This window comes from Arachis stenosperma, chromosome 5 (assembly GCF_014773155.1).
Source record: "Arachis stenosperma cultivar V10309 chromosome 5, arast.V10309.gnm1.PFL2, whole genome shotgun sequence".
NCBI classification, from domain to species: domain Eukaryota; kingdom Viridiplantae; phylum Streptophyta; class Magnoliopsida; order Fabales; family Fabaceae; genus Arachis; species Arachis stenosperma.
Window position 1 is genome coordinate 1,692,833 of NC_080381.1, and position 117,792 is coordinate 1,810,624.

Here is a 117,792-nt window from a genome sequence, read left to right on the forward strand (position 1 = left end):
GACTGTTAGTTGTAGCTATACTGTGCCAAAAAAAATACTATCGTAGGATTTATTGTCGGATTAATTCGACGGTAATCATCAACTCGGTCTCGATAAATCCATTGAAAATTTGTTCTCCCATAATTAGCGTCGGACGAAAAAATCCGCTGATAAGGAGTTTTCGGCACCATTTACACTGTTAACTCTAGGACGACGGTAAAATCGACGGTAATCAGCATTTTTTTGTAGTGTTACTAGGGGTGGCAACGGGGCGGATTTTTTCTCTACCCGATCTCGTCCCGCCGTACAACAACTCGTATAGAACCCGCATCGCTTCTACCCGCGGGTAGTAAAATGTTGAACCCTAACCTACCCCGCCCCTATAATTATTAAAATCCAATAAATAAAATTAAATTTCAAAATTTATATAACCATCATCACATACATAACATAAATTAAAGTAAAAATTTAAATACGATACAATATCATTAATCATTTACTAATTATTTTATATATATTATACATATTATATATATTATATATAGCGGGGGCGTGCATTACATTAGCCCGCCCCTCTCAAGAACCCGCCCCGGTGCGGAGTGGATACCCACGAATTCGAGTAGTATTGACATCCCTAAGTGTTACATTAGTCTCTAGACTCTAATATCAATGTTTTCATCTCAAAATTTAATTTGTATGAAATACCATTAAATTAATATCCAAAGAGAATTTAAGTTTCAATTTGTTTATAGAAATTCTATTAAAATTAAGATATTTAATTCGAATTTTAGCAACCCATTTTCTGTAAAATTGGTCATTTGAACTAGTTCGTTGATCTTGATCAATGGAGAAGATTTCTATTGATTATTATTATTATTATTATTATTATTATTATTATTATTATTATTATTATTATTAGACATAACCCATAATCCTGGATAAATAATTTATTTAATACAACGACAATAAAATCTTTGTTAATTTATATATATTAATAATTAAAAGATAAAAAACAACTTTACCTAATAGTAAGTGTGTATGGATCAATAAAATTACTAGTATATTATAACATTTATCCAGTATTTTTTTTTTCGATTTAAAATAAGTTAAGATAGTAACACGTAATAATTTAATTTGTTGGATAACAGATCTTTTTCATAGTTTTTTACTTACTCATTTCTATAAATAAGAATTTCACACATATTTTTTGTCTATGTATAGAATATTCTGTGTGTGTAACCACTGTTTAGTAATTTTCCAACCTCATCCCAAATTGGGCTTTGGAATAGTTTTCTTCTGCTGGCATCACACATAGTCGAGTCATATATATTACAGAGTGCTACGTTCAACATTCATCCAATAATAATTCTTAAATATCATCCAATAAGATCAGAGCTCTTCAAATTTGTCTTGAATAGGGAGAGAATTTGAAACATCATTATGGTAGAAATGTATAACTTGTTCCTTTCATTATGTTTGGTTTCCATGATACCAATCTTGAAAGCTAATATCTTAGAGAATACAACATACCTGAATGATTTTGATGAGGAATATTGGAAGGAAAGAGCAGCAATTGCTGAAAAAGATAACAGAGAAGCATATTTCTTAAATCCATACGACATTTCTGGGAACTTCAGTTCTACTGTTTTAGAGTGAGCATTCTCAAATTATATATATTATTACATATTCAATTTTATAGGAACAAATTTTAGCATAAATACAAGTTTTTTATATGATAATAATTTTTTTTCTTGAAAATATAGAGACAAGCATGGCAGAAGAAGCTTGAAGGGTAAAAATGCAAGAGTTCCATGCATGGCAACAAACAACATTGATAGATGTTGGAGGTGTGATCCTAATTGGGCAAAGTATCGTCAAAAGCTTGCAAATTGTGTTCAAGGTTTTGGAAAAAACACAATTGGTGGAAAAAACGGTCCAATTTATATAGTTACTGATTCTTCAGACAACGACATGGTTAATCCAAAACCAGGTACTCTTCGCCATGCAGTCACAAGAACAGGGCCATTATGGATTATCTTTGCACGTAGCATGTTTATTAGACTCAACCAAGAACTCATAATGACTAGTGACAAAACTATTGATGGAAGAGGAGTTGATGTTCACATTACTAGAGGTGCAGGAATCACCATTCAGAACATTAAAAATGTGATTATTCATGGAATTAAGATTTATAATATTGTTCCTGGTACCGGTGGACTTATCAGAGATTCTGAGACTCATTTTGGTCAAAGGTTAAGCACAGAAGGTGATGGAATCTCTATTTTTGGCTCTAGCAATATTTGGATAGACCATGTTTCTATGAGAAAATGTGCAGATGGTCTCATTGATGCCATTATGGGATCTACAGCTATTACCATTTCTAATAGTCATTTCACAGATCAAAATCACGTAAGTATTAGTAAAATCAACCATTAATATATTTATGTATAAATATATATGTACACGTAACATAGTCGTTTTTTTAAATGGATATTTTGTTTTTTTAGTTCTAAAATAATTGTGTAATTATTTGTGATATATAGGTTATCCTGTTTGGTGGGAGGGAAGAGCACACAATTGATAAGATGATGCAAGTGACTGTAGCTTTCAATCATTTTGGGAAGAGATTGCTGCAAAGAATGCCAAGGTGCAGATTTGGGTTTTTCCATATTGCTAACAATGATTATACTCATTGGCAAATGTATGCCATTGGTGGTAACAAGAATCCAACTATTATTAGTGAGGGCAATCGATTTTGGGCTCCGGATAATATTCATGCTAAAGAGGTATGTTATACGTAGGATATCTATGTTGGTGAAAACCCAAGTGCAGTCGATTTCATGTAAAGTTGATAGCTGAAAGCCGTTAAATGAAATTTTAGTCAAATCAGTCAAATCATCTAAGTCGACTGTACCTGAGTTTTCACTATTTATGTTATAAAACTCAAAATACAACATTTTGTCTTGTATTACTTGTAAGTTTTAAGTCACATTATTTTTGGATAAATGGTGAAGGTAACAAAGAGAGTGGACGCAAATATTGGAGAATGGAAATCATGGCAATGGAGATCAATAAATGATGAGTTATTGAATGGAGCATTTTTCGTACAATCGGGATCTGAGTTGGTAAATTGGTCAAACAAAAATAAGATTGCATCAAAACCTGGAAAATATGTCGCACAACTTACTCGCTTTGCTGGCACCCTTAGATGTAGAGTTGGTAAACCTTGTTAGCCATCTTTATTTCCTTGCAAATTGAGTTGTGGCAAAGGAGAGAATAGATTGAAAACAAAACCATCATAAAGTTCTTTAATTTTATCTTCTTTGTTAACAATAGTGTGTCAAAAGACAAAATGTATATCTATATATATTAAAATGGTTCCATGGAATATTTATATATATCTATATATTTTAATGTTTATTATTATTATTATTATTATTATTATTATTATTATTATTATTATTATTATTATTATTATTATTCAAAGGAGCGAAGTATGTGAAAAGAAAATCAGAGAATTCAGATAATCACGTAAACCCATATTATTAAGAACTTTGGAGGATTCAAACGTATACTCATTATTTGACCTCATTGCACTCAAAAATTAAAACGGACTCAAAAATTGATTCGCGAAACATAACTTTAAACGTAAGCATGCTGCATAGTTTATCTGATTCATAAATACTATTAATATATTAAAATTAAACGAGCCACTAAAATAAAGATGTTGAAAATATTTTTTTATAAAAATATTATTTAATAATTAAAATTTAACATATATAATTAATTAAATCGTATTATTTTTGTTAAAATTAAGTTAGACAAATTGATTTAACCGAAAAATGATGAATCAAATTTTGAACTGGTCTAAATTAATATTATTTTTCTATAAAAAATGACTACAATACCCTATTATAGAAAATGACTAAAATACTTCTATTATATATATTAATTTTACAAATTCTAAATTTTAATCCTTTATTTTTCTATCATAGGATTAGAATTTAAAATTTTTAAAATTAATATATATATATATATATATATATATATATATATATAAAAGAGTATTTTAATTATTCTCTATAATAAGGATATTATAGTTATTTTTATAAAAAAATATTAATTTAGATCAGTTCAAAATTTGATTCATCATTTTTTCGGTTAAATCAATTTGTGTAGTCTAATTTTGACAAAAATAACATAATTTAATCGATTATATATGTTAAATTTTAATTACTGAAAAAACATCTTTAAAATTAATCACCATTAAATCGGCATACATTTTATATATAAATATATGTATTATTTTTAAATAGACTCAAATATATTCTACCACTAAATATACATGGAAATGTTATTAATTAAATTTTTTTCCTTTAATATATGTAAATATTTTAATATTATGATCTTATCTATAATATTTATTTTAGAAAATATTAACGTTCATTTAGTTAATAAGTCGCTTGACAACAAAATTAACATAGCGATAAACAGTGATTTTTTTTAACAATAACTGAGTTGTTAATTAATATTGTTTAACTAATTACATTTCACTGAATATGTTACTAAGGATGGTAAACATTTCTTCCAAACTTAAATAGATGGACAACTTTGAGTTCAGTTAAGAATTTATAGAAATAAAAATAAAATATTTTAAATATTAAAAGCACAATTAAAATTTAATTTAAATATATAAGACTAAAATATATATGTTTTATCAATAAATAAAGAGTAAATGTCTTCTTCGGTCCCTAATCATTTGTCCGATGGATTTTTCATCCTTTAAGAAATTTAAAAATTCAAATTGGTCCCTATCTACTTTGATATATGTACGTTCCAGTCCCTGGTTAGGGACCGAAAAAGACATTACCAAGAATCGAAAAGGTATTTATTCAAAGTTGATAAGGACTGAAATATACATATTCAAAATAAATAGAGACCGATTTAAATTTTTAGATTTTTTAAGGAGTAAGAAGTCTATCAAACAAATGATTTGAGACCGAAAAAGACATTTACTCATAAATAAATCAAAGTCGTCTCTGAATGTGTGACAATTTGGTGCAGAGCGGCGTGGATATGCCGTGGCCATGGCGTCATGCCACAGAAAGTATCAAAAATTTCGATGGTACCGGAGCCTCATTTTTTGGCTATTTTTTTTAAAGGGTATTTTTCGTTAATATTATAATGTTTTAGTATAATACAATGATATAGGATAAAAACAAATTGTGAGTAACAATTTTAAATAAGACCAAAAATTAAAAATAATAAATAAAAATTATGAATCATAATTCTAGATAGAATAAAAATTTTTTTAAAAAATATTATAAAATTCAATGATTAAATGTTACACTAAATTTTTTTTCATATAAAAAAATAGTCATTGATTAATTTTTTTATATGAAAAAAATAATATCCGTACTCAATACGCAAAGAATATATTATTCCGCTTTTATAATTTTAAAGATACCATAAAATCTAATAACTAAATATTACACTAAAATTTCTTCCATAATTTTAAAGAATAAACGGAAAATTTCATCTTTTATATTATCCTCAGCACATTTGTTACCAAAATTCTACTACTGAAAAGAATTTTACTAATGAGTAAAGATACAAAATATATATTTTTACTGAAAATATATAAATTAAATAATTAATGCATGTAAATAAAAACTAATTTTTTATTTTCCAGTAAAAACTTTTTTATTTTGTATCTTTAACTAGTGTTCTTAATTAACAAGAACAACAATGATGATGATTTAAGAAATATGTGTTCTAAATTCAAAAGTATAAAAATTGATTTTTCTAATATATTTAATATATTAAAAATTTAAAAAACTTATTTAATTTATAAATGTACTAATAATCAAATGAAGTAAATTAGTGGAAGGTCACGTTTTGTTTTCTCACGCACACCGAAATTTGTGCACCGTGTGCAATCCGCTTGCTGTAAAAGATTATTAAAGAAGGAGTAATTAAGACAATATCTATGAAATTAATTTGATTAAATATATTAAATTATTTACTAATTTTTATTAGATTTTAATTTTAATACATCGATTTAATAAAACATTTTATATAATTATACAATTATATTTATTTTTTAGATAAGTATTTACAAAATTAATATAAAAAATAATTATTTTTATTAATATATATATTAGGCAATTAAATATACACGTAATAATATTTTACATTATTAAAATATTTTTTTATTATTATCTCCAATGAAAATAAGTTTAACCGTATGTCCTTGTAAGTAACACTTCCAAACTAACCTAAAAAAAAAAAAAAAAAAAAAAGATCGCGAGAATCAACACTACACTATATTATAGTACCTTGTACACAACATTCTTGTGTTCTGTCTTTGACCCTTATAAATTTATTTATTTATTTTTTATTATTACTATTTATTTCAAGTTATTATTTCGTGGTTCTTCCTTACCTTACAAAAAGCTGGTCACAATTTTGCAAAAGCACCGAACTTGGTCATCATTCTCAAAACCACTGAAGAAAAGGGAAAAAAAAGTTTGCAACTTTCAAGTTCAGTGAACGTTTAAGGCTTCCGGGCCGGCATTGATCTTGTTGTTCTGTTCTGTCTGTGTGAGTTTGTGTTGGAATTTTTAAATGGGGGTGTTGTTATATTTGTTTTCTGAGTGTGTTTTGAAATATCTTTGATCTATGTTTTGGACTGAGTCTTCTTTTTCTTTGCTTTCACTTGCCAGCGTCATCCAAATTGATAAAAACACGCGCTTTTTTCACTCGGCTTGTTTTTTCTCTCACAATTGATTGGTTGTCATTGAGTTGGTAAGACATTTTTGTGATAGAAATTAGAAATCGTCTTTGCCACACTGCATTTGTTTATAAATTCATGAACCACGTCTTGCCATTTGACACAGTTTTCCCACTGGGAGTGGTTGCTGATGTTGTTGTTCTTTGAACTTTTCTAAGCTTCTATTATTTAATTATTCATTTAACTTAATTGTCTTTTTTCACATATATAAGTCCACGATGGTAATGAAGTAGTGGATGTGGTGTTTTTGGATGATGAAATTTCAGGTCTTGTAGAGAGTGTTTGGAACTGTGGAATTTTCATTTCTCATCATGGCATCTAAGTCACCTCGATTCAAACACGGTTCATCAATGGTTAGAAAAATCACCCAACTGAGCAATGATCTTGATCATGATCAAGATCAAGAGAGTGAGAATGGTGGTGGTGGTGTTGCTACCTACACAGTTCACATTCCACTAACCCCTGATAACCAACCAATGGAGATTGCTCTGGAGAGATCGACTTCGAGGCGAGTGGAGGACCAATATGCATCTAGTTCATTGTTTACTGGGGGTTTCAATCAGGTTACAAGGGCTCATTTGAAGGAGAAGATGATTGAGTCTGAGTCAAGCCACCCCCAGATGTCGGGGGTGAAGGGATCGTCCTGCGCGGTCCCTGGCTGTGATGGGAAGGTTATGACCGATGAGAGGGGGTTAGACATACTCCCTTGTGAGTGTGATTACAAGATTTGCAGGGATTGTTATAGGGATGCTTTGAGAACCGGTGAGGGGATTTGCCCTGGCTGCAAGGAACCTTACAAGGAGTTGGATGCGAATGATGGATATAGGGCCGGCCAGCAGCCTGCACTGCCCTTGCCACCCGGTGCTGGAGTGTCGAAGATGGAGAGGAGGTTGTCGTTGATGAAATCGGGGACTTTGACAAGGAGCCAGGCTAATAATGACTTTGATCATGCTCAGTGGTTGTTTGAAACTAAGGGGAGCTATGGCTATGGGAATGCTATGTGGCCGAAAGAGCCGGAAAACGATGCTAGTTCTATTTCTGAATGGATGGGTGGTGACCCTCATGTGTTCAAGGAAAAGCCATGGAGACCTTTGACCCGGAAATTGACTATCTCTGCTGCAATTCTGAGTCCATATAGGTATAAGATCCTTTTTCCTCTTAATTTCTTTTGCTTTACATTGAATCTTTTAGTACCTCACTAATGATACCACTGAATCTTTTAGCACTTTGCTTCGCTGAAAACTGAATTTATAACTAGTGTTCCTTCATTCTAAACCAATAAATTATGTTAATTTATCTGATTCGTAGTTAATTTCTAGTTTCTTGTTGTTGGAGTTGGTCAATGTTTGATGGATGCTCTATGTACTTTTGTATTATTTGAATCAAGATATTAACTAATTGAAAGTTAATTTTCATGGTGTTTTAAATTTCAGGCTAATAATATTTGCTCGGCTAGTGATTCTTGGTTTCTTCTTAGCGTGGAGGGTTCGAAACCCCAATGAAGATGCACTCTGGTTATGGGGTATGTCTGTTGTTTGTGAAATCTGGTTTGCCTTCTCCTGGCTGCTTGATCAGCTTCCTAAGCTCTTCCCTGTCAACCGGTTCGCCGATCTTGATGTTCTGAAGGAGAAGTTTGAAACTCCCACTCCCAACAATCCTTCTGGCAAGTCTGATCTCCCAGGAATAGATATTTTTGTGTCGACTGCGGATCCTGAAAAAGAACCTCCACTTGTCACAGCAAATACAATTCTTTCCATTCTAGCTGCCGATTATCCGGTAGAGAAACTTGCATGTTACGTCTCTGACGATGGAGGCGCTCTTCTAACTTTTGAGGCCATGGCAGAGGCTGCAAGTTTTGCCAACTTGTGGGTTCCTTTTTGTCGAAAGCATGACATTGAACCGAGGAACCCTGACTCATACTTTAGTATGAAGAGAGATCCCTACAAGAACAAAGTTCTCCCTGACTTTGTAAGGGATAGAAGGAGGGTAAAGCGTGAATATGATGAGTTCAAGGTTCGGATCAATGGCCTTCCTGATTCAATCCGCCGGCGTTCTGATGCTTACAATGCCAGAGAAGAGATAAAAGCTATGAAGCTTTGGAGGGAGAATGGACATGATGAACCAATGGAGAATGTGAAAATTCCTAAAGCTACTTGGATGGCAGATGGTACCCACTGGCCTGGCACTTGGACAACTCCAGCATCGGAACATTCTAGGGGCGATCATGCTAGTATCATACAGGTAAATTTTCAGTCTTTTTAAGAATAGCTTTTAATTTGGAGTGTTCAAGATTTATAATGATACAGAATTAGTCTAAAATGTTGTATTTTCTCACACAAATGCAGGTCATGTTAAAACCTCCAAGTGATGAACCACTAACTGGTGTTGCATCAGATGCAAATGCTATGAATTTAACCGAAGTTGATATTCGGCTTCCCATGCTTGTCTATGTTTCTCGAGAAAAAAGACCAGGCTATGATCACAACAAGAAGGCTGGGGCGATGAATGCGCTGGTCCGAGCCTCAGCCATTATGTCAAATGGTCCTTTCATACTTAATCTGGACTGTGACCATTACATATTTAATTCCCAGGCATTGAGAGAAGGTATGTGCTTCATGATGGACCGTGGTGGTGACAGAATCTGCTATGTTCAATTCCCTCAGAGGTTCGAAGGAATAGACCCTTCGGATCGCTATGCCAATCATAACACAGTCTTCTTTGATGTCAATATGCGCGCCCTTGATGGGATTCAAGGTCCTGTATATGTAGGCACAGGTTGCTTATTCAGAAGGACTGCACTCTACGGCTTTGATCCACCTCGGGTGAAAGAAGAGTCTAGTTGCTTCGGCCGCAAGAATAAGAAATCCTCCACAGTTGCCTCACTCCCGGAAACTGGTTCTGTTGAGGATCAGTCATTTGCAAATGGTGGCGCGGACGACGAAGGCCTTGCTCTTATTCCCAAGAGTTTTGGCAACTCAAGTCTCCTTATTGATTCAGTCAGGGTGGCCGAGTTCCAAGGTCGACCCCTCGCTGATCATTCGTCAATCAAAAATGGAAGACCACCGGGTGCTCTAACCCTTCCTCGGGATCTTCTGGATGCTGCTACTGTGGCAGAGGCTATCAATGTTATCTCCTGCTGGTATGAAGACAAGACTGAATGGGGCCTTCGAATCGGGTGGATTTATGGGTCTGTTACTGAGGATGTTGTGACAGGTTATAGAATGCACAATAGGGGATGGAGGTCCATATATTGTGTGACTAAGAGGGATGCCTTCCGTGGCACTGCTCCGATCAACCTGACCGACCGGCTCCACCAGGTTCTTCGTTGGGCTACCGGCTCTGTCGAAATATTCTTTTCTCGAAACAATGCTCTTTTGGCCAGCCTGAAATTGAAGTTCCTACAGAGAATAGCTTACCTCAATGTTGGAATCTATCCATTCACATCAATCTTCCTCATTGTTTACTGCTTCCTTCCAGCTCTTTCCCTCCTTACCGGTCAGTTCATCGTCCAGAGCCTCCAAGTAACATTCCTAGTGTACCTCTTGGGCATCACTGTGACCCTTATCTTACTCGCCATCCTCGAGGTTAAGTGGTCCGGTATTGAACTCGAAGAGTGGTGGAGGAATGAGCAATTCTGGCTGATAGGAGGCACTAGTGCCCACCTTGCTGCAGTTCTCCAAGGCCTACTCAAGGTGATGGCTGGCATTGAAATTTCATTCACTTTGACATCAAAGTCAGCCGGGGACGACGAAAACGACGAATTTGCTGACCTCTATATCATCAAATGGACATCTCTGATGATACCACCAATCACCATCATGATGGTAAACTTGATAGCAATAGCTGTGGCAGTTAGCAGAACTATATACAGCGAAGATCGAAAATGGAGCAGCTTGCTGGGTGGTGTGTTCTTCAGCTTATGGGTGCTGGCTCATCTCTATCCGTTTGCAAAAGGGCTCATGGGAAGAAGGGGTAGAACACCAACCATTGTGTTTGTATGGTCAGGGCTTATATCAATCACCATTTCTCTTCTTTGGGTTGCCATTGATCCTCCTTCAGGTAGCTCTGATATTGGAGGATCTTTTCAATTCCCTTGATTCATTCTTTTCTATTGTTTCTAGTGCTGACTTTTTTTCAGCTAGCACTTGTAAGTAATCCAGATTTCAGACATGGTTTCTGACTTTTTGGTTCATTAATATACCTGTGATTCATTGCTGTTCAAATAATAATCATTTGCTTCATTTTTGTTTATTTAATTTTGAGAAGCAAATATAATGTCACTAAAAAACTTAGGGTTTGGCTAAATTTTTTAAATAAGTTCTTTTGAAAAAAAAAAGCTTAAAATATAAAGATTTTTATTAATAATAATTTTTAAATAAGTTATTTTGTCTTTGAAAAGTTATTATAGAAGTTACATTTTTTAACTTTTTCAAAAGCTCTTAAATAACTTTTTGAAAAATTAAAAATTTATCTAAACAATTATACCAAACACTATTAATATAACTTTTTATAAGTTAAAAATAAAAAAAGTAATTTTTTAGTGTTTCTCAAAACGGACCCTAGAAAGTCAAATTTATTATTTTTGCTTACAGAGTCTCAAAACAAGTTTGTGTAGGAAAAGTGACCAGCAAAATTTTACATGACCTTTGGCCTAATTCATGTCTTAAAGTATAACGAGAAACTCTTGGCGAGCAATTTTTAATATTGTTGTCTATCATTTAACAAAGGAACCTTTACCAAATATAAATATTAAATTGTCTTTAATAAATAAATTTTATTAATTAATATCTACAATCTTAAAAAATATAAATATAAATTGTATCGTCTTATATGTACAAAATTTTATAAATATAAGTATAAATTATATTTGTATAAAAATAAATTATTATTGACTAAACACGAATAAAAAATGATAATATTTACTATGGATATAAAATTACTCTTGTATAAGAATCTAATTTGTAACATTTTAGCTAGTCAAAATCTTCTATCTGTCACAAGATAAGATTTGACGTGTGACATTTTTCTTGAAGATTAAACACAATGGATTGGTCAAAATTCCTCCCCAACAAAATTGGCTCTCCTGCCTAAGTTTTTAATCATTAGTTACATGTGGATTAAATATTAATTTTCGGAGTGGAAAATGTTCTCTCTCTTATTAACGGAGGATACGTCCAAGATTTAATAAATAAAATTATACAACTCTAGATATCAAAATAGAACATATATTTCTTCTATTTTAAAATAATTTGTCTAAAAAATTAAGGTTTAATTATTTTTTTGGTTTTTATAATTTTTATTAAATTTTTAATTAGATTTTTATATTTTTTATTTTTTAATTAAATTTTTAAATTATTTTTTATTTTATAATTAAATTATTATTAGTGTACAAAAATTGTTAAGAGTTAACGGATTTTGCAAATTAAAAGTACTTACAATTAAGAATCTAATTAAAATTCTGACCACATATTTTTTGAAAAGAATATTCTATTAATTTTAATATTTTTTACATAAAAAAATTTAATTACAAAATTATAAACAATATGAAATCTAGTTGAACGAAAAAAATATAGAGATCTAATTACAAATTTAATAAAATTATAAAGACTAATAATTAAACCAAAACATAATGTATCTAGATTTAGAGTCCGTTTAAAAATTTTCAAAAGGTATTTTTTTGGATTTTTTGACTTATGTAAAATTACATTGTTTAGTACAGTTTTTTAAATATGCTTTTAATTTTTTTTAAAATTATTTAAAAACTTTTAAAATAGTAAAAAAATTTGATTTCTCTCCTTTTCAAAAGTTATTTTATTATTCTTATTTAAAACAAGTATTTCTATAATAACAATTTAAACATAAAATAATTTATTTATAAACTATTTTAATATAAATCCATATGTTTTAAACTCTTTTATCAAAAGAATTTAATTAAATTATTTACCGCAAACAACCCTTAATTCACATCTAAATACATTATTTTTTAAAAAATGAAAATGTCAAAGCATCATCTATTTTAAAATGGAGGGAGATAGAAAATTGAGTATCAGATTTCTCATCTAGTTCTGAATTTTATTTATTTATTTCTTCTAACCATCCACATTAAACATAGGTAGAGTGAGCAGCTAAAACATCCTACACATCCTTTTCACTAAACACCCTTATTGAGATTTTCAACAACGTAAAATGCCAATAATTGAACAAGTATGTGGACTTTTTCTCAGTGTTCTCCAATCTTTGTCCATACAATTAGTTTTTCTTTTCCCACGCTACTTCAAAGACTATATCTAAGCCAACGTAATTTGAGGTTTCGTATGAAGTCTTTCTCATTTTACTTGGTCGCACAATGATCCATTCCCCGCAGTTGAAGGTCCACAAATTGGTTCGGTGATATTTGTTGCCATTTTGTTTTTTTTTTTTTATCAATAACACTGTCCATACACCAAATATTCTTGATATTTATTTAAAACTAGTGTATACTTTCGTGTCCTACGTAGGATAATACATAAAATTATATAAATTTTTTTATTAAAATTTAAATATAAAAATATATAGTAATTATTATTATAAATATTTTACAATTTAAAATTATTAAAAATAATTAATATTTATTTTAATCAATTTGAATTAATTGAATGATCATTTCATTTGTCCGCTTAAGCAAGTATTTTGAGTTTGAATCTTATCTTGTGTGTATAACAATTCATTAGTTAGCGACAGACCCTTAATAAATAGAGCATCAATATGTGGTGGATTAGTTCTTGAGATGCCGAGCTAGAAAATTCATAAAAAAAAATTGTATTTATCTTTAGAATAGATTAATTTTTTATTAATAGCAATATTTATAAACTTTTGTCTTTATTAAAATTTACTTGGACAATTTTATTTATTAGTAACATATTCTTGCTTAAACTCAAAATAATATTATTAATATTGTTACTTGTTAAAACTTTATATTTTATAAAATAATTTTTAAATTTTTAAATTCATAAACTTAACTCGTGTGATTACAAATATTCTTGATATTTATTTAAAATTACAATTATTATTAATTAAATATGTCACTTGCTAAAAACTCTTGATATTAATGGTATCTACTAAGAGTGTATGACCAAAAAAAAAACGACTCAAAGCTAAACTGCTCTTGGGTCAAGCCCATCTTTTTAGTGTGGATTTTTTTCTCTTAAAAGGTCATGCCCATCTCTCTGTTTTCTACGGTTTTCATTATGATTTATGACCTTTATTATGATTAGGACAAATTACAATGAGCTCTAATGAAATTTTGTGAAATTTATCATGGGTCTGTTCAATTTACACAAATCATATATTGATCTCCTCTGAAAGTTAATTGATATTATATCGATGTACCTTTATAATTTATAAAATGTGATACTAAATTTCATTGTAAAGATAATACATCATCAATGAAGATAAATGTAACTTTTTTTATATAAAATATTTCATACTAATAAGATAGCTAGATATAAAAAAAATTTATATTCTTCTTAAGATGGCTAATCATTTGGTAGACTGCTTTAATGTCTGAAAAGTAGATATATATATATAAAGAAAAAGAAATATAAAATATGTCAAACACCGTTTGGTTAATGCCTATGTTTACGAAAAACTATGAATACAGTTATATATATAGCCTTTTTTATAAGACACAAAATTAAAGTTATAAAGACATAAATATGCATAAAATATATGTACTTTCTGTTTTTCTAAAATATTTAGACACATTTTTAATTTGAAAAATTAATTAAATTATATCTTGAATTATTTTTTTTTAATATTTTTCACTTTAAAATTATCCTAAACTTATTAGTTTCATTATTTTATTGTCTTCTCTATTTTTTCTATTTCTCATTTTCTTCTTCTTTTAGATTTATTGCGCGAAGAAAAAGGTCATTCGTTCACCAGCAATATCTCGCGAAAAAAGTTTTTATACTTTTGACGATGTATTTTATAGATATATTTCATCTTTTTATTCATCTCTCGTCTTATTTATTAATATATTTTATCTTTTAATTCTTCTCTACTCATCATTTTATGACTAAAATTAATAATTAAAAACATTGAAACACATATCACCATAGTACATGTGAAATAAAAATACCTTTCAAATAAATAAATTAAATAAATAAATAGGTTTATATATAGTGATATAAAGAGCATGTGTAACTGTAAGTAGTTCCAACCAGAATATGTTGTTGGTGATGATGATTAGGCCTGCACCTATAATTTAGGCTCCCCAATATTGTTATGGTCAATTTCCCATCCAGATAAGATAATCAATTAGCGATGTTGAAACCTTAAAAAGGAGGATAGAGCAAGATTAACAAATTCTATAATTAAGTGGCTGTTCCATTAATTTAAGACCACTTTCCTAACATTCATAAGATATAAGAAAAAGGAGGCCACTTACATAAAGACACAAAAAACGTCTTTTTTTAAAGACGTTAGTATGATTGGATATCTCTATTAAACCGGTTAATAAGCTATTTTTTAATAATTCAGAATAAAATCAGTTTATTAAAAAAAATTAATAAACCTAATTGTCCGTATTATAATTATTAGATTCGGTTTGTTCTGATCAATTTACACAATATAAACCGAATTATATTTGAATTTTTTATAAAAAGACAAATATATCTTTAATTTTTTATTTTACAGACATTTATCTCTAATAATTTAAAAACACAATTAAATCTCTATAAAAAAATAATTCTAACCCTAACCCCTGATCTGTCCAAGCCCAAATTCAAGCTTAACAGTGAAATGGTGAAATAATTTGCTGCGAGTTAAACCCTGTGACCCTGAGAAGCCACGCCCGCCCAACCTTCTTTCTTTCTTCTCTTCTTCTCTGAAACCCAGCCCAGTCCGCAGACCTCCACACCAACCTTCCGTCCGTCCGTCCGTTCCTACCGCCGGCGACCACCGTCGCTAACCCTCCCTCCTCCCTTCTTCCTTTTCTTTCTTCCCTATTTCTCCATTTCTTTCCTCCTGTACGCAACACCCCTGTTTGTGGCGCCACCTCTGTCTGCACCTTCCAGTTCCGGTGAAAACCACCAGCGGCGGCGAAACTCTGTGCCGCTACGACACTACCTCCGCTCCTTACGCTATCTTCTTTTTTCACTCCTCAACGCAGGTGGAATCTGTTTCTTTTTTTTCTAATTATTTTTTTTATTTCAGTGCCTTTTGATTATGCTTTTACTGATCTTGTTAGACTTAGGATAGTTGATTATTTGTGTTTCTGGACTGAATGTGTATTGGCTGGTTGAAATTTTTGGGTTGATTGATGCTTACATTAAACTGAAATTGCTGTTTATGAATCCGGCATACAACCTGTTCGATAAATTGACTGAAAGTTAAATCTTATGTCTGATCATCATAGGCTTCAAATTTTGTTTTCATCAGGCATTGTAACTCATATTGTGCAGTTTTCTATAAGTTTTTATGATGATTGAGATTGAATTTTGGTTATGCACTTGGTGAATGTTCTTGCTTAACACCAAATTGAACTGAAATTTTAGAATTCATTCCTTGTTTGGTGTTATATGTTAAGTGCATACAGAGTTAGCAAGTGAATTGATGATATTGCGTATCCATGTAGTTGTTGAACATAAATGATCATATACTCTTCCGACACCCTTGAACCGAAGCACAAGCAGTCACCAAGAAACGTGGAATGGTAAGTATTGTATTCCATTCATTACGATTAATCACATGAAACCTTACCAGTTACCAATTATGAACGCGAGTGTGATTCAGAAGAGAGACGAGAGGATGTTTCGGTTGAGTAAGAACAAGGCTTCTTCGAAATCTGCAGCTGATACAAGATTTGAGTTCTGATTCTCTCATTTTAAGGCTCTTCAGGTAATTTAATTTAATTTTTATTTTTCCCTTATTCTTCCATTTACGTTGATAAATGCTAATGCAATAGTGTGTGAAAATTTGTTGTGTTTTTTTTTTCACGTTAGCTTAATATGCTTCGTACGTTCGCAATTGTTGATCCGCGGTGATGAACTGATTATGCGTTTGGTGCGGAATTTGCAATGCAAGCCTCAGAATCTTAGATCCTATTTCTAATTTAGAAACAGCGAAAACTAGTGTTTTATTTGTTGAATTTTATCAAAGAAGATGAAATTTATTATGTGAAGAAGTTTAGTATATTGGAAATGGATGATAATTAATTAAGGTGAACTAAAGTGAAGTTGTTCTGTTGAGGTATAATATAGAATCCTTGAGACTTGAATGTTTTATCAAATGCAAGTAGCAGATCGGGTTGTTGGTTTGATATGAATAACAAGTGTTCATACATATTTTTATTCACATTATTAATAACTTAATACTAAGCAGTGGGACAAATCATAATGTTGAATGACTGGAGTGACATGTTAAAAGTAAGCAAAGATGACTTATCTTTAAGTTCTAAAGTAGTTGTAATCAAGGGGAGAAATGTTTAAATCACCAAAATTATACTCTTTTTATCCAAATTTTGCTGCTAAAAAAGTTGTATGTTGATTTTAGAATTGTTTTCAATAGTAATTCAGTGTGCGGGGAAATAAAGGAAATAGATGGTTCTGTTAATAATAACAAATACTGATTCTCTTATTTGTAGGTACCCAAGGGATGGGAAGCTGCTTGTTTCTGTTGTTTCGGTAGAAAGTGGTAAAGCTATTGCAAAGTCAAGCAAGGTGCTGGTGCAAAATGGGAGTTGTCAGTGGTCAGATTCTTTTTCAGAATTTGTATTGTTTCCAGGAGATAATTCTTCCAAGGAGATTGATGAATGTCTCCTCAAGCTTATTGTTGCCATGGTGCTGATACTATTGCTGTTTGCTGTTCCTATTGTGTATACTCTACTTTGTAGTTAAGATGTTTCTTTATCAGTTAGAAGTTTGTTTGAATTATGATGTGGCTTAACAGGGACCATGAAGATCTAGTATCCTTGGAGAGGTCACTGTTAATATGGCAAGTTATGTGAGTTCAAATGCTGAATCTCCACTTTCACTCAAGCTGGGTAGATGGCAACCATGGGACAGTTTTACATGTCAGATATACAAATAAAGTTGTCTTACTTTTATTGAGTGCAGAAACCTGGATGGTTGTGTTACTGTGGTTGGTTACGCTCGGATTTAATTGTAGTCAAGTTTGGGAGAAAAGTAACATTGGAAATCTGGAATATATTGCTGAGTATTGAATGTATCTTATTAATTCCAATTACTCTTGTTAATCGACAACTTATTTTCTTTGGGTAATCTCTGTTCATTCAAGCGGTATTCACTGTGATTTTACTCTCTGATATACAATGTTGCATAGGATCATATGGAATTATATTTCTGCCCAAAGTTTTATGACTTGTATTCAATTGAAGTCTTAGCCACCAGATTGCCAACAGTTATTGCTGGTTCATACAGTTACATAATACCAATCATTTCAATAGTTCAAGCTAAAAGATATGATTTATATACAGATCCTTATGAGGTTAATGTCATTTTTCTTTCTTTAGATGCTACCCATTGTGCTGATTTTGGCTTAAATGGTTAAGTTCTCTTTTTTTCTCTTAAAAAAAACTAAAATATTTTCTATAACTCAGATATTCACTCAGACAAAGAGGGATTCAAAGTGCCTTGATCGTAAGTGCATCTTTCCAGATGGTACTTGGATTTTTCCAAATCTGACTCGCATTAAGTGTTATTATTATAGGGACAACAATACTAACTGGATTACATTTAAACCAGCTAAGCAGGACAAGTGCATATTATTTTTATTTCCACTATTACAAAAAAGAAATGAAAAGAAAACATTACAAACTCCATGCACACAAAGGAAAAACCAAGCACCAGAAAAACATCATAAAGTCACATACATGATTGAAGTTTGTACCACACATCGTCAAGGAAATGGTAATAGGCATACATCCATGATTTGAATATGAACAGTAGACCCATAAATCCCCAAAATCCCACTATAAATCGAAAAGCCACACTCACAAACAGCCACTTCACTCCATGATTCTTTCTCTCTTTTTCATTGTCATTAGCATCATCATCAGGAACTTCCCCATCCATGGTACAGTTGAGCAGCACTGGTGGACCACATAGCTTGTTGCCGACGAAATCGGATGCTTCAAAGCTTTGCAACTGAGTGCCCGTTGGGATTTTGCCCTCCAAGTGATTGTAGGACAAGTCTAGCTTGTTCAGGAAGTTCAAGTTTGTGATGCTTTGAGGGATCTCCCCTGTGAGTTGGTTGCCAGAGAAATCAATGGATTCCAATGACTCCATATTGCCAATACTTTGTGACCACTTAACTCATTCTTGGACAAGTTCAAATAAATCAGAGCAGATAGGTTTGTGATTTCCATTAGTATTTCCCCCAACAATTTATTAGATGAAAGATCAATGTTTTTTACTAAGCCGAGAATGTTGTTGTACTCAGCATCTTTTCCTTTCACCCATAGGGTCATGCTTATAATATCACTTCCATACATCATGTCTTTTTGGATGGATGAACTTGCACTAGTTTTATCTATCATGGCACTCAAATGGTTCAAACAATTTGGTATAATAGACACATACAATAGGAATAATAGACACATCACTAACATCGAAACTTAGTTGGGTAATACTCTTTCTTCCAATTTTGTACTTCAACACTTTATTTTTTACCCAATCGCAAATTTCCATATTGCACATTTGCACCTAAACCGATCCTATATGCATCATCAACACACAAATGTTATTTATACAATTCAATTAAACAGAGGATTTGACTCAAGAGTTACCTTCCTCTTTTTCCAAAAGTTATAGCCGTCTGTAGATCTTCCAAGCTTAGTCGAGCTTCATTAATAAAACAAAATTTTATCAAGTTTTACTAGCAATATATAGTGGACAATTTTATACGCGATAAATAAAAAAGGGATATAATTATGGCCTCATTAGTAAAATAAGACCAATACATGAGTAATTCCTAATGATTCAACTCACCAAGTAAAAAATAAACATATGAATGAAATAAACAACATAGTTTAACAAAACAAAAAAAGTTAAATAAATCTATCTCTTACTTTTATAAAATTCAATAATTTTGATGTAATTAAATATTTTTGAAACAAAATCATTCTAAACCAAATTTATTAAGAACTTATTTAATTATATACTTTATCTATTAGAACATGTTATTCATCGGAACCTATATAAATTTTGAAATACCATCCTTCTTTTCCAGAACAAAATATAAAGCATACTCAAAGTTGTAATATATTTTCATTTTTTTAGTAGATAACATTCTCTCGGTGAAGATTCTTTACTTGCAGAAAACAACAAATTAAATGCACACAAATTGAGGATTCACCCAAAATTCAAGAATCATGAACATAGAAATCCTATAGGTGTTGACAAAACAAAACAAAATCAATGTGCTAATGAATTGTAAGTTGAACAAGCATCAAAATATAGCCAAAAGTGCCTCATCCAAGAACAGTGTGCCTAACATTTTCGCAATTTAATCTTTATAGTAGATACAACACATAAATAAAATGCAAAACATTACATAGGCATTCAACCAAGCATGTGGTGTGCAATGCAGAAATTCAGCATAATCAAGCAGATTTCAGCGGAATTCAATCCATAATGGCCATAATCCAACACTTGCAACTTAACAAAGATCTACTAAACTAATCCTAACCTATCTTAACCGCTTAAATCCACTAACAACATGCAAAATTTCAGTAATGATTTGATTTCTATTTTTAGCAGCAGCAAGAAAATTTTAACAAAAGCTTCAGGAATTAAAAAAAGAGCAACAGCACAAAATCAATTATTTGATTTTCCATTAACCCAGTCACAGTTTCACATTCAAAAATCAACAAGGCCACATTCAAAAATCAACAACAGGACATAAAAGGAAGAGAAGAACCGAAGAAGTGAAGGCAGTGCCGCTAACCTTCGACGGCGACATGGACGGCGCCCGGCGAGACGACAGCGAGTGGTAAAACAGCGGCGAGCTGCTCCAAGTTCGAGAGAATCCAGAGAGGACGGCGACAGGGGGAAGGAGGACGCCGAACTACGATAGAGGAAGCAGAGGCGCCGACAGCACGGACGGCGGCGGCACCGCGGCAGACCCGTTGCAGGGAGAACTTAGGGTTTTGGTAGGGTGAGTTGGAAAGGTGCTATGAGTTCAGACTTCAGGTGATAGTGATATATGATTCACGTATTGGGGGGTGGGGTGGGTGCTAGGGGAAATGGGTGGGTGTAAGGGGGAAGGGGTGGGTTTGGAAAGTGGATCCGACCATTTTTTTAGTTGGTTTTCGATTGAACCGGTTAGACCGATCGGTCTGACCGAATTTTAAAATATTGAAATTAGTTTTATTTTGGTTAATTAAAAAATTTATAAAAAATTGGTTCACTAAAAACGTCCAATTATATGACGACACGTAGACGTCTTTATAAAAAGACGTTTTTTCTAACTTTGTGGGAGCATCTCCCTAAGAAAAAAGGGTATAAGCTAATAAACAGGTAAGCATCCACTAAATTTAATTTGCTTAAATTATTATTATTATTATTATTATTATTATTAAACACTTTAAAATCCCTAAATGGTTGGGCATATGGTAGCTCAACTGCATCCATCAGAATTCAACTATGCAATCTTTAGCCTTTTAGAACTAAGCAACTATATGAACTTCTAGTGTGTGTTTGTGTCTAAAAAATTATATGGCAATGATTTGATTTAAAATGAAATATATATGTTGAAATTAGAAATTACATTGATTTAGAAATCATAATAAATGCATAACAGAAAGTCTAGGAGACCAGCAGATTTTGAGATTTTTAGCCATCAATATTGCATAATATTGCATCTTGCTTACCCTTTTGCCACATCATGTTATAATAATAATAATAATTAGGGAACATTTTAATTTACACAATTTGAGTTAGAATTTAATTAATTAAGGAAATTGAGAATGGGTGTGTTTGTAATATGAGAGAGTTCATTCTGACATAACATTCATGTTAAATTAAATTATTTAATTTAAACTCTCACAAGTATTTGAACTAGTCATTGCATGTGTATAAACTTTGAAAATTTTACAAGCTAACTAACGTTAGCTAGCAAAAGAAAAAATGAGTGAAACAGGTAGAAGCTTTTGATACAAGAAACTTACCTTCATTTAATACATAGAAAAGGATGAAAAAAAAATAGTGCAAATAGCTAGAGAAATTAAAGATTCATATGCTTGACCAAAAAAGAAGAAATATTCAGATGAAAAATCAAGTTTCAACAATGGTGTTTTGATATACCCTGTTATAAAAAAATATTAATCGATCTAATAATTTTTGTAATAACATAAGTTTATAAATGTAAAAATTTAAAAATTATTTCATAAAATGTGAAGTTTTAACAAGTAACAATATTGATCATATTATTTTGACTTTAAAAATGAATACGATACCAACAAATAAAATTTTTTTAAGTAAATTTCAACAAAGACAAAAGTTCATAAGTATTGCTGCTATTAATGAAAAATTAATCTATTTTAAAGACAAATACAATTTTTTTTTCTATTGACTTTTTTAACTCGACAAGTCAAAAATTAATCCACCACATATTAATGCTCTACTTATTATTAATCTATTCAAACTCCAAATACTTACTTAAGCAGACAAATGAGATAACCATTTAACCAATATAAATTGATTAGAATAAATATTAATTATTTTTAATATTTTTAAATTATAAAATATTTATAATAATTATTATATATATTTTTCATTTAAATTTTAATAAAAATATTTTATATAATTTTATGTATTATCTCGTGCAAAGCATGAAAACATACACTAGTTCGAATGAAAAATCAAGTTTTAATATATTAGTTTATCTATTGTATATATTAAGTTATTTTGTAATAAAAAAACTTTTGGTCTTTGATTGGAGGAAAGGGCCAGAGGTTGATCTTTGTTTATTAGCTTATTTATGAAATTAAAAAAGGAAGTACAAGATAGTCATCTCTAATAAACAATATTCATTTTGTTTTATAATATCCCATACTACTTTTAAAAAGTTAATGGATTGAGAACTAAAATATATCTAATTTTTGTTAATTTTATAAGTGTATTGCAGTCTTTTTTTTAATTAATCCTCAAAAATTATTTTAGTACATTAAAAGTGGGCTACAAAAATATTTTAGTATTTTTAAAATTAATCCTAAAAGGACATTTTAGCCTCTTATAATAGATTATATGAATATTTTGTCTTTTTAAAGTTAAATTCAAATTTTAATTTTTAATAAATTTTACTTTTGGTGACTTATGTTTTTTTTGCTGACTTAATAAAATTTAATAACCTTTAACTTAAAAGGATATTTAGTTTTTTCAAATTAATTATAAAAGGTTAATTTTGTTAAAATATTAAAAAGGTATTTCAATCATAAAAGAGTAGGTAAAAAATACATAAAAAATAAAATTAAAAGAGTACGTTAATTTCTTTGAAAAAAGCAAAATTGATAACAAAAAAATGCATTCACAAATTGCTAATTATTATTATTAAGTTTATATACTATATAAAAAAAGTTTAATCATCATCATTATATTATCATACAATAATAAAATTAAAAAAGTAGGTAAAAAATATATAAAAAATAAAATTAAAAGAGTACGATAATTTATTTGAGAAAAGAAAAATGGGGTGAGAGAGGCTCGAACTCTCGACCTCAGGATTACTCTTAAACTATGAGACCTACGCGCTAGCCAACTGCGCCACCACCCCGTTGTGTTTATGCCAGCAGCTTTATTTTTAAACTTTAATTAATCACTTAATCGTGGTTTTATCATTTATTAAAAAATTAGCTAAAAGAAGAAGATTCTTTAAGAATTCAACAATCACATAGCAATAAAATTAGAAAAGTACATAAAAAATACATAAAAAATACACAAAATTTATTACAAAAGAGTGCACATATAATAGGCATACAAAAATATTGCACAAAAATATTATTTATATATTAAAAAATAGTCATTATACATAAATAGCTCTTCTCAATAACTGCAACTAACTCTTATTCTTTTAATTTTCTCTCCAACTCCTTAATCTGAATAACAAATAAGAGCTACCATTTCTTAATATTAAATAATCGTGAAGTTATAGCAAGCAAATAAGATTCTTTTAATATAAGTAATTAAAGAAGAATAATACCTCGACTTTCTTATTTCTGCATGTTTTCTCTTTTACCTTCAAATCTTCTCCTAGTTTTAGTATTTCATTGTCTTTCATTTTGCATCCACTCCTTTTTTCTTCAAACTATACCAAAGTGTAAATAAAAAATTATTTGCATATAACATGGTGAAATATTTTTGATATATTATACTAAAAAAATAGCAACCTACCATCATATCAAAAAAGAACAGAGAAATTAACAGTAGTCACTAGTCAGTGACACTGCTTTCAGTTGCTCATTTATTGCAGATAATGATATCAATGACTCAAGAGGATTCTTGTATCTCTTTTAGCTCGTTCATCTGAAACATTTTAACGAAAAACAAGAAAAGAAAAATGAAGTTTTATGCAAGGTTCAGAAAAACAAGATTTTTTATGGAAAAAAATTCAAAACAAACAGTAAAACACAAACACAAAACAGCAATAATTCAGTCTCCAGTCAGCAAATAAAAGATTAAACAGCAAGTTCAGATACAGAGAGAAAATTTAGAAAAAAAAAATTAAATCAAATACAAAAAGAATACATAATAAATCAGTATAAACAGCAAAAGATTTAATTACTTTTTGATTGTTTCATTTTCAACATACAACCAACAAAAATTAACCATCAATAAAATTAACTCAGAATTTCAAAAAATCAACAACTCAGAATAAACAAAAATTAACAACATTAGTATTATACTCTTATTAACTCAGCAACTCAGGATAACCCCAACAACTCAGGATCCCACGGTTAGAATTATTAACAAATTGAATCACCAAATCAAACTCAAAGCAAGCAAAAATAAATTGAACCCAAACAACCCAAAATTACAGAATAAGAATTATTAACAAATTGAATCACAAAATCAACTCAAAACAAATAAATTGAACCCAATAGCTCGGAATTATAGCATCAGAGTTATTAAATTGAATCACAGAATCAATTCAAAACAAGCAACTCAAATTAACAAAATCAATAAACAAACCTAGTAACTACTCAGAATCATAAAAATCAGTTTTATTAACAAATTTTCAAAAAAGCAAAAATAAGTACAGAAAATCAGAAACTAACAAAATGGGTAAACAAATCCAACAGCTCAAAATCACAGGATCAATACTATTAACAAAGCAGAGCTCGAACAGAGAAGGAAGAAGCAAGTGACGACGACAAAGGAGAGAACCACAAGAAAGAGCCCAAACAGAGAGCGCTAGAAAAAAAAATAACAACAACTAAGTAAAGCAGCAGAATTAATCAATAATCAAATAATCAATTAAACTTTCAATAAAATCACAACATTTAATGATCAAATATTCATCCCGTGATTTGATTTCCAGAGCATTAAAAAAATTTAAAAAATAAGAACAAGTGAGCAGTGAACACTGACCTTCGATTTCATATTTTATTTGGTAAGTTAGACATGACAAACAATTATAAAAATAATTAGTGTTTCAAGTTAAAAATTAATGTCTCAATATTTTAAAGAGACACAAAATACATATTTTCAATGGGTGATTCAAATTACACACACGCTATCCATAGTAATTCGAATTGGGCAGCTTCGAAATACTTAACAGTTGGTGCCCATAGTAATTCGAAAGAGAATGTATTGTATGGGCAAAAGAGTAGCGTATGGAATTTGAATTGATAACTCATTAATATTTTAAAAAAGTATTGTAATTAAATATTTTATTAGTTTTTTTTAATGCATGAAATAAAATATATATTTTTTATTTTTAAATTATTAATTTTTAATAAATTATTAATTTTTTAATAGAAAAATGGGCAGAAAAGTATTGCAAATTATATCACAAAATGTGTGTAGTTCGAATCTCTCTCTTTCGAATTACTATGGACACAACTCTTGAATAATTTGAAACTGTCCAATTCGAATTACTATGGATAGCGTGTGTGTAATTCGAATCACCCTGATTCGAATTAGTGTGTAATTCAAATCAGGTTGATTCGAATTAGTGCTTGTATGCGTGTGTAATTCGAATCACATAATTCGAATCAGTGTGATTCAAATTACTATGAATGTGTAATTTAAATTGCTCTAATTTAAATTACATAAAAATGTGTATCTGATTGATTTATGCATCATTTTTTTACTGAATTGTAAAATTATGGTGTGCTATTGGCTTAGATGGATAATTTATCCTATTTTAAAATATCTTCTTTTGGGTCTGGTTGACTAAGAACCTCTTCAAACTGCAATTTTTCCCACAAAAAAGTGAAAATATATTGAGTGACATGTGTGATGAGTTATAAATAGTAATTAGACCAACAAAAAGAGAAAAAAGGAAATAACAAACCAAGGCAACTAGCACTTTTGATTCAGTCACAATCTCATTTGTCTTGATAATGCTTCTTTCCGGATATGAGTTCATAGAGAACAACACCAAAAGCATATACATCTATTTTGGGGAAAATTTTACCATATTCTGCATATTCAAATGTACCAACAAATCTTATTTGTAATGAAGAACTACCATATTCAGTGAATAAATACCTATAGTCGTTCTTAAAATTTGCGTAAATACTCAATTTAATTCTTAAAATTTTGATTTTTTTATTGTAGTCCTCTAGATAAAGTTCTGAGCACTCAAAGTGATCCCTGGCCATATTTTTGATGATGAACCATCACTAGAGCGCTAACATGGACTCGGTTTGCTACACTGGAGAGGTCCAACGACTAGTTGAGCTGGCTAATTTTCAATTTGTACCCATATTAGTCCCTCTTATTATATGTAACCCTAAATTCTCAAATTTTTATACAGTTTATCTCATCTTTATCTTCATCTCTTATTCTTCTTTTTTCATACACTGCTTCCTGTTCATAATCTTCCGTCTGGGGCCACTACTCATGTCGATGATAGGTGGTGGTAGTACTGCAGGCGGAAGCTCTGTCCATTCTCCATCTAGCTGGAACCGGACGAGAACACAAACGAAGAGCAGAAGATCGGTCCCGCCAGAATGGTACGATTGTGGCTGTCGGCCGGTTCTCAGATGGTCTGGTACAGATACGAATTCGAACAAACCGTTTTATGGCTGCTCCAATTATAATATGGGTTAGAATAATTACTTGTGTTGTTAATCCCCTCAATGTTCTTCTGTTGTTCCTTTCTGAACTTTGATTCTTTGTTGGTTATAGACAAGTGGGACGAGATGGTATGGATTTTTTGTGTGGGCATATTTTGTGAATGAGGAACATGCTGATAAGTCAGAATCTTGTGGTGATGATTATGAAACAAAGATGAACTTTGATTGGAGGTTTCGAAGGCTGGAGGAGGATGTCCATATGCAAAAAGTGACTACCCAGTTGTTAGTGTTAGCTGTGTTTGTACTGATAGTGTTGTCCATTATCCAAGCCTTTTTCAGGAACATGCCACCAGTATTGTTTTATGTCATTGTACCCAAGCTCTTTATGATAGTTCCGTTTGTAGAAGACATCTAGAGTATCAGTGTCTAAATCACCTAAACAGGCCTTGTTGTCTGGAGAATATACCATAATCCCTTCTGCATTTTTTTTGAAGTCACCCCTATGATGAAATATGATGTCCAACATCTCTTCTATCTGCAAGAAATTTTAAATTTTCACTTAATACAGGCAGAATTTGAAAGCCTATTAATGCATTAAAAAAAATCACCACAAGAAAACATATTTTTCCAATCTTGCATACATCTCCCTGTTTCATCCCTGTTTCATTCGGGTTAAATAGAGCAACCTCACAAACTCCGCCAGCCTTCAAACCCTAGACACTACAATGACACCAAAACTCCATAACCTCAACTACACTAACAACTCGCATATCATCAACCAACACTGTATTGAAAATGCAAAGTATAACAAAAAAAGAAGGTTACTTTGAGTTCGATCACAGAGTTAGAACCTCGTGCTTCTCGTGAAGGAGGGAAAGAACGATAACAATTTTTGGTCGGATTATTTTTTCTCTCAAAATTTTCAAGACAGCAAATACAACCCTACGGCTACGCCATTGATGGAGAGATGAAGAAAAAGTCAGAGGGTGGAAGAGAAAGAAACGAATGAAGTGAAGTGTTTGTGTTGGGAGAGAAAACTGTTTTTCATACTAAATAACATCTAAACGACGTCGTTTTTGGCTATCAAAGGTGCCAAACCAAAACGACAATGTTTTGGGCCCCTCCCACGTGGTAATCCGAAGTCACGTCAGTATTCCGGTGATAACTCATCACCTGAAATATGGTCAAAGACTACTTTAAATATTCGAAGTTCTATTTAAAAGACTACAATAAAAAATCGAAATTTTAAAGATTAGATTGAGTATTTACGTAAATCTCAAAAACGACTATAGATATTTACTCGATAAATATTACGTGGAGTGGAAAAATTATATGCGATACATCAAATACACATGCTCTTATATTAAATTTTGAGAAAGCTAAGAGATAAACCAAACCGTTTGAACTAAACTAACGTATTTGTGGGTCATGTATTGTAAGTAGTATACTAAATAAAGAAAATGAACGATCACCTACTCCTTTGGAAATTTCCATGGAAACAATAACCATTATATATATATATACTACAACGATTACCACCACGTATCGTTAAAATTAAAGTTACATTTTTTTATATTTTGGTAATATTTCTTTTAACAATATTCTTTTAAAAATATTAGTTTAATTTTAAAAATATTTTTTAAAGTATTGTAATCACTATTTTTATTGTAGTATATATATTGGGAGTTATTTAGATAAAATTATTTAAAATGTATTTTTAAAAAAATATTTTTAATTAATTAAAATTTAATATATATAATTAATTAAGCTGTATTATTTTTATTAAAATTAGATCAGATAAATTAATTTGATCGAAAAATCGATAAACTAAACATTAAACTGATCTAAATTAATATTTTTTTATAAAAAATGACTATGATAATCCTATTATAAAAAATAATTAAAATACTCCTATAATAATAATAATAATAGTATTTTAATTATTTTTTATAATAAAAATATTGTTGTTAGTTTTATAAAAAGTATTAATTTAGACTAATTCAAAATATAATTTATCGATTTTTTAATTAAATATTTTATTTTAACAAAAATAATACAATTTAATTAATTATATGTATTAAATTTTAATTATTAAAAATATTAAAAAATATATTTTAAGCATCTTTATCAAATTACTCCCACATGTATTTCGTATGAATGAAAAGTGAATACTGATTATATATATTTTATAACTTAGCATAGCAACTGGTCAAATATTGGGCTGTGGATACTGGTGAGAATATCCGAACCTTTGAGGATCCTTGACTGTCTCCTTCGTATCTTTTAATGATTTCTGACATGCTAAATAGACAGGCTATTTCTGAGTTGGTTCCAAAAGTTAAAGATCTAATTACTGAATATAGGAATTGGAATCAGAATCTCATTCAAGAATTATTTCCTCAAAACGTTGCAAATAGGATTTTGTCAGTTAAAATTCAGAAGAGTAGAGACAAATTGCAATGGGATTTGAACAAATCCAAGCAATATGATACAATTTCAGGTTACAGAATTGGCTATTTATTTTACCATCCGCCTCTGGAGCTTTACCCTAATTATATGTAGCAGAAAAAATCGTGGATTGATCTATGGAAGTTGAACTTGCCTCACAAAATTATGCTATTTATCTGGAAAGCTCTCCATGGCCGACTTCCGATACTTGCTTAGATTCATCACCGCATCCCATCTATATCACCAATATGCCCCTGCTGTCATGAAGCAACGGAAACAGTCACTCATTGTTTGATCGATTGCTCTAGAGTTAAAGACGTATGGTCTCAAAGTTATCTTCGTGATTGTATTCCCCCTCATAGTTCTAACGACTTTTGGACATGGTAGACTGCATCAACAGAGATACTTAACCCGTTGAAGAATGCTGACCGTAATCCTCAATTGCTTGCCATCATTTGCTGGAACTGCTGGAAAGCTCGCAACCAGTTGATTTTTGAAGGTTCTACTTCTATGCCGTCTACCATTCTAGCAAGCTCTGTCAAGTTATTCCGTAAAATCCAAAGAACTCTCAGTTTAGATCGTCATCTCTATGAGGCAAGCTCTTAGTTGTATTCAATTTGATTTACCATTCTTTCTTCTTTAAAATTTTTCTTCATTTTTTAACTACACACCGTTAGATAAATACCTTCAGTGTAGTATTTTTAAAAAATTTCCACCTTTTATTATACTATTCAACTTTTGAATATCTTTATATTTTATTTTTAATAATTAATAAAATATAACCTACTATCTTTTTGAAAAAAAAAAACTGGTCACGCACTAATAATTGGGGAAAAAAAAGATAAAAACCAGCTGGTTAAGCAAGTAATAATAACATTAGTTGGTACAACGAACCCTATATACTAACTATACTATCGGTATTATTTCACTGCTTTTTTATGAAACTTCCTCGTATATTTTTTCTTTACAGACAAATTTACTTTTAGTACTATATTCATGCTAAGTTATAGATTAACTTCGGATACGTAAATTGATGCAATTATATGGGATAATTTTCTTAATTAATTGACAATAAAATAGTGTATATTCCACTATGCTTTTCCTTATGTTTAAATAACAATTTTACTTATAGCTAGCTGCTAGCTAACTGTATTCTAATAATAATTTAAAAATAAGAATTTCATTAATCTAGTTAACAATTAATAACCATATATATAATTTGATATAGTTTGTAGGATATAATATCAAACACCTTTTTTTCATCTTTAAAGTTTTCCGTCTAATAACAATGTATCATCACATCGAGCAGTTATTATTTTGTCAAGTGCTTAATCATAGTTCATTATCCAAATGATGTGTCAAAGCACTATATATAGCTAGCTGGTTAATATAATTAATTAGTATTAGCATATATGTTAGCGACAGGTAGGTTCGATGTCATTTCAGAGCCAAAAACTATTATGACACTAATCACTTTCAAATTTCTATGCCTTACTCTTCTCGGCCAATAGGACGGTTTTTGCATATTGTAGTGCTTTTAAAATTAAAGAAAACAACGCACTACTTGCCACTTACTAGCTACTGGATAAAGGAAAAACATTATTCATAATGGTTGATAGATCCTCTAACTTTAATTTTCATTTCTTAATTAATTTTTAATCATTTAATTTCTCTCTTTCATAGAAATGATCATATATTATTTTTAGAGTAATAACTAATTTCGAGTCCCGCTAGAGAGTCAATAGCTTATTTATACAATGTGTACAATAGGCTATATGAGTTACAAAATAAACATCACTCATAATATTCAGAATAATCATCCGGTACTAGTGATAATAAACATCTCATGTCATAAAATCACTCATCCTAAAAGCTTAAGCTGATTTCGGAAAAAGGTAACACTAATGATTATATCTCTAATACTTCCTAAACCTCCATTATACGCATTGTACAAATATTCCATTGGCTCCCAATACTTTCCCTAACTAATAACATGTTTATAAATATGACTGATGAACTCACACTTTATATATGATTAACTTTCTACATGTCTCATTTGAATTTCAGATTTTTGAAATGTAGTAATGAATATTTTTATATTGCATATCTATCTTATATTTAAGTCAATATTAATCAATTTTTATTTTTCATTAAAAATATTGTCTCTTAACATCATTCCAATTCTAAATTTTACTATATCTTACCTGTGAAGACTAGAAAGAAAAAAGAACGTAACATCACCTATATTTAATTTTACTCTCCCTAGCTTCTACTAACTAACCCTATAATAGTCTTTAAAATAAAAAATTGTCGAAGTTAAAGCATAATCTAGTTTTGTATTTAACATACAACCTAAACCACTCTAAATTAATTGATGAATAGAGAAACCAATCACACAAATAATATAATTAGTGACCGTCAATGCAATTCTTGACACACACAAAGCTTGGACTTATTCATTTGTGCACTCATTCATGTAAATATATATTCCACCTACTGCAACAACATACACATATATAATACACTAACATGACACCAAACATATCATAAAAAATAAAAGAAGAAAAAAAATTGACCTAAAAATAATCACTTGGTTTGTTTATTTATGGTTTCAAACAATTATATAGACAAAACCACATATAAAATTATATTGGACACTATTATTTACAACCCAATCATCACTCATCACATATCACCTTGATCGGCATCATCCACCGGAGTTGTAGTCCGGCCCTTCCGCCGAGACTGCCGGCGGTGGCTGCCGCCGAATTTCAACCTTCCAGTCTCCTTAAATCTTTGTTTCTCCGATGGTATAATATCACATTCAGGTAATGGATTAGGGTACCTTAATGTGTCATAACAATAAGAATAGTACATGTAACGCTGCCGGAACCGGCGCATCGCTAGGCGGCGCCTTGGGGTCACGGCAGCATAGTCTTGTGCCTCAAGATCGGCGTGTTGGTCGGAGCAAATGCTTCGGCCGGCCACGGTGGACTCTTCAATAGGGTCAACGGAGCAACCCTTGAGGACTAGGTCTTTAAATTCGGCTACAAAAGGTGCATATTTATAGTTCACTTTGTACTTTCCACCTGAAGTGGCCCAATTTGATGCATCCCAAATTGTTGCATATAATGACATTGGTTTAGATGGGTAATCAGCTCCCATTTCAGCACTTCTTAGCACCTCTCTAATTGGAACTTCATCAATGTAAAATCTGAGATAAATTCATACATAGCCGTTAAAATTATTATTAAACATATTTATGCCTAATTTCAAACTAGAAAAAAAGTAAATATATTTTTTGTCTAACAATTTGTTAGAAGGATAAAACATCCCTTCATGGTTTGATAATCTCTAATTCAGTTATCAACTATCTAAGTAATTGGTTTAAACGGTTTTGACGACACATTAATAAATTACTGTTTAAAAATCGAAAAAAAATTTACTTGTTAAAAAAACTACTTAATATTCTATGTACTATCTCATAACTACATGGTAATATCTAATTAAATGTTAGAATACAAAAATTTGCACTAGTTACATAAAAATTATTGAACTTAAATATTTAAAAAATAAAAAAATAAAAAACTTATTGTTTGGTAGTTGTCACACATAGGCAAATATTCCAATGAAATAAAAAAGAGATATTTGCCAGCTAGTTGTATTGAGTTTCAATTAGGTGGAACTATGGGGACAAGAAGGTTTGGCAAATGGTATAGGAATCTATGAGCTTGCTTTAGTTTGGTTGATAATTAATTTAACTAAATTTTGTTGCCATTGATCATAGAGATTAATTAAAAACATAGTTCACATGCATGCTTCTTTATAGTGGACGAACTAATTCCCTGTTTTCTGATGAATTTTATTTATGCCACACTTTGTAGGTCCAGTTGGATTAAGATCAATAACAACACCGTCCTAATTAATTAACCTGCTTTATGGGTAGTTTAGAGCTTTTAATTGGATAATGAATTAGGCACATACGGTCCACTGAATTTATCAGAGGAGAGAAATTTCAATCAAATTATAGAAGCATAAATAATTAAATTATAACTAATTATATGTAATAATACAGAAATTAATAAATTAGGGAAATAATGCAATTTTGTTCACCCCACAACCCACAATCTCACCGGATATTACTATTAAGCTTTCACATCAAATTAAAGAATCAACTCAAATGATGATGATAATGAGAAGGACCATGATATTTATATGACTTGAAATAAAAGATATAGAGTCTCACATATGTCACATGTGTGATACAGATAAACATAAGGATAAGCACAAATTTATGTGATTAAAAATATAAGAACATTATTATTTTTTGTTTAATCCATTGTATATCTTATCATGATCACCATAATAATGGTGAGAAGATAATGAGAATAATAATATAATTATGAAAACAAAAAAAAAAAATTCAAGTTGCAGTGTGGGCCATAATGCACTTGTCCAAACTGGAAATTATATCATTCAATTCCAAACCATCCTTTTAGCAACGAAAACTATATGCCTTCAAATTTCAATTATAATCTTATAAAAACGCATCCCACACGCAACTCCAAACACTTTAAATCCCTTCCTCACGTTTGAGTCAAAAAAAAAAAAATAGAAAAACGATTCATCATTGATCATACATACACAAACACATCACGTTAAAGTTTAATACTATATTCCATAAATACACATTCCAGAAAAGACTTTCCAAGCATGAGGCAAATACAAAGGCACAAAAAGGGAAGACATCATTGGAAATACCAGATAGCAAAGTGCACGATATCATCGATACATCACTATTTTAATATTTATTCTTAACCTTAAGATTATGGGTACTATTTTGTATTTCTCACTACTTTGAATTTTGACAGTTTGTAATGTGTGTAAGTAAATCTTGCAAATAATTAGCACGTTTATTCTTCATGGAGCAATTTTGAATTACATTAGACCACTACTACACAAGAATTCCCTTAATATTGGGGATGTAAAGTTTTGTATATGATTGTTAATTAATCTTCATGTGGTTTATTAACAATATCATATGATAATAAGCTCTAAATCATATTAATTAGGATAAGACGGCATGAATTCAACTATAAAATTTAGCTCATAAAAAACGTATATAAATTCTAATCTTCAGGCAATGCAAAGCTATAACCTCTGTACTTATTTTTGTGGAAAATATATCAGGGTCAACATTAAACACTCATATACAATTATTTTTATGTAGACTTAGTAATTAAGAATAATTAGATAATAATTTAGTTAAATTTATCAAATTATTTAATAATTTTTAAATATTAACTTCATATAAAAATAATTACATATAAATTTCTGTCATATATTATATCCATTCATAGTCCGTATTTTACAAATTAAATATTGATTGCTTTAACATTTTTTATTTAAATTTATGAGTTTATTTTAATACATTAACACTATAAAAGGTAAATTACGTTATTAGATGCACTTTTAAAAGTCTAAAACTGTTTTACCTTTGTAAAAATTAAATTCTAAGTTTATATATTAGGTGAAACAAAAATATTATTTATAAATTAAAATTAATCACTAAAATCAGCTATTAATATATTGGTGGAAATTCAGGTGTAATCGACTTTACGTGAAATTGATAATTGAGAATTATTAGATAATTTGACTGGTTTGATCAAATTTTCATTAAACGACTCTTATTTATTAATTTCATAGACTATACTTAAATTTTCACCTAATATATCTATATATAAATATATGTAGTTTAATTTATTTTTAATGAATATTTATATTTTAAAATATATTTTATATTTTAACTAATTTTGATGTTTAATTTTAGTTTACAAGTAGCATAGTCCGTAGATGGAAAATTAAAAGTAATTAGAAGACTTACACAACATTCTTGGCAGTCCAAAGGATGCTGTATCTATGGTATTCCTTTGTAGGATCAAACCACAGGCGATACCTCTCCTCACGGCCACGGTGGGTGCTTCCGTTGCCGTACAAGTTGGTCTGAAACCGCCACGGTTTTCCCGCTAAGTTACCAAGGAATTCAAAGTCCAACTCATCGTGTGTCTTCTCGAACACATCACCATTTGACGTCTACCAAAATTTTAAAAAAAATATTGAAGTAAAAAATAATAAAATCAAAATCTACAATAATCAATTCATCATCATGAGTATGTAGAAGTAATCATGAAACCTAATTAAAGTTTCATAAGTGAACACAGTATTGTTGAAGAGTGCAAAAATCTTAAATTGTACGTACCTATCTTCAATTGACTTTTCACTCATTGTCAGCAATTTTTAAATATCTTTTAATCGAATTAATTAAAGCAGTAAAGTTTGACTAATATTTAATTAGTTGCGCGTTTTACTGATCCCAACGGAATAATTCAAAACAAAAAAGTAAAAATTGAAACAAGGAAGGAAAGAATCCATGCATGATGAGAAAACGAAAAAAGTTTGGGATTTACACGGAATAATCAATTCATTTCCATAAAGAAATTAAAGGAATAAGCGCAGTTCAACCGAGATTGATGGATGCTAATGCTATAATTTCAATTTATAATTATTTCATAGAAGAATCAAATAAAATAATTGTTTTAGTGACTTACATAAAAAGCGACGCAAATTCCAGCTGTATAATTTGATGGCAACTTGATGTTAGCGCTGAAGAATCCATATTTGTACATACTGGATGATATGAAGCCAGAACCTGCTCAATTTTACGGAATTGTGAAAATTATAGATTTGGAGAGATGAAAAGAAGAAGAAAATAGAGAGAATTGAATTTACCGGTGAAGCGATCGAGGAGGAGGTTAACGCCGTTGCCGTCATCGGAGCGAACAACGTTGCTATCTCCGAAGAGAGGAGAATAGCCATCGTTGAAGGGGATGGTAGCTAGGTCAAAAGCTGCGTGTGATGAGAAGAAGAAGAAGAAGACGAAGAGAAAGAGTGATAAGAGAAAATTATGATTACGATGAGTTTTGGGTATTATTTCCCCAAAACGACGTAAAGTATTATGATCCATATTATTATGTATGTGTACTAATATTATTTAATTTAATAAATATTAGTATTAGTATTATTATTATGGTGCAGTGGTGTGTGTTTTTCTCTGTCATGGAATGGAAAATTGGAAACCTCAATTTTGTGAGTTCTGCACTATATATTTATATACACAAGACCGTGATGGAAGGAGAGGGCAAGAGAGAGAAGATTGGTATTCGTCTTTTTTGGCTGCTCATCATATGCCATTGCTTTTGGATTTTTATTATTTCTTTTATCTTCCTTATTTTGACGTCCTTGTAATTAATTAGTTTTGGATGCCACTTTCATTATTCCTTTATTTAATTACGTCTATATTTTCTTTTGTAATTAATTAAAAATCGTCAATAAATTATAATTCAAATGATATAATTTTTTTACGTTTATCTAAAAAATTACGAATTCGATTCTTCCTATTTTTAATAAAAAATAAAAAATAAAACATAGTCACTTAGATTGATAATATAAATAAATTTAAATTGGTTAAGTTATCAGTTCACTTGTCTTTACAAAACAAGTAATGTGAGTTTTTTGTCCTAACAAAACTAATTCGTCGTAGATGCATTAGAATTTAAATTCTTACCGACTATATGTTTAATCAAATAAGTGAGCTAATTATTTAATAATTAAATTTAATTTGTAAAGATTATTTTTAATAAAATAATATTTATTATTTTAAAAGAAAAAAATTTGTTCAATTGTTTATAAAACTTTTAAGATATTGAATCATTACAATAATACAAATATTTTTATGTACAACTTAAAAATAATTTTTTGGATGAATAATTATCCAAAATATTAATTTTTAAAACTTTCTATATTTTTCTTTAACAAAATACCATTTATATGCTATATATTTTTGGCATTTTCTGGATATTGAATAATTACATTAAGTTAAATACTTTTAGGTACAACATAAAAACTAACTTCTTTCGATGAATAATTACCTAAAAAGATTAATTTTACAATTTTTTTCTATACTTTTTAACGAAAATACCATTTATACTCACGCTAAATATTTCTGGCACTTTTAGAATATTGAATAATCACATTAAGATAAATATTTTTAGGTACCACGTAAAAACTAACTTTTTCGATGAATAATTACCTAAAAAGATTAATTTTAAAACTTTTTCTGTATTTTCTTTAACGAAAATATCATATATACGCTAAATATTTTTGGCTCTTTTAGATATTGAGTGATGACATTAAGGTAAATATTTTTAGGTACAACGTAAAACTAACTTTTTCGATGAATAATTACCTACAAAAATTGATTTTATAACCTTTTTTATATTATTTTCTTTAACGAAAATATATATCATTTATATGCTAAATATTTTTGGCACATCAAGTCAACTACTTTTATATACAAAGTAAAAGATAATTTTTTTTCGATGAATAATTATTTAAAGATATTAATTTGAGAACCTTTTTCTATATTTTCTTTAATAAAAATTCCATTTATACTTAAATATTATTCATACTTGTATAAAAATATAATAATAATAATTAGTTAGTTGTGTTTTTAAATTATATTTTAATTGGTAAAATTAAAAAGAAAATACTTGTTAACTATTAAAAACACTGTTGTGAACGCCAATAACTAATAAATATTTTTATATTAAAAATCATTTGTCACCAAAAAGAAAATATTAAAATCATTTTCTTCATGTGCACGAAATTGCCCTTTGTTTTGTAGCGTTATTACGAGGCATGCCCCTGTGTGAGGAAGAACTATGCAGAGTGGTGGTTAAATTTTGTATTTTTTGTTTTGTTTTTTTTTTTTGGGGTTAAGAAGAGAATATGTGCTTATCGTTAGGTTGTTGCTATCATTGTTGGATTGAATAATTTATTTATTTGTTTTAGGGTAAGATGCTATTTCATGAACCTGCTAAATTATGTTGGGGTGGTGACCAAGAATGATAAGGACCATTCAATAATTTGTATTATACATTATGTTGAGTATCATGCCAAAAGTGAGGTTTCATTTGTAAGTTTGAATTAATTAAAATAATCATACATCATCTTCATGAAAACCTAATTATATCAATATTCGTCAATATTTTTTTTATTTTCCATTTTAATTTGTATATATATTTAAAATTTAATTTTAATGCACTATTGATATAAAATCATTTTATACATATATTTAAATACATAACGTCATATTAATAAATTAAAAATAATCATCTGGTGGATAGAACTTTGGAGGAGCAGTACAACTCTGCTTCGTGTTCTTCTTGAACTTCTTCTTGTTGTAAAAAAATTCTCTAGTGGAGGGCGGTACTGGGCCCCATTTTACTTCACACGTGTACAACAAAGTGTCGTGGCCTCTCATCTTTCTTAATAATTAAGATTAAGATAATAAGTGAGATTATTATATCTTGCCACCTAAGGTTTCTAATGCATGATTTGTCAAACTATGAGCCAATGAGTTGTTTTTCGTCAAGGTCGTCACTTGTGTATATATATAGAATTTGATTAAAACTAAGAAACACATTGTAACATCATTATCATTATTAGTTATTATTAGAAATATATATAAAGTCAATTATATTATGATAAAAAGAAAACCAACTGATATGGGTATATTTCTTTCGTGAATTGGGAACTAGAGAATACTATTCATTAGATACCAAGCTTGTGACTCTGATGAGATGAATATTGGACAACTCAGGCTCAAAAGTTCGACCAAATTAAAGGAGGAGGAGGAGGAGTTGGAGAATATAAAATATGAAATATGACAATTATTATTTTGGAGTATGGAGGGGTGGGCATAGAATAAGGAAGAATACGGTAAAACTATTGGTTTTTCATGGGCATTATCGTCCATTTAAAAGGTGTATGTAGCCAAAGCCAACCGTGAGAAATGAGATACAATGCGTGTGTGAACACGTATGGGCCGTAATTTGCATGGAAAGGCAGTAGTGCGAGGGGTACTTTGGGAATGTGTGTAGAAAAAAATATAAAAAAAATCTGAAATTCTTTAAAATAAAAAACTTTAAATTTAATTAAAAAGATTTAAAATTCAAAGTCAATAAAAAATTAAAAATTTATCTGTATCAAACTTATTTGACGGTTTATACATTGATTGAAATTAACTGCTATATTATTAATTTTTTAATACTATTTTTTTATTTATTAATATTTTAAAATAAGTTTACACAATCTATATAAAAGACAATTAATAAACAAAATAAGAACAAGAAACCATTTTTGCATAAACTCTAACAAGAGTTAAAATAGAGCCTTCAAAATAAGTTATTTTATAAAAATTAGATATATTAATAAAGTAGATGAGAGTTGAACCCACATCTTTTTTCATGTAATAACTTATAATAAATGAATAACTACGAAACTAGTTACTTAATTTAGTAATTTAAAGCGTTAATTTTTTATTTTTTATTTTATTAATATGTATGAAATTCGAAATAATTGAATTTTATATTTATTTTAAAAAAATTTGATATTTCTGCAGATAGAGTAGAGTATGGTAGAATAGGGTTTAAAACTTTAGGATGCGTGTAAGGTTAGGATTGAAAGATTTTTAACCTATAGATAAAATAAGGTAGAATTTTAATAAAATTTTCAACCCGCAAAAAAAGTTAGGGTAAAGTTCAAACCCTACCCTACCCTACCCTACACTACTTTACCCATTGTCAACCCTATACAAAAGTAAGCTTATTTGACGATTTTTTATTTTATTTTAATCTTTTGTTATATAAAATCTCTTTTAGTATATAAAATATTTTTTTGTTAACTAATTGTTTAGACTCTAGATAATTTATTATAAAAATATATAAATGTATGATAAATTTTTTATTTATATAAATATTAAACAAAAAATTGCTAAAATTATAAAATAATTAAAAAATCAAACGAATTGATCGTCTAACTCATTAACTCAAACGAGTTAAATCAAGTTAATATTTTTTTGACTAATTTAAAATATGAATTAAATTATTTTTCTAATTTTGACTGCTCGATCCCAAGTCATAACGAGCAGGTTCAAACTCGGTGCACCGTTTGACACTTCTAAATGTTACAATAATGAAAAGTCCGTGAATAAAGAATAGAGAAAAGTTGTAAAGAATTTAGAGTTGAGGGCAGAATGGTTCACTATTTGCGGCCGAAAGTGCGTCAATAAATCACAATTCCAATATCAAAATTTAACAAAGGCCAAAGTTGATTATAACATTTTAAAATTAATAACTTTGCTGGACTAACAAAATGATTTATTTCTATTTTTGTTTTTTTAACTAATTAACGTACTAATTAATTCTGCCATTTAACTTTTTATAAATGAAAAGGGAATGGATAGGGTTTGCAACAAATGGATCAAGTATACACGTCATTATAAGTCATATCTATTATGATGTTCTTATTATGGGCATCAATGTGAGAATTTGGATCCTCTAAAATTTAAATTTCACTTTAGAGAATAAAGTATGATCTTCTATCATTAAATAGTTTTTCTTTTATATTTATTTTTGATTCTACCTATAAAATCAATTGTGAGAGATCACACTTTACTCTCTAAAGTGTACAGCTCTCATTCTTTAGTGTAGGTGTTATCTTAGCTTAGCTTGTGAATAAAGAAAACCAAAATTGAATTCCAAAACCATTGTTTCATTCATAATAACCAATGCAATTCCTTCTTCAATCTCAATCTCATCCTTGGTTAGCTTATGCTATCAATGGACCCACTTTCAATCATAGTTTCTATAGCATGCTCTACTCTACAGAAGTGGACAATTCTCTGCCACTATTATTCATTAAGAGTAACACTCACAATTAACAATCAATTAGCCATAACTAACTTATTTGAATATGGATGCATGCCAGCTTATATGACAGAGGCTTCTTGATTACAAAAGTTAAGAGGGCAATATTATTCAGATAATAAAGTTGATGTGAAAACAACCCATGCAATAATTAGAATCCACATACATAATTAAAAAAAAAAATTCTAGAATAATGTATTCATTTGTCAACAAGTATAAAATACATAATAGTATTGTACCAAAGTTTAATTATGCTACTATGCAAATTTGTTAGACATTTTGTTAAGTCATGGCCAACCTGCTCCCATTAGGATATGAAGCGTCACCCAAGTCAAATATAAAGATACAAGAAAGCATATAGTTTGAGAAATTTTGGCTTGTGAAGGGGTAACATGCATGAATCAATTATTGAATTTAATGACACCTAGAATTGGAGCAAGTACAAAGCTTGAAGGGTTAGCTTGTGAACCACTCTAAACCTATTATGTCACTTTGTTTGAAAAATATATATACAAAGTCTAGCTACCCCACACCAACTAAGTCGGGGCATAATATATACATATTATTTCGGTGAAAGTTTGTTCTTATTATTATTGGTAGTATATAAACTATATATTATATAACTCTTAAAAGGTGTAACACTATAGCCTTAAGCCCTGAAGATATGGCTAAGAATATGATTCGTTTATTTGTTTAAGGAAAGGTTCATGATTACTTTGAAAAGAAAATAGAATTATACTGATGGTATATGCATTGAAAATGTTGTATACAAATGTAACATCTCTTACATATCCCTCTTTGACATACAATAAATTACCTTCCAAAGAAGAACAATTCATGTCTTCACCTCTGTCCAGTAACACAATTTTGCCTTCAGTCCAGTACAATTGTGCTTAAGTGCATTGCAATACTGATCTGCAGAATAAGCTTTAACACATTGCATAGGAGCGTTAGATATCATTGGCTTTACAATACTAGCCAGTAGGTGCAGTAAACCTGAATGATGTGCAGATGAGGCAAATAAACAAGAAGCAAGACATATACTTTTACATGGATTCTGTTGGTGACAATTTTAACACTGATATTATATTAGGGGCAAAAGAAAACTTAGAATTTTGAGCTGGTAGGAAGTCTTTATCATTACAAGTTTAACAACACAACATATCTTCTAACAGATTGGTGTAAATAAAATAGACACCAGTCTTTTAGATTTACAGTCATCATAATATCAAGTTGTTCAGGGAAATATATAATATGCATAAGCAATGAAGGCAATATTAGTAAGTTGATTTTGTGTGAAAACCAGATAGAGCAATCATGTGCTAAATATAAAGTGTGATCTAGACACCAGATTCAGAAGCAGTTACTGTTGTTAACTGCTGTGTGAAGTATGAAGAATGAACAACAAATTTTCAAGAATATGAATAATACATAAAGTACTAAGTATCATGTTAATTGAGAATGATTTAAAAAAATGAGTTAGACTACACACATGCTCTGCTATTTATGGATAACGTAAAAAAAAATATAGTCATCTAAGATAATATAAACTAACTTCTTGCCTAATAATCAGTAAATGATGCTAATCTAATCAAGATAAACTGATAAACACATTTGATTACATATTTCTACCAGAAACATTTACAGTTGCACAAATGTTAATAATCTAGCACTCTCAAACAGAAGCTATTGATCTCAACGTGCCTCTACATCGATCATCGTATTGTGGTCTGTTTGAACAGACTGTATTGAAAATTGATGGAGATTTAGCAAGTGAACATATGACATAAACCGGGTTGACTGTGGATTCTTATGCGCAGTTTCATAAAAACATTTCAAAAAGCACACCAACCATGATTTGAACAAAATTAGATAGCATCAAGTTTTTAATAGCAATTAAGCTGCTCATGCTCTCATCAGTTACCACTAAGGCACTAAACTGATACGAAAAGGTAAAAAAGAGACACTTGGATTTTGATATACTACAAATGAGAGAATTCATTTTATTACAGAAGAGAACAGAACAGACAGAATAGAAGCTAAATGCATCAGATTTTGTTTAAAACCACATGTTCTTTCAAGAGAACTGCAGATAAGTAAAATTTGGTTAGTCATCCAAATTTTCTACACATGAAGGACTTCCATCTTACTTACTCTTACTTAACGAAGCTTTTTCCACTAGGTGGGGTTGGTTGCATAGATCCAAAGATGTCATTGCATTGTGCCCATGCATTCGGATGCAACAAAGTTTTACATTGGCTAAGGCAGATATTGATGCGTTAAAACTTTCGACCACTGTACCTTGTCAGTGGAGACTGTAAACTATTAGAATGGCCTCACCGTAACTAGTAGTAAAAATAGACAAAATGAACAGTTAATCAAGTATATGAACAGAGAATCTGCAAATCTAACTAATTCAGGCTATACAAGGCAGCTAGTTTTCCTAAGATATTTTCTACTTTTTCCTTTTTGGAAAAAATGATTCCTAAAATCATTTAAGTTATCCACCACAAGAATACATGAAGTAACTGAAGTAGGACCAACAATTAAGCTGCTAGAGTCCTTCAGTTGAAAATTTAGAACTACATAACCAAAAAGGTTTATTCACCTCAATTATCTATGCCACCTATAGTAAGTAAATCCGTGGGAAGTGAAGCAGGATCAAGTTCCCAACAATCTTTCAAAAGTTCAGGAGTATCGTTACAAGATAATTTTCGAGCAGGAATCTGATGAGAAATTAACCACAGGTCATCCTTTCCAAGAAATTTAATAGCATGACTTCCCCTCTCTTGTCTCTTAAATACAGTCTTGTAACCATCAACCTTCTCAAGATATGCCATGCTCAGACCAGAGATTTCACTGTAACTTGTTAAGAATACAACAATGTCATAGCATCTCTTACCCTTGGGTGCAAAATTTTGTTCATCTGCATCAAGAGTTGCCTTACCATAAAGTGCCCATACTGAGCCCTTCTTTGGATAAACTTGGTAGACCTCGCGTGCTGCTCGATCACAGTCCACAACATGAGAAAATACATTTACTGAATTTATGGAAGCCTTCTGGGTAACTTTAAATCTTCCACAAGGCATGTGAAACCCCATTTTCTCACAACTAATAATCTTTTCGACCCCATTGTTTTGTAGATCAAACCAACTTATACTCACTTGAAAAGGGTTTGCTGAAAAAACTTCATCAATCAAGGCATAATGCCTTGGCATTCCATCAATATCATCGTATACAGCCCACATTTGACCTTTCCTAAAGCTTCTATGAGTTCTATCTTTGTCAAAATCATAAAAATCCGAATCCACCACTGTGAAAGTCTCCAAGTCCCTTCCACCAGAATCACCGTGCTTCTCAGGTCTCGCTTCCTTTTTCTTCAGAGAGTCCTCTTTCATCCCCTTGACTAATGGCTTCACACTCTTCTTCATACTCCTACATTCCCCAGCCTCTAAATCCTTGTTATTTTTCAACTCACAAAGTCTTTCCCGCCGCTCGCTCCTCCTCTCTGTTTCAAGATCTTCTCCATTTTCTTTTAGTTTCAACTTCATCTTCTGCCGAGCTGTTCGCTTTACTTCAGACTGAAACTCAGCCAATGTCATCATTTCCTCCCCAGCTTTGACCCTCTTGGGTTTTGAACTGTCCAACACCTCCCCAACCATATGCTTCCTCTTTCTCAAATCCCCACTTCTCAAGCTTCCTCCAATATCCTCTCTTTCACTCTCCAAGACCTTATTTCCCACTTCGTTACTCTCAACTCCACCCGTCAAACACCTGCTCTTCATCAAGCCTCCACCTTTTTCAATACCTACTTTCCCTTTAGTCCGCGTTCTCAAATCCCCACTTCTCAAGCTTCCTGCAACACCCTCTCCTTTGCTCTCAGAATCCTCATTTCTCACTTTACCACCCTCAATTCCACCCTTCAAACCCTGGCTCCTCCTCAAGCCTCCATCTTTTTCAACGCCCATTTTCCCTTTCACACTCTTGGCTTTTCTCCTCGACACAAAATCCCCCAATCTCTCATCATCATCCACCACCTCTTTTGATTTCAATTTCCCAACCCTACCCTTCCTAGCTCTCTCTGCCTCTTCTTCTTCCTCCTCTTTTTCCTCTCTTTCAGACCCATCATCATCACTACCCACCTCCACAGCCTTAAAACTCTTCCTGCAAGAGGGGCATACCAGATTATGTCCCAGGTACTTCCTCTCAAACTGGTGCAAGAGCCTGCAAGTGGAGCATGCAGTCCAAAATGTATCCCCGTCCTCTTCACCAACATTCTCCTTCTCCTTCTCATCCAGAATCCTCAACCTGCATTAAACTTGACAATATCAATAAAGCTAGTAATCCAACAAGAGCACCATAGTGTCCATGCTCCCTATTTACAATAGCACAACCATCCAACAGAATCTAACTAACTTAACAAACTCCTAACCAACTATTATCAAGTACTGTGCATAACCTGAGCTTGACATCGTAGTCCCTCTTCCATGCCCTGTCGGAGAGCAACCGGAAGGCCTCGGCAACGAGCTTGAATGCCTCATCAGATGCCACGTGGGGGCTCTTGTCGGGGTGGAGTAGGAGCGCCAGCTGCTTGTAGCGCTTGCGGAGGACGGAGGCGGGGGCGAAGGGCTCAGCACCGAGGACGGCATACCAATCAGGGAAAGGGGAGTTCTTAGAGGCGGCGGCGCGGAGAACGGTGAGGGCGGCGAGGGTCTCGGTGACGCCGGGAAGATTTGGGGCGAGGCGGTGGGCGCGCTTGGCGTAGTTGAAGGCGGCGTTGAGGTCTCTGGAGGAAGTGAAGTTGGAGTCCGCCAGGGACTTGAGGCGTAGAGCTTCTTGCTCGTCTCGTTTTGTGGGTGCCGCCATTGGAAGTTTGGAATTTGAAGAAACGGTGTCGTTTTGGATATATTGGGAAACTTGAAACTTGAAACGGTGTCTCGGCCTCAGTGTCAGGGGATGTTTACCGCTGCACTCTGCAAACCCTTCAACAGCTCAACCCATCCGCTATTCAGCTCTCTGCTATTCAGTTTTCACAATTTTTAAAATAATTTCCAAATTGAAAGACTTCGTAAAATGACGAAAAAAATAATTTGTTGGGTGGTGAAATCTTAAAAAATTTTAATTATTTTATTAATTTTGACTAAATTTATAATTAAATTTTTGTATTATTTTTAATTTTATAAGTAATTTTTTATTAATAAAAAATATTAGAATTAATAAAATATTTTTAAAAAAATATGTAATTAAATTCTTAATTATAAATATTTTTAATTTACGAAAAAATATCGTTAATTCTAATATTTTTTATTTTGACAAAGACTTAACTATAAAATTAAAGATAATATAAAAATTTAATTCAAAAAATATAAAAATTTAATCGTAAATTTGATAAAATTATAAAAATAAATAAAATAAATAAACCTCTAAAAAAATGAGATTGTTGATAATTTTTAGAAAAACGAAGATAAATAGAATCCATCAAGGACAAATTGTAATTTTTTTAAACAAAATTTAAGAAACAAAATCATTGGAGATGGATTGCAATTTTTTTTTTAATTTTAAAAAAGTGAATTCATCTTTTTTTTCTTTTACTTTTCATAAAGCAAATTTGCCATACACAAATTGCCTTTGTTATTATATTTTGATTTTTTAAAACTAAAATACATGAAAATGAATTTTAAACACTATTTCAGTAAATAAATATATTATGTTATTTTTTTCTAAATACTATTTTAAATACTATTTTTAAATACTATTTCAGTAAATAAATATATTAAGTTGAAAAGGTCACAATTTTCTAGATCACCTACTTTTTTATAGGGTTTTATCACTTGTTGAGCTATAATTATGTCAAAAATGATAAGCATCAACCGATATAATCATCGTTTTTAAGTAAAAAAATTTCGTACCATGTATACTTATATTTATTAATATTAAGTTCTTTAATTCGGACAAAAAAATCGCATAAATGAATGCACTTAAAAACTAGGTTATCACACTTAAAGTAACTACAATTTTTCTATTAATGTTATACGTATTTATATATACACTTATCACAATCTTCTTAAAATATTGTTAGTTGTTAGAAATTCTACTAGTAAGTGTATTTTTATAAGTGTGATGATAACTATTAAATGTATCTTCTTATATAGATGAAGCATTTTTCACATAATATATGATGTTGATACGTTTACACTAAAACCAAGAAAAATCTCTCAAGTTGTAAATGAGATACCTAATGTATCTATCTCCTTATAATTGTAATTAAAATAATTAATATTACGTAAATTGATAACTAATTTATTTATTTATTAAAAAAATTCCCAAAATATACACTCACCTATTAAATTACAACTTAAAGTTGTTTTACAATATAACAGTTTATGTAAGTTATCCAATATTAATAAAACATAGAAATGAAAACAATAATTATTTTCCCTGAGTATATATATAACAACAAAACCTTGTCCCACTAAATGGAGTCGGCTACATGAATCAAACGATGTTATTGTGCTCTGTCATGTATCATGTCTACAGAGAGACCGTTTACACTCATTTGTCCACCTCATAGATGATCTTCTTAGGTCTTCCTCTACCTTTCACCCATTGTCTATCTTCTATCTTATCTACTCTCCGACCGGGTGTTTTGTCAGTCTTCTTCTCACATGTCCAAATCATCTGAGACGCGATTCAATCATCTTTTCCACAATGGGTGTTACTCCAACTCTCTTCCTTATATCTTCGTTTCTTATTTTATCCAATCGCGTATGACCACTCATCTATGTCAACATGTTTATCTCTACCACACTCAACTTATGTTCGTGCTCCCCTTTTGCCGTCCAATATTCCGTACTATAAAGCATAGTCAGCCTTATAACAAAATATATATATATATATATATTAATTGTTATGCATTTTAAGTGTAAAAAGTTTATATTGATAATTAATTAGCTGTTGAGATGTAACTTGTAAGTAAAGATAACTATTTTTAAGATATCTATTATATGTAGTGAAAATATAAGAAAAAATTGGTGTATAATTTTTATATTTAAAAAGTATTTTTTATTGTATATAATTTATAAAAGAAAAAATATAGGTAAATAATAAAAATACTAAACAATGTGAATAATGGATATATCAGATGTTCATTTCATTAGGTGTGTAGATGGTTATTCTAATATTAAGATTTAGGTGGATAATTTAGAAGTGTAGTGTATTTTGATTTAATTGGTAGTTATTCATGTTGTTCAAAAAAATTATTGATTTACTACCATAACCCTTTATAAAAAATATAATTTTCATATTTTGAAGATTTAAAAATACAAAACCTTTTAGTCAAAATATTATATATTTATCATCTTTATTAAACCTATATCTGTAATTATTTTACATATTTTATTTATAAAAATGAATTAATAAATACACTTATGAATATTAATGCACTAATAATTATTAAAATTATTATTTTTTATTTACGTGAGAAGGCTTAATACATTTAGATAGTAATGTACACTCTTTTACATATATGAGGTGGAGAAGGAAAAAAGAATATTGAAATAAAAAAAAAAAAACAATTACGATGGGCAAGGGAGGAGGTAATGGGAATTTCGAAAATTACACTGCCCAGGAACACCGTACACGACCCCATAGTTCGTCTCTGTAAACACCAAAACAAACCCTAATTCGTGATCTTTCGCAATTCTTTGTTCCCTTCTCATCCACCACTATCTTACGAAGTCAAAATCACATCTTTTCTGCAATTCCCAAATATCAGTTACGATTAGGCAAACAAATTTCAAATTTTGCCTTCTACCCCCCACCCCCACACTGTTCTGTCTTGCATCTCGGTTGGTTGTTTTCCTTTTCAGATCAGGTTCAGATTTTTCTTCTGCCCCAGCTTTGGAGGATCCCTCAGCTTCCCTGAGCGGTAATTTGAAAATTTCTCAGCTCTAATTTGTGCTCAATTCGATTGGATTGTTAAAATTTTCAGCTTGTTGAATTGTTTGAATATCACTCCCCAATCTTCAATTTCAGCTGGATTTTCAGAGATCTGGTTATCATTACTCTGTAAGTTTTGACGTAGAATAATGTACTAGTCTATTGGTAAGGGTGAACAGAAATTATAGGTGCCATGCAGGGTTTGTGGATAACATATGCTTCCATCAACGGTTGGAATTTGGATGATTTGGCATTTGTTGGGAGGGAAAATGGAGTAACTGGTTGGTTTTCCTCGCAGTATAATAAAAAAAATTGTATCTTTGTTGAAAAATTCAGCACTGAACAATAGAAATGTGCTTTATCTAATAGGCTTGATTTTACAGTGGTGGAATTTGGTTGCCTGTTTTGGAGAATGGTGTCTTTTTTAGCTGCCTTGTAATATAAGCTATGTTTATGGTACAGGATGGTTAAGTGTAAAGTTGTAAACATTTGTAAGATAGCGGCATAAAATTATGGGCAGCAGTGAGATGGATAAAACACCAAAAGAGAAGGAGTCAAAGACTCCTCCACCTGCTTCACAGGTCTAATGAGTTTTGCATGTTTAATTTGTATTGGCACTTGATGGTTCTTTGTGTGTCGCATCAGAAACATTTGTTGTTTTTTCAGGAGCAATCTTCAGCCACCAGTACCGGAGCCGTTAATCCCGAATGGTCCAGTTTTCAGGTATTTAATGAAAAAATTGCCAGTGGTGGTTTATCATGTTCTGATTGCTGTCAAGATTCAATTTTGATTTCTTAGCTCACTTACAGGCATATTCTCCTATACCTCCACATGGGTTTATGGCATCAAGTCCCCAAGCCGCCCCATATATGTGGGGTGTCCAGGTAATGGGTTCATTCACACATTAGTTTAGAACATTGTAAGTTAACTCAATAAAATTGTGTATAATTGGTCAAACCTATAGGCATAACTAGACCTAAATAGTCTATACATTAGCTGTAGCCCAATGACAAATCAAGAAAAAATTGAAATATGATTTTTGGGACATTTGTTTTGTCAGTATATGCTGACAGAATGGAGTAGCGTACCACTTTGGGAGAAATTTGCCTCATGATTTGGTTACAGCAGGCCTTTTATGTGTGAGCCCTATTATAATCATCATTCACAAGGATTTTGCCTATTTTTAAATTTAATTCATCTATAAAGCTGAATCCCCTAGTTTTTCATTGTTGATATTGTATTCAAATAAAGTTTACGAAAAACTCCTATAATACTGTATTAATAGCAGGGAGTTTAGACATTTAGTAAGATCCTTCACAAATTTATTCTTTGGCTTTATCATCCTTCATCCTTTGTGTTGTTCTCTGCTATGTTGCCACTAATCTGTACTTCATCGTACTAATTTGTAAAGTTATGAAATATCCAAGATCGAATTCTGCCTTGTGCTTCCTAATTGATAAAATTTTTATCTGCAGCATATTATGCCTCCCTACGGCACTCCAACACATCCCTATGTTGCAATGTATCCCCATGGTGGCATATATGCTCATCCATCCATGCCTCCGGTATTGTTTCCAAAATGTTCATTGAAGTTATGTTTTTGATATTGAATAGCTAGTTGACTAGTTCACCAACCACGTTTGCACATTATTTATACAGGGATCTTATCCTTTTAGCCCTTTTCCCATGCCTTCTCCAAACGGTATTGCTGAGGCTTCAGTGAGTTTTCCCCCTTCTGCATTTTACTGTTTCTTTTGCTTTCTATATCTTTTTCTCTTTGTTGAAGAACTTGTCCTTGTCCATGCATTGAAATTTTTCTCTTTGTTGAAGAACTTGTCCTTGTCCATGCATTGAAAAAGTAATCTATGAGTCTGCATGCAGGGAAATACTCCTGGCAGCATGGAAGCTGATGGAAAGCCTCCTGAGGTGAAGGAAAAACTGCCAATCAAAAGATCAAAAGGAAGTTTGGGCAGTTTGAACATGATTACAGGGAAAAATAATGAGCCCGGTAAAACAGGGACTTCTGCTAATGGAATTCATTCAAAGAGGTAAGATTTGTCTTGCTGATGAATCTAACTGTTGAACTATGTCCTCTTATTTCAATATAGTAATCTGGTGTTTCCAAAAGGATGCACTTGCTTCCTAAATTCCTGCTAAATAATTGAGGTTATACTAGACAAGATAATGGTTTTTTTTCCCTTTGGTTATGGAATAGTATTATAGTGTTATGTTTCTCAAGCTAGATAAATGAACTTGTCCAAAATTCATTTGGTAGACTAAAGTTTTGCACCTAATGGAACCCTTTTCTAGCCTCACATGTTCAAGAGCACAATTTTGTCTTCAGAATTGGATGGGTGATTATGAACTTATAGCAAAAATATGCTGCCTCTGTCCCATAGAGTGACAGATTGAAATGTTTTAGAAGGATTGGCAGTGTGGTATATATACTGACTAATTACACTGATACGAAATCTCGTGTTTTCAGTGGTGAGAGTGCAAGTGAAGGTAGCAGTGAAGGAAGTGATGCTAATTCTCAGAATGTAAGTTAGTTTACTTGTCAGCTTACCACTGTACTTCCAAGACGTTTCTGTGGATTTCTTTCATCAATTATAAACTTGAAGGACTATAAGATATGTAAAGAAATATTTAGCCAACTTGGTTGATTTCAGGATCAAGAGTAGAGAGAGTTGTTCTGCATACTACATTCATATATTGCTGAAATGGAATTGCATTAGGAAATTTCTAGTGTGAATAAGAACTGTTATTACCTAATATAGATAATGCTATAGAGGCATGAACATCCAACAACTTCAGATTTCCTAATATTTCCTTTCTAAACTATAGGAAATTACAACCATTGAATTGCATGTCTGAGAAAATGAAGAAAAATTTTCTTTTATTAAAAGTTTGTTATAAAACAGCATAACATATCATGAGGCATAGTACAAGTGGCTTGTGTTTTTTCAATAATCAACCTACTAATGGATGCAAAAAATTCTGTTATTATATAATGTCAATATATAAGATATATGATTTACATCATTTGTAAATGTTAAATATGTTTAAAGGCATTTGTTTTTGGGGGCTTGGGATGAAGATAATGAAATGGGTCTGGGTTTTTGAAATCTCCAATCTTTTGAAATCTTTAATGATTATCTTTGATGATGTGTTGTATATATCATTTGTGTTTTGTGCTCTACAATACCAGTTAGTTACCCATACAGACTGATGTTCTTTTTACTTTTTTGTTGGGTAGGAATCTCAATTGAAATCAGGGGGAAGACAGGATTCTTATGAAGGTTTGGCATAAATTACTCCTTGCTGTTGCCTGTTCTACTATAGGCTCATATGTAGGAATGTGGTATTGTATATAAACTTGCAAAGTATGTTTGTTATAGCTGAACTGTGTCATTTTTTGGTGGATTACAGATGAACCATCTCAAAATGGCAGTTCGGCGCATGCTCCTCAAAATGGGGGGATTAATACACCTCATGCGGTTGTTAATCAAACCATGTCTGTCATACCTATCACTGCAGCCGGTGTTCCTGGAGCTGTTCCTGGTCCCACAACAAACTTGAATATAGGAATGGATTATTGGGGCACACCGACAGCATCCAACATTCCTGCTCTTCGTGGAAAGGTTCCGTCTACTGCAGTTGCTGGAGGGATGGTTGCTGCTGGATCACGAGATAGTGTTCAGTCGCAACTTTGGCTACAGGTTAATTCTAACTACAAATCAATAATGTGTCTTCCTTGACAACATATTATCAAGATGAAAAAAAATTAATTTCTTATATGTAACTATAACCCGAGTATAAGATCTGAACTACCAATTGCCTTTTTCTGGACTTTCACGGATTAATAACTTTGGTATACTGCTCTTAACATTTGTCTCAGACCTATTTTTAAATTTTTGTTGTTACACTACTCTTTGAACCTCTTCTAACCTTTATATATTCTTGTTACCTTATAGGATGAAAGAGAGCTTAAAAGACAAAGGAGGAAGCAGTCTAACAGGGAATCTGCTCGAAGATCCAGATTGCGCAAGCAGGTGACAGAATAACCTATATCCTTTTTCTTTGAAGGTTGATTATCATATAATTTCCCTGTGCCTGATTCCTGTTTGAGTTTGCTGTTTCCAGGCTGAGTGTGATGAGCTAGCTCAGCGTGCTGAGGCTTTGAAAGAAGAAAATGCTTCTCTGCGGTCAGAAGTTAGTCGGATCAGAAGTGAGTATGAGCAGCTAGCCTCTGAGAATGCAGCTCTCAAGGTGATGTTAATTTCTTAAATCACTAGAAAAGTAGGGGATTGAGTTTTTTCTCCCATCAACTTGGTTAAGCACTTCTCCCCTATTTATTTCCAAATTCAAGGGAAGGAGTATTTAAGTTTGGGGGGAAAGCTTTCTTCTCTCCCCCTTAAATAATAAAAATCCAGTGACCTAGGATTTAGGTTACTGTTTCTCTCCTTACTCTTCCTAATACCTTATCCATGTATCCGAGCATAGCATGTATTCTTTGACATTTGGTTTTTGGATTAACCAAACCATGTACAGCCCTATTGATAAGCACTCGCTAGAGTAATAGGCAGCAAAGGCTAGAGTAATAGGCAGCAAAGGATAGGTCCATGGAAACGAATTATGTGTATTTGAATGTTTATTAAGCAAATAAAAATACTTATGCAAAATTTGCCTGTGATGTCTGACTAAAAATACAATATAATCTACAGGAGAGACTTGGCGAACTACCTGGGACTGATGATCTTAGGTCCAGAACAATGAATGATCAGCCTGCGGCTGATGACCCTCAACAGAGCGGACAGGCAGAGGCCGTGGAGGGTGGCAATTAGGAACAATATATACTTGCCGCCACATGTGGCATTTGCAGGAAGATAACCTAACACTAATAGCCAAGAGCGAGTCCTTGTTTTGGAATAGCTTGTAGCTCAAATTGTACTAAAGCTGACCCATGTTATAGTCTCTTAGGTTCTGTTTATGTTATATGATCCCTCATTCCTAATTTGGCAATTTTTTCCTGAAAACTACTTGGTTTGTGTGTAGACTGTAGAGAGTGAATTCTATTTAACTTATCTGCAGCTTAAAAGCTAGTGTTTCGGGTTAAAGTTATATGTAGTTGTTAATGAAACTTAGTCTTGTCCATCATATGACTTGCTGTACAAAAAATTCATTGGGGGAAAAGTGAACCGCTCTGATTCCTGCTCCATTACCATATCTTTTATATGGTTCATTTGTTTGGTGGTGTCAGCATAGGAAATGAACTAATCTGTTAAAACAACTTTTTTGCCGTTGGCTGATCCTAAAAATCATAACAGATGCAACGTCTCTCTTTGCTTCTGCTACTTCCGTCTTGATTTTTATTTGGATCCTTACCTTTATGCTGAGAGAGATTTCCTCAGGATCTTGCCATGGAAAATTCTAGCTGGCCTCTTTGCGCTCTTTTTGTCCGTTGTATCCATGATGGTTGCATTTTGTGCAGCACTTGTTTCAGTGCTAGGAGAAGATCATCTGTTTCTAATACTTTGCTATGGTACTTGCAACTATTCCACTTATGGTATTCATGCCATCACAGCTGCACCTTTCCCTTCAGATTTTCGATTCTACAATGAGATCAAATATTTGCAGTCCCATTCAGAAAGGAAAACCTTTGTAGTTTGTATTCAGCATTCATTTTGTACATCACCTCATTTTGAAAAAAAAAAAAAGGTTACTCTATAAAGAACCAAACATAATGAAAAAGCAGAATCCATTATTTCATTAAATTGATGACGAACTGAAGGTTTTTTATTCAAGAAAATTATCAAGTGATCAACATTCCCCTGTTTGCGGCTAGGTTCTTTGAATGAGATTTAAGCCAAGTCACTAACCTGTCTTTACTTATCATCTCAGCTTTGATTTTAGATAAGTTTGCCATTAATAAAAGTTTCATAATCTTCTTTATCTACTAATAATAAGGATTACTGATAACACGATCTCAGAATCTCACTCAATCATTTGCAATCATACTAAAAAATTCATTAATAATTTGCAATAAATAACACACAATCATATGATAATGTACAATACAAATGCAGTAATTAAAGTATTACATTCTTAATTTCCCAGCCCAAAGTCTTTGAGAAGTTTGTTTCACCACAATATTTTTCACATGAGCAATCTTTGGCCAGTCATTACCGGTATCGGGTTGACACCTTGGCATTAACAAGGGGCAGTCCCTAATGATCAGGGTATCCAGAGATTTGAGCTTTTCAATTCCTTTGGGCAAGGAAGCCAAATTCTCACATTGACAAATCTCTAGTCTAACAAGTGAGGTGATATTTTCTATCTTTTCCGGCAGAGAGGTTAACCCCGCACAATCATGAAGCCTGATTTCTCGCAAAGACTTAACCTTTTCCAGTCCCATTGGAAGGGACTTGAGCTTGGGGATTTCCCTTATGATCAGGGAATTAAGATTTTCTAGATCCTTCCATTCGTCAGGGGATCGGTCAAGATCAAGAACGGGGCAGGTCTCAATGGTGAGGCTCTGCAGCGAACTCAAATGCTTGAAACCTAAGGGCAGAGCCTCTAATTGCAAGCAATCTCGAATGTGGAGTTTCTCAAGGGAAGTGAAATTCACGAGCCATTGCTCCGGTGGGGATTTCTGAATGCTTGCTATGAACATGCACTTCAAATTGGAGAACGGAACTACTTCTGCTTCTTTAGCCGTTTTGGATTCTCCATAGCGTATTGTATCCCACACTGGCTCCACGCTTGATTCTACCAACTCCAGCATTTTATCAAGAGTAGGATATAGTGGCATGCGAGTCAAGTTAGGACAGTACTGGATCTGTAAACTTGATATACAGCTGAAGATGATTGACTTTTTGCTTTCTCCATCAGTAGTGTTATTATCGATTCTCCACCAACTTTCGAGTTTAGGACAGTCCCAGAGTGTTAGCTTCTTCAACGATGGAAAAAACGGATGAACGCTTTCGTCATATTTTTCTGCAACGAACCTCAGAGAATGCATCCTCCGAAGCTCGAGAACCTCGAGGCTTCGAAGTTCATCCAGCCCGGGGAGAGGTTCCGATGTGGAACAGTTGTACAAACTGAGCTTGACGAGGCAATGGAGGGAAGGAATCCAGCTAGGAAAGTTGTTACCTTTGTAGCCTACAACGTGTAGTTCGGTCAGATTCGTATGCGGTTTAAGAGCTTGCAGCGCTTTTTCCTGGTCCTGCTCGTTTCCCTTATCGTGTTGATCCAACCTAAAAGTGAGTCGGCGAAGGTGCTCTTTTTTGTTCATCCATTCTGATGATGAACCTTGGAATTTCAACCTCTCCGGGTACATAATTTCCAAGTGCCCCCTCAACTCGTTGAGATTCCTAAGTTCCTCGGATGCCATAGGTTCGTTCTTTCCAACAACAAAGTTGGACAAAGTTTGAAGAGAAGTCAGGTTGTTTATTCCACGCGGCATGCTCTGAATATTAACGCAACCATCAATGTGAAGGTGTGTGAGCTTAGTTAGATCCTTCAAGTCCTTGGGCAACTCCTTGAGGAGGTGACACCGGGAAAGTTTCAGCGTCTTCAATTGGGAAAGCTTGGTAATGGAATTGGGAAGCTTCTCGAAGTTATTATGGGAAAGATCAAGATATGTTAAGTCCTTCAGCTTTCCAATTGAGCTCGGAACCATATTCATCCCCAAATGTTGCAGATCCAACACGCACAGGGCCTTGCAAGTGGACAACACCTTATCGCAAGTGTACTCATTCATGCGCTCCGCTTGCTGGTTGCCAAGTACAAGAGGAGACTCAACCATTCCATGAAAAAGAATGGTCCTCAGACCCTTCGCTCTCTTCTCCTCCTTAAGGAACAATTCAAGTTTCGAAACGGAATCGACTAACCTCATATCAAACGATGCTCGTAGAAGCGGCTCCTCCTCCACGCCGGTGCTGATAAACTCGTCTTTCTTTTTCTTGGCGACAAAGCGTGCCAGCTCCTGCACGTAAGGGTGCACTCTGCAGCTCTTCACTACGCCGTCACCACCCTCCTCTCGTTTCACGTCTTGGAATATACCTGAGGCAACGAAGTCATCGATAACTCGACGCCAAGATTCTTCCGGCGGGACGAATCCTTCGGCGATCCAGAGATGAATTAATCTATCAGCATGGATCAAATAGTCATCAGGGAAAAGGGACAAATAAGCAACTAACTGTACAGCAAGAGGCTGGAGACAAAACTGAAGCCATTCGCTGAGTTTATCTTTTTCGAGAGTCCCGGCCCTGGACTCGCGAAATTTCGACACAAGCTTTGTGGCTAGAGGTGGGACTCCAAGGCAGTTGTGCAGAATTTCTTTTATTTCTTCCTTGTGTTTGTTACTGCTTCCGAGACTTGTGAACAGAGACCAACTCTGTTCTTCATCGAGGCCCTTCAAGGGAAAAACATGCATAGCTTTGTCATCAAAACTCTGCCATGTGCGACGTGTAGTTACGATTATTGCTCCTGCTCCAACGGAGACACCATGCTTCCTTAACTCGCTCACTTTTGATTTACTAATCTCAGCTCTTAAATCGTCAAGCACAAGCAATGAGGGGTTCCCGCTGGATGTGGCCGCCGCCTTTACAGGTCCTGCAATGGATGCCAGATCATCAAATGTTTTGCCAGCGGCATTTAACCAAATCGGCCATCCGAAACGGCCTTTGACATTGTCGTCTTCGCAAACGAGGAGAGCAAGTGTTGTCTTCCCTATTCCTGCAATCCCCGTAATGGCAACCACAGGAGGAACACCGTTTTCACCAGCAGGTTCTTTCATCAGTATTTCTATGATCTCTTTTTCTTCCCTTTTTCTATGGATTGCTCCGACTATGTTGCTTTTCTCCAGCAAGTCGTCGTATTCCGAATTTTTCATTTCGGTTCCCATCCGATGCCGGAAAATACTTGTGATTTGCTTCCGAAACGAGGCTCCGTCACCCATGCTGCTGCTTTTTTTCCCTTTGGTATTTTGGTTTGTGTCAATGAATTAGAAAAGTCACTATTGATACTCTACCACGGGTTAAGCTAAGGAAATACATGGAGCTAGTACTCTAATTTATTCCACAATTAAATTATCAAAATAGTATTTAAAAGTTTGTATCAATAAAAATAATTTTAAAAAATATTAAATATATATCCTGAAAATAGATTTTAAAAATTAGATTTTACTATAAATTTTTATAATTATTATTAAAAAAATTTTATTTTAAAAATTTAATAATTTTGTATTAAGTGAATTAAAAAAAATTAGTGTGAATGATTATATTTTTTTAAGAAAATAAAAAATTTTGTTTTGAATTTTTTTATAAATTTTTAAAATATTTATTTAAATATTACTACAAACATTTGGATCGAATAAATCGTTTGTTAAATACAAAAATTTTTAATTTTTTTATTATATTAAAAATATTTGTTTAATAACATCTTTAAAAAATTTTTTATCAATAATGACTGAATTTTTTGAGTACCAAATTAATAATTAAATAGTTAATTCTCTCTTATTACTATTCGATACCATGATGTGTTTGTTGAGTGATTACAGGATTTATAGAGCAGGAATGACATAGAGGATGAAGTGGAAGCATGCTAAAGCAGAAGAAACATAAGAAATTGAAGATTTGAGAAGTTGAGGCCGACGCGAGCGCGTGGCTGAAGCACACACGTGACCAAGCCATCTTCCAAGCCACGTGTACGCATGACTGAAGCGTACGCGTGACCTTGTGCAAAGTCCAGGCGATGCGTACGCGTGGCTGGCGTGTACGCGTGATGAGCGTCACGTGCTGCAATTAAGGGAATTCGTTGGGGACGATTTTTGAGCTGATTTTGGCCCAGTTTCAAGCCCGAAAACGAAGTCAATACGCTGGGAATGGAGCTGGAACAGAAACACTTACACTTTAGCTTAGTTTTTGAGTTTTGAATTCTAGTGAGAGAAACTCTTACTTCTCTCTAGGATTTTCGGTATTCTTAGTTTTACTTTCACTTGGATCTTGATTTTCGGTATTCTTAGTTTTACTTTCACTTGGATCTTGAGAGAAACTCTTATTTTCGGTATTTTCGGTATTCAAGATATTTAGTTTAGATCTTACAAATGTTATAATATTTCCAAAATATTTTTTTTTGTATTGATATGTTTTATATTTTTAATTACGTAAGTTTGATTAGTTTAGGTTTTATTAATATAAGTAAATATGTAATATGATAGACATGTTTTTAGAATTATATTATTTATTTTTTTTTAAAAAAAATTTGAAAAAAAAGGCTAATATTTTCATGTATTATATATAATATTTTAAATAAATTATATTTTTAAAATATTTTGATGAAAAATAATTTTATATAATAATATCTTTAATAAAATTAATTAATTAATAAATTTTGAATATAATAATCTAATTATTTGTCAAGTAATATAAAATAAAATTTTAATTATTTTATATTTTTATATTACAATTTAAAATTTTATTTTAATATAATTTTTTAATATTATAAAAATTTCTTACGTAATAATTAATCTTATTGAATAAAGAATACTCATATTTTTGTATTTATATATTTTATATTTAATTATTTAAGAGTAAAAAATTCTGTTACTATTTAAAGTATTGTATATTAAAGTATTGTCATTTAAAATATTTATTTATGTACTAGGATATTCTGTATTTATTAGAGTCCATCAATGCTCTTCTTTCATATTAGCCTTTGATTTTCATCTAATCAAATCTAATGGTCTATATAAATGTGACCTATCCAATAAAAATGATTGTGCTCGTTTTAGACATACCCAATATAATACATAACATAAATTATAAGTACCGATTTGTATAACTAAAAAAATTGTGACTCACACTTTTTGATTTTTTGTCCTATTTAAAATTATAATTTATAATTTTTTATTATTTTTAAATTTTTTATCTTATTTAAAATTGTTACTCGCAATTTCTTTTTATCTTACATACCTCTGATATTACTATATTGCACCAAAAATCATAATATTAACAAAAATTACCAAAAATAATACAATACAAAAATTTAGCCTCATTTTGCATTTTAAAAATTTACATTTTAGTTTTTCAAAGATAATTTTAGATTGATAAAATATATTAAGTGTAGGACGATAAACTCAAAAATAGAAATTATATTTTGACAGTTTTTTATAAATTACCTTAAAAAATGAAATATGTTTGTTCTCCAAAATTAGTAATTTTTACAATCATTTATATCTCTGGGTATTTTTTTACTTGAATAGAAAAAAGTTCAATAACAATTGAAAAAAAAATAATTTAAAAATTGAAACGTTTTTCAAAACTTTTATTTATTTTCTAAATATTTTTTTTTAAATATTCCCAAAAAAAATGAATCACATATATGACTCATTTGTTACTTATAAAATAAAAATAGATTTTGTTAAATTAAAATTCTTCAAATAGCGGATCAGACTTTTTATAAGCTTATCTTCTTCTTTTTCTTTTGTTACTTATAAAATATAAATAGATTTTGTCAAATTAAAATTCTTTAAATAGCTGATCAGGCTTTTTATAAACTTATCTTTTTCTTATTATTATTATTATTATTATTATTATTATAGTAGTGAATTTTATTGCTCTTTTTATTTTAACTTTTACACTCTTATTTTTTATAATTTGATTGAATTAAATGTGTAAATTGTTTAGTTCACCTTTTTGTATGATAAACAATTAAAATGATATTAAAAAATTTATACTATTAACAAAAATAATTCTAATAGATATGAACGACAATAAATTCTCAAGAATTAAAGAAATAAAAAAATTATTATTGATATGACCAGTAAGATCGGTTACGAGTTATAGCTCGGTAACGTATCAACCGACCATTGGCAAACATTTATTTCCGTAACGTCGGATACACGATTAATGCTCTTCCCAAGCGTTACACCTCAGAGAAACGGCCCGAACAAGCATAAAAGCAAAAAGACCAGAATGAAGAAGGTACGCAATCTTTCTAAGAAATCTCTCCATATACACATATTCTCTCACTGACTTGAGCGTCGGAGTGCCTTTGCAGGTACCTCCCCCTCCTGGTCTTCCTTCGCAGAAGAGGTTAGGATCGCATTTCCGGAGCTCACCGATCTCCTCAAAGGGACGACCTATATCTCGGCTCGAGCCGGTAAGAACATTGGCGCTAGAAGGAGGGCCCTTAGGGAAAAAAATCATCATTCGTGATAAACCCTAAAGATCCCCACACACTCCATGGCTGACGTTCCCCCGCCCTCCCCATCCGAACTTTTGAGGATGGTGACCGAGCTTCAACAGGCGAACCAAAGAATGGCGGAGGATAATCAGAGAATGCAAAACCAAATTGCACAATTAGTACAAGCCCGCTTGGAACATAATGATAACAATCACGAGAATAACGAACGAACCCATGTTTCCGAGACACCACAAACTAACAATGAAGGAGATCATCACGATGAAGAGGCCCAGCCAGACAATGAGGATGAACAACCTGATAATCCAACAGGGCCATTCACAGCAGACATAATGAATTTCCAACTTCCTAGACAATTCACCCTTCCGTCAACCCTAACCCCATATGATGGGTTGGGCGATCCAAAGCAACATGTCAAGAAATTCCGATCTATCATGATTGTTAACGGTGCATCTGATCCAATTCTTTGTCGATGTTTTCCATCTTTTTTAGACGGTCCTGCACTTGACTGGTTTTGTTCTTTGCCTGCAGATTCGATATCTCGCTTTCAGGAGTTAGCTGCCCAATTCGAAGATCATTTTGCAGCATCCGCAATATACCTCCATGACTCCGATTATTTGACGACTATTAAACAGGGACCTCAAGAAAGCCTGAAGGATTACATCACCCGCTTTACAAAGATAGCCATGAGGATCCCAGATCTCCACCCAGAAGTTCATCTACACGCCATTAAAAGCGGCCTTCGTCCCGGAAAATTTCAGGAAACTATCGCTGTAACAAAGCCCAAAACTTTGGCCGAGTTTCGTGAAAAGGCCAAAGGTCAAATCGACGTTGAAGAACTCAGGCTGGCAAGGAGATCAGAAAAATCGGCCATAAACAAGGAAGATGATAAAAACAGAGACAGCAAAAAGCCATTCAAGCCGATCCCACGCTATGACTCATACACTCAGTTCAACACAAAAAGAGATGATATTATCAAGGAGATTCTCAATTCTAAATTAATAAAGCCTCCTCGCAAAGCAGGCAATTACCCAGAGCCAAAAGGCCTCGACAGATCCAAGTATTGCACTTTTCATCAAAAGCACGGACACACGACTGATGAGTGCATCATTGCCAAAGATCTCCTCGAGCGACTAGCAAGGCAAGGGCACCTCGACAAATTTATTTCAGGGCATATCCAGAAGAACACTACTCCTGCCCCTGACACGTCGACAGCAGCCACGTCCTCCAAAGGGAAAGAAAAAGCACCGGCCCAACCTAGAGGGGTAATAAATTGCATTTCAGGGGGCTACGCAGGAGGCGGCCACACAAGCTCGGCCCGAAAACGTACGTACCGAGCAATGCTGACAGTCGCAGATGGACTAAACGATCCCCAGCCGTTGGCAAATGTCCCAGAGGTGACTTTTCGACCGGCCGACTTTAACGGTGTCAACAACAACTTAGATGACCCAGTCGTAATCTCCATTCAGTTAGGAGACCTAATAGTAAGAAAGGTTTTACTCGACCCAGGAAGCAGTGCGGATGTTCTATTCCACACGACCTTCGAAAAGATGAAGCTGCGCAATAACATACTACAACCATACTTAGGAGACCTGGTCGGATTTTCAGGAGAACGAGTTCCAGTACTGGGATCAGTGTGGTTACAAACCACACTCGGTGAGCAGCCATTACATAAGACACAAGATATCCAGTATCTTGTGGTCGATTGTTTTAGCCCTTATAATGTCATTCTGGGTAGACCTTTTTTAAATAAATTTGCTGCAATCGTATCTACTATTCACCTTTGTGTCAAGTTTCCTGTGCAGGACAATCTCATAGGTACAGTTCACGGCGACCTCCAAGAAGCCCGCCAATGCTACAATATGAGCTTAAAGCCACTCAAAAAGATCGGACGATCACAAGTCAATTCCATAAAGTCAGAGCCGATAACATCAGCCGAATTAGACCCCCGAGCCGACTTTGAGGATCGGCCTATGCCAAACGAAGACTTGACAAAGATAACACTAGGTAACGATCCGATGAAGTTCACTTTTGTCGGCACTTCCATGAGCTCAGAAGACAAGAAAAGCCTTGAAAATTTCCTCCGAGAAAATGCCGACCTATTTGCATGGACCTCTGCCGACATGCCAGGAATAGATCCGTCTGTTATAACACACAAATTGGCATTAAACCCAGCGGCCCGACCAATCTCCCAGAAAAAAAGAAACCTCGGCACCGAAAAGCGAGAAGCATCAGTGGCCGAGGTAAAGAAACTAATAAATGCCAACTTCATCAGGGAAATCAGATTCACAACATGGCTGGCCAATGTGGTTATGGTAAGAAAAAATAATGGTAAGTGGCGCATGTGCGTCGATTTTACTGATTTAAACAAAGCGTGTCCCAAGGACGCTTACCCTTTACCCTGTATTGATACTCTGGTTGATAACTCTTGTGGTTACGGCACCTTAAGTTTCATGGATGCATATTCTGGTTATAACCAGATTCTTATGCACCCAAAAGATCAAGAAAAAACGGCTTTCATAACCGAGAATGGTAATTACTGCTATAACGTTATGCCTTTTGGTTTAAAGAATGCAGGGGCAACATATCAACGGTTAATGAATAAGATCTTCGAACAGCAAATAGGGAGAAACATAGAGGTTTATGTTGACGACATGGTCGCCAAAACCAAACTCGGAGACTCTCATATTCAGGACCTGGCCGAAATCTTCGGCCAAATACGGCGATATAATATGAGGTTAAATCCAGAAAAGTGCGCCTTCGGAGTCCGAGGAGGGAAATTCCTCGGATTCATCCTCACAAGCCGAGGAATTGAAGCAAACCCAGAAAAGTGTCGCGCAATACTCGACATGCACACTCCATCCACAATCAAGGAAGTTCAGAGGCTAACAGGACGATTAGCCGCTCTATCTAGATTTTTACCATGTTTGGCCCCTAAATCTTCGAAGTTTTTCCAGTGTTTAAAAAAGAACGCCAAACATTTTGAATGGAATCAAGAGTGTGAAATAGCTTTCAAAGACCTAAAAGAATTTCTTTCAAAACCCCCTATCCTACAAAAACCAAAGCATGGGGAACCGTTATATATATATTTGTCTATTACTGATGTTGCCATTAGCTCTGCTCTTGTAACAGAAACAGATAAGAAGCAACAGCCAGTCTACTTTGTGAGCAAGACCTTGCAGAATGCCGAGCTTCGTTATCCAAAACTGGAAAAGCTCGCCCTAGCTCTAGTATTCTCATCCAGGCGTCTCCGACCATATTTCCAGAGCCACACGATCATTGTCCGAACTGAACAACCTTTACGACAGGTTCTTTCAAAGCCCAAGCTGGCAGGAAGACTAATCAAATGGGCTATTGAGTTGTCAGAATTTGACATTCAATACCAGCCGAGAGGGTCGATCAAGTCCCAATACCTAGTCGACTTTGTCGCTGAGCTCACCGAACCAAGCTCCAACGTGTCAAATTCAGGATGGACCTTGTTTGTAGACGGAGCTTCCAACCCTCAAGGTGCTGGCGCCGGAATACTACTCGAAAGCTCGGATGGCATAGTTCTCGAGCATTCCCTCAGATTCTCATTCAAGGCCAGCAATAACCAATCTGAATATGAGGCCCTCATAGCAGGGCTCAGGTTAGCCAGAGATTTACATATCACTGATTTAAAGGTTTACTGCGATTCATTGTTAGTAGTTCAACAAGTAAACCACAGTTTTCAAACAAAGGACCCGATTTTATTGAAATACTTAGATATTGTCCAACAACTGCTGAAAAATTTTTCAAAAATCAACATTACTCACATACCTAGAGAGCAGAACCATAGGGCAGATATTTTGTCAAAATTAGCAACTACACAAGCGCACACCGCCACTCTATTACAGTCAACTCTAGATAAGCCGAGCATTGATGTATTTACTGTTTTAAACACAACTAATAATGACAATTGGCAACATCCTTATATCCAATATCTTCGTTCTGGTCTCATCCCAGAGGAGATCCAAAATAAAAGTAAGTTCAGAAGACAGGCCTCCTATTATACATTATTGAATGACAATCTTTATAGGTGAGGATTCTCTCGACCTTTGCTAAAATGTTTGAACAGGGCAGACGCCGACCTTGTGTTATCCGAAGCCCACGAGGGCATCTGTGGAATACATTCTGGAGCGCGAAGCCTGTCACAGAAAATCCTTCGAGCAGGTTTTTATTGGCCGACGATCCAGGAGGATAGCAAACGCAAAGTACGAACTTGCGATAATTGTCAGAAGCATGCACCGATCATTCACCTACCAGCAGAACATCTTCATCATTCGACGATAAGCTGGCCATTTGATAAATGGGGAATTGATATTTTAGGTCCATTCCCCACTGCTCCAAGACAGAATCTGAAAATCAAACAACACTTCTCCTCTGTCGAACATCCGCAATCCAACGGATTAGCAGAAGCCGCCAATAAGGTCGTCCTCCAGGCCCTACGCAAAAAGCTCGAGACTGCAAAAGGCCTATGGGCCGAACTCATCCCAGAAATACTATGGGCATATAATACTACAGCTCACTCGGCAACAAAGGAAACCCCATTCCGTTTGGTATATGGGTCCGAAGCTATGATCCCTATAGAAGTATCGCTAGGCTCAATGCGGACATTAGCAGAAGAACATACTCAGGCTAGGCAAGCCGAGCTTGACTTAATTGAAGAGGTCCGAGAAGCAGCAGCAGTCAGACCCGAGCATTACAGCAACAACTTAGCCGACGATATGGAAAGAAAGTGAACCAAAGATCCTTCACTAAGCACGATTTAGTACTCAGAAAGACCGAGCAAGCTCGCCGACCTCCCTCCCATGGAAAACTCGCGGCACCATGGGATGACCCATACAGAATACATGAAGTCCTCGGGAGAGGAGCATACAAGTTGGAAGAATTAGATGGCACTATACTCCCCAACACATGGAACGTCGGTTCCCTGAAACGATATTACAGCTAAGCAGCATGCCAGTACTCTTTTTCCTACCATAAGAATTTTTCCCAAAGGGTTTTTTGGCTTCTGGAGGTTTTAATGAGGCTGGCTTACCTTGAAAACTTAATGTCACAGGTACTGCTGTTAATAAAATGTAACTTTCATTTTATTTTATATGAATCCTTTCCACAGATTAAAGCATCACCCGAAAGGGAACTTACTACAGATGACGACTAAAACTCCCCCAAGGGGAGAAACCGATCATATCTAAAGTCGCATTACTATAAGACGAATGCGCAAGCAACATAACTTAAACTGTCATTCATGCCAACTAAAGGCAACAGAATACATGATTAGGAAAACATACAATCCTAATCAAATCAGTTTTCAAACAAACAGTCCTTGTGATCAAAAGTATCAAAATTCAACAAAAGCCAAACTATTACTTCGCGCAAATTCAATCGTACAACAAAAAACAAAACTACTTAGAGAAAATTCTCAACTACCCAAATTTTCATCTCCTTCTTCGTTAACCTCCTCATCATCAACAAGATCCCCATCCCGAATTACCTTACCGGGATCCATAGCAGCGAAATCTCCTTTAGGAAACAGAAATTTTGCTTGATTAACAGCTCGTTGAAAACCCTCAGCGAATGCATCCAAAATATCCCCTTCCTTATGAGTCTCAACCTCTTTCATTTTGGCCGACACTTTGATAATCTGGTCACTCAAGTTCGTCAAGTCATTCTCTTTCTTTTTTAACAAACCAGAAATCTCTTCGTGACACTCTTTTTCCACTTTCAGGTCAGTTTCAACCTTGGACAGCTTCTTTTTCAAATCACTTAAACTTTTTTCCTTCAGCAAAAGTTGCTCCTTTAACTCGGCAACTTGAGACGCCTCACCAACCAACTTCCTATGCTTCTTCTCCTGACTTCGTCCAATGCTAGCCAAACGAAAGCCTAGCACCTAACAAACACGATATCAGTGTCCAAAAAAAAAAAAAACACAAACAAAACAAAGAAAGAGTAAAACCTGTAAGAATTGATCCACCCCTAAATCTCCAACTTCCTCCACTCGTCTATTATCCACCGAAGCCTGAACGACCTCATCGGCCACAACACTGAAAGGAAACTTTGTACTCCACACCGAAGAACTCTCTCCTTCACTTTCAAAGGCATGGAGCTTTTCCTGTTTCACCAAAAAATTTGATAAATCTTCAAGCGCGACACTCCCATCTTTCCCTTGCATATCCTCTATCAAGGCAGATTCAGACTTCCTCTTCTTAAAAATAATCGGTTTCTTCCTCGGAAGGGGCTGATTAACTTCGGCACCCCCATCAACCTTCTCTTGAGTGGACGAAGATCCTTCAAAATTTTTGGCCTTGAACCTAGACCTCAGGCTAGATGCCGTCACACCAGGAAAACTGCCAGCTGTAACATAAAAACATTAATCGATCAATCCACTAGAAATAGTAAATCCAACACAGAATCTTTTTAACTTCTTACCAAAATATTTTATAACAGCAGTCTTATCTTCTTCCCAGGGAAGCAGATCAGAAACAGAGATTAAACCACCTTTCCCAACCATCTCCATCAGAAATGAAATTATACATTCATTCCGACTGTTTATAAGATCAACACCCAATATATGTTGCGGATGACAACACCAATATAGGGGAAATTTCTCCCCCAAATGTTCGTCAATATAAAAAGGAAATTCCTCATCAACAGACTTTACTTTCAGAAATATTTCTTTGAAATCTTTAAAAGATGATTTATAAAGTTTGAAAACAGAAAAGCCCGGTGTACTATTCAAATTAACCCACAACCCTTTCCATGCTCCTTTAGCTTGAAACAAACAGAAAAACAATTCTACATCAGCTTCAATTTCAAAAAAATCCATTAGAGCTTGGAAACATCTGATGAAAGCCCACCCATTCGGGTGTATTTGAGATGGGGCACAATTCATTTGCCTCAATACATTACATTCAAAACTAGTGAATGGGAGTTTCACCCGCAATTCTTCCATAACACAACTATACATATAAAAACTTTGAAAATCATTTCTCCTATGAAAGACACGCTCAGAACGGCTGCATGGCAAAAGTTCAACCCGAAACCCAGCCCTGACAATCCTACCCAGATTTACCCTATTAACACTCTCAATGTCAGAAAACAATGAACCACGAATGTGCACATCTCTCTCAACCCAACCATAATCTTTATCATCATCAACTTGCGGTAACAATTTTTCTTTTTTATCAGCCATTTTTCACTGAAAAATTCGAAACAGTAGAGGACAGAGATGACTTACTAACCTCTGGTACCCATGCTTCTACCAAAATGTGATGCCTCCCACTTAAACAAGGTAAACAAAAATCCCATCTTCAACCTAAGCCACTAATTAAATAAACTTTTCAGTTCCATGAATTAATCCAAACCGTTCATTTAACCCACTTACAACGGTTACAAAGCAGCTTTGGAAGTTGAACCAACTCCTTATGATAACCGTGCACAAAACCCAAGAAACCAAGCAGTTTCGAAATATCTTTACACCACCTTTTACCAATAAATTGAATTGAGTGAGCCATGTTGACCTAGGGGCTCCATATACCGAGCTATAACTCGTCTAAAAGCTCAACCCGTCTCCTCAAGGCCAGGCTAAGCTTAGGGGCTGTGATATGACCAGTAAGATCGGTTACAAGTTATAGCTCGGTAACGTATCAACCGACCATTGGCAATGATTGACATTTATTCCCGTAACGTCGGATACACGATTAATGCTCTTCCCAAGCGTTACACCTCAGAGAAACGGCCCGAACAAGCATAAAAGCAAAAAGACCAGAATGAAGAAGGTACGCAATCTTTCTAAGAAATCTCTCCATATACACATATTCTCTCACTGACTTGAGCGTCGGAGTGCCTATGCAGGTACCTCCCCCTCCTGGTCTTCCTTCGCAGAAGAGGTTAGGATCGCATTTCCGGAGCTCACCGATCTCCTCAAAGGGACGACCTATATCTCGGCTCGAGCCGGTAAGAACAATTATATATATTTTCTCAAAAATATTTTTAGATATAAAATATTGATACAATTTTTTTAACTATTATTAGAAAATCACATATTTTTATCTTTAAAAATTAGTAATTTTATGTTAAATTGTGCTTCATTTGGTTTTATATGCTGCTTTTGAATGAATGCTGGACAGAGCAGACCTTATACTCCATTTAGAAATTATTGGTTCTATGGTTTCATGTATAGACACATCGGATTCAGTTGGAAACAGGCTATTTTTATGCTTTAGAGTGATGATACTGCGATATACCTGTAATTTTTATTAGATGCGGCCATTTTAATTCACTTTCACAAATTCCTTTTTGTTTTTGCCGAGCATTCCTTCTATTGCTTTAATAATGCCTGAGGTGTCAGATAAGTAGATGGGAAGTGGGAACTACCAATATAATGTAGAAGATCCAAGAGCATTTACTTGAGTTAGCAATTGGTGCATTAATTGACAAGGTGAGGCTGCATATAAGAGGTGTCAGATAAGTAGGTGGGAACTACCAAATAAAAATAAACAAGAGCTGTCAGATAAGTGGGTGGGAATTACCAAATGAAAATAAATACATTGGTGTCGAAGAGAAATGCCCGAGTTTGTGCAAGTTATTATGGGTGTGGTTTTGCGTCGTAAAAAAGAGAAGAGCGTTTCTTCTTCTTCATATTTGATATAGTCACCAAAAAAAAGAAAGTATGAGTAGTCAATGGAATATTTGTACAATGTGTACAATAGAAGTTTAGGGAGTATTAGAGATATAATCATTAGTGTTATCTTTTCTCATCAGCTGAAGCTTTCGAGATGAGCAGTATCATGACATGCTATTAGAGCACTAGATCCAGAAGATCAATAGTTTTGGGAAGATATTTATTATCCCTAATACTCGGATGATTATTCTAGGTGGTATGGGGGATGTTCATTTTGTAACTTAATAGCCCATTGTACACATTATACAAATAGTTCATTATCTCCCTAGCGGGATCCCCAAAAAAATATTTGGTAATATTTTTATCATCTAATCGTCAAAGTAATTTTTATCTTCAATCCACGTTTATTAAAAGTTATGAATTCTAATTTTTTGTTACGTTGTATTAAAATTTATGTTCTATATACTAATTATATCCTTCGCTATTCGTATGTTTGTTTTTTTTATAATATTTTTTTAATACTTTCTTACGTATATTATTATTTTTAAATTTATATAAATTCTTTTACTATTATTGTTATTTCTTTTTTGTATAGAATATTTTTTTTGCTTTGTATTATAATTTTATTAATCCTATTAAAATATTAAAAAGTACTGAAAATACTAAAAAATATTAAAATTTATTTAAATATTTAAAATAAAATTATAAGATAATATCAAATAATTATTTAAATTCATACCTTTTTTTAAAATTTTTTATCTAAAAGTGATTTTGAATAATGTAATCCACACAATATTTAGTTTATTATAATTCATTTTGAATAAAAATTACCAAACATAAATCACGTTATACTAACTCACTTTTTGATCAAAATCAATTTTATATAAAGGGTAAAACACTAAAATAAGCCAAGGGGAAGAAATTTTTACGTAAATCCGCCAAACCAAAATTTAGTTCATGAATCAACCAATGCATGTTTATATGTAGTTCGAATAAATTAGATTCGAACTCAATCTACACATAATTCGAATCATATTGCTTCGAATTATACACAAAACTCACACACACACTAATTCGAATCAACTTGATTCGAATTACACACATACAATAATTCGAATCAAGTTGATTCGAATTACACCCTGATTTATTAAAAAAATTAATAATTTATTAAAAAAATTATTAAAAAATAATAATTTAAAATTAAAAAATATATATTTTATTTCATGTATTAAAAAAAATCTAACAAAATATTTAATTACGAGACTTTTTTTAAATATTAATGAGCTATCAATTCAAATTCCATACAATACTCTTTTGTCCATTTTTAATAGCTCATGAATATTTTTTAATAAATTTTTTTAAATTATATGGTGAGATATTACATGATTCGAATTACGCATGAAAAGTTCAATCACTCTGATTCGAATTATATGGTGAGCAATTCGAATTCTATACAATACTCTTCTGTCCATTCTTGATAGCTCATGAATACTTTTTAATAAATTTATTTTAATTATACCACAAAAAATATTTTATTCTATGCAAAATAATTTAAAAATGGCTTAAAAGATGTTAGGAGTACTATAAAAATTTGCAATGACTTAGGACATTAATAATTTAGAAATTAAAAAAAATATATTTTTATCATGTATTTACCTAAATCACTAGAATATTACAAACTTTTATAGTACTCGTAACATTTTTAAGCCATTTTTTTAAATTATTTTGTATAGAATAAAATATATTTTTTAATTATTTTGGATGAAATAAAATATTTTCTTTAATTTTTAAATTATTATTGACTATCTAGAGTATTTTATTTAAAATTTGTGTACATGCATGTATTTACCTAAATCATTAGAACATTACAAATTTTTATAGTATTCCTAATATTTTTAAGTCATTTTTTAAATTATTTTGCATTATTTTTTTGTGGTTTATATAATTAAAATAAATTTATTAAAAAATATTCATGAGCTATCAAGAATGGGCAGAAGAGTATTGTATAGAATTCGAATTGCTCACCGTATAATTCGAATCAGACTGATTGAACTTCCCATGCGTAATTCGAATCATGTAATATCTCACCATATAATTTAAAAAAATTTATTAAAAAATATTCATGAGCTATTAAAAATGGACAAAAGAGTATTTTATGAAATTTGAATTGATAGCTCATTAATATTTAAAAAAAGTCTCGTAATTAAATATTTTGTTAGATTTTTTTTAATGCATGAAATAAAATATATATTTTTTTAATTTTAAATTATTATTTTTTTAATAAATTTTTAATAAATTATTAATTTTTTAATAAATCAGGGTGTAATTCGAATCAACTTGATTCGAATTATTTTATGTGTGTAATTCGAATCAAGTTGATTCAAATTAGTGTGTGTGTGAGTTTTGTGTATAATTCGAAGTAATATGATTCGAATTATGTGTAGATTGAGTTCGAATCTAATTGATTCGAACTACATATAACCATGCATTGGTTGATTCATGAACTAAATTTTGGTTTGGCGAATTTACGTAAAAATTTCTTCCCATTGGCTTATTTTAGTGTTTTGCCCTTATATAAACCTCCATTTGTAAATATTAATCCAAACACACACTACATCATTTCGTGATGGCACATTTAATGTCACATGGACATGGTAAAGTCTCATGAAAGAGGAACCATATGGAAAGGACATGCGTACTGGGGATTGGCATGTCTTTCCCACAGCCACATTTATCACTATTTGAAGCAGTATCATCTTGGAGCTCAGCAAATCGGGTGTTTCTGGAGCTTTTTGTTTTCCGGTCTTCATTGTGATTATACCTTCTGGGTGACCTCACATGTTGAACAAACTTTAGTAGTTTTTCATCTTAAACTATTTGTTCTAACGCATCCTTTAAATCTATACCATCTTTAGTTTGGTGACCATAAAACTTATGTTTGGTTGGATATGTCTTGCCTTAGGTAGAACATCCCTCTGTGACACTTATTGATAAACTTTAGTCAACGAAATTACCAAAAGGGTATTGGTGGAGAACTTTTCAACTTGTGGTGTTGTAGCCTTCGGCGTAGATGATTGTCCCGAGCTACTGGCCTTATTAGGTGACAGAATAGGATTCTTTCTTTTAGTAGACACCACCTTTAAGACATCTTCATCTTGCATATACTCCAAGGCGATTTGGTGGATTTTTTTTATAGACTTGACATCCTTGGAGGTCAAGTGTCGCCTGAAATTGCCTTCCAATAATCTTGCGATAAGACATAAACATACAACCTTTGGAGTTTGTGTGTTAACTTCTAGCAACGCTTTATTGAAACGATCCAAATAATTTCATATGCTTTCCCAACTCTTTGTTCGACACAAAGCAACGAGATCGGATGCTTCGCTTGAGTTCTTCTGGTGGTGAAATGTGCAAGAAATTTTGACTTGATTTCATTAAAAGAAAAGATGATTTCAGAGGGCAGGAAGTTAAACTGTGCCATTGTTGGTCCCGATAATGTTACCGAAAAAGTGTTGCATCGAATAGCATCTTCTAAATTCTTCTAGATTCATTCTTGATTCAAAGGAATCAGCATGCTCCTAAGAATCCGAAATCCCTCATACTTCATATTTGTTGGGTTGGTCAAAATGTTTCGGCATCCAAATTTTTAGGACTTGGATTCCTTTTAGGTGTTCTCCTCCTTTTAGAGGGGCCGAATGGGATTCAACTCTTGATCTCCTTTCTAGATCACAATGTCCTTTATTACGTTGGGGTAACTCCCTCCTATAATTTCGGGGTGAGTGAGAACGACGACGGTCATCTTCCTGACGTCATATATGGCCTTGTTCCAGAGTCTTTCTATCACAACTATCGTGCCGACCTCTTGTTGTACGACTTCGAGATTGGGATTGCCGCGATTGCGATCGCTCAGCAAGTTGGCATTCTAATTCTTGCACACGATGATGCATTTCTTGCATAGCATGGACATAATCCTCTCCAAGATCCACGAAGTGCCGACCCCCAGTGTTTTGACCTTCTTGGCGACCAAAGCCAGGGGGTTTGATTCTGACTTTCCTCTCATTGGGATTAGGGGTGAGGTCAGTCTTGTGTCTATCATCACCATCTTGCTTTTTCTCATAAAGTGTTATTGGGTGAATAATTGATTTGACTTCACGATTAGCTATGGTGCTAACTGCCTAGGATGGCACATATGACGTCAAATGTTCATACCTGATACGGAGTTTTCGAACTGATGAGTTATATGAATCCTAATTTGCATTATGTAGGACAACCTGCAAAAATATTTCGATATTTAAGTCAGTAGTACTTTTAGGTGATAGTTAGAGAACAATGTGTACCTATTGTATTCCCATTTTCCCCTTATATCATCTTTTCGATGTAATCATTTAGATGTTTACTGCCTATAATGCCATTATTTGGCAACGTATTATGTTTATGATCTTTTATGCCTTTTGATCATTTTTCTGTTAGACTTTACTAAGTTCATAACATAATATATTCATTTAATCGGCATTTAGGAATAGTCACACAAAAAATCGGCATTTAGGAATAATTATTCTTGTCTAGAACCGTAACAATAACTTTTTGGTAGGGGCATAGTTGCATTTAATGCATAGTATCTCGAATAATCAGCTTCGAAGTTTTGAAAAAAAAAAGAAATTTTCATGGGACGGCGATGATCATATAATGGATGATTGAACTTACCATTTGGGTAATAGTTGGAAACTTGGAATTCATTTTGTGGGGAAATTTTAACCAACTCATCCAATTTTTCAAAAGATTGGATTGAACTTATTCAACTGATCTCTAATAAATGAAATTTCAGATATAGAGGTAAATACTAATTTGGTACTCAAAAGATTCAAACATTGACAAATGGTACCTGAAAGATTTTACTAATAAAAAGACCCCTAAAAGAAGATTAATTTTGACAAAAATGACCAGCCGTCAATTGAGTTACCCTAGACTTAAGGTTAAATACTGACGTGTCAATTAACAATTATCATAATTATAAAAGTTACTCATACTTTTAATTTTTATAATTTTAAAAACCTAATTTCAATTTTCTAAAAACCCTAATCCTTTTTTCTCATAAGCTCAAATTATCTTCCTCTTTCTCATCATCATCCACATCTCCTCTTCTTCTTCCCCAATTCTCCTTGTATGCTTATTTCATTTTGACACTCAAAAAATCATGTGTTGTTGATTTCTTTGTTTTGTTTATGTATTCTAATTCTATTCTGCTATTTGTTAAAGCAGTGGAAGCATGTGGTTTCAATCTGAGGCTATCAAGCAGTAACAATAATGATGTAGAACCAAATAAGTGTAGGAGAACAGATGGTAAGAAATGCAGATGTTCAAGAGATGTTGCTCTTAATCACAAGTATTGTGAATGCCATATGCTCAGGTTGTCCCCGTTCAAGAAAGCCTGTGGAACTTCACACCACGAACAACAACAATGGACACAATCTACTTAAGAGGGCGCGGCATGATCCTCATCCTTTTTTTGCCTCTACTGCTACTGTTATTGTCCCATTTTCTAACAACACTACAAGGAAAGATCCTTCTTCACCTTATTTTCTTGGTTTTGCTACCACTAATCATCATTCATACCTTGAATATGCCTCTTTCCTTTCTCTTCACAACTTTAGTGTTGGTTTTATTCATCAAGTAGGGTTTTTGAAGACCGAAGGAGGAGCAGGAGGTGGACCGACAACGTTCTTATCGAAGACGTATGACATGGTTGACGATTCCTTCACTAATGATATCGTTTCTTGGAACAGCCCCACCAACAATAGCTTCGTTGTTTGGAATCCACCAGAGTTCCTACGCATTCTTGTACCTACTTATTTTAAGAAGAAAGAGAAGAAAGAGGAAGGAGAAACGTGACACTGTTAAAGTGAGGCAGAGATGGAGGTTAGTCAATGGAAGAAGGAGGAAGAAGGTAGAGATGGAGGCAAATGAAAATGAGGAGGAGCTTATCGGGGAAGAAGAAGGAAACATTGGTGGATGATGATGAGAAAAAGGTAGAGACAAGAGTTTCAGATAAAAAAGGAGATTAGGGTTTTTAGAAAATTAAAATTGAGATGTTTTTAAAATTATAAAAATTAAAGGGTAAAGTATACTTTTTGTCCCTGAAGTTTACTAAAAGTTTCAAAATTACCCCTAAGTTTCAATTTGTTTCAATTTTATCCCATAAATTTTCAATTTGCATCAATTCTACCCTTTAAGTTAATGTCATTCAAATCAGTAACAGTTGTTAGTGACGTCACAAAATGGAGTGTCTAATGTGGCAAGGAAAGTGAAATTCCCAAAATATCCTTGTGTGAGTAACCCAAGTGTCTTCCCTTTTTCAAATGTCTTCCCATTTGTTTCCTTTTGCCACAAAGAAACAAAGCCAGAGAAACAATCACACGAACAAGAACCGACTTGGAGGGTGGTCACATGTCACGCCATTCTCTTCAGCCCGCTGCGGCGACGTGCAGAACGACACAAGTGGCGACGTCGTCGATGCCGAGCAAGGATTCTGGGATAGGATTCAGTCATCGACGAGGGAGTAAATGTGACACCGTGCATTCTTCGATGATTGCGAGGAACAAAATGCCGGCGAGGAGCAGGCAACGAGGAAGAGGGAGCAGAACACCGATTGTAAGAGGAGGGAGACACCTACGCAGCCACTGATCGACGATCGTCGACGAGGCAGCCATTGGGAGAGGTTGAGGTAGCGCCGTTCTAATCAAGGTTTCTGACGAGGTAGACCACCATTTAATTTTGAGACAGCATTGTTTGAATGGTTAGGGTTTAGGCTTTTTTTTATCACTCTTGATTGTTGTAGGGTTATATTGGAGTGAGGGATTTAGGGGGTTTCTGTTCTGATTTCGTGAAAAATATCATGTTTACATGCTCTATATTTTTGAATGATTAGTTACTCTATTTTTTGTTTTGGAAATTATTTTATAATGGCATGATGGATGATTTCAGTGTTAGGGTTCATCACAGGGGTAGGTTTGTAGTAATAAGGGTAAAATTGAGTATATTGATGGTGAGGTGACAATAGTTGATTGGTGTGACAGAGATAGATGGAGTGTTATGGAGGCTTATGATATGGTAGAAAAACTTGGGTACATTCCTGAGAACATTGGGATACTATGGTATAAAGATGCTGAGTTAGGATTAAAAGGGTTTATGTTGTTGAGGGGTGATAAAGAAGCAATCGAAATGGCAAATATAGGAGTTGAAAAAAGGTGGTTGACTTGTATGTAGTGCATAAGACTTCAGTCCCTGATGATTTCTGTTATGACATTGGTTATTTAGATGTTGGGGGTAGGAGCAAGGTTGTTGATAAAGAGTGCATGGATGCTGATAGTGGGCTAAGTAACATTAGAGAGGCCCAAAATATTAAAATGGAAGCCCAAGGTGGGCAGGTGGATGTGGAGGCCCAAAATTAGGGAATAGTGGATGTCCATTTAAATGTTGAAAAAGTGGTTCAGAATGTTGTTGATGGGAAGAATAGTGAAGAAGAGGATGACACTGATGACCCAAATTATGAGGCTGATTTTGATATTCATTTTAGTGACAGTGAAGATGATTATTGTGAAAATGATGGGCTATTTGATGTTGATATAACTCTTGGAGAGATGCAACAAGACATAAGAAAGTCTAAGAAAAGTAAGACTGCTGTCGAGAAATTAAAGAAAACTCAAAAGGTGGTTGTTGGAAAGAGAATGAGCTCTTGTTTAAGCGATGATGAAGGATTGAACAGGGATGAGTTAGAGGAGATATCAAGTGAGGATGATGAAGGCAATAAGAAGAAATTTCCCGTTCACAAGGAGTTGAAAGATATGAGCAATTATAAGTGGGAGGCTGGAACTCTCTATGCAACAAGAGAGGAGTTCAAGGAAGCTATGACATCATATGTTGTTCACACGGGGAGAAACATAAAATTTCCAGTGGTGGACAATGTCCGGGTGAGGGCTAAGTGTAGATATGGGTGTGAATGGTTTGCATATACGATGAAGATGGCCAATGAAGATAGTTGGCAGCTAAGAACTGTTAATGATAATTATTCTTGTAACACTGTATTTGACATAAAAATGATGAAGTCGAAGTGGTTGGCGAAGGTTTTCAGGAGAAAGGTGGAAGAGAATCCGAAATTGAAGCTGAGCACTATACAAAGTAGGACTCTTAGTAAGTGGAATGTGCATATTTCAAGAGCAAAGGCATTTCGGGCCAAGCAGATTGCACTGGTTGACATTAATGGAACTTTCAGAGAGTAGTATAGAAAACTTTATGACTATTGCCATGAGTTTCTGCAGACCAATCCTGGTTCATCTGTGAAACTGCAAGTCCAATTACCTCTAGCAGCCCAAATTGAGCACCATGATACATCAATGGACTTAAGTCCACGATTTCATAGGATTTACATTTGTTTAAAGGCTTGCAAGAAAAGTTTCATGAAGTGTAGTTCCATGATAGGGCTTGATAGCTGTTTTTTGAAGACACCATATGGAGTATGGTTATTGGTTGCCATGGGGTGGGATCCAAATGACCAGATGCTACCGATCGCATATGCAGTCGTGGAGGCTGAGACAAAAGATTCACGGAAGTGGTTCCTCTCAAACTTAATTAATGACATAGGAGAGGATAAATTATTACGAAGCACGTTCATGTCTAGCCAACAAAAGGTAATCTAATAACTTGTATTTTAGTGCATTTAAAATTTCTGCACTATATATTGCTGTGAATTTAAATTTCTTGACGTGTAGTTAAATTCTGCACCTTGTATTGCTGTGAATTTAAATTTATGTACTATATATTGATGTGTAGTTAAAATTCTGCACCTTGTATTGCTGTGAATTTAAATTTTTGCACTATATATTGATGTGTAGTTAATTTCTGCACCTTGTATTGCTATGAATTGAAAATTCAGCACTATATATTAATGTGTAGTTAAAATTTTGTACCTTATATATGCTGTGAATTTAAATTTCTGTACTATATATTGATGTGTAGTTAATTTTCTGCACCTTGTATTGCTGTGAATTAAAAATTCTGCACTATATATTAATGTGTAGTTAAAATTCTGCACCTTGTATATGCAGGGCTTGGTGCCAATTTTGATGAATTACTTCTAGGTGTTGATCACAGATTCTGTGTGAGACACTTTTATGCTAACTTCAAAAAGAAAATTTCAGGGCTGAACCTTAAGAAAAGGATGTGGAGAGATGCAAAATTTACATATCTACTAGCATGGGAGAAAGAGTTAATGGATAGCCGAGCCATTAATAAGGGTGCCTATCGACACTTGATTGGAATTCAGCCAAAGTGTGACACTCTTGTCAATAATATGTGTGCAAGTTTTAACTCAGCAATTATTGAATCAAGGAAAAAATTAATATTGACAATGGTAAAAGATATTAGAATTTATTTGTTGAAGAGATAGGCTGAAAATAGGACATTAATTGAGAAGTATAAGGATGATATTCTTCCTAGGATTAAACTTAAGTTACAAAAGGAAATAGATGCTTCTAGGTGGTGATTTCCGGTAGCTACCGGAATTTCAAGGTTTGAAGTCACAAAATGCAGGGACAAATTTGTAGTAGTCCTTCTGAAGAAAGAATGTACTTGTAGAAAGTTTTAGATGATTGGTTTACCTTGTTCACATGCAATGAGTGCAATTAATTGTGCTAAAGAGGATATTCGAAAATATGTTGCAAGCTATTATACTAAAGTTGCTTATGTGGCTTGTTATACTTCCATTCATGATTAACCCTTGTAATGGACACACTATGTAGAAGAGAATTCCTTATCCAGATGTGATGCCTTCACCTCACAGAGTGCCAATTGGGAGGCCCAAGAAGAAAAGAGCAAGAGGTGAGGGTGGAGAACCATAGTACCCAAGCACATCTAGGCTCAGGTTACAACAAAAATGTTCTCGTTGTCTAAAATTGGGCCACAACAAGCGAGACTGTCCTCTTAGAAGGCCAAGTGTGAGTACTTATCCATTAAGTATAGTTCTAAATTTAGCACTGTTTCGTGTGTTGTTTACCTCATATTAATTATAACTGTGGATGTTTTTTTATTAATGTCCATGATAGGAAACAACTGTTGCCACATCCTCAGTATCGCCATCCCAAAACAACAATGCTAGAACTGCTACAACATCCTCAGCATCGCCAACCCAGCACAACAATACTGAAACTTTTGCAACCGTTACAACATTGCCAGCCCAGAATAACACTGCTGGTAATTTTGGATCTGCTTGGTCAGTGCCTAAGAGGACCATGTTGGTCAATGTTGCAGCAAGGCCTAACATCCAACCAAAAGAACACAAAAAATCCAGCCACCAAGGCCAACTAGAATGCTTAGGAGCAACTCAACTTCAAGTGCACAAGGACAACCCTCATCACAAGGGAGTCAGACTCAAAGTGCTCTCACTGGATCTTAGTTTTGTCACCTATTGTATTTGGTGATTCTTTTGAAAGAATGAAAAATGTTGGCATTTTGTATTAAATTATGTGGGACCAACTCTTCCTTTGTTACTGAATTATTTTGTTTATGACTTATGTTATTTAGTTCTCACTTTAGTTATGACTTATGTTAATTAGAGATTATTTTGATTAATACTTATGTTATTTTGATAATGGCTAATGTGATGGATATTTTTATGCAATATTTTATTAGTGCACTACTAAAATTGTCTCTCATTACTTGAGTTTGTCTGTATTAGGTAAGATAATTTGTGACAACAAGGTCTTAATGCCAATTTTAAATCCAAACTATTTTAATTCTTTCAGGGGTATTTTTGAAACATAAATTAAACTTCAGGGACAACTACATTAACAAGTTTTTGAGTTGAGTACACTTTTGAAACTAATTACAAATGGCCACCCTACTCTTACTTCTACTAATTTCAGCAGTCCTAGGCGCATCAATATTCTAATCTCAAATGGGTTCTATTCTTCACCCACGAATAAAACATTAAAATCACCATAAACCAACCCGCAACACCAAAGATAACAACCACCAACAGTTTGCATTTAGCATAAGCTAATTTAGCCTTCAAGGTGAAAATCCTCATCTTCAATCTTGCAACCTCAACCTCTTGTGTTTCTACAACTCCATCTGTTCAGGCAAAGAAAGTGCTCTCCTTTCCAATCTACAACATAAAAAAAACTTGAAAAAACCCATAAAGACATCAAAACAAATTAAAAGCACGGAAACTTACATCAAAATATACACAGTCCCAAAATTTTTTGCCAGAATTTTCTGATGTCTTCAACTATCTCAGTACAGAAAATTCACCACAATTTCATATAAGCGTTCGTACTGCCTACTGCTTTTTTGTGATGAGGTAGAACCTTGGAAAGCTATTAGTTAGGGTTTCTTCCTTATTTTTACAGAGAGTGAAGAAAATGAAGATAAAGATGAAGAAGTAAATTTTAGGGTTTAGGTTAAAATTTTTATCCATTTAAATTTTTGTAATATAAATTTTTAAACAAAAAATTAAAAAATATTTAAAAAATGTTTTAAATATGACTCAATATTAGGTGCCACATTAGAACTCCTTTTTTGCCATGTCACTATCGTTGTTAGTGATTTGAACGTTGTTAACGCTTAGGGGTAGAATTGATGCAAATCGAAAATTTTTGAGACAAAATCGAAGTTTAGGGGTAATTTCAAAACTTTAAGTAAATTTTAGAGACAAAAAGTATATTTTACTCAAAATTAAAAGTATGAATAATTTTTTAATTTTGATCATTGTTAAATGACACGTCAGTATTTAACCTTAATTTTAGGTAATTCTATTAAAGATTGGTCATTTTTGTCAAAATTAATTTCTTTTTTAAGGATTTTTTGTTGATAATATCTTTTAAGTACTATTTTATAAGCGTCTGAATCTTTTGAATATCGAATTGGTATTTATCTCTCAGAGTCAGAGATATGATAAGATAAACGAAAATAAGTTGCAATCTAAATCAGTGGTATACAATGTAGAAGATCCAAGAGCATTAACTTGAGTTGATGAGTCTACACATAAGAGGCGTCAGATAAGTGGGTGGAACTACCAAATGAAAATAAACAAGAGGTGTCAGGTAAGTGGGTGGGAACTACCAAATGAAAATAAACACATTGGTGTCCCTGAGTTTCTGCAAGTTACTACATCATTTCATGAAAGAGGAACCATATGGAAAGGACAGTCATAAATTTGGCAGAATTCTTCATCATCAAGTACTACAATGCTCACTGCTCAGTAGAAATTTGAGGTTACAACTTACAATCCGTGTTTTTTGGTACTAGGGATTTTAAATAATAATAATGAAAGAAGTCCTAGGGATATTTCAGGCATGGGCAAAGCTGAAATAGTATTCTCGTAATATAGATTTATTTTTAGAAAGCAAATACTAGGTTTTTTTATTATTTAAGTTAACACTAAGCTAACTAATTTTTTATATATTTTTTTATTAAAAATATTGACCCCTAATTCTTCCTTGTCACTATAGTATTTGTCTAATCTGGTGTGAGGAAGTAGAAATCGCGACTATTTTCATTTATAAAACTTGAACATTGAAAAATGGATAAATTAACTTATCTCTTGACCATTCCGATGACACAACATATTGTTCCCATAAAATAAAAAACGTTTATAAATTTATGAACTCTTTCATTATGGTGACTTATTTTCGTTGTCCTTTTTCCCTTCTTTTGTGAGGCTCTTAGTTGTTTACTGGATATGTAAAAGAGTTATTCACTTATTTGCATAAAGTTGTTCTTTTGCGTTTACCACTTTAGAAAAATAAATGATATTCAGACACAGCTAGATAATAATGTTCTTGTTTCTTACAGGCTGTAGAGAACTAGAGATATCTAGTAATGAATACGAACCTGCCGAAAGAGACATACTCTACACAGAAGGGGTCACTCAAGGAAATGGAGTAACAATGACTTTTTCTCTTCTCTCTTTCTCTCTCTCTTTTCATTTTTGCTGGCAGTATTTTAAAAAAATATGAAAAAAAAATATTTCATTTTCACTAGCTGCAATAGCAAAAATATAAAAAAAAAAGAGAAATTATAGTGTACAAAGCTTATTTCGTACAGAAATAAAGAGATTCTCGTTTTTTTAATGGATAAATGACACATGGCACTATTTTCCTTGTGAGGGAGCAACTGAGCCGAGGCTGTTTTAGGGGTGAAGGGTGGCTTATAATGTGATGGAACTGCAACTGTACAAAGGATTAGGTGAGGTTTAATGGGCTTGATAAAGGGCTATTTGATATAAACAAAATATAAACAATATTTTCATTAATATTAAAGAATACGGCGTTAAAACTAATTGGAAGAAAATGTGAAAAATAAGTAACAACCAAACCAAGTAGAAAACAAAATAAACAATGGAAATGCACGAGCATATTTGAAAGGAATACATAGATTTGGTGAACAATAATCAATATCACTATTAATAACAAGGGATAAGTATTGTTTTAGTCCCTCACGTTGAGGGTCGGAATCGAACCCATCCCCGATCTAATTTTCGATTTAGAATCGTCCTTAACGTTTTTTTTTTCGTATTAAAATCGTCCTTTTTAATTTTTATTCCTAAACTACCCTTCCCCTTCCCCACCCTCCGGTCTCCCCCTCCCCCACCCCTCCGGTCTCCCCTTCCCCCCACCATCCACCCCCACCCCACCCCCACCTCACCCCCGGTCTCCCCTTTCCCCCTCCCCAACCTTCGGTCTCCCCTTCCCCCCTCCGGACTCCCCTTCTCGCCACCCCCACCCCCGGTCTCTCCTTCCCCCCTCCCCCACCCCTCCGGACTCCCCTTCCCACCACCCCCACCCCACCCCACCCCCGGTCTCTCCCTCCCTGTCTCCCCTTCCCGCCACCCCACCCCACCCCACCCCACCCCCGGTCTTCCCCTCCTTGTCTCCCCTTCCCGCCACCCCCACCCCCACCCCCACCCCCACTCCCGGTCTCCCCCTCCCTGTCTCCCCTTCCCGCCTCCCCTTCCCCTCCCCCACCCCAACCGTGTTTTTTTTTATTTTTTAATTTTATTAAAAAGGAAGAGTAGTTTAGGAATAAAAATTAAAAAGGACGATTTTAATATGAAAAAAAAATGTTAAGGACGATTCTAAATCGAAAATTAGATCGAGGACGGATTCGATTCCGACCCTCAACGTGAGGGACCAAAACAATACTTATCCCTAATAACAACAACAAATTACATCTTAAAATGATCTTTAAAATTTATAAGAGTATATACCCATTTTGGTCCTCAAAGAATTTTAGACTGGACATTTTAGTCTCCAACTAAAATTAATTACTCGATTGGTCTCTAACAATTAACTCCGTCAGTCACTTAGGTTCTTTATTCCGTTAATTCTAACGGAGGACAAAATAGCCCCTGACAACTCTAACAGGGGACAAAATGGTCCCTGATCTTCTTTGTTTGGAAACGACACTGTTCTCTCCCAATTTCCATCATATCTCGCATAACACTAACAGTCTAGCACTGTAACTTCAAACTACACAATGTACACTCTATAAATTTAATGTTCACAAGAAAAAAATTCTCCACAGATTGAGTTGCTGATGTGGTTTGTAATTTTAGAAAGATTGAATACTAGAGATAGATTATGTAAGTTTAAGATTGTACCAGAAGCGGAATCCTTTTGTATCTTATGTAAGGATAGATTAGAGACAGTACATCACTTGTTTTTTTTATGTGATCGTATATAGAAGTTGTGGGGATCAATCTTGGTGGATTGGAGTGTGATTTGGTTTTGGCCACGAACCACCAAAGAATGCTTTGAGGTGTGGATGGATAGAAAGATAAGGAAAGATATGAAGGAAGTGTGGATGGTATTATTTTTTTCTGTAATATGGTGCACATAGAAATGTAGAAATAACATTGTCTTTAATAATGAAGTGTTGGTATTAGAGAAGTTAAAGGAGGAAGTTGTAGAATGCACAATCAAGATCAACAATATAGGAGTAATTAATGTACTTATGAGTGCAAATATCAAGTCTAAGGTGAATAAGAAGACATATGAAGTTGATCTTTGATGCATGATTTACTGATTTATGAAAAAGGCCAATAATTCTGCAGAGTAAAAGTTGGAAGGAGAATGATCATGATTTGATGTTGTATAACTGATCGGGTTCATCTTGAAGTGTCTTTGGAGGAGCTAAAATCATTATATTCTTTTGCTCCCTGTTTGCTGTTCTATGCTAGTTTTTATGTTTTCTTTATAGTTATTACTCTGTTTTTGTTATTGTTTTTTGGAACTACGCCCACTTTGTTTGGAATTGAGTGGAGATGTAATTATCTAAGAAAAAGAAAAAAAATCCTTAACTTGTTCTCAACCAATTCATACTCAAGAAACTAATGCCTATGTCTCTCAACTAGTTGTCGTCTTCGATGGATCCCATGAATTTAGATAGCAAGTCATTTGTTAAGACTCCGGAAAAGAAAGAATGAAGCTAAAGATTTAGAAAGTGTGTGGTCCATGACATGTTGAGGTTGGTGCGACACGTGTGACAATTACACCATGGCTTAATCTTGGAGCAAAAGAGGAGGAAGGAAAGGATGGAAAAGAAGACTGTGAAGGTGAAGAAAGAGAGTATGAATGTTAAGGTTATGCGAGATATCATAAAAATTGGGGAAGAATAGTGTCGTTTCGAATAAAGGGGTCAGGGATCATTTTTTCCCTTGTTAGAGTTGTCAGGGATCATTTTGTCCCATGTTAGAATTTTCAGGGATCATTTTGTCTTCCGTTAGAGTTGACGGAGCCAAGGATCTAAGTGACTGACGAAATTAATTGTTAGAGACCAATCGAGTAATTAATTTTAGTTGAAGACTAAAATGTCTGATTTGAAATTCTTTAAGGACCAAAATGGGTATATACTCAATTTATAAATTGTACTGATTTAATTCTCGATTTACAAAAATTGTATTATTTATATCTTCGACATTATAAAGAATTAGAATAAGATCTGTACATTATGTAAACTCAAATAAATGATAGTAACAATTAATAAATATTTTAAAATAATTTTAAATACATAATTATGAATACAAGTAAAAAATATTTTATGAAATAATAAAAATTTAATCACATAAAAATATACATTATAAATTTATAAAAATTTTAAGGCTCATAGTTATTTATATAATATCAAGATTATCTTTACTAAAAATATTATAGGGCAATTTATTGAATTAAATAAACTGACCCGCAAAATTACCAAAATACACATTTTGAAAAGTGGATAATGAAATGCATTTTTTTCATAAATTATGTAAATCGTGATAGGATATCGCGGTTTATAAATGAACGTAATCCGCCACAGGGGTGTCGCGGATTACGTTAGAGGAAAATCATCACATAAATCACAGTAGGAGTGTCGCGACAACGTGCATGAACCGCGACCCTTTTCACTTCTGTATCTCCATTTTCTTGCTTTGCATCACCATGTATCACTATTCTCCTACATTAGTTTCACTGCATTGCTTGATTCTCCCATCATGCTCCCCAATTCTCAGGTTATTCCACTTTCTTTTATATATATATGTTCATACCCTGGCCCAATACAAAGGCCCAGGTCCAACTAAAAGGCCTAATCTAAAGGATAAAAGCCTAGCTAAGTACCGACCTTCACATAAGAAGTCGGTATCAACCACGACTTGGTCAGAAGAGGTCGGATGCGAGATTAGCTGGCAGATAAACACTCATTCAAATGAGTAACCGCCCCGAAAATCTCTCTAACCGCCTCATAAAGCCATATCTTAACCTCCCCAAGATAATAGGGACGGTTACCACCCTAAAGATACGGCACTACACCAACGGTGGTTATTGGCTCATCACTATAAATACACTGACATCCCTCAGGTATCTCTAAGTCCAATACTCTTTAGACCTGCTCACACTCTTGCTAACTTAGGCATCGGAGTGTCTTTGCAGGTACCACCCCCCATTCACACGCGAGCACAAGTCGGACGGAGCCTCCCGAGTTGCGGACCTACCTGGAGTCCTCCTCTATTATACACTTGGGCCGCCGAACGCCATCCATTGGATTAATCTCCGGTTACCTACCGTAACATTGGCGCCGTTGCCGGGGACCCGAGAGATCATTCAACGATGGCGGATAGATCCCACGAAGAAGGCCATGTGGAAACAGATTCTGAACAAGAGAATCTGGACATGGGTAATGATAACGAAGACATGGCCCAACAACAAGATAACGACCAACACAGAGAGGGTACCTCCGGAATGAAGAATCCGAAGGTAAACTCCTCAGATGGACGTGAATCGGAAAAGGGCGGACCATCCCACGTAACCGAATTGATGGGACTAGTCCATAGCCGCCTGGAGCAATTGGAACAAGAGCGGGAGAGGCAAAAGGAAACCGAAAGGTACCTTAAAGAGGAGATGGAACGGCGAAAAGAGTTAGAAAGAAAACTCTTGCAGCTAGAATCCTCCCTCAAAAACTCCCGCGACGAAGGAGAAGATCAACTCCCGAGCGGAGAAGATCCTTTCAGCGAGGACATAATGAGGGCAAAAGTTCCAAGGAACTTCAAAAGCCCTGATATGGACCTCTATGACGGAACTACGGATCCAAAGCATCATCTTAGCAACTTCAAAAGTCGGATGTATCTAGCTGATGCCTCCGACGCCACGAGATGCAAGGCTTTCCCGACTACTTTATCGAAAGCAGCGATGAAGTGGTTCGATAGCCTCCCCCCAAGATCCATCACTAGTTTTGAAGACCTCTCAAGGAAATTCTTGATGAGGTTCTCAATCCAAAAAGATAAAGTAAAACATGCACCGAGCCTCCTGGGAGTAAAACAGGAGGTCGGAGAGTCTTTACGAGCCTATATGGAAAGGTTCAATAAGGCATGTTTAGAGATCCAAGACCTGCCCACGGAGGCAGTAATAATGGGGTTAGTCAATGGACTTAGAGAAGGTCCCTTCTCACAGTCCATATCTAAAAAACACCCCGTTTCTCTAAGTGATGTACAAGAAAGGGCCGAAAAGTACATCAACATGGAAGAGAATGCCAAATTAAGAGACCTGAGTTCACGACCTGGACCTACTTCCTCCTCTAGGGAGAGGGAAAGGGAAGTCAGGAAGAAGGAAGAACCCGGCCTCGAAAGGCCCAGAAAGTATCACTCTTATACTCCTCTAAAGACTTCTATAGTGGATGTATACAGAGAGATCTGCAACACTGAAAGGCTGCCACCCCCAAGACCTATTAAAAACAAAAAAGGGGGAAGTCGCAGCGAGTATTGCGAGTACCATAAAATATATGGTCACTCCACCAACGACTGTTACGACCTCAAAAATGTGATAGAAAAGCTGGCTAGAGAAGGTAGGCTTGACAGATATCTCATGGAGAGGTCGGACACCCATGGAAAGAGAAAGCGAGACGATATGGACAGGAGAGATCCTCCACCACAGACCCCTGAGAGACACATCCACATGATCTCAGGAGGATTTGCGGGAGGAGGAATCACCAAATCTTCTCGCAAAAGACATCTCAAAAGAGTCTATCAGGTCGGGGATGAGACACCCGACCTCCCCACTATATCATTCACAAAGGAGGATGGGCAAGGGATAATCCCCGGGCATGACGACCCCGTGGTGATAACTATGATCCTAGCCAACGCCTATCTCCACAGAACCCTAGTGGACCAAGGAAGTTCGGCGGACATCCTTTTCAAGCCCGCCTTCGACAAGCTAGGGTTAGATGAAAAAGAGTTGAGAGCTTACCCCGACACCCTATATGGGTTAGGGGATACACCAATAAAGCCGCTGGGATTTTTGCCCCTCTACACCACCTTTGGAAAAGGGGAAAAATCAAGGACTCTGAGCATAGACTTTATAGTCATCGATGAAGGGTCAGCCTACAATGCCTTAATCGGCAGAACTACCCTTAATCGCCTTGGAGCAGTGGTATCAACTCCTCACCTCTGCATGAAATTCCCAACTCCAGGAGGAATAGCAACGGTGAGGGGAGATCAAAAATTGGCAAGGAAGTGCTATAACGAAAGCCTAAATCTGAGAGGAAAGGGCAAAGAAGTCCACACCATAGAACTGGGCGGCACAAGGACCAGAGAAGAGCTACGACCTCAGCCGGGAGGAAAAACCGAGGAGATACAAGTCGGTGAGGAGGAAGGAAAAAACACTTACATAGGAGCCAACCTAGGGGAAACCCTGAAACAAAGGTTGGGTGAACTCCTAAGAGCTAATTCCGACCTCTTCGCCTGGAAGGCTTCCGACATGCCCGGGATTGATCCCGAACTCATGTCTCACAGGCTCTCGGTTTACCCAGGGTCCCGACCTGTACAGCAAAGAAGACGCAAGCTCGGCCCAGAGAGGGCCTCCATAGTAGAAGAGCAAGTACAGGCGCTCCTGGAAGCCGGCTTTATTAGAGAGGTCAAATACCCAATGTGGCTAGCCAACGTAGTGCTAGTCAAAAAACAAAATGGTAAATGGAGAATGTGCGTCGACTATACCGACTTGAATAAGACATGTCCTAAGGACCCTTATCCCCTACCGAGTATTGATGCCCTGGTGGACTCCAGCTCAGGGTACCAATACCTATCATTCATGGACGCCTACTCGGGATATAACCAAATCCCGATGCATGAACCCGACCAGGAGAAAACCTCGTTCATCACACCAAAAGCCAACTATTGCTACGTGGTCATGCCATTCGGACTGAAGAATGCAGGAGCCACGTACCAAAGGCTGATGAACAAAGTGTTTTCCCCCCATTTAGGGAGCTTAATGGAGGTATACGTCGACGACATGTTAGTAAAAACCAAGCAAGAAGTCGACCTCTTAACCGACCTCTCACAAGTCTTCAACACTATAAGGTTGCATGGGATGAGACTAAATCCCGCAAAATGCGCCTTCGCAGTAGAAGCAGGGAAATTTCTAGGCTTCATGCTAACACAAAGAGGGATTGAGGCCAATCCCGACAAATGCAGAGCCATCCTAGAAATGAAGAGCCCGACTTGTTTAAGAGAGGTTCAACAGCTCAATGGCCGACTTGCAGCCCTCTCCAGATTTTTGGCAGGATCAGCACTAAAATCCCTTCCATTATTTTCCTTATTAAGGAAGGGATGCCAGTTTGAATGGACTCCGGAATGTGAGGAGGCGTTCCAAGAGTTCAAAAAATTCTTAAGCCAACCTCCTATCTTAACCCGACCAGTACCGGGAGAAGACCTTGTCCTATACCTATCCGTGGCAAACAGGGCTGTCTCATCAGCCCTGATCAGAGAAGACGAGGTCGGTCAACACCCGGTCTACTTTACCAGTAGGGTTCTACAAGGCCCTGAGCTAAGATACCACAAACTGGAGAAGTTTGCCTACTCCTTAGTGATAGCCTCACGAAGGCTACGACCCTACTTTCAGGCTCATACAATAAGAGTCCGTACAAACCAACCCATGAAGCAAATCCTCCAAAAGACGGATGTTGCAGGGAGAATGGTTCAATGGGCGATAGAGCTCTCCGAGTTCGATTTAAGATATGAAACTCGGACAGCAATCAAAGCCCAATGCCTCGCCGACTTCATCGCAGAATATGCAGGAGAACAAGAGGAAAAACCGACTACATGGGAACTCTATGTAGACGGATCCTCCAACAAAACAGGGAGCGGCGCAGGCATAATATTGGTAGATAGAAAAGGAACCCAGATAGAGGTCTCCTTAAAATTTGAATTTCCGGCTTCAAACAATCAGGCAGAATATGAAGCCTTGATTGCCGGATTAAAGTTAGCAGAAGAAGTTGGCGCTACAAACGTGATAATCTACAGCGACTCACAAGTGGTGACGTCCCAAATAAGTGGAGAATATCAGGCAAAGGACCCCAATATGAAGAAATACTTGGAAAAAACCTTGGAACACCTCGGGCGCTTTGCAGAAACCGAGGTTAAGCACATAACTCGGGATCTAAATAGCAGAGCTGACGCCCTATCCAAGTTAGCAAGTACCAAACCCGGAGGGAACAATAGAAGCCTGATCCAAGAAACCCTCCAAGAGCCCTCGGTGTCAAAAATAGAGGATCAACAAGAGGTACTTGAGGTGGTCGGCCTGAACCTCGGATGGATGAATCCCTTAGTCGAATACCTGAAATTCGACATCCTCCCCAAAGAGGAGAAAGAGGCTAAAAAGATCCGAAGGGAAGCACAACATTATGCATTGGTGAGAAATGTCCTTTACAGAAGAGGGATATCAACACTATTGCTGAAGTGTGTACCGACCTCAAGAACCACCGAGGTGTTGGAGGAAGTACATAGTGGAATCTGCGGAAACCACCTCGGAGCAAGGTCGTTGGCCAGGAAAGTAATCCGAGCAGGATTCTATTGGCCGACCTTGCAGAAAGATGCCACAGACTTTGTGAAAAAATGCCAGCCATGCCAGATGCATGCAAATTTCCACGTGGCTCCACCAGAAGAGCTCATTAGTATAACTTCCCCCTGGCCTTTCGCAAAATGGGGAATGGATTTGTTAGGTCCTTTTCCCCAAGCACCAGGGCAAGTCAAATACTTAATCGTGGGAATAGACTACTTCACGAAGTGGATAAAAGCAGAACCATTAGCCACTATCACCGCTCAAAGAAGTCGCAGGTTCCTCTACAAAAATATCATCACAAGGTATGGAATACCTTATTCCATCACCACGGATAATGGAACCCAATTTACTGACGCCACCTTCAGAAGTCTGGTAGCCAGTATGAAAATCAAACATCAATTCACCTCGATAGAACACCCACAAGCAAATGGGCAAGCCGAGGCAGCTAACAAGGTCATACTGGCAGGTTTGAAGAAGAGATTACAGGAAGCAAAGGGAGCTTGGGCGGAAGAGCTCCCCCAAGTATTATGGGCTTATAGGACAACTCCCCAATCCGCCACAGGAGAAACGCCCTTCAGATTAGTCTATGGCGTAGAAGCCATGATTCCAATAGAAATCAGTGAGCAAAGCCCAAGGGTAACTCTCCACGATGAGGTCGGAAATATACAGGGGCACAAAGAGGAGCTCGACTTGCTCCCCGAAGTCCGAGAGGGGGCCCAGATAAGAGAAGCTGCACTAAAGCAAAGAATGACTGCGAGGTACAACAAAAAAGTCATTCGAAGAACATTTGCTACAGATGACTTGGTCCTAATCAGAAATGACATCGGAATCAACAAATCGGGAGAGGGAAAACTCGCCGCGAATTGAAAGGGACCGTACAAAGTCAAAGAAGTCTTAGGAAAAGGTTATTATAAAGTAACCGACCTAAATGACAATGAGCTACCGAGGTCGTGGCATGCTTGTAATATAAAAAGGTACTACAGTTAGAAGCGAACTCTACTCCCTGATGTACTCTTTTCCCAACTTCACGATTTTTTCCCAAAGAAAAGGGTTTTTTCTGGAGAAGGGTTTTTAACGAGGCATCATAGTAGAGGCTAAGGGAAAATAAGCTATCAAGACCCTTAGTAGCAAAAAGGTACCTTCCCATTTAATAAAGATCTTTGTCGTTTATTATATCTCTCTTAAATATCCTTCTTTATTTTTATAAGTCTTTCTACGAAACGCGCCGACTTAAGCTCGACAAAACGTGAAAATCCCATGAACCGACCTAACATGGTCGTCAGGATGAAACGACGAGGTACAAGTCGGTGTAAAGAGGTTATATGAGTTGATCGTACCAAACTCGAGAACAGTCCGACTCATAAGTCAAAGACAAGAACCCGAGTAGAAAAACTCGGATATATTCCGAGTTAATGAAAAACACATCGCAAAAATAACCTAAGTTATAAAAACTCACTAAAGCAAAAGTTGAGTATAAAGGATAACAAAAGGGATATCAAAACCTGGAAAAAGTTCAAAGGTTGCATACAAACCTTCGAACGAAAAGGGCTTGAGAAAACAATACAAGCTAACAAAAGGGTTTTTTCAGAAAAGATCAAATATATCCAAAACAAAAAAGCATGTGCATGCACAAGGTAACTTAAACCCTTATCCAAAAAAGGGCATTTATTTTTAAAACCCTTATCCAAAAAAGGGTACGGACTGGAATATTTTGTTTACGGCCTTAAAAGGCTAGAAAGAGAAATTGTTCACAAGCCCCAACAGATAAATAAAGTTTAAAAAAGGGGGGACCCACAGGCCGGGCCCCCATATAGCCATAAAAATAAAGAAGTCATTTTTTGATCGGGGTAGAGGAATCACCACCAGGACCGGGAGGAGGAGCCAAAGAGGAAGTCGGAGTAAGGATTGAAGAACTCGGAGCATCTTGGGGACGAGGAGGAGACTCCATAATCCTCTGTCCCCGAGTCTTTAGGTCTGACTCGGAAACGACCTCGGGAACAGGAGGATCAACAATGGCGCCATCAATAACCACTTTGTCAGGATGTAGTGGAGAAAGGTCCAAGTCGGGAGCGATAACTCTGATTTGTTCCAAGAAAATTCTCCAAGACTCCTCGGCACCATCGGCGATAGAGTCCTCCAACTCGGCGTATGCGTTTCGAGAGTTCAGCAAGTCCTTCCTCACGGCCACAATATCTTGAAATATGCTGTGGTAGCTGTCTTGCGCCGTCTTCCTCAGATTAGCCTCCAAAGTACATTGGGCCCGCAGCTTGCCCTCCTCCTCCTTCAGGTGATCCCTCTCCTTCCTCAACTTATCTCTCTCCTCCTTCAGCTCCTTCTCGTGTTTTTCAAAAATACGAAGTCTCCCTTCCAACTCCTCAACCCTCGAGGTTGCACCCAAGGAGCTGAGGGGAGCCTTCTCAAAAATGTCCAAAAGTTTGCCGCAAACACCTGCCGCCCTAAAACTCTCTTCAGCCATGGTAGTGAGGTGGTTTCGAACAGAAACATCATCCATACTGATAAAAGGATAGATGTTCTTTCGGACGAATGCCATAGCATCCACCTTAACCCCACCATCAAAAGAAGAAGAGCCAGACTCCAAAGTCTTGCGCTTCTTCTTCTCAGGCTCAGAGAGAATTTGGGCAGAAGGAGGTGGTCGGGGCAAACTTGAGGAAGAAATGACAATAGGTTGAGAAGGAGTGCCAGTACTCTTAGGAGGAGGAGGGGGAGGAGGAGGAGAGGTGACCGCCCCGGACCTAGCCCGGGACTTTGCCTTGGCCTCCCGAACCCTTTGGTAGGCCTCCTGAGCATTCTTTTTTGCCATATCTACAAAACAAACCACCAAGTTACAAGTCGGTAAAATGAAAGTCGGCGGAAACAACTCGGAAATAAAGAATGCATGCACTACCTATTTGAGATTGAACGAAAGTCGGTGTTCCCTGAAGAATTTTTCTGGTATCCAAATATGGGGACCTCCCCCACGCTTCTCGGAAAAACCCTACAATGGCCGCCTCCACCTCATCCAGGTCGTCGGGACCATATTTTTCACAAGAGGAAGGCGGCGACCAATAAAGGGGGAAGCGGGGGGAGGAATGTTCATCCAGGAAAAAGGGATGGTGACCCTCTACGGCTTGAACTTTGAAAAAGAAGTTTTTAAAGTCGTGGAAGGATTCGTCAAAAAGGGTGAAAACCCTCCGACCTTGAATGGCTCGGAAGGATACCCATTGCTGTTTATTGTTGAGCCCACTAAAAGGCTTGGTCATATGGAAGAGAAAGAAGAAAATCTTCAGAGAGGTCGAAAAGTCCAGAGCGTGGCTTATAAACTGATAAATCTTCAAAAAACCCCAAGAATTGGGGTGAAGTTGAGTAGGGGCAACATTACAATGATGCAAAACAGATGTCTCAAAATCTGAGAAAGGAAGAAAAACACCCAAACGGGTGATCATGCACTCATACATAAAGAAAAAATGAGGGGCCTCCTCATTCTCTCTCCCAAAACAGACCCAGTCTTCAGGACCCGGGATTATTAGTTCATATTTGGGCTCGTCCTCCTCTGAAGTACAGAACCTGTGATGAGTACGAAGATGAGTGATGAACTCAGCGTCGACCAACGGTTCCTCCCCAAGGACCGTAACATCTACCCATTGAGAAAGAACGTCTACGGAAGCCATTTTTTATATAAAGAAAAGTGGCAGAAACCTACAAAAGGGAAAAAGGGAAAAATCAAAAAAGATGGCCCCTAAAAGAGAGAGGATACGAAGCTAGAGTCTATAGGTCAACCTATCTACTTGCAAAACAAAACATGCAAACATAAAGCATGACACGGAAAAAGCAAAACTAACCTTTATCCGAAAATGGAGGTTGGAGAAGAACAGAAGTCTTCGAACGCAAGGATGCAGTACGAACAAGATAAGGAGAAAGTTTGAAAGATTGCAGAAACGGAAAATGGAAAGAGAGGGAAAGTATTTATAAAAAAGGCTAAGGGGCATAATGGTAAAAAGCGAGGCAGTCATTATGAGACTGCACCGTTACCAAAGCCCTCAATCCCTAAACGATCCCTCAACGGACACGACGCTTGAATTGACGTAACTGTCAGAAACCAAAGGTCGCGAAAATCACGTCGGTTTCCAAGATCCGTGTTCTCTCAAACAAGTCGACTACGAACCCGAGTTGAATACTTGAACCCAAACTTTAAAGAAAATTTGGGCTCAAGTAGGGGCATTGTTCATACCCTGGCCCAATACAAAGGCCCAGGTCCAACTAAAAGGCCTAATCTAAAGGATAAAAGCCTAGCTAAGTACCGACCTTCACATAAGAAGTCGGTATCAACCACGACTTGGTCAGAAGAGGTCGGATGCGAGATTAGCTGGCAGATAAACACTCATTCAAATGAGTAACCGCCCCGAAAATCTCTCTAACCGCCTCATAAAGCCATATCTTAACCTCCCCAAGATAATAGGGACGGTTACCACCCTAAAGATACGGCACTACACCAACGGTGGTTATTGGCTCATCACTATAAATACACTGACATCCCTCAGGTATCTCTAAGTCCAATACTCTTTAGACCTGCTCACACTCTTGCTAACTTAGGCATCGGAGTGTCTTTGCAGGTACCACCCCCCATTCACACGCGAGCACAAGTCGGACGGAGCCTCCCGAGTTGCGGACCTACCTGGAGTCCTCCTCTATTATACACTTGGGCCGTCGAACGCCATCCATTGGATTAATCTCCGGTTACCTACCGTAACAATATATATATATAGTTAATTTTTTCAGCGATCTTTTTGATTATTTTGTTTCAATTTTATCAGAAGATCAATTTTTTTTAGCATGTGATATTGTGTTTATTTATTTAGTTTTATTTTTTTTAGGCTATGCTTTCTCTAACTATTGGCTTATTTTATTGGCTAAGTTCTCTGTCTAACAATTTATTTTTATATAATATCAAATATGAAATAAATTACAATCTTAAAATAATTAATTGTATTTATATAGATCAACTATTAAAAAATAAGACTAGTAAGTTAATCTATTTTTCACCGTAACTCTTTTAATTCAGGTAGTACGTACTCAGTACTAAATAAAAAATTTAACAAATATATTTGTTCAATCCTAAATTTTAGAACTAAATTGACTATAAATTCAACAAATATATTTCATGTTTGATATTATATAAAAATAAATAGTTAATTTAATAAAAAATTAATTAACTAAAAACGTACCTTTAATAAAAATATAATTTTATATTTTAAAATATTAAAAAATACATTTTAAAAATAGACCAGCTAAACATATTTTTGTTATTTTCAACATTTAAAAATAAGGTATAAAAATTTTAAATGTAAAAAATTGAAAATAAAAATTATCTATAAAAAATAAAAATAAAAAACAAAATTTAAACCTATTCTTAACAATTCCCTTCTCCTTTTGTAAAACATCCAAACTTATTATTGTTTAAATAGAAAAATTCAATATGATCATTCCTTATCCATCCTAATATTCTAATGGAAGTCATTTCACCTGCGAACATTAGAAAAATGGCCACGACTCTATTTTGTAGGCGTCCCATTTCGTAGGTATATAAAAAGATGATTTCAATCTCTAATTCGCAGGCACCATGACTGAAATGATGTGCAATTCCATTTCACTGATGAGATGTCAGACATGAGTGATGCATTGAAGCTGGTGCAAACTATGCTAAAGTTAAAGGTTCAGGTTGAAAAATATTCAATTGGGAGAAAAAACACATATACACAGAAACCGCTAAACTCCTGCCACAGTTTTTAGCCATTTTGCATATCAACATAAACCGCTACATCCCTACAGCGGTTTATGCACATTTTCAAGTCACATACAAACAGTGACATCCTACCGCGGATTATGTGCAGTTTGGCTTCGAACGTAATCCGCGACACTCTTGTAGCGGATTACGTGTATTTTGTAAACCGCAATACCCCTGTCGCAGTTTACATAGTTTATGGAAAAAATGCATTTTGGTATCAACTTTGAAAAATGTGTATTCTGGTAATATTGATGGCCAGTTTATTTATAACACTAAATTTCCTAATATTATATATACATTAAAAAAATAGTCATTATATATTTATGTGAATACTTGTGCTGTTTCATTTTTAATATGTATTTTATAGGGATAAATACTGTTTTGGTTCCTAAGGTTATGGGTCAAAATTAAATTCGTCTCCAACGTTGTTTTGGATATAAAATCGTCCCTAACGTTATTTTTTATATTAAAATCATTCTTTTGACTTTTTATAAACAAAAATAACCTCCACCACCACCACCTTTTTACCACCACCACCATTTTCCTTACTCCCACTAAATACTAATAATCAGATTCAAGAACACAATATTCAACACCAATAATAACACATTATTCAAATTCAAAAACAACAACATCAAATTCAAAAATAAAATCAACATACAATAAAAAGAAAATCAGAAAAATAATAGAAGCAGAAATAGAAGCAGAAGGCAAAGCCGAAACAGAAGCAGAAGCCGAATCGAAAGCAGAAGTAGAAGCAGAAGCAGAATTGGCGAGGCACAACGGCGAGGACATGAAGTGGCGGCGAGGTCAGTAGCAGCAACACCACCACCACCACCATCACCTCCCCGATGATGACGAGGAACACGAGGAGGGCGAGGGTCAGGAGCGTTGCTGTGAGAGGGAGTCACGGTGATGGCGAGGGAGAGTCACAGCGCTACAAGGGCGAGGTGAATCGCAGCGCTGCAAGGGCGACGGTGAATCACAGTGCTGCAAGGGCAACAATGAGTCGCGATCGCGACGGCCAGGCACGGCGAGGCTTCCTTCTCTTTAAGTCTCTGCTTCTCTTGCTCTCTCTTCTGAAAATGTCAATGAGAAAAAAGGGGTTGTGATGAACTCCCCTCATCTTCCCTTCCCCTCCCCTCTTCCTCCCTCGGTGTTCTTTTCTTTTTTTAATTTATATTTTTTATTAGGAGTAATTTAATAATAAAATTAAAAATTTTATTAAAATTGACGATTTTAATACCAAAAATAATATTGAGGATGATTTTAAATCCAAAATAATATTGGGGACGAATTTGATTTTGACCCTAAACCTTAGAGACCAAAACAATACTTATTCCTATTTTATACTTTAATATATTTTATGCAAGTAACTCGTTTTTATATGTGCACATAGCATCGTTGTATTTTTATTAATTTTTATTTTAAAAATTTAAACTTTATATATCTATATTATCAACTACTAGTATTTTTTTAAATGTGAATTAATTTTTAAGTATTTTTACTAGTAATTTTGTATAAAAAAAATTTCATACTCTTATTTTAAGTTTAACATGGAAATAAGTACTGTTTTAGTCCCTAAAGTTTAGTGTTAAAATCAAAATTGTCTTTAATCTTATTTTTTATTTAAAATCGTCCCTAACGTTTTATTTGGTATTAAAATCGTCATTTGGACAATGAGAGAGAGAGAGAGAGAGAGAGGCCTCGCCCTTGCCGAGTCTCGCACTCGCCCTTGCTGCGCCTTGCACTCACACCTCGCCCTCACCCTCACAACGTCGCAACTCGCTCTCGCCCTCGCAGTGAAATGCGTGTTACTTTCTTTAATTATTCTTTAAGATGCTTGATTTGTGTGGCTACTGATGACAACAATGTTATCGACTCAAACTTGAAGTCGTGCACAAAATTGCTTTGTCAGGTTATGCCATTACCCACATTTGTGCAACGGTATTATTCAATCCCATTGGTATGGAGGACAAGTTTCCATAGTGGCGATGGATGCTTTATTCCTTGCAGAGACTTTATTTTGGAGACTCTTAACAAACAAAAGCTTAAAATCGGAAAGAAATATGAATCCATTATTTTACCCATTGAAGGTGTAGCTCTCTTTGTGTCAATAAAGTTAGGAACGATTTTGATTTTGATCCTAAACTTTAAGAACTAAAACAATCAAAATAAAATTGATTTTGATCTTGAGTTATGAGTAGCTAATTTTCTCTTAACTTATTTTAATTGTGTTTAATTGATACACAATTACGTTAATCAATTCTTGTACTTTACTATTGTCTTTATTTTCTTTAATTCTTGTCATTTACATTCCAGTAATTTATATTCTTATCACTTTAATTCTTGTCATTTACATTCTAGTTATTTATATTTGTGCAATTTAAATTCGAATTATTTACATTTTTATCATTTACATTCAAGTCATTTATTGTTTTTATTTACTTATTTTTTAAGTCATTTAAATTTCAACTTATATTCCAATTGTTCATCATCCAAACTTAAATCGTCTAACTAGAATAATCAATTGATCATTACTTACTTAATCTATTAATCCTTGTGAGAACGATGTAGTATTATTTGATGCGATTCAATACACTTACCGATGAGTTAATCATTAAAATCTAGTTTCGTGCTATTAGAGTGCCTTGTCATTGCCGGCTGTAAGATTAAATAGCCGAAAATAGAGTAAGGGTACATTTTTTACAACATCAATAATAATAATAATAATAATAATAATAATAATAATAATAATAATAATATTTTTTATCATAAAAATATTTATGGATATACATTAATTATCTAATCGAAGAAAACTTCCACCCATACGATTTTATAAAAGAAATCTTATTATAACTAAGAATTAAATTTTGGTGAAATTATTATCAATAATAATAATAATAATAATAATAATAATAATAATAATAATTTTCATCGGATAAATCTATCTTTTATACACATTGTTTATTTTTTTTCTCAGTAAAAAAATTTTCTATTACTAAAACCCTAATTTGTATAATAAAAATAAAAAATTATAAATATTAAATTTTATCCTAAACTTATAAATTATAAACTTAAAAACATAAATCCCTAAATAGTTTAATATACAAATTTTTTGAACTATAAAACAAATTACTTTTGTTAAAGATAAATAGAATTGGATTTATTGAAGAGCATCACGCTGTATATAGAAGCCAATTTAACCCTAAAAGAATAAATAATTTTTTCTTTTAACTGTTATCTATGCTTGCTTTTGGCATTCCGGAAAAACAAATCTTGATCGAATCCATATTTGTCCAATAAATACAATCTGCGCATGGTAAAACTTCATACGATTTCGATCTAAAAATCTTTTGTGATGAACGTACAGGCAAACCCTCTTTGAATTTGTCAAAAATCTTTAAAATTTGTATTTGTACTGAATAATAAAGGAGCACATTCAATCTTTGTTTGTGCATTAGTTGTCAATTCTTCTCTTTACCGCGGGATAGAGCATATATATATATATATATATATATATATATATATATATATATATATATATATATATATATATAAACTCTTTTAATATTGTATATCTAAATTATATGCTCAAAGCAATCAACTCTAAAAGTGACAATTTAGCCTAAAAATAATAACAATCCTTTATTATTACTTAGTAATAGTAATTGAGTATATGAATAACCTTATAAATAGAATTAATTAAATTTTAACTGAAAACAACTTACACTCATAAGAAGTGTTAAATATATAATATTATATATTAATATAAAATCACATAAAAATGGTTTATTATTATTATTATTATTATTATTCCGGATAATATATGATATGAACATGTCTATTTTAGATTTTATAATTTATTTAACAATAATTAAAAAAAATAAATATTTTATTTAATATTTGGATCCTAAATTCAACCGCTCAAACAAAGTAATAAGACACTTACAGATAGAATGTTACATAATTTAAAATATAAAATCCTTATATAATTGACCAGCCAAGCCAACCTTTTAACAAGTTATGGGTTAGCAACTTTAATTATTATAAAAAGATAGCAGAAACACGTGTCTCAAAATTAGTATACCAAAAAAAATATATGTATATTAGCTCTGTACCGTAGTATTACCCAAAAAAAAATAGTGTTGTTTTTGCTGGCACAATTACCAAAAACCATACAAATTTATTTTTTGCAATCTTTAGCTGCAAAAATGAAACTAAATGTATAAATTAATAAATTTCTGTATTTCAATTTAAATTGCTAAAAAATTTTATTTTATTTAATTAAAAAAAACATTCCTATGCTAGTTTATCATGCCTTCATTTTTCTATGTTTGTTTTTATCCTATAAAAAATAAAATAGTATTCAGTTAATATATACTATACAATTGATACACTATAATTTTATAATTTATCTTATATTAAAATAAGTGAATTTTATTAATTTATCTTGCATTTATTTATGAAAAATATATGTTTTTGTGAATTCCTCCTAATTGTACTTGATTGTGAAAAACGTGCTTTTTATGTTTTTAAATTGTCGAATTTAATTCATATTTATTTCATTTGATGTCTTGATGTGTTTGTTTAAGTGATTTAAGTTTTAGAAGACAAGGATGACTTGGAAAGAAGAAAGAAAAGCATGCAAAAATAGAAAATTTATGAAGAAGTGAAGGATATGTAGAGTTGTCAACCTTGACCTCTTAGTATTAAATTGATCATAACTTGAGCTGCAGAGCTCCAAATGAGGGGGTTCCAATTGCATTAGAAAGCTAACATCTAGGACTTCAAAATCATATGCATATGTATATAGTGAACGTTGAGTCAAGCTGTCCGCATACGCAGCCAAAATCTCACGTAAGAGAGATATAAAAAACGTGCCTCATTAAATTAAAGAAGCACGTGACTCGTAATTTTTGGAGTATTTTGGGTCCAATCCAGCTTATTTCTGAAGTATTTCAAGCCAAACTCAAGAAGGAATAAAGGATGAGCAATTAGAATAGTTTAGTAACATGTTTTAAGTCATTCTATAGAGAGAAGCTCTCTCTTCTCTCTAGAATTTAGGATTTTAGATTTAGTTTTCTCCCTAGATTTAGGTTTTGATGTTGTTTTAGTCTAGTTTTTCTTACTTTTTATTGTTCTTGTATCTCGATTCTCTTAGTTTTACTTGTTGATTTAATCTATTTTGTTGCTTTTATATTCATGAACCTTTGTTAATTTCAATTTCTCTTAATGCATTTTGATGTTTTATGTTTCCTTGATACTTGTTTGAGTTGTTATTATTGTTTTCTTGCATTGATTAGTTGTAGATTTTATTAATTCATACAATTTATGATGCTTTTCTTTTTATGCCCACCATGTGTTTGATAAAATACTTCTCTTAGTTTTTGAGTAAATTTTTGTATTCTTGGTTTGGGTTAGTAACTTGGGTGACTTTGAGTTACTAATATCCAAGTTGCTTGATAATTTAGAGATCTTAATTAGTTTTGTTTCCATTGATGCTAGTCTTTCACTAAGTTAATTAGTGAGTTTGCTGGGACTTATGGATTAGGATTAGTTAAGCCCATTTGACTTTCCTCCGATGTTGGGGATGACGAAGTGGGTTTCCTCTTTGTAATTACCATGTTGTGGTTAATAACAAGGAAAGTGATCCTTAACCATCAACCCTTGCCAATATCTTTTTACAATTGAATTTTCTTTCCATTGCTTTAATTGCTTTTATTTTAATTCCTTGCATGCTCATTTAATTTTTTGCTATTTACATTTCGTGTTTACTGCTATCAACCCCCGATATTTCTCATAGCCAATGATACGCACACCTCACTGCAATTCCTTTGAGAGACAACCCGAGATCTAATACTCTCGGTATTTTTATTGGTTTGCATTGTGACAACCTTTTAAACTTTGATTGAGAGTTGTTTGTTGGTTTGGACTATGCTTGCACCAAAATTCTGTTGAGAAATTCTAAACCGATGATTAGCTCTTTGTCAAATTTTTGGCACCGTTTCCAGAGATTTGCAATGTATACTTGTTATTGGTTATTGTTAATATGTTCATATTGTGAATAGTTTGCTTTTAGTTTCTTTGCTAGTTTTAGGAATTTGTTTTTATTTGTTTCTTGTTAGCTTTGTTTTATTTTCTCTTTATACCATGAATTCTCATTCTTTTGGCTATAAGTTTGGTTACAACTATGTTGTAAGAAATGAAAACTTTAATGACAGATCGCATCATGGATCGTGGAATCAATTGAAGGAGGAGCCACATGCTTATAAACAACCTTTTTGGCACCAACCTCCTCCGTCTCTTATGGTTACAATCCACCCCATAATGCATGCCAATATGAACCAACCCCTCATCATAGCCCTCAACCATACTCACAAGCCCTATCCTATCACCAAACACCTCCTTGTAATCTTAATCCATACCCACCGTACAACCATCCTTGTGACCACTATGAACAAGCACCATTTGAACCACCACTAATCCAATACCAATACTCCTAAGAACCACAAATATATACACCACCTCAATATTCTCACCAATATGAACCACCTCCCATATATGAAAATCTTCTTCCAAATTATGAAACTTCCTTTTCACCATAATCCTCCATAGACGATGTTCTCTATTCCTTTCTTTAAGAGCAAATGGAGGCAAGAAAGGAGAGGCAAGAGTCAATCGAGAGATCCAAATGCTACCATGGCTACTTTTGTCGTGGCTTTAACCCGATTGATCTCCACACATTCATGCAATCAAAGCACTCCCATTGACGAACGAGGAGAATCAATTGAAGAGCGGGGTATGAAAGACATTTTAGAATCTCAATTAGAGAACAAAGAGTGGACATATGTATTGCAAAAAGTGGAGGAAGTGGAATGCATTGAAGATGAAGAAATGGTGGAAGATTTGGGAGAAGTTGAGCAAGAGGTAAATTCTAGAGTTGAGGCCACTTCCACACGAATTAGTAACGTTGACGATTTTGTGGAAGTTGTCAAGTCTTCTTCCATTGAGTTTGAAATGGATGTTGATGAGGATAATGAGTACCCTCCAAGACATGTTTAAGTGATGAGGAAGAATCAAAAGAAGTTGAGCAAGAGGCAAGTTTTATTGTTGAAGATAATTTCACACGAACTAATGATCTCTTTGAGTTTGATGAACTTTCTTCCATTGAATTCGAGGTTGATGTTGAGATGGATTCTACATTACCTCTGAGTTATGACCTGAGTGATTGAGAAAAGTTAGAAGAAGTTGGTGAGGAAGTAATTGAATATGAGGAACCTTATCGAGAAACGGGAATGGAAGACGCTTGCCAAGAGGTGGATGTAATCAAAGAGAAGTACAAGGGAGTTGAAATCACCTTACCAAAACCAGTTGGAGCCTCTCTCATTAAGCAACCATCCATCATATCATTTGAGTGGGTAAAATTCATATCTCTTAGCTTTATTGTCCCACTTGAATATGGTTTGTTTGAAACAGATGGTCAACTTAGAGCTCTTTGTGGTTGAAGAGTAAGAGAGAGTTGTGTAGTGGTTGGCAAAATAATGCTAGGCTCATTAAGGTTGAACCCTCAAGGCTTAGGTTCCATAGTTGGAGGAATGCTAAATTGAATGGGTCTAAGAGGATGATTTGGTGTTTAAACGAGAATTATGTGTGTTTCTCACCCGTATAGAATCATGATGATCAACTAGAAGACGGGTGTAGAAATAAGATTTGGGATCCTGACATACAAGAAGATCAATTTTGGGAGCTCCTAAATTGTTCACAGCTTCATCAAAGCTTGGTGCACTTAACTGGAGATTCTGGAGCATATTGGATGTCCAAACATTGGTGGAAGTTTTAGGATAAATTCAAGCATAAGCTACCAAGACAAAGAGTTCACCAAAATGTCCAACTTAAGAACGTTAAAGAAAAGTGTTAGATGGGAGACACGCCACCACGGTATGATCTTCTGATTGTCTTCCTTGTGTTTAGTTCATTTGGTCTAATTTTGTTGCATTTTGAAATTATGGTTATAGGATGTACATAGTTTAGATTAGCTTTGATGAATTTGGTTGAAAACACTTGAGTTTTGGGCGTTTTTTCAATTTCGTGTACACGGCCTTCTGCTCGTGTACGTGAAACCTCCTCACATCACCCTCAACTTGCGTCGCATGCCCACTTGCGTATGCAAAACTGCGATATCGTGTACGCATCCCTTTGCTACGTATGAGAAGTGAGGAGGCAGTGAGCATCTCCCGCGTCGCGTATGTGAACTCACGTACGCGTATATGTTATACCAAAAAAAAAATTGAAAATGGGGGTAGGTAGGGTTAGAAAAAACCTTAACACCCCCTTAGCACCATTTTCCATCTTCTTCTTTTCTTTTATTTTTCTTTTTTTTCCCCTTCTTCTTTCCTTCTTTCCTCTCAACCTTCCACCATAACCTTCCCCAACGTCCCCTCCTCTCACCCAACCTCCATTGTTGGCCACCTTCCAACCATGATCGACCATCTCCATTAGTTAGTTAGTTGGTTAATTAGGTTAATTTTTTTGTTTTAGTGGATTAGGTTGTTAGTATATGTTAGATTAGGTGAAAAGTGTTGAATTATTAGTCTACCTTGCTGATTTTACTGTGATATTGATGCTGAATTGATTAATTGTTTGAATGTGTGCATATGCTTGCTGATTTTGAAGCAATGTTGTTTCTTGTTGGTTGGTAATAAGATTTTGGTAAAAATCCTCGGTGTTGCACAGTCTTTATTGACGATATTCTGTGTCAATGTGACCTTGCACACAACATGGAAACTTGTGCATTTTATATAATTGAGGTTTTGTTTACCTATTATTGCAGGTTGATATAATTTGCCATATGTAACTTATCTACTTCACTTTCTTTATACCTATTTGTGTTGAGTTACATTAGGCGTGGAACCTTCCATTCTTCAAATCAATCTTGCAAAAATTAGTGTTTGGAAATATTGATGATTGAATCTACTTTGTTTTAGAGTTATTTTTGTTTGTTCTCTCATCAATTGCATATGCTTATGCCTTGATGATATATTGACCCTTAGTTGTTTAACTATGTACTCTACACATACTCGAAACTATTCATTTTGGCATAATGCTTTATTTATAAAGATGTGTTGTGAACTTGCCTATTCTTAATTTTTTGAAAACTTTTCAAGTTCTAAGGACTATACTTGCTATGTACATGACAACTAACTCTTTTGCAACTAACCTCTTTTCTTTTTCTAAGTACATAGCAACTATGTGTCCATACTTTTTGGTTAAATAGGCAAGGTAACTAATGTTGATTGGTGTTATTGATTGGTGTGTGATCTCTAGTGATTTTGTTTCGTAAGTTCACTTACACACCCAATCAATTCTCCTTCCCCCTTCCGCTTCACAATTACTTGGTTATTTGCCTAAGGTTTTATGCTTCTTATTGATTGCTTGTTACTTTGACTTGAATATTTATCTTTGAAAAATCTGAGACACATTAAAATGAGTGAGTATATGCGTATTTTGTGTAGTTGTGACACAGCTTTTAAGTGTTGGTGCGTGAGTTAACTGCACACAACTTAGAATTTCCGCACTATTTTTTTTAATGTCACACGCTTATTAACTCAGTTCATTTTAGTGATTATTGTTACCTCATTCCAATAATATATGCTTCATTATCTTTTACTATATCCTTTTTTCTATCTCTTCAGGATGAGTCATCTTAAGTAAAAAAGGAAGCAGAAGAAAGAACATGCAGCAACTGAATGATCCACCAGCTGAAGATGGCAATCTGTAAAGTCTCCATATCCCTTGCTCATCATTGAATGCACGGAGGACCGTGCAAATTTTTAAGTGTGGGGAGGTCGTCCGACCAATCGGCCAATCTTGAGTGAAAAATTCCAATCCTAAACACTTTCATATTTCATTTTTTTCTGCTATTGCTAGGTCTTTTAGAATTCTTAGTTGCATTTTTCTTGGTTTGTATATATTTTAGAGGAAGAGCCTTATTTGCATTTTTTATTAGCTTATTGTATTTTTCTTTTCATATATACTTATATAGAATAAGCTTAGTCAAAATAATAAAATTTTTCAAGGAATTTATCTATAGGGCATCCCAATTGATTTGAGTGAAAACTTTTAATTGAAACTTGCTTGAAATATATTGTGGAACATGATTTTTTAGCTAAAACACACAACCGTGTGAGTTTTTAGCCTTAATGTATGGTTACATCATATTAACCACTATTTCATTCTTGTGTGTGTCATTCTCCTTCTATGATTGTAATCTCTGAGTTGTTTGATTCTTTATGTCTATTATTTAGTGTATATATGCATTTATGTGATTGAGACTATTATTTCATTATAGCTCACTTACCCATATAGCCTTTACCCTTTTATCCATCATTGTTAGTCAATTTCGAGCCTAATGGAATCCTCTTTTGTTTTTATTTCAACACATTACTAGCCTTAAGTGGAAAAATAAATGTCTTTTATTTGGATCTTTGATTAGCTTAGACTAGTGAGAGTGTGTAATGTATAAGTGTGAAAAATTTGGGAACATTAGTTGATAAAAGTGTATTTTGCTTGTTTATTGAAAATTTTTGAAAATTTGATACATACTCATGCATTGAATGTGATCCATATGCATTAATCAATTTTGTATATATTATGTTATTGAAAAGAAAAAAAGAAAAGAAAATAAAAAGGGCATAAGTAATACCCCAATGTGAAGTTCAATAATATTAATGCATATGAGGTGTAAATTGAAAAAGAATGCATGAGTTTGTGAAAAGTGAAATTTTGGGTAGCTAGGTGTTGTATTAGAATTGTATAGAGTGTTATATGTATTTAGTGAGAGTTTAAGTTAATCAAAGATTCAAATTCTAGATCACTTAGCCATATACAATTCTACCTTTACTCTAGCTCTGTTACAACCTTTGAAAAAGTCCTCATGATAATTGTATGCATATATTGAATAATTGTTGATTGTTAGATGAAAAACAAATCTTAGAAAGCAAAATTAGAAGGGAATTGAGTGAATCAACCCTATACACTTGAGCGGCTAGAGCGTATATACATCCGATGAGGGGTTCGATTGCTCAATTCTATGCTTTCACCTATGATTATCTCTTATCTTGCAAGTTTGTATATTCTTTTCTATGACTCTATTCAATTGTGGATTTGACTTGGTCATTAATACTTTTAGCCCTTGATTGTTTACATGCTTTCTTGAAAATTGATTTATTTTGACTAAGTAAATACATATAGATGACTAGAGAGTATTAGGTAGAATAGTTGCATGCATTTAGATAGATTGCATATAGATAGTTTACTTGCATTGAATAAATATTGATATTCCTTTATTGTATCTTTCTTGATGTTTAGCATGAGGACATGCTTTGTTAAAGTGTGGGGAGGTTGATAAACCACAATTTTATGGTTTATCTTGTATTAAAATGAGTGGATTTTATGAACTTATCTTGCATTTATTCATGGAAAATGCATACTTTTGTGAATTTCTCCTAATTGGGTTTGATTGTGAAAAACATGCTTTTTATGCCTTAAATTGCCGAATTTAATTCATCTTTATTTCATTCGATGCCTTGATGTATTTGTTTAAGTGATTTAAGTTTTAGAAGACAAGGATAACTTGGAAGGAAGAAGGAAAAGTACGCAAAAATGAAGAATTCATGAAGAAGTGAAGGATGTGTAGAGTTGTCAATCCTGACCTCTTAGTACTAAATTGATCATAACTTGAGTTGCAGAGCTCCAAATGAGGCGGTTCGAGTTGCATTAGAAAGCTAACATCGAGGGCTTCAAAATGATATGTATATGTCTATAGTAAACGTTGAGTTAACTTGTCCACATACGCAGCCAAAATCTCGCATACGCGAGATATAAAAAACGTGCCTCATTAAAGAAGCACGTGACTTGTGATTTTTGGAGCATTTTAGGCCCAATCCAACTCATTTCTAAAGTATTTCAAGCCAAACTCAAGAAGGAATATTAGGATAGTTTATAACATGTCTTATGTCATATTCTAGAGAGAGAAGCTCTCTCTTCTCTCTAGAATTTAGGGTTTTAGATTTAGTTTTCTCCCTAAATTTAGGTTTTGATGTTGTTTTAATATAGTTTTCCTTATTTTTTATTGTTCTTGTATCTCAATTCTCTTAGTTTTACTTGTTAATTTTATCTATTATGTTGTTGTTATGTTCATGAATCCTTGTTAATTTTAATTTCTCTTAATGCAATTTGATGTTTTATGTTTTCTTGATACTTGTTTGAGTTGTTATTATTGTTTTCTTGCATTGAGTAGTTGTAGATTTTATTAATTCATGCAATTTATGATACTTTTATTTTTATGCCTACCATATGTTTGATAAAATGCTTCTCCTAGTTTTTAAGTAGATTTTTGTATTCTTGATTTGGGTTGGTAACTTGGGTAACCTTGAGTTACTAATATCCAAGTTGCTTGATAATTTAGAAATCTTAATTAGTCTTGTTTCCATTGATGCTAGTCTTTCACTAAGTTAATTAGTGAGTTGGCTAGGACTTATGGATTAGGATTAGTTAAACCCATTTGACTTTTCTCCGATGTTGGGGATGACAAAGTGGATTTGCTCTTTGTAATTATCATGTTGTGGTTAGTAACAAGGAAAGTGATCATTAACCATCAATCCTTGCCAAGATCTTTTTACAATTGAATTTTCTTTCCACTGCTTTAATTGCTTTTAGTTTAATTCCTTACATGCTCATTTAATTTTTTACTATTTACATTTCGTGTTTATTGCTATCAACCCCCAATATTTCTCATATCCAATGATACGTATACCTCACTGCAATTTTTTTGAGAGACGACCCGAGATCTAATACTTTCGGTATTTTTATTGGTTTGCATTGTAACAACGAAATTCTATTGAAAAATTCTAAACCGACGATTAACTCCTTGTCAACGACCCATTTTTATAAAATATATTTAAAATTCAATTAAGTATACAATCTATTTATTAAAATAAAAATTAATATTTTACTACAATAAAATTAATATGTATCTTTAAAGTATATATCAACAGAAGAATTTCAGGTATTACAAGGATATTTGACAAATTCGGTTCAATTTGATTAGTCGGACCGAAAATTCAATCACATCATCATTAATTTGGGTTGGGATATCACTTGAATTGGTTAAGTAATTAATTCGATTAAATTTGGTCAAATTTAATAAAAACCAATCAAAATCGATTGAATCAAATGAATTAATCTAGTCAAATTCAATCAAATTAGATAAAGTTGTTATTTGTCAAACATTATATTTTTTATTAAATATATCACATAAATAAAATTAAATTATATTTACAAAATTAAAAAATATTTTTTATTAATTACAATATATTTTATATTTTCATGATTATGGTTTTTATTTTATATTAATTACAATATTTTTTATATTTTAGTTTTTACAACGATTTTAGATAGTTTTTTATATTAGGTTTTGATTATTCTTATTTTACAATGATTTTGAATATTTCTTTTTATTTAGTTTTGGATGTTTCTTTTTTATTATATTTTAGATGTTTCTTTTCTTTTGATTTTGGATGTTTCTTTTTTTTAAAATCAAGAAACATCCAAAAAATCAAATATATAACAATCATTAACATCTAAAAGCTCTGAACACTACAAGAAACATTGTTAAAATCGACGGCTAGGCCGTCGATAATATTAAAATTCGACGGCAAAATGGACGGCGGTGGTAGTCGCTATTAAGCTTGTCGATTTTTCAAAATTCTAATAAAATCGACGGCTTGCTTAGCCATCGATAATAATTTAATAAAATTGACATTTGTTCCGTCTGTAATATGGGTGTGAGAATTTTACATTCTTACTAAAATCGGCAACATTGCCGTCGATATTATTATTTAAAGTCGACGTCTTCTTTGTCGATAATTGATTCAATAAAATCGACGGCCTTTGTGTCGATATTTAACTCAATAAAATCAACAACACTTTTGTCTATAATATGCTTAATAAAATCGACGACGTCGCCGTCGATATGTGATTGAATAAAATCGACACAGCTGTCATCGATTTAATTATTTAGATTTGTCTATTTTAACTTTTAAAAGCGACAACTTTACCGTCGATTTTAATAGTTATATGTTTTAATTTTTTTCTATTTAAAAAATAGTAAACAGTTAATACAAATAAATTTTTAAATATAAAAATAAAATTTATACAGAATATTAGATAACAAGACAAATAAACTTTTAAATATAAAAATAAAATTTATACTAAATATTAGATAATGAGTTTACAAACTTATCAAAATAATAAATAACCCTCTAACATAAAGACTCAAGACAAGATAAATAACTAAACTTAGACTTATATTCGTTTAAATTGTAATCCACTAATAATACAAAATATTCAAAGTAAAGTAATTAAATAACCTACTCATACTGGTCTAAATAATCATTTGAGTCATCAAAATGGTCAGAATCATCCTCCCTTTGAGAACTATGTGGTTGTCCTGGTCGCTGCAGAATAGGTGGAAGTTTTCTACCTGGGGCTGGGGCTGGGGCTGGGGCTGTGCTTTTCTGAGAGCTTAGAAAAGTAAAAGGAGGAGGTGGGGGAACACGTGATCCAGAACTACTAGGACCCATGGCTCTCACATACTCAGTCAATATGCTCAACTGATGACTAAATTGATCCATCTGTGAGTTACTGGTGTTGAGATCCTCACGCAAGGATTCAACAGTCTGTTGCCGCTATCTTTTCTCCCTTTAGTAGCGGTCTTCAAGCTCTCTATATTTAGCGGCATGTTGTTCAACTTCCCTATTGAGTATTGTGATTCGTTCTCTAAGATCTAAAACATCAATGCTGGTGGTCGTGGTTGGCCCATCAACTCGAGGTCTCACCATGGAAGAGTCCCTTACCTCACCCATGCCATATACCCTACCTCTTCGTTTTTCACCCACTGTCTCAATCCATATGCTTTCCTCAGAGACAGGTGGTGGATCAGTTACACCAGCCTCTATAGCAGCCTACCGCTCTTACTCAGCCTGAAACATACGCTCTTGAAATATATCCTACAATGAGAAAAAATGAATGATAAACTACTATAAGTATCAATAATGCATAACAATTAGATAACAAAATAGTTACAATGAATAAAGGTAAGTTACCTTTGTCTTTCGGGAGTGTTCATCAACCCATTGAGTCCTATCCTCTTTGCGAGTATGAGTGTGCTAAAAAAAATTCATCCATACGTGATGGTCTTCCAAGCGAATGATCCTACATAATGTAACCAAATTATCAACAAATATGAGTGTACAACTGATGATGTATTGTACTAAACCAACCATGTGAGTTCAGTTTTTCTTGTTTAGACACATTATTTAAGAAAAGATAAATAACTTTGTACTATATAATAAATAATAGGGGGAATCTAAACATAAGCAGAAAATGACATAGTGAAATTCTGAATCGAGACTGACCACTTTGGGTGCATATTTTTGTAACAGGCAAATCTAATGTTTAATATTAAATTGTGTAGGTGATCTGTGATCTCCAATTAGATCAAGAAAATTGAAGACTTATCCATTTGAAGTGATAAGAGGAATACTAACTAAGTTAAAATTGTGGTATCATACATCTGCTCCAAAATTACCAAACAAGCCTCACAGCAAAACTCATAAATCATGTAATGAAAGGGAAAACATTTGGCTATTCAAACTAAGCAAGCAGGTGGACTGTTTGAGAAATTGAATGCTTTTAGTACACAAATTGAGCAATACTGCACGCAAATAAGGACTTTCTGCTAGTGTTAGGAGTGTTAATCTCTACCTCTCTTTACAGCGATTAGGGAACAGGCGATTAAGTTCTTCAAGAATTGGCTTGTAACACTGATCACGTTCTTTCTTACCCTAATAAGGTACATATCAGAAAACATAAGTGAGTAGCTCTTAGCAAACTGCCAAGTAATGGGTTCACGACGGGCAAAAAGGTAATGGATGTGGGGAACCAACAACCAAAATAGCATGAGGAAAATGACAAGTGAAACTTAGAGAATGTGCTCATTTCATTGTTTCTAATTAAGTTCACACATGCATTCATCCTTCAGTTATTGATATGACACCACTCAGCAGTGGTGGAAATAACACCATGTTTCAAATTGCACTGTTTAAACTAGCAAATCAAATTTTTCATACGATAGCAATAATAGAATATTTAAAAAGCAAGAAGAAGTGAGAACTAAACAAGAAGTACCTCAGCAGCCCAGTCCCTAATTATGTTCCTAATTATACATCGCACCTGAGGAAAAAGCAGTAAACTCAAAATTAGAATCATCAATATTACCATGCTAAAAAGTTGCAAAATAAAAAGCACCAGAAGGAGAAATGTAAAAATCATACAATATGGTACGCAACAGGATATAGACTGATCATGAAAATTAAAGCACCGAAGTTTTCCAGGTTGTGTAGTGATTTTTCCAGGTCGTGTAGTGATTTAGAGACAAACCCCATTTATTTCTTTCGAGAATGTATGTCCATATTAAATGATGAGGAGACAGGCTGACAAGCATCATTTTATAGTCATAATGAACAAAATGTAAAAGAACTTCTGAAAAGTGACATTACAAAATGCACACATAATTTCATTTTCATCCAAATTTGGTAACAATTATCATTCAGGATATTAGTCTGATACCAGGCATTTCAGTTCTCAAACTTAACTAGTGTGAAGAATTCAAAGTTAAGAGTACATTGACCATGCACTTATCTTTTTTAGTTTTCAATGATCTTAGAGATTAGCATCATTTTATTTGATAATTGTTGGTTCAGTGTTTCATACAATTACAGATTCCTTTGAGTCTAGAACAAATTGTCGATGGAAGCAACAGGAAAATGTTATGTATCATGCATCTCATGCTTAGCTTATTCAAACCAAGCAATAAATAAAGCATATTTCATCTAACATGATGATGTCTTCATATACAGCAGCTCCTTCCAGTTACCGAAAACCTAATTTAATTCCAGCAGTAGTGAAGAGAAAGCGAATCAACTAAGAAGACTAGGCAAGAAATTAAAGAATACCTAATAATATATATGTGAATTGATGAACTGAAGCATGCAGATCCAGAGGCAGAAGTAATAGCTCTATCGCCAAAGTCCCTGATGGCGAAGAACCGTTTCGTGTGCGAGATATGCAAGAAAGGGTTTCAGAGGGACCAAAACCTGCAGTTGCACCGGCGAGGGCACAACCTGCCGTGGAAGCTTTGGCAGAGGGAGAAGGAGGTGGTGGTGGTAGGCACGGGTTGAACGAGAGAATTTGGGGGAGTTTGCGTTTCTGAACTTTGGACGCGGTAACATGTGTTTTTAGTTATAAAAATCGACAGCAAATTTGTCGATTTTAATTAAAAAAAACAACACATATAGCGTCTATTTTATAGATTAAATGTATACCATTCATTCCGTTTTAGAAAGCAATCTACACCGTTCAAATTTATCGACGACAACGTTGTCGATATTTTAAATAATAAAATAGACGTCATATTCGTCGATTTTAATTTAAAAAGAAAAACACATATAGCGTCTATGTTATAGATTAAATTTACACCGTTCATTCTATTTAAGAAAGCAATATAGACTGTTCAAAATTATCGACGGCAACGTTGTCGATATTTTAAATAATAAAATAGACGTCATATTCGTCGATTTTATTTTCGACTTCCGGTACATCGATAATATGACGATAATAGAAAAAAAATTAATGCATCATAAAAATATCGACGACCAGGCTGTCGATTTTAATATTTTATTTTTAATTTTTTTTAGTAATATCGACGGCAGAAATAGCTGTCGATTTTTGGCGTCGAAAAAGATGCTTTTTCTTGTAGTGAAAAAAACAACATCTAAAACCATTAAAAAAACATTCGAAACCGTATTCTTTCGCGGCATGCTCAAGGTTCTGTCGATGATGGTTATGTGTGAAGGAAGATGAATATGACAGAGAGACTAAATCATATCGGAGAGAGGTGCACAGAAGAAGAACAAGGGTGCGGGCGCGTGGTGGAGAGAAGCGCACACGCGGCGGAAGGAAGCACATGCACGACGGAAGAAAGCGTTGCGAAAAAAGGCTTGGGGGAAGGAAAGGAGAAAGATCCAGGAAGAGGCAAGTGAAGTGATTAGAGTTTTAGATGGTTTTTGTTTTATTATCATAGTAAAACTGATTTTTTTTAAATAAATTACATGTTAGATTAGTGTTTTCTGAACTTTTTTACAATTTAACTACTAATTGATTATAGTTGACTGGTTTCCTAGTTAATTATTTAACGAAATAGATTAAAATAATATCTACCATCAAAACGTACGTATAGCAGGATTGGAAATTAAATGCGTATGAAGCTTACAAATACAAAAGAGAAGATGAAAATCCATTTTTCTTATAAATGTGTAAATCAGATGATATTTTTTATTTATAAACTTTATACCTTCCTCTCCGAATTAAAACAAATTATACTTTAAATCATTTTATAATATCTTTTAATAACAATTATATTATATATATATATAGAAGTATTAATTAATTAATGATAACTTTTTATTGATTAAATTATAATAAGATAAAATATGTATTATAGTGATGTAATAACTCATTATATTTATTTTTAACATTTTATCATTAATAATGAAATATTATAAACATTGTTATCATGTGATAAAATATTATAAACAAATATATTATTATATTAATAAATACATATTTTATATAAGTAATACCATTTGAATAAACAAAAAGTTATCTCTAATTTTTAAATATATAATTAGTAGCAAAGAATGTTTGTTTTAACTATATATATATATATATATATATATATATATATATATATATATATATATATATATATATATAGAAAAAGAAAAAGAATTATCACTTAGACATGTATGTGTAAGTGTCATAGAAAAAAAAGTACTACTAATATATGATTGTTAGGCTGCATCTGAAATAGGGATTGAAATTAAAAAATAGAAATTGAGAAATAGAGATTAAAAGATAAAGATTAAATTAAATTTTTATATTATATTTAGTATAAAATATATAGGACTAAATTATGTCTTAATATCATATTTAGTTTAAAATATATATATATATACTAATGAGTAGATTTAGAATTTATAAAATTAAATATAAATATTTTAAAAAAAAATATTATTAAAATTTCACTCTTTATTTCTAAAAATTTCAGTCTAATATATTTTTATTTTTTAAAAATACTAAAAAAATTAAATTTTGTATTTCAAGACTAAAATTTTAATTTCTATCTTTAATTATAAAATACAATAAATAATACTCAATTCCAATCTGCCAACTCTTAGTTTTAATATACAAACCAAACAAATGCAGCTTTAGAGAACTAAATGCAACATTTTGGAAGAAGTGTGAATGTACGCGACAAAGCAATTACAAATCGATTATCGCGGACTAAACAGTAAGAGAGAAATGTTATATCTTTAATTTTGTTGTATATTAATTTTTATTTTTAGTATGAAAAAATTAAATAATTTTGCCAAATGTTAATAATGGTTTGCCAAATGTATGAAAAATTTTTTAAAAAATTTACCATTCTTTTCCCTTATCTTCACGAAAATAGAAGATTGATAACATGGTTGGGGTGCCAGCTTGTAGATTGAGTATAAGTTTTTCTAAATGTATAAAATTATTTTGGATTAAACATTAAGAGTATTTTTTAAAAATTTTAGAGACAAAAGGTTATATTTTATTCTTATGATATATAAAAATGAAAATATTAAATATTGAAGAATATTTTAATTTAACTTATTTGGTTTTATAGCAGTATAACTTTATTTTTAAAAAAATTGATGATAAGTTTTAAAGAGTTAAAAGTTATTTTTAATTTCTAATTAATGAATCATAACTTTGTATAAAAATTTGAAAACCAAATAAATACAAAACCTATTTAATCAAATATATCTAGCCAAATTATATTTAAATATAATCAAATCAAGCCTATATAATCGGTCAACAAAAAAAAAAAAATCAAGCCTAATCGAAACAGAATTTATAGATTGATATAAATTGGATTTAATTTTCCTCAAATTGATGACAAATCATGAATATCTTGCTTAGACTAAAGCATTAGATATTTAGCACCTCCTTTTATGTTTAGTAAAAGAAAATTATGTCTTTGCGCTTAAAATTTTTAAAAATTAGAGATACTTTTAAAAGTATCTAAAGAGATATTTTTTAAATTATTAAAATAAAAAATTTAATATAATTTTATATATTAATAAATATTTAAATTTATTATTATATTTATATCTATTATAATTTATATTTAAATTTTAAAAATTATTTTATTAAATATAATTATTAATATTTATTCTTATTAAAATCACTTTTAATTTGATTTATCAATCATATCTTTTATATTGCTTTTACAACTTTTACAAAATAAACTATTATATACTTCCTTGCATTGGTTAACCCAAGTTTCCTACACACACACATATTACAACTACATCTTTAATTTTATTAAGAGTTATTTGTAGCCATAGCCCATATTACG

At 33.6% G+C, this 117,792-nt stretch overlaps 6 protein-coding genes, 3 long non-coding RNA genes and 1 other non-coding gene across 20 annotated transcripts; 5 read left to right on the forward strand and 5 right to left on the reverse strand.

Moving 5' to 3' along the window:
• Positions 1-1,419: 1,419 nt before the first annotated feature.
• LOC130979069 (probable pectate lyase 3) lies at positions 1,420-3,212 on the forward strand. The gene is made up of 4 exons (XM_057902428.1): positions 1,420-1,631; positions 1,743-2,388; positions 2,523-2,765; positions 2,994-3,212. Exons 1-4 carry the CDS (start codon positions 1,420-1,422, stop codon positions 3,210-3,212), a joined length of 1,320 nt encoding a protein of 439 aa, XP_057758411.1.
• A 3,293-nt stretch (positions 3,213-6,505) lies between these two features.
• Positions 6,506-11,013, forward strand: LOC130979007 (cellulose synthase-like protein D3). 4 transcript variants are annotated; one of them, XM_057902347.1, is made up of 5 exons: positions 6,506-6,582; positions 6,705-6,786; positions 7,039-7,910; positions 8,206-9,013; positions 9,118-11,013. In XM_057902347.1, the coding sequence occupies exons 3-5, from the start codon at positions 7,084-7,086 to the stop codon at positions 10,867-10,869; spliced, it is 3,387 nt and encodes a 1,128-aa protein (XP_057758330.1). In that variant the 5' UTR covers positions 6,506-6,582; positions 6,705-6,786; positions 7,039-7,083; the 3' UTR covers positions 10,870-11,013. The 4 variants fall into 4 exon arrangements, with proteins under 4 accessions (XP_057758330.1, XP_057758332.1, XP_057758331.1 ...); XM_057902349.1 differs by lacking the exon at positions 6,705-6,786 and having other exon boundaries at positions 6,565-6,582; XM_057902348.1 differs by lacking the exon at positions 6,506-6,582 and having other exon boundaries at positions 6,696-6,786.
• A 4,524-nt stretch (positions 11,014-15,537) lies between these two features.
• On the forward strand, positions 15,538-17,980 carry LOC130980265 (uncharacterized). Of its 3 annotated transcripts, XR_009086929.1 has the most exons (5): positions 15,540-15,923; positions 16,389-16,466; positions 16,547-16,651; positions 17,397-17,592; positions 17,702-17,980. It is a non-coding gene; the product is annotated as an uncharacterized LOC130980265 (long non-coding RNA). The 3 variants fall into 3 exon arrangements; XR_009086930.1 differs by having other exon boundaries at positions 15,538-15,923; positions 16,350-16,651; XR_009086928.1 differs by having other exon boundaries at positions 15,539-15,923; positions 16,389-16,651.
• A 5,324-nt stretch (positions 17,981-23,304) lies between these two features.
• On the reverse strand, positions 23,305-25,254 carry LOC130983041 (uncharacterized). 2 transcript variants are annotated; one of them, XR_009087243.1, is made up of 4 exons: positions 25,093-25,254; positions 24,163-24,294; positions 23,972-24,076; positions 23,305-23,867 (listed from the first exon to the last, which is right to left on the reverse strand). It is a non-coding gene; the product is annotated as an uncharacterized LOC130983041 (long non-coding RNA). The 2 variants fall into 2 exon arrangements; XR_009087242.1 differs by having other exon boundaries at positions 23,305-24,076.
• TRNAM-CAU (transfer RNA methionine (anticodon CAU)) lies at positions 23,461-23,545 on the reverse strand. Its single transcript is given in 2 exon segments — positions 23,461-23,496; positions 23,508-23,545. It is a non-coding gene; the product is annotated as a tRNA-Met (tRNA).
• Positions 25,255-32,033: 6,779 nt separating the features above from the next.
• Positions 32,034-36,610, reverse strand: LOC130979690 (probable xyloglucan endotransglucosylase/hydrolase protein 30). Its single transcript, XM_057903210.1, has 4 exons — positions 36,252-36,610; positions 36,071-36,171; positions 35,347-35,555; positions 32,034-32,676 (listed from the first exon to the last, which is right to left on the reverse strand). Exons 1-4 carry the CDS (start codon positions 36,484-36,486, stop codon positions 32,148-32,150), a joined length of 1,074 nt encoding a protein of 357 aa, XP_057759193.1. The 5' UTR covers positions 36,487-36,610; the 3' UTR covers positions 32,034-32,147.
• Positions 36,611-42,079: 5,469 nt separating this feature from the next.
• LOC130979327 (uncharacterized) lies at positions 42,080-46,287 on the reverse strand. Its single transcript, XM_057902745.1, has 2 exons — positions 45,750-46,287; positions 42,080-45,598 (listed from the first exon to the last, which is right to left on the reverse strand). The coding sequence occupies exons 1-2, from the start codon at positions 46,154-46,156 to the stop codon at positions 43,900-43,902; spliced, it is 2,106 nt and encodes a 701-aa protein (XP_057758728.1). The 5' UTR covers positions 46,157-46,287; the 3' UTR covers positions 42,080-43,899.
• A 2,547-nt stretch (positions 46,288-48,834) lies between these two features.
• LOC130981860 (bZIP transcription factor 16-like) lies at positions 48,835-54,835 on the forward strand. Of its 5 annotated transcripts, XM_057905595.1 has the most exons (15): positions 48,836-49,217; positions 49,325-49,357; positions 49,428-49,509; positions 49,691-49,809; positions 49,895-49,951; positions 50,038-50,112; positions 50,704-50,793; positions 50,888-50,947; positions 51,110-51,276; positions 51,714-51,768; positions 52,485-52,527; positions 52,658-52,947; positions 53,203-53,280; positions 53,372-53,497; positions 53,953-54,704. In XM_057905595.1, the coding sequence occupies exons 4-15, from the start codon at positions 49,741-49,743 to the stop codon at positions 54,070-54,072; spliced, it is 1,230 nt and encodes a 409-aa protein (XP_057761578.1). In that variant the 5' UTR covers positions 48,836-49,217; positions 49,325-49,357; positions 49,428-49,509; positions 49,691-49,740; the 3' UTR covers positions 54,073-54,704. The 5 variants fall into 5 exon arrangements, with proteins under 5 accessions (XP_057761581.1, XP_057761578.1, XP_057761579.1 ...); XM_057905596.1 differs by lacking the exon at positions 49,428-49,509; XM_057905597.1 differs by lacking the exon at positions 49,325-49,357.
• A 483-nt stretch (positions 54,836-55,318) lies between these two features.
• LOC130979577 (putative disease resistance RPP13-like protein 1) lies at positions 55,319-58,190 on the reverse strand. The gene has a single exon (XM_057903038.1). It carries the CDS (start codon positions 58,188-58,190, stop codon positions 55,326-55,328), a length of 2,865 nt encoding a protein of 954 aa, XP_057759021.1. The 3' UTR covers positions 55,319-55,325.
• Positions 58,191-82,113: 23,923 nt separating this feature from the next.
• LOC130983272 (uncharacterized) lies at positions 82,114-97,463 on the forward strand. Its single transcript, XR_009087295.1, has 3 exons — positions 82,114-82,345; positions 82,926-83,318; positions 97,051-97,463. It is a non-coding gene; the product is annotated as an uncharacterized LOC130983272 (long non-coding RNA).
• Positions 97,464-117,792: the final 20,329 nt, after the last annotated feature.

Coding starts and splice junctions, on each gene's coding strand:
- LOC130979069 (XM_057902428.1), top strand. CDS start 1,420: ATGGTAGAAATGTATAACTTGTTCCTTTCATTATGTTTGGTTTCCATG. Junction 1,632..1,742: donor TTCAGTTCTACTGTTTTAGA/GTGAGCATTCTC, acceptor TTGAAAATATAG/AGACAAGCATGGCAGAAGAA. Junction 2,766..2,993: donor ATAATATTCATGCTAAAGAG/GTATGTTATACG, acceptor TAAATGGTGAAG/GTAACAAAGAGAGTGGACGC.
- LOC130979007 (XM_057902347.1), top strand. CDS start 7,084: ATGGCATCTAAGTCACCTCGATTCAAACACGGTTCATCAATGGTTAGA. Junction 7,911..8,205: donor GCAATTCTGAGTCCATATAG/GTATAAGATCCT, acceptor TTTAAATTTCAG/GCTAATAATATTTGCTCGGC. Junction 9,014..9,117: donor ATCATGCTAGTATCATACAG/GTAAATTTTCAG, acceptor ACACAAATGCAG/GTCATGTTAAAACCTCCAAG.
- LOC130979690 (XM_057903210.1), bottom strand. CDS start 36,486: ATGGATCATAATACTTTACGTCGTTTTGGGGAAATAATACCCAAAACT. Junction 36,172..36,251: donor CCTCCTCGATCGCTTCACCG/GTAAATTCAATT, acceptor AAAATTGAGCAG/GTTCTGGCTTCATATCATCC. Junction 32,677..35,346: donor TGGACTGCCAAGAATGTTGT/GTAAGTCTTCTA, acceptor AATTTATCTCAG/ATTTTACATTGATGAAGTTC.
- LOC130979327 (XM_057902745.1), bottom strand. CDS start 46,156: ATGGCGGCACCCACAAAACGAGACGAGCAAGAAGCTCTACGCCTCAAG. Junction 45,599..45,749: donor GACTACGATGTCAAGCTCAG/GTTATGCACAGT, acceptor AGTTTAATGCAG/GTTGAGGATTCTGGATGAGA.
- LOC130981860 (XM_057905595.1), top strand. CDS start 49,741: ATGGGCAGCAGTGAGATGGATAAAACACCAAAAGAGAAGGAGTCAAAG. Junction 49,952..50,037: donor CCGAATGGTCCAGTTTTCAG/GTATTTAATGAA, acceptor GCTCACTTACAG/GCATATTCTCCTATACCTCC. Junction 50,794..50,887: donor CTCATCCATCCATGCCTCCG/GTATTGTTTCCA, acceptor TTATTTATACAG/GGATCTTATCCTTTTAGCCC.
- LOC130979577 (XM_057903038.1), bottom strand. CDS start 58,190: ATGGGTGACGGAGCCTCGTTTCGGAAGCAAATCACAAGTATTTTCCGG.